The sequence below is a fragment of the Oncorhynchus mykiss genome, chromosome 5, assembly GCF_057628025.1.
Source record: "Oncorhynchus mykiss isolate SJ-2025 chromosome 5, ASM5762802v1, whole genome shotgun sequence".
NCBI classification, from domain to species: domain Eukaryota; kingdom Metazoa; phylum Chordata; class Actinopteri; order Salmoniformes; family Salmonidae; genus Oncorhynchus; species Oncorhynchus mykiss.
This window is the reverse complement of record NC_143026.1, coordinates 40,109,273-40,240,458: the sequence shown is the minus strand read 5'-3', so window position 1 is coordinate 40,240,458 and position 131,186 is coordinate 40,109,273. Positions and strand designations below refer to the sequence as shown.

The window sequence follows — 131,186 nt, the reverse complement described above, 5'->3', positions numbered from 1 at the left end:
ATTAAGGCTATTTCATGCGAGAAATTGCCAAGAAACTGAAGCTCTCGTACAACGCTGTGTACTTCTCCCTTCACAGAACAGAGCAAACTGGCTCTAAACAGAAAAAAAGAGGAGTGGGAGGTACCGGTGCACAACTGAGCAAGAAGACAAGTACATTCGAGTGTCTAGTTTGAGAAACAAGTCCTCAACTGGCAGCTTTATTAAATAGTACCCGCAAAACACCAGTCTCAACGTCAACAGTGAAGAGGCGAAGGATGCTGGCCTTCTAGGCAGAGTTCCTCTGTCCAGTGTCTATGTTCTTTTGCCCAGCTTAATCTTTTCTTTTTATTGGCCAGTCTGAGATATGGCTTTTTTTTCCAACTCTGCCTAGAAGGCCAGGATCCCGGAGTTGCCTTTTCACTGTTGACGTTGAGACTGGTGTTTTGCGGGTACTATTTAATGAAGCTGTCAGTCCTGTGGAGGTCCTGGGCTGGTGTGGTTATAGGTGGTCTGTGGTTGTGAGGTCGGTTGGATGTACTGCCAAATTCTCTAAAATGACAATGGAGGTGGCTTATGGTAGAGAAACTAACATTAAATTCTCTGGCAACAGCTCTGTTGGACATTCCTGCAGTCAGCATGCCAAATGCACACTCCCTCAAACCTTGAAACATCTGTGGCATTGTGTTGTGTGACAAAACTGCACATTTTAGAGTGGCCTTTTACTGTCCCCAGCACGAGGTGCAGCTCGACATGCTGTTTAATCTGCTTCTTGATATGCCACACCTGTCAGGTGGATGGATTATCTTGGCAAAGCAGAAATGCTCTCCAACAGGGATGTAAACAAATTTGTGCACAACATTTTAAAGAAATAAGCTTTTTGTGCGTATTTAACATTTCTGGGATCTTCTATTTTAGCTCATGAAAAATCTAACCAACAGTGTAAATGTTGCGTTTGTAGTTTTGTTTACAGTAACAAGGGGCAGTGAGGGGGGGGGGGGGGTGGTATATGGCCAATATACCATGGCTAAGGGCTGTTCTTAGGCATGACGCAAGGCGCAGTGCCTGGATACAGCCCTTAGCCGTGGGATGTTGGCAATATACCACAAACGCCCATGGTGCCTTATTGCTATTATAAACTGGTAACCAACATAATTAGAGCAGTAATATATACAGGGTACATATAACAGCCAATCAGCATTCAGGCCTCGAACCACCCAGTTTATAATTCCCTTTCAAGTCCGTCTGAGCCAATATCTCTCATAGTTTATCTGGTTGATTTCATTTGTTTTCTTTATCAACCCCAACCTTATTCTAGCAATATACCTATATTGCATATTTTTCTAGAAATCAAGAACTTGGAGCAGAACAAGATTTCCTGAGATTCAGGTTCCTCAAAAATTCCGACAAACCAGGCACCCCACTTGGAAATCCATCAAACATCTACCCACATTCCACAAAATTACTTTCATTTCTGTGCCTGAATTGGAAACATAGTAAACACAGAAGGTGTTCCAGGATGTGGTCTTCACAATAACAATGCGCTCCAAATGAGATAAACAAAGATATTAAAACACAAATCAAACAAAATAAAATACAATCACTTGAGTTGCTTTCCTTTGAGGTAGACTACATAACATTGGCTGTTTTGGTCATTTTCACTGATCGCACTGCAGATGGAGGAGGTTTAATTGCAAACAACAGTTCTCCTCCATGCCCCTCGGTCTTCTATCATTAGTCTGTCTCTCCATCTCTCCCTCTCTCTCTCCCGCCTATGTTCCCTCCCTCCCGCTCTCTCTCTCTCCTCTCCTGGGGATCTGTGAATGGTGACTTACTGCTTTCGGTCTTCAGAGACTCTCCCATCATCTGATCGTGAAACGCTTAATGCTGCTAAATGTTTTCTGATCGTCTCCTTATGTGCTGGGGCCAGTGAGCAGTAAACTGAAGTCAACCAACTACAGTATGTGTTCACGTAACTATGTGGTCTTATCTGCTGACAATTCATCTGGGTTAATTGATTTCCGTTCATGGACAGACAAAGCATGTACTGTTGTCCTGGACCAGCTCGAAACAGACAACTGTTAGTTATGACCGGTCCCCGAGACCTAGACTGGTGTAACTCAACCACAAGAACGGCAGAAGAAGTCTCCTACTGTACCTCATTCCATTATCAACAAGGCTACTTAGTGCTTCGGGGAGGTTTTATGATGACAGAAAGATATGTTCCTGAGAAGTGAGTAAATCATAGAAGTTACTGTATTTTCTGAAGACATAATGCTTCTAATGAGGACATAATGCTTCTAATTATACATGTGAAAGGAAAATGTTGCCTTACTACGTTTTAGATGCAAAGGCATCTGTTACACAGACATGATTACTGACATCCGTCTTACAACCACCCATATACTAATTACACTAATGCATACAGTCAAACAATAGTAAGCTTAAAAACATAAACACATGAGAGAAAGAGGAAGTAAATACATCAGGTATAAATCAAACTCTAAGACACCGCTGTTGATCTGAAATCAGTGGAGGCTAATGGGAGGAGCTATAGGAGGGCGGGCTCATTGTAATGGCTAGAATGGAATTAGTGGAACGGAGTCAAACATGTGGTTTCCATATGTTTGATGTGTTTGAGACCGTTCCATATATTCCATTCCAGCCATCACCATGAACCTGTCCTCATGTAGCTCTTTCCACCAGCCACCTATGTTTGAAATCAAATTACATGCATGTAAACTGTCCTGAAATGGATGTAAGGATGATTGGGCACTTTTTTACTTCCTGTGATTAATATTACGCTACAGACCATCTGAACATTCAACGTTGCACTGCTATCTCCATCTCATACCAGTAAGTGATCTAAAACACCATGACAAAAGCATTAGCTGGCCAGTGGTGAAATATTCACGGTCAAAGGGTTGGTTATTGGTGAATCATGTATTGGCAAGATTAGTTCTGTTTTCAGGGAAATCGAGTGAGCAAATGAATTAATCATCGTACAGAGCCATTCCTCTACTTGAGGGGATGGGGAGAGGCGATGGACAGAGGCGATGGACAGACTTTGTGGCTGTCACATTTAACCAACCAGCAGATACAATTTTCAGGACCATAATAAACTAAATTTGAATTGACACTGGCAGAACTACAGTCACATAGGCAAGGAGTTGTAAATTCATTTTTTTTTCTTTTTTATGTTTCTGTAAAAAAAAAAAAAAAATGTCTTTGATTCTTATAGTCCTATTATTTATTTCACTAAGCGGAAAGTTAAAAGCGAAGGTCTGTAACCAATCAACGGTCCTATCATTAAAACGTGAGCGGAGTGCCAAACCGTCTTGTTGTCTGAGAGGTTTAAAATAAGCCGGCAATTTCATGTGAGTCATAAAAGCCTGAATGGTGGTTGCCGTCAGAGTGAAGGGGAATGTCTGAAGTGATGCTGATAGGATGATAAAGAACTGTATGTACACCTTTAGAGGTGTCATTGCACACTTGCACCCCCTCATCCCCTAAAAGGCAGTTGCCACAGAGAAGTGACTTTCTGTTTCAAGTTCTGATTCCTGTCTGAAGTTTACCTTTAAAGTCTACATACCTATGAAAACAGTTTAATTGGCGTGTTTGTAAGGTGTTTTAGACACATTTTCAGAATGATCAGGACTCTATAGCAATGCTGACTCAATAAAAATGTCTATTTAGTGCGGTATCTTAGTATCCCCCAAAATGACAGTAAAGGTAAGTGTATTCTGAGGACTCTATCCCTTCAACCTTGGTCCAGAGGTTGTGTAAAGGTCAAGATAATTTACTTCAATTGTGTGAGGTGGTGGAGTGCTTAAACTGAGGGAGACACACAATGGCGCTCCCATCGAACTCTAGGTTCTGTGATTAATCGTTGCGTCAGCTGTCACGTGTGAAGCCTGGTTTTATCTGATGTCCAGCTGTTCTATGGCAGATATAGACTGTTAGGAACGGAAGCTCTGAAATGAGTGCCAGGTGTATGTAGGTGGGAAGAGGCTCGGGGCAATTAGGCCAAAACACTCCCAGACCCTCCGGAATAAGGGGACCTCCTGTAGGTCAGACTCAACCCGAGATGATATATCAGGCCCAGATATCTACTATTCAACATGCTAATAAACTTACATTCCCTCCAGCAGCCGATCCTTTTGGAGAACTTTACACAATGAACTGTGGGTTATCTCAGTCAGAACAAAGCCACCTGAGTCAATGGAAAGCTGAGACCTTCTGTGGTAATGGAATCATTGTCTCGGTGGAGGGGGCGACCCTTGTTCTCCTTGAGCCCTCCCTGGGCTGGAGGTCTTGGCTCTGTGTCACCCTGTTGTTGGTGGCCCTGCTGAGGGCCGCGGGCCAGGGAGGAGGAGGGGGCGGGAGGGGGACACACAGGAAGCTCTATCAGAGCACGCCTAGGGTTACTGACGCACATGGCTGCTGTGTCCACACTCCAATTATTCATTCCATCAAAGGTTGAAGGGTTCAACTGCAGTACAATCAACTCTTAACCTCTCTGGGTCCCATTTCAAACATGTAGACTCTTTAACTATCACAATATTATTGTTATGTATTGCAAGTTGCTAAAATATTTTGATAGCAGTCTTGAGTTAATATCAAAACAGCAAAATGTAGCTATTTTATCTGCTCATTCATTTGTAGTTGTTGATACTGCTCTAATCCCCTGTGGAAACCGAGAGAATCTGTCGGGACTGAACGGGATGCGTAGGATAACGAGCAGCAGTGGTTCCAGTGGGGGAGTGTGTGTGGGGGGGGGGGGGGTTCCGGAAGGGGAGGGGACATTCGGCTCGAAACTTGCAAAGAGTGAAGGTGGAGCTCCTCATTACGATTCCACTCCCCATTCTAGTATTTCTTGATCTCTTCTCTTAGGTATGGACCCAGAACTTAATTGAGCAGCTGACCAATTACGTGAATCTTTAGTTTTGGATTAAGTTGGGTGAATTTTGGAACATTCCTCCTGACAGAGCTAGTGCAACTGAGTAAGGTTTGTAGGCCTCCTTGCTTGCACACGCTTTTCAGTTCTGCCCACAAATTGTCTATGGGATTGAGGTCAGGGCTTTGTGATGGCCACTCCAATACCTTGACTTTGTTGTCCTTAAGCCATTTTGCCACAACTCTGGAAGTTTGCTTGGGGTCATTGTCCATTTGGAAGACCCAAGCTTTATCTTCCTGACTGATGTCTTGAGATGTTGCTTCAATATGTCCACATAATTTTCTTCCCTCATGATGCCATCTATTTGGTGAAGTGCACCAGTCCCTCCTGCAGCTCAATTTCAAGTCTCATAGCAAAGGGTCTGAATACTTATGTAAATACGTTATTTATGTTTTTTATTTGTCATTATGTATTGTGTGTAGATTGATGAGGATTTAAAAAAAATCTATTTTAGAATAAGGCTGTAACATAACAAAATGTGGAAAAAGTCAAGGGGTCTGAATATTTTCCGAATGCACTGTGCATGTATCTGACATAATACCGGAAACACTTGAGTAAATGAGGGATACAAAGTATATTGAAGCAGGTGCTTTCACACAAGTGTTGTTCCTGAGTTAATTAAGCAATTAACATCCTATCATGCTTAGGGTCATGTATAAAAACGCTGGGCAGGCCATTATTTTGGCTACCATGGCTATGCCCCCCATTGGATGACAATGCTCCCATCCACAGGGCACGAGCGGTTACTGAATGGTTTGATGAGCATGAAAACTATTGAAAACCACATGTCACGGCCGTCTCAGTCACGAGATCTCAACCCAATTGAACACTTATAGGAGATTCTGGAGCGGCGCCTGAGACAGCGTGTTCCACCACCATCAACAAAACACCAAATGATGGAAATTCTTGTGGAAGAATGGTGTCGCATCCCTCCAAAAGAGTTCCAAGACACTTCATGTTGGTGTTCCCTTTATTTTGGTAGTTACCTGAATGTTCATGTTCATTTAGTTTAATACCAAAGACTGAATACATTTGTTTTTCTTGAATACATTTGTGGGTTCACTGGGGTTGTATTGACAACATCCATTGCTACATCCATTTTCGGACTTATGAATGAATGACATGTACACATTCATTCTTGAAGAATGTTACTTCTACATTTATCTTGGGCTTAGTTCAACTGTTGTTGAACACAAACTATAAGCTTCTTTAACTCCAATGTTTGTAAACAAAGTAAATGTAGACATATCATTTTATATGATATCATGGATGGTCAGTACTTACATCCATAGCTCTGTCTTTAATGAATCAGGGGCGGTGTTTCAACTGCTGATTGCTGCTTTAAAGACCAACTACTACAGTACTTTTATGAATAGTCTGATTCTGATTCTCAGAAAATACATGCATATAGTTAATCCTCACCTGTTTTCATTGAAATCAATATTGCAGTGTGAAGTGAACACACTATTGATAGAACAAATTAAATACTGTATACAGACCTTTTATTGTAAGAAAGCGGCAATTTAATCAAATAGAATAGAACATCTCCCTTGTAAACAACAGTGTCTAAAATGTTGCAGCCAAACGGGCTATGATGTCACCTGTTATAAAAGAAGACAACTTGTGTAAAAAACGGAACAAAAAAATCAGGCAGGACCCTAATGTAAAAGTGAATTTAAAAAACAGAATTATGAACAGAAATGTGTACAAATCAGTACAACCTAGGTATAAAATTGATGTACAGCAGTATCAAGTATCAGACTTGCGACTTTACAAGGTACCATGTTCCTACAATCTCGTTGAGGGAAACTTTGGCACATGGGTTAAATATAAAGAGGAGTCCACAGGGATGATGTAGCCTAATAAGGGATTATTCATGATGCCTGCTGGGAGGATTTATTCCCATATTCTTCTGAATAATTATTCCCCATTGCTGGGTTGTATCTACTCTCTATGTTACAATGTATGATTACCAACATAAAATCAGCTGTCCCTGACTTGCCCTATGGAATTGCCAAGTTCATCACAAACATTAACATGCACACTCTTAAAAAAGGAGCTATCTAGAACCAAAAAGGGATCTTTGGCTGTCCCCATAGGAGAACCCTTTGAAGAACCCATTTTCTGCTCCAGGTTGAACCCTTTGGGTTCCGTGTAGAACCCTTCCCACGGAGGGTTGTACATGGAACCCAAATAGTTCTACCTGGAACCAAAAAAGGTTCTACCTGGAACCAAAAGACAACGCATAAGCTGACCTTTTCACTTACGTCAGCACTGCGCTTTGTCTACAATCTTCCTTTTTGTTCTCTCAGCTACCAGCAGCCTTGTGAATAGGGCAGGGCCATTAAAGAGGAGCCATTTGAGTTAGTGTGGGACTTCATGACAAACCCTCAAACCCCCAGGTCTAGAGAGGATCCCATTACACACACTATAGATTGCAACTTCTGCCCCGATGCTGTGCTGCATACCGACGCGAGCCGGTAGCAGGGGACGTGTCCTGTTTCCATTCATTCACCAATGTCAAATCCTCCAGAACACAGGGCAGGGGCTAGAAATAAGCTTTTGTTATCCTAGGCTCTGAGACTCTCCACTATATGACTCAGTTTCAGATCGGTGCTCCTCTTAAGCACATCATTCAGTACAGTACATCTCTCTTTTGATGTTGGTGGTAAGCTGGAATCACACAGACACAGTCTCTTCCTGCGCAGGTGGGGTTAGATACTACGAAACAACTATGTGAAAACAACTCAGAGGCTCTTTTCATCGGGCTAACCTCCAACCTGCTTACACTCTTTTCTATTATAACTATCTTTATCATACAGGTAAAAAATAAATACAAAAAGAGACAGGGAAGTTGAAAGGTATGTCTGGAAATTAAAATGACTGAAAAGAACAGAAGAGCCTGAGGCCGGTGAGGGTGGTTTGTAACATCTCTACAGACAATGGCCCATGGACTCAAAGCCCAGCTGTAGTCTAGCCCGGTAGTCTAGTCTGTCTGAACAAGTCCAGAAAGAATTCAAACAAGGAAGACGATCAAGAGGAACAGAAACATGTTTGTGTAATATCATTCTGTACAAGAAAGTAATTCTGCCTGCTCCATTTAACAACAAATGTTTTCACTACTATCAGATCACAAACATTCCGCATGGAAGCAACCAAGACCACAACAAACCCAAAACAAAGCATTTGGACACATTGTCTATTTAGTCATAGCTACAGTATAAATCACCAGATTAGGATACGCTCAGATGAAAGAATTAGTTCACCAACAAAAAAGTTTGCTGATGATGGTGTGGTGCCAGGCCATGCAATGTTGTTACTCCTAGCACATGTGCCTGTGGTTGGATGGTTTATGTCTTTATTATGCCCGTAGCTATGTGATAAAAATGCATTCTCACTCGCTGCACTTTCCCTCTTGTCTTGTATGTAGCCTTTGGTGCCACTGTCTGTTAGACTGCCTCCTCATCCCATTACACCACCATCAAATCGTCCACATCAACTCAATTAAAACCTCTAAAGACAACCCCTAAAATGTGGGCAATATCAGGGCAACGGACGCATGCTACAACCATGTATAAACGGGGCTAGAGAGACAGGGAGACAGAGAGACAGAACCCTAACCCGACTCTAACCCTTAACCTAGCTTCATGTCCACGCCCTGGCTCAACCCTAGCCATAACCCGAACACTTACTCTCACCCTAGCTTCATCTCCTCACACCCACACCCCAAGACAGGCAGACAGACGTTTGATATTTAATTGAAATGGTACTGATGGTACACCATGGTACACCATGTATTAATTAAAGGGGGGAAATCCTCCACTCGCATATTTGCGTGAATTTCAAAGACGGGTCATGTGGGGACATTTTGTATGCAACTCTGATGTCCTTTATCAAGAATGTATCGACAGTGGCCAAATTCCCCATATGGAGGCAAACACATTTCGCTTTGATGTTCATACAGTACGCAGACCGCATGACAGAAATGATGGATAGCAAATAACTGCAATAAATAAATATGGGACTTCATAATACAGGCGTGACTTCAAACATATGTTACATGCACGTTTGTACAAGCAAAAGTGTTTTGTTGTTTGTCTGTTTGTCTGTGATGTGGGCGCTGGCTCAGGCTAAACAGAAGCCACTAGCTAGAGAGCAAGTGTCTTGGGTCAAACTAGGCACTCAGCAGTAGTAGCCAATGGAAAAGGTTTTCTCACCAACCAATTGAAAGAGACTTGGGTTATGCGTGTGTACGGAAGCCGTGCTACATGACCTATAATTGAATTCTCTCTCGCTCTGACATTGATCCTTGCATCAGCACCTAGCAGTGATGTAAGCTTCAGTGACTTGAAGATCAAACCCAATGGAACAAGACAAAGACGAAAACCCTCATCAAGAGAATCGGACACTTTCAAAGCAAGCAGAAGAGCACAACTATCAACATTTATACCTTAATGACTAGCAATGGAAGAGGAGAGGGAAAGACATTGAGTCTGTGAGTTTCATCTGGTGATCAATCAAAGACTCTACACAGAGACACTGGCCCTTCTCATCCTGGTCTCGGTTTCAGTTCTGTGTGTTTCGATGTTCTCCACCTTCCCCAACGTGACTGGTGCTGCAGTACTAACGGCTGTTCCCTCCGCAGTGACTCAGGGCTAATGTTGTGAGTGGATTTCACAGCAGTGCTGCCTCATCCAATGATTGTGTAACTCTTTGGTTAATTGGTTGTATCATGTTCCTAATAGAATTTGAACTGTAAATGACTGTGAAGCACAAAACATAAAAACAGTTGTAAGCCTTTATGAGTCACAAGCCAAAGCCTGGTTGCTTTCAAAGCTAAAGGCATCAGAGGAGGACGCAGCACTGATCAGAAATCAGATGTTAAGTCATAGTACTGTCATTACCACTTTAAAGTAGCCTTTATGAAGGATTCGTACGTAGCTTATGGACTGTTTATTATTAATTTGCAGATATTTTATGCAGATAGTTTATATTCATTTTGCTATTTAAAATCAAAGATTTCTGCGTTATAGACACCATTTGAAATATCCATTAGGGCCAATACTAGTGGAAAGTGTCCCGTCAGTGAGGGTCATATAGTTAACCCAACACATGGCTTCCGGGTGGGCTACACAAGCTGCACTTATAAACAAGTCTAGATCCTCCAACATACTCTACCGGGGCTATCTCGACACCACTGAAAGGCTTGTAAAATGGCTCGCACATTCTCTATGAGCCATATGCAGACCTATCAACCCAGAGAGAATGGGGCCCCCGCCGTAAGTCACAGGAGATATCCATTCGACTTGTTTGTTGGCATACCACCCTGACATGATCAGTCACAGATTACTAACATAATGATTTAGCAGCCAGTTTGCATTGAGACAACTAGGTCTTCTCCCCAGAGAAATAACCCTTCATGCAGAATGAAGAGCTCAAGTCAAGCCATCACCATCCCCCCCCCCCCCCCCCCCACTTCTCATGATGTCAACATAACCCGATCCTCAGAGCCCCCCATGGGACCCCTTTTTGTTGTCTGAGCGATCCATCGGCTCTAGCGCTGCGCTCTAGGTTGATTAGGGAAAGAGAACCCCGTCTGGTGATAATGGGGGAGCTGGCTAGTTTCATAATGACAGGACTGTTGCTCATCCTGACAGGCACTAGCCTCCTCTACCACAGAGCACATTACTCCAGGGACCCTCCCTCCTTCAGCTCCACGGCTGCCCCGTGCTGACACCCTCTGCCTGGTACTGTCAGAGAGGCCCTGACCATATCTCCTTGCCAACTCCTCCACATCCATCCCTTTTTCTCCCTGTCTCATCCATCCAGCTCCCCACAACCACAAAGACCCTCTCTCAACTCCCACTCAGCAGCCCCCCAGCCCCGACTGCACATGTCTCTGTCTGTACTCTTCATAGCCTTCCCCTGCCCCAGTTTGCTCTGCCACTTTACAATGTTCACGGTTTATGGGGCCCATGACCCGAGCCCGTCTTACAAATAAATCACCCACGTCTGTCAGAAGAGACCACACACTAACACATCACACACATTTGGCTTCTTAACCAAGACATGATGGAGAATTCATTGTCTAAGATCATGTCACTTAATGGGCATAAGGTTTATACCTAAACTATGCGGGCTAACATTTTTGATGTTTTGTTTGTGACATATGTACATAGGAGTTTCCTCTGTAGTTACACTGAGCTATAGTAAAGACTAGAATTTCTCCTCCTGATGGAAGACAAATGAAAACAGTTTCATGGTGAAATATAGTCATACATCAGAAGTATGTTTGGCATAACAGCTGATTTAATGAAATCAGCGTTTGCATGCGAGACTGTAGCCCCCAATCATCTCTCACCCGCTGTGGCTAAAACAAGCAATGCAGTTCCGATGACCCCTTCAACCTTTGACTGAAACCAACAGAGCTGGATTATGGTCATATCTCTGTGGGCTATCAATTAAAAGCCTTATCATATCAAGTCTCATTAGGATTTTAATCCCTACCTGAAGACCCCACAGTATAATGGGATTGAGTAGATTTCCGATCCCACAGAGAACGATGTAGGTGAATAACTAGGTAATGTTGGAGGCTCAGGGATGGTGGTCACTGTGTACAGGCCCATAGACAGGGATAAGATGTAGTCATTCTGTCTCATAACTTCTCCGGCTGACCTGCTCCGGGCTCGAGGGAAATGAAACAACATTAACAGGCCATGTGGCAAACTCTCAGGTTGGAAAGACATCCAGCTGGAGAGTCATTCAGTGCCGAAAGTATTGTCAGCGAGGACAAAACAGTGTTAACTCCAAAAATGGCAGAACCAATGACCAGGTCTCAAGCCTGCAAATGAGCTACAGTGACAGTTCGGAAATGGGTGATTTTTGCACAGTCATCACAGAACTGCAATCGGGAACAGAATCATTTCAGAGAAATGCATTGGATTAACAGAAAGGTCAAAAAGGGAGCAATAAATAGCTACATCTGTTTGACTTAACTTCTTGCTCATATAAGCTACAGTAGCTGATTCGTAACTGCTCAACTATGGCCAGAATTCAATGATTTATTACGCAATGCAATTTCTCTCCGATTATTGAGGCAACGTTGGACCAAGTCAAGATAATGGCATATTGTTTGTATTGTTCAGTCTATGTGCACTTTGAAGTTATGTTGCTACATTTCCTTCCTTTGTCATGAGGCTGTAGCTGAATATTTTAGTGTCACACTGTGTCCGGACCTCTGAAGAAGACATTTAGTGGACACTGGTGAGATAGTTCCACCTTTCTCTTCTCATGGCATTATCTCTGTTCTCCACCGCAACAACTTATAACTTATAACATATATTGGCCAGAGAGTGGTCTAAAGTCAGCTTTGAAGCTCTCAGGTCAGTCTTCTGCCAGATTAGCCCAATTCACGTGGCCAAAGAAAGATACTTATTTAAGTCCGGATCTTAGCGTGCACTGCCTACACTTTACGGACCGGGACACAGCATGTTGGCTTATTTGAGTGTTTGAACATCACATGACCCTGACTCCTAGGCCCATGTCAATAACTCCTTAAGCAATAAAACAGTCAATATGTCATGGAATTATATACGTCCATGTGTTCAGTCACAACCATGAAATCAGGAGGAGCCTTTGGGATGTTGAGTGGTAGAAGAGGGTGTAAGACATGTTCATGGAGATCAGTTCTTTGGGTGATGGAGCAGAGAGTAGAGAGCAGGGGAGTGCAGCATGTGTCCAGCCAGAAAAATCCTTACTTAGAGGAGAAGAGTCAAGTGAGTAAATATAAAGGGCACTCTTATTTTCAACGCTTCCGTTTCTTTGCCAATGAAAAAGACAGTTGACTGTGAACGATGTCACATTAAACTAAGCATATTAGCTAGTGCAATCCATAATGACAATAAAGAAATGTAATATTTTATTTTTAGTGCGTTGAGATGGAGAACATAAACTCAGCAAAAAAAAAGAAACGTCCCGTTTTTTAGAGTCTTTCAAAAAGAATTTGTAAAAATCCAAATAACTTCACATATCTTCATTGTAAAGCGTTAAAACACTTTTTCCCATGCTTGTTCAATGAACCATAAACAATTAGTGAACATGCACCTGTGGAACAGTCGTTTAGACACTAACAGCTTACAGACTATAGGCAATTAAGGTCACAGTTATGAAAACTTAGGACACTAAAAAGGCCTTTCTACTGATTCCAAAAGAAAGATGACCAGGGTCCCTGTTCATGCCTTAGGCATGCTGCAACGAGGCATGAGGACTGCAGATGTGACCAGGGCAATAAATTGCCATGTCTGTACTGTGAGATGCCTAAGACAGCACTACAGGGAGACATGGCGGACAGCTGATCGTCCTCACAGTGGCGGACCACGTGTACCAACACCTGCACAGGATCGGTACAGCCGAACATCACACCTGCAGGACAGGTACAGGATGGCAACAACAACTGCCTGAGTTACACCAGGAAAGCACAATCCGTCCTTCAGTGCTCAGACTGTCTGCAATAGGCTAAGAGAGGCTGGACTGAGGGCTTGTAGGCCTGTCGTAAGGCACGCCCTCACCAGACATCACAGGCAACAACTTCACCTATGGGCACAAACCCACCGTCGCTGGACCAGACAGGACTGGCAAAAAATGCTCTTCACTGATGAGTCGCAGTTTAGTCTCACCAGGGGTGATTTGCATTTTTCGTCGAAGGAATGAGCGTTACACCGAGGCCTGTACTCTGGAGAGGGATCGATTTGGAGGTGGAGGGTCCGTCATGGTCTGGGGCGGTAGGTCACAGCATCATCGGACTGAGCTTGTTGTCATTGCAGACAATCTCAATGCTGTGCGTCACAGGGAAGACATCCTCCTCCCTCATGTGATACCCTTCCTGCAGGCTCATCCTGACATGACCCTCCAGCATGACAATGCCACCAGCCATACTGCTCGTTGTGTGCATTATTTCCTGCAAGACAGGAATGTCAGTGTTCTGCCATGGCCAGCGAAGAGCCCGGATCTCAATCCCATTGAGCACGCCTGGGACCTGTTGGATCGGAGAGTGAGGGCTAGGGCCATTCCCCCCCAGAAATGTCCAGGAACTTGCAGGTGCCTTGGTGGAAGAGTGGGGTAACATCTCACAGCAAGACCTGCTAAATCTGGTGCAGTCCATGAGGAGGAGATGCACTGCAGTACTTAATGCAGCTGGTGGCCACACCAGATACTGACTGTTACTTTTGATTTTGACCCCCCCCCCTTTGTTCAGGGACACATTATTCCATTTCTGTTAGTCACATGTCTGTGGAACCTATTATTCACTCTCAGTTGTTGAATCATGTTATGTTCATACAAATATTTACACATGTTAATTTAGTTGAAAATAAACGTATTGCGATGGATCACAGTTGTATGTAGAAATGCAGTGTTACCCCAGTATGGACCATGTAAACATCCAGCTTTGTAAATGGAGCAGAGTTTCCAGGAAATCACTGCGGATGGTTTTAGCCAAATGCTAAGCTGATTTATCATTGACTAACTAGGTCTGACTTTTCTTAAGCAAATTGGTCTTGGTTTGAGAATCATCCAAAGACTGCATAGCATATTTTCTCATGATGTCTGGAGTTCACCTTCATTCCACCACCTCAAAGGGCACCAGGAATTCTCCTTGTCTGCCACTGGCTTATTCTTTAGCTTTTGCTTGGCAAGTATCTAATACAATGTTTTTAAGGCATAATTACTTCAGAAAGTGACATGTTGTTCTGAAGAGAGTTATTACTTTATCAACAGGCAACAATTACAACCATTTTACTGAGTTACAGTTCACATAAGGAAATCAGTCAATCAAAATAAATAAATTAGGCCTTAATTTATGGATTCCACATGACTGGGCAGGGGCTCAGCCATGGGTGGGCCTGGGAAGGCATAGGCCCACCCACTTTGGAGTCAGGTTCACCCACTGGGGAGCCAGGCCCAGCCAGTCAGAATGAGTTTATCACCAGAAACGGGCTTTATTGCAGAACGAAGTACTCCTCAGTTTCATCAGCTGTCTGGGTGGCTGGTTTCAGTCAGTCCTGCAGATGAAGAAGCTGGATGTGGAGGTCCTGGGCTAGCGTGGTAATACATGGTCTACAGTTGTGAGGCCGGTTGGACGTACTGTCATATTCTCTAAAGCAATGTTGGAGGCAGCTTATGGTAGAGGAATGAACATTCAATGAACATTCCTGCCATCAGCATGCCAATTGCACGCTCCTTCAAAACTTGAGACATCTGTGGCATTGTGTTGTGTGACAAAACTGCACATTTTAGAGTGGCCTTTCATTGTACCCAGCAGAAGGTGCAGCTGTGTAATGATCATTCTGTTTAATCAGCTTATTGATATGCCACACCTGTCAGGTGGACTGATTATCTTGGCAAAGGAGAAATGCTCACTAACATGGATGTAAACAAATGTGTGCACCAAATTTTTGAGAAATAAGCTTTTTGTGCATATGGGACATTTCTGGGATCTTTTATTTCAGCTCGTGAAGCATGGGACCAACACTTTACATGTTGCGTTTATATTTTTGTTAGTATTGAAAGGTTCTTTAGTATGGTTTGGGAGGGTTGTAAGGAATTGGAAGATAGTCCGGAAGCAGGTTGGTGGGAAAATGAAGTTGAGTATGTTGCACTCTAAGGCCCAACTTGAGGGTCATAAGGATGCGGATGCATGAGGATGCATGGGGAGATTTGCCTTTCTGCATGTCGTAAGGGAAATATCCTGTTGTCAGGATAGCCATCCACGTCTTTCATGTGTTGTTTATCTTCAGCACACCTCCAAAGGTCTCTTTGAGGTTACATTCACCTGTTTACCCCTCTCCTTGTGTTTCTGTGGAACTACTTTAATCCGGGTCGCGCCCCACTAGAAGGTTTCATTTGTGTCCAAAAGTGTCCAATACGCAAATATATGGTTTTCCAGAACAGAGTGAGTATTTCTTACCATGTGTTCCCCATTCTTCAGCATGTATTCTCTTACCTTTGCTTTACTGGCATAGCAGTACAATAATTATGCAGAACTCTGTGGAAAACCCCAACTAACAGCTGAATTATGTAATGGTCCTATGATGTTACAATTCTTTATTAGATTTACTTCTCTCTCACAACCAAGTTTGGTTTATTATCAAACACATTCACGCTGGTGTTCTGAGATAAAATAAAGATTCAGTATTGGGATACAGTAACACAGCACTGCACACGAAGTTGCGGAATAGCAAGTTGCAGGTGTTTTGTGAGAGAAATGCATGTTGGCCAGATAGACTATAACTCTTTCCAAGTCATTAAAAACATGTGGTGCGAATAGCAGATGGCATGATGAATTTGGAGACAGTTGCACTGTTGACCAAAAGAGCCCAGAACCATCCTTCTCAGTAACTACCATGTTGATCCATTGCCTCTGCAGCCAAAATGAATCAAAGCATGTAACTTGTATAGAATGACCTTACCTACAGCTAATGATGATTACTATAACAGTCCAGAACATGACATCAATATGGCAAGAGAGAAGAAATGTGTCTTTATTTGTTCTCAGTATTTCTCTTTGTTATGATGAAGGAATTTCCCATGTTGATTTCTTGCTGTCATTACTGTACAAACATAACACATGTACTTAATGTATTTGTTGTTGTTTGTAATTAAGATCTCAATTAAAGCCTCGGTCTCCAGAAGCAGACAGAAAGAGGAAAATAGCCACTTCCCACAAAACTAAATGAATCACTCTTTAACTCATTTCAGATTGTTTTGAAGAAGCCATTTCAAAGGCTCAAAGGCCAACATTAATAACATTAAAGGAGAAAGACACTCAGCTGAGGAATTAGAGTGACAATAAAAGCATACATAAAACGGGCTGTGAGTGGGTCGCAAGGAAACAGCCAGCAGAGTAATAGTGTTCAGATGTGACAAAGCGATAATCGTGGATTTGTATTGGAATGGATCCACAGGCATTTGCCAGGAGTGTGTGGCCAGCTCTAAAAGTATCTCATGGTTTTATTATGTACAGAGATTATTAAGGACATGGGGAGAATATTTCACTCCTTGGCCTCCACTCACACCACAGAGCTAAGTGTATGGAAGAATGATTTTCTCAGATGAGAAGACCTACACATTGTTTTTACAATTTCATAAAATGTTTACTTTTAACTAATGAATTAAAATCGTTAGAGAAATTAGATATATTGTGAATATAACACAGTATCATGGAGTCACTTAGTTCTTTACTTATTCTCCCCACTGAACCAAAAAAAAACTGTAAATCTAACATGGTAGACCTACTAAAGTTTCTGTTGTCGCTCCTTCTTTCTGTGTGTAATCCTATTCGAGGTTAATGGAGTAGCCCAGCCCAGCTCTGCTGCTGAGAGGTACACAAAGAGGGAAGCGAGTACACAGAGAAACAGGGTTACGGCTCTTCTGCTGAGAGAAGACAGAGGAGGGAGAGTACATTGAAAAACAGGCTTATTTACAGGCTGCTGGTAATCTGTTACTCTGGACTAACACCAGCATTTCTTGGCAACATGAACATTGGGAGATTTGCTCAGCTTTTTGCATGCTGGCCCCTTCCATGCTGGCCCCTTCCATGCACCTGCAGTTTTATCTCCATTGTAGTAGACTTGTAATTATGTAGCTGTAAGTATTGAGGGATTATTTCCCCAGACAAAATGCAAGCTTTTATATCAGTCGAGAGGGATTTCTGACCGTGATAATTATCAACGCTTTTGAAAGTTGCTTTTGATACTATTTTTGGTTCAGGTGTCAGAAACGACGGTTAAACGATATCAAAAACAGCAGCTGGGTTGTGTCTGTCAAACTGCCACGGGTTCAACTCAATTCACATGAACAAAAAAAGCCTTGGAGAGACCGAGAAAAGCCATGACTACGTGTATAAAAGAGATTAAACAACTATTATATTAGAAATGAGGTGTTGGGTTTCAGCTGCCCTTTACGCTCATACAATACTCATGTACGTTCCCCCAGGCCTGCTGTGACCAGGCCAAATCCTGTATGAGACACAGGATCTGACCAACCAAGTCTGGAGACGTACGAGTGTCACGCCAGCTTCCACTCCCCCTCTCTGGCGCTCGAGGGCGCCATCTTTACGCACACCTGTCACCCTCGTTACGCGCAGCAGCGCTTCATGGGACTCACCTGGACTCTATTACTTTATTGATTGCCTCCCCTATATCTGTCACTTCCTCAGTTTCTTCCCCGTGTCTGCATTAATGTTGTTTTGTTCCCCCTGTCGAGACACTGTCCTTGTTTTTTTTCGTGTCCGTTATTTATTGAATATTCACTCTCCGTACTTGCTTCTCGTCTCCCAGCGTCTGTCCTCACAATGAGTATAAATTAACTGACATAAAGTCTTGCACTTTAACCTTTAACACACTAACTAAAACGTCATTACAGATACATTCACAAACAATTCTTCAATATACTGTGGAATAAAGCAAGTTATTCAGCATATTGTTGGTGTATCCCTTGTTGTGGTGCTTTGAAATATCGAGCTCTATAAATGGACTAGGAGTGAAGATGTCTGCTTCCTTACAGTTGTGTGGATAAAAGGGATGATGAATGAAATACTTCCAGAGCTGTTGATGGGAATGTTAATGTGAGCCCACAATGATAAGGCTCTTGTTGCCCAGACTCCTCTGAGAGTGTGTGTTTAGTCTAAGTTGGGTCAACCATCTGCTCCACAGCTGCCTGATTAATTGGAAAAATGTTCATGTCTAATCATCTACGCAACATTAACATCTAAGGGACTGTACGGCATTTATAATGAGGGATACCTGGAGAAAATCTCTCTGGGATAAAAATGAATGGCCCTCCTTTCAGGAAAAATACTTTTTTTCCCCAGACCCTCCCTGAACACTTGAAAAAAAGGGACCCTCCCTTATTCCCAAAATTATCATTATAACATGAAGTGGATAGCAGAGAACATGGCTAACTTTTCACCCTCGCTCCTAGGACAGACCCGAGCCTTAGATATGCAGTTTTAGAAACTGTTCTTCATTTTGTAAGCAACACATGGCAAAGTAGCCAGAAGGTTGTGGATTCGCAGACCACCACGGACAAGCATAGGGCTGAAAAGATATTCCTGATAATAAAAGCATTGCATGAATCTATCATCTTACTTGTGGTCCGGGGAAAAAAATTGCCTTTTATTAACACATACCATGCAATTCTATGTCATTTTACATGACTGGGAAAATAATCTTTTTTAATCCCACAACAGAGCATAACAACGAATGAGTGCATGCTGCAGCACCAGAGACATTTTGTTTTCTATACAGGCTATTGTTAATAAAAAATAAGATAGACTAAGCCTGGAACAGTGCTAAAGTTGTCTATCAACTGTTGAGCACAACAGAACCAGTTACAACTGAAGTATCTGATCATCAATGGATTAGAGAAAAAGCTATGTTGTTGTTTAACACAGCAGCTACGTAGGTAGGTCTATATTCAGAGTTGTGGACTTGGACTCAAGTCTGACTCGAGTAACAAATTTGATGACCGGAGACTCAACTTGATAGAAAATAAAATAACTTGAGACTTGGACTTGGAACATCAAGCCTCAGGACTCGAATTTGACTTGAGACTGATGACTTGAAATTATCTGACCAGGTTTTCTAATGTTTTGTAACTCATTTTGTGGCACAAAGTCTACGTAAATTACTCTACACGCAGCCTGAGGCAATAACCGTAGCATCGCCCTTACAAAGAAACAACTGCAACAGATTGGCTAGTGAAATGCAACAGACTGGCTAGTGAAATGCAACAGACTGGCTAGTGAAATGCAACAGACTGGCTAGTGAAATGCAACAGACTGGCTAGTGAAATGCAACAGACTGGCTAGTGAAATGCAACAGACTGGCTAGTGAAATGCAACAGATTGGCTAGTGAAATGCAACAGACTGGCTAGTGAAATGTAACAGACTGGCTAGTGAAATGCAACAGATTGGCTAGTGAAATGCATCAGATTGGCTAGTGAAATGCAACAGACTGGCTAGTGAAATGCAACAGACTGGCTAGTGAAATGCAACAGACTGGCTAGTGAAATGCAACAGACTGGCTAGTGAAATGCAACAGACTGGCTAGTGAAATGCACACCGGCAAACTATCAATCAACACAGGTAGGGGGCCGCTATCAAACATATTGCTGATTTGCTGTACAGCTATAGGATCGGGTGCAGAGCAAACGTCAAATTGTAGGGAGAGAGGATTGCCATAATCAATAAATATGTAGTTTGTTGATCAAGAATATGAACTGTTTACTTAGGAAGCGTACCAACAATGGGGCAACAATTACTAGCATAGGCCTACTGGTCTTTTGGTAAACAACAATTGTTTGAAATGTATAATATACTTATGAAGCTCAGGCGCGGCTCTTCACTTGCGCTCCCCAAACTCACGCCAGTGGAGAGTGCTTTTTTTTTCTCTTGTTGAAATGTTTGCTGTTGCTTTCACACGTTTAAATGCATAGGCCCTATGTGGTAAATGTATAGTCCATCTAGGTCACTGTGTTCTTGGGGACCTTCAATGCTGCAGAAATGGTTTGGTACCCTTCCCCAGATCTGTGCCTCGACACAATCCTGTCTCAGAGCTCTACGGACAATTCCGCCGACTTCATGGCTTTTTTCTCTGACATGCACTGTCAACTGTGGGACCTTGTATAGACAGGTGTGAGCCTTTCCAAATCATGTCCAATCAATTGAGTTTACCACAGATGGACTCCAATCAAGTTGTAGAGACATCTCAAGGATGGTCAATGGAAACAGGATGCACCTGAGCTCAATTTCGAGTCTCATAGCAAAGGGTCTGAATTTTTTACCTTTATTTAACTAGGCAAGTCAGTTAAAAACAAATTCTTATTTATGTAAATAAAATTCTAAAAACCTGTTTCACTTTGTTATTATGGGGTATTGTGTGTAGATTGATGAGGATTTTTTCAATTTAATCCATTTTAGAATAAGACTGTAATGTAACAAAATGTGGGAATAGTCCATGGGTCTGAATACTTTCCGAAGGCACTGTAAGAGGATCTGATAGGCTAAATAAACAAAATATGCATGCAGAGCTCACCGCATGATCCTCAAACCAATTACTGGCCAAACTTATGTTTCCAAATGTGAATTCAAAGGCACTGAAGAATGCAGCATTGTACAGCCATACACTTCATTTTATACAGCCTAAATATGAATTTATACTGTAGGTATGTTGAAGTGCTGTTGTTGATGTGTTGTTGAAATGCTGTGTGCTCCTGCCAGCCTGTAGCATGTCACAAATGCTTCACAATGTATTTCTTAAATGGCAGGCTATAGCCTTAAAATAATAATAATATAACCTAAATAATTCATTTTCGTTCCTTCTTAGGCTACCTGGCTTGCTCCTGACTGATATAGAGTTAGTATGTTGCTGAAATGTCAAACGCCAACTTCTGCAGTCAATTTCATGTCTCCTCGGCTCGAGGTTGTAGTGCAGGTTGAGGTTGTAGTGCAGCCTCTATAGGTCATAGAGACAAAACCAAAGATATCCCATATGCATCGGAGTCACATCTTTCCCAGCATTTTACAGCTTGTTTCTAGCAGGATTAAAGTGTCGTTATAGATCGCTTTATATAATCAGGTCCAAACTAACCTAAATCTTAAACTAACAAGGGGTAGGCCTACGTTTTTAGCCATTTTCTGTAACAAAAGCATGTTAACCTCACATACCCCCTCATTTCAAGCTCTGGTTTTAACTCAACACGCCAAGCTCTTCACTGACACTGAGATATTTAAGGAGTGCTTGGTGACTGAAGAATTTGGCTGACCAAATCTATGTATAGTAGACTATAGTTTTGTCTGTCAAACAGGTAGGCCTACCTTATATTTATTGAAAGGAAGACATAGGCTCCAACACAAATCCCTCTTGTTGTTAGTAGCCTAAAGTCTAATAAAAATGAAGACTGTTTAAATGAATTAGGCCTTCTCAAATTAGTCTACTTTCAGCACCCATGCGCTGTCCATCCGCTTCTTAGTGATGTAAGTCATGTAAATCACTCGAATATGGCTTATTGTGAGGTCAATAACTCTGACAAATAGCTTGATTACGGGCAATAAAACATTATTTAATTGTAAAAAAAATTATAGCAGTAGCAAGCTTACCTTCGGTCCCCTCATCTTCACGCTCGCCCTCTCAAATTGAATAGAACATCAGTAGGCCTAATCCGCACGCACAGACATAGCATTTATTATTTTTATTTTTTTACAAAGAACAAAATATTTTGGAAGAAGCCTTTGACTCACCTCCTGAAGTGTCACCTCACACAACACAGCCATTGGTTAGGCAGCACAAAAGGGTTTACATCAGCAAGAGCAGGGCAGGCCGGAGCTCATGATTGGGAATGGCTATCCATTGCCGTGTGTAATGCAGTGTAGCCTAGTGTTATATACACTGTCCCAGCAGTGCAACAACTCAGGAAGTACAATTTCATAGAAATATAACTTTTCCCTGTGCTTCTCCGAGCATGATCTTCGTCAGTGGTATAAAGTACTTATGTAAAACTACTAAAGTACTATTTAAGTCGTTTTTGGGGGTATCTGTACTTTACTATATATGTTTTACTTTTACTTCACTTCATTCCTAAAGAAAATGATGTACTTTTTACTCCATACATTTTCCCTGACACCCAAAATGACTTGTTACGTTTTGACAGGAAAATGGTCAAATTCACACACTTATCTAGAAAACATCCCTGGTCATCCCTACTGCCTCTGATCTGTTAGACTCGTCAAACACAAATGCTTTGTTTGTAAATTATGTGTTGGAGTGTGCCCCCTGGCTATCTGTCAATAAAAAGAATAATACAATTGTGCCATCTGGTTTGTTTAATATAAGGAATTAAGGATGTATACTTTTACTTTTGATACTTAAGTACATTTGAGCAATTTCCATTTCCATTTGACACTGAAGTATATTTAAAACCAAATACTTTCAGACTTTTACTCAAGTACTATTTTACTGGGTGACTTTCACTTGAGTCATCTTCTATTAAGGTATCTTTGCTTTTACTCAAGTATGACTATTGAGTAGTTTTTCCACCACTGCTCTTCAAATTACCTAGGCCTATTATACTATAGTGTACGCTATGGATTATTTTATTGAGACCACATTAGGCGCACTTGATATTGCGCACCCAGCTAAGGGGCGTCGTCGGACACACAGAAATACTAAAATACGCAACTAATTCTCAAACCCTGAACAATATGAAATTTAATCGATTACAAATGACATGACCCTGCCATGGACTAAATCAAAAAAATACAAAATACCTCCCCCATTTTCCTCTCGGTCACAATTGTGTAAATTTCGACCGCTCCCTAACCAAAGAAGTAAGGGAAATACTTTGAGAATCAATGGCTGTAGCATTGTCTTTAAGTGAAATAGCGACCCTTTCAAGAAATCGCTCACACACTGGTATGCATTTTTTGCTTACCAATCTCTGATTGACATACATTGAATGCCAATGTTAGTCAATTAACAACTGTCCTACTGAGTTATTTTCTTTCTAACCAGGGGCACAGGGTAATTAGGATGTCTTAAACCACCTCCTCACCACTGAGTGACAGTCTTTTTCATGGTCCTTCGAGCTGGATAGAGACAATTATCCTGGTCCCTTGACCAGCGTCGGACAGGATGGGGAAATTCTCCCCAATGATTGAAAGCAAAAAATCCCCATGTGTCCTTTGGCAGTACAGTAAAAGCGGATAACTTCCTATTCCTCAGTCTAGTCAGGTCTCAGTCATAAACACTAGTAGATCTGTGGAGATAATTGTAATGTATTCCAGAGGCAGACTCAAAACCGTGCTGATTCTGATTCTCTCTTCCTAAAGCCCTGAATAAACTCACAAAGAACAACTAATCCCCACTGGAACAAAGTTTCAATATTGCAGAGGAAGAAGCCTGGTGACGTGCCAGTCTGGACACAGAGCAGAGCAGGCCCTGTGGACACAGAGCAGAGCAGGCCCTGTGGACACAGAGCAGAGCAGGCCCTGTGGACACAGAGCAGAGCAGGCCCTGTGGACACAGAGCAGAGCAGGCCCTGTGGACACAGAGCAGAGCAGGCCCTGTGGACACAGAGCAGAGCAGGCCCTGTGGACACAGAGCAGAGCAGGCCCTGTGGACACAGAGCAGAGCAGGCCCTGTGGACACAGAGCAGAGCAGGCCCTGTGGACACAGAGCAGAGCAGGCCCTGTGGACACAGAGCAGAGCAGGCCCTGTAGACACAGAGCAGAGCAGGCCCTGTGGCACTCACAGTAAAAGAGGATCAGCTCAACCTCACTAGAAAATAAAGCCCTTTCATCACCTCGGCATGCTGGCAGAGGACAGATTGAAGGACAGACCTTGATTGGATATGTCAGTCCACGTAATAACCAGCTGTAAGATCGACAGTTTCCCTTACCAGACCTCACTCTCAGTGAAAGCTCCCCACATATAAGGCCACCCCTAACACGAACCTTCCCTGTCTAACCTGCTCCCTGTCTAACTCTTCCCCTGTCAGGCTTGTCCCTGTCTCCATTGCCTCAGTCAGAGGCTGCCTCCCTCCACCTTCCCTTTCCAACCAGGCGGATTGTCTCCCTCCACATCCCCTCTCCACGAGGCAGTTTCAACTGCCACATGTCGCCACGCCAGAGAAGCAAACCCTTGCTAGCCACTTCCTCCCAGGGTTCCCTTCACGTTTGCTAACACTTTTTCACAAACACCACTAGCCTTTTGAAGTCCTTTTTAAGAGCACAATTATTCCCCCCTCCAGACAGTACACTCACTTCTCACCTTTTTAATAAGCCACTCATAGACAAGTGTCAGACTCTTAGACCTAAAGTACGCCCATAAAATCCCTGTCACTTGGCTGCAAACATTGAAATCCCTCCTTTGAACCCCCCCGCACCTCCTCCCCTCCAAATGGGTCTGTTTGCTAGTTTTTTGACTCAGTGCAAACACAGCTTCCGGCACCCCTTCGATTTTGGGTGAGTCAGATGTCACGCAGGTTAAAGAAGCCATTTAATTAGGGACCTGTGTGTTAATTAGGGAGCTGTGTTTTAATTAGGGAGCTGTATGCGCTAATTGCTTTACATGTGCCACTCTGGCATCTAACCAAGGCATATTGGGGTGGTGTGGTTATGGGTTGGAGTGGCGCCTCGGAAGGTGGTTGAGGTCAAAGGGGACCAGGGTTTTAGTTCAGGGGTCGATAGCACCTCTGTTAACAGCATGTGTATAGTAGTGTGTGCGTGGGGTCGGGTGGGGTATGGGGGTAAGCTCTGTGTGTTGAGTAGTTATTGCTGAGACAATCAGAGGCGTTCTCCGGTTCTCTCTAGTCAGAGAAACTTCTCCAGTAGGAAGTGTGTTGAGATATTCAAGCCCAGCTGAGACTTTTTTTTTTTCCAGCTTGAAACTCTCTGTTATTAATAATGCAACATCATCCCATCTGTTATGAAGTCCGATTGTGGCATGTGTTTCCATTTAGGCTCATCAGAACTTCATGTGTATGCTGTACAAAAAAAGAAAGTCATTTGCCAAAAAGAAAGCCGTTTGCCAATAGATTTGCCATTCGCTGTGGAATGATCACTTGAAACGCACATTGTGATAACTCACATACCTACCCGTACCTCAATGTATCTGAGCAGGTTCCATGACCCCACAAATTTTGATTAAAAATTGGCAATGGAACTTAATCTCCCTGACCTGGGTTCGGGAGCACCGCCACCACTACCACCACACTCCGTGTGCTCTATGGGTAAGCAGTTGGCCGCACATCTTGCAGCAATTTAGCAGCATGTGCCTTGTACAGAAAATATATTAATCGGATCTGGTTTTCTGGGCCAGTGTTTATTAGGCAAAGTTTTTGATGGTATGGTTGAGGCATGATGAACAGAGGCAGAACATGTTGCGGACATCAGTTAATTACGCGACAATCACATGCGGTTGCATTTGACTGAACACAAGCATGTAACCCAGATATCACTGGAGGTTTAGGGAAACTAATGGGCCTGTGCTGCATGGATGCATGTTTGGCTGAAGTCAACATCGTTGTTTTGGAAGTCAAATATTGACAGCATATCAGTAACAACACTGATTTGAAAACGGAATACATTATTGGGTGATTAACCACAATAGGAGTTTTATTCAACAGATATAATTTACTTTAAAAGCAGTGAATAGATCATCATCAATCATTTTTCTTTTTACCTGTACAGTTTTACTTACATAATGCGGTAGTAATTATTCATATTAATGGGATTTGGAAGTCGAAATAATATAATTGACCTCTTATTGCCAACTCCATCCACACATCTTTCATATTTGGTTTTCGAATTGTTTGTTTGTTTTCCTCTAACTTCCTCTGGTATGTCCCTATTAAGTCCAGATGCAGGGTCTAGAGACAAGGGATTGATTAGTATGACTTCATTTGACTGCAGTTGAGTTTCTGATGACAGCTTCGCTTAAAGAATGTGGTTGTCAAAAAAGGGAACTGTAATTTGGCCAATATTGTGCGTGATCATACTGTTGGTAAGTCCATACTGCCATCTACCAGAGGCGGAGAGAATTGCTATGGAAATGTTTCCACATTTCCAAAGAGGTGTGTGAATAGCATACAGTCTATGGTAAATAGTAAACTTCTTCACTGGTGAAGTAAAGAAATATAGTCAATGAAAGCAAAGTGCATGTGAATCATAATGCCAAAACCTTTTTTCCTGAACTTTGTCAAACAAACTTGAGGACCCAATTTGGCGTTGGCTTCAATGCACTGGCTGGCATAGTGCCTGCATGAAACTGCCTGACTTGTCTAAATATGGGAGTGTGGTTGTCCCCAGTCCTAGAAGTTTCCACAAGTTTCATCATTGCATCTCCTAGCAGGAATTGAGCCATTAACCCATTCTAACCAGGAAAAAAATATAGAATTTAAAGGTTATAAAGATCTATTGGCGTGAGTCATGAGAAGTGAACTAGTTTGTTGGCTCTAGGAGAGTCAGAATGTGGCAGAGGTTTATAGTGGTGGCTCTCTGTTCTCTGCCCTAGGGGAATGACAGTGGGCCAGGGGAGGAAACTCTAAAGGGTTGTGCCACCGGGAAGAGGAAAATAGAGCGGATAAATTACCCCAAAATTCAGCTGGCAGCACATCTGAGGCCACGGCACAGCAAGGACAGTCTGTTCACGTGTGTGTGTGTGTGTGTGTGTGTGTCGGGTGCATACCAAAAGGAGCTGTCAGTGTCCTGAGGTCAGTGCAGGCCTGCAGCGAAGTAAAGTGCCCTCTATCCTAGGCCTAGATTCAATCAGATCAAGCGTTAACCAGCGATAGCCCAGACACCCACATAGCTGATGTTTTGGAGGTGCAACGTAGTCTGGCTGACACATAAAGATAGATAGAGGACATCTTTGTATCTGCACTATTGAGGCTATCTCCATTTTGAAGTAGTACATTTTCTTCTTCATGATTGGCTGATCCCTCCTGATGACCCGGTTGGACTTGACTCCAACAGGGTCACCAGGAGGGATCCGCCAATGAAATGTCCCACCCAGTTGACTACATTAAAATGGTGGAATCCCTCAAATGGTGCTGCCCATGCTAGTATGGCCTTTTGGCTAGAGGCCTCTATCCTTCTCTATGGGCTGACACTAGCTCGCTGGGTAGTCACGTGGGTCGCGTGTCAGCCAGGCTAGGTGGAACTGACAAATCAATGAGCAGCTGCTCTTGATAATTGTTAAGAAGCCATACCAGTCCCACTCCCGTAAAAAGTTTAGGCTACAGTATACAGAAATAATTACACTCAAATTGAAAATCATTAAACAAAATAATGAGGATTTCTATCAGCCTATATAAAGGTGTACATCTCACATTCCAATATTTGAACTTGTAAACAATGCTCCATGGGATTTATCTTATTGCGACTCTGTGCAGCCATTGGCAATGTCCGCTTTAGGTATAATTCCAGGAGCTGCATGTGGATTTGACAGCTCTATCGCAGTTCCACCTCCGACACCTCAAAATAATACCTATGCGGATTTCGGCTAAAGCAGATTTGATTGAATAGAGACCCTAGTCCCAAAAAGGGTTGGGTAGGTTACTTTCTAAATGTAATCCGTTACAGTTACCTGTCCAAAATTGCAATCAGTAACGTAACTTTTGGATTACCCAAACTCAGTAACTTAATCTATTTACATTGTTACTTTTAGATTACTTTCCCTTAAGAGACATAAGACGAAGACAACAATCTATGTTACCAATTGAACAACATCTATTGATTTATCCTGCAATGTTAAAGTTTACCTAGCTGGCATGAATTAGACTGAGTAATAAAAGTCCCACTTTATTTCTTAGGCTGGGATCCGCACTATGCAGCTGTTGCAACAGTGCATTTTTCACTGGCTGTCCACCGGTTTCCAAAACAATGACTGATAGGCAGTTTAAACTTCTTGAAATTAACCATTATTGGGTTCAAATAGACATTTAGATTTGTGAACAGCCATCCACAACAACCACAATCCGTAAATCGCAAATAGCTAAATGAGAGAGCAGTAGTGTGATTCACATCAATGCGCTATGTAGATATCAATAATAAGTGATATCCGTATCGCCGTAGACTACACCCCTGCTTGTCATCCTTACCTCCAAGCGTTTATTCAAATTGGATAATCTTTGGATGCCGACAGCAGTCGCCCATTGGAAGACATAGCTTAGACTGTAGCCTACAAAAGCCCATTCTTGCTCTTTTCCCGCAATCCATCAAACACATTTGGCATGTCATCATAACGGTCTCTGACTTGTGGTCAGACTCGCTCAGTTGGAACAAATTTAAACTTGCTCCTTTTTTCTAATGTCATTGAGAAAACAGAGAAGTGTTAAAGATTTATTTTCGCAAACATCCTTTCTGAATTCAAAAGTAATCCCCGAAATAATCATCTAGTTTTTCAAAAGTATCTGTAATCTGATTACAATATATTAGCTTGTAAGGTAACGGACTAAAGTAAAAAATATATATATATATATTAGCCCTTACATGTAACGGTTTACATCTTTAATCTGTTATTATCCAACCCTGGTCCCAACCCTTTCTAACTTCCCTGAGCCCTATAACAGAATGCCTTTCCCTTTACCGGGGTACAGCAGTGATGTTAATATGAGGCTCAGGAAAAGTTTGAATGCTATTGGAGAATTACTTTCAGGGTAGATTACAATCACAAAGAACCACAGATCACAGTCATGCTCGCCTGCAGGCACAATAATATGCACTTGTGATGGGTGTGTTTGGCAGCAGGAGAACGACTGTGCATACAGTACATGTCTGCAGGGCACAATCACCTTATTTCCACTTCTCTGAGGAAAATGATCAATTGAGAATTACTTCCAATAAGTCAAAGCAAGGGCAAAACTGTAAAATATGTGTGCTGCTTGCCGTCAGTGAGGCTACATCAGCAGTCAGTGTCCTCCTGTTTTTGAAAAGTTGAAGCTTATTAACTGCATTTCTATACAAATAAAAAAAAACTTTATGCTATTTAGAGAACAGCAAAAACAAGCAAAAATGATCCCATCCATTATCACCTTGGCTGCTGTACGTTCATTCACCTCAGTCAATCTACAAACACATAGCCTATTAGCTAATGTTATTCCCCTGAAAGGGAGGAAATATGAGAAATGATTCACACTGACACAAAACGTTCCTAACTTGTTTGGTAAGATTAGTACTGATTTTCTCAAGGGATCCCAGATGGTGCCCGACCACAAGTTTGGGTACTAACCTCTCTGCTTCCTCCTGCATGCATTGCAGCCTGCCTCACCACTAAGCGTCACATCACTATCTGTCTCAGTAGCCTACGCTCTGTAAAACAACGTTATTTTGAGAACTCAGCAAGAGCAGAAAATATGCTACTGAGGTAGGCTACGATTAACGTTAGCTTCTTACTTCCTTATAGCTGGCTAAGTAATACTAGCCAGAGCATTACTGCAACAGAAGTCTGCCGGAAGCTAGTCACCTGACTGACAGCGACTATTTACAAGTTGTGCAGTCTTTCTCAGAGTCGGTTTTTGTTTGTTTGGGGGATGTTTGTAGACAACGCAGGAGTCGCGGGACGGTTTTAAACAGTGGTGGAAAAAGTACCCAATTGTCATACTTGAGTAAAAGTATAGATACCTTAATAGAAAGTTACTCAAGTAAAAGTGAAAGTCACCCAGTAAAATACTACTTGAGTAAAAGTCTAAAAGTATTTTATTTTTAAGTATCAAAAGTAAACGTAATTTCTAAAATATACTTACAGTTGAAGTCGGAAGTTTACATACACCTTAGCCAAATACATTTCAACTCAGTTTTTCACAATTCCTGACATTTAATCGTAGTAAAAATTCCCTGTTTTAGGTCAGTTAGGATCACCACTTAGTTTTCAAATCAAATCAAAGTTTGTTTGTCACGTGCGCCTAATACAACACCTTACAGTGAAATACTTACTTACAGGCTCTAACCAATAATGCGAGAAAAAAAATGTGTGTGTGTGTGTGTAAGTAAAGAAATAAAACAGGGTTGGGCACCCGTAAAACTGCTGCCATTCCTTCCAGCGCCAATGTGAAATGTCAGAATAATAGTAGAGAGAATGATTTAGTTCAGCTTTTATTTATTTAATCACATTCCCCGTGGGTCAGAAGTTTACATACACTCAATTAGTATTTGGTAGCATTGCCTTTAAATTGTTTAACTTCGGTCAAATGTTTAGGGTAGCCTTCCACAAGCTTCCCACAATAAGTTGGGTGAATTTTGGCACATTCCTCCCGACAGAGCTGGTGTAACTGAGTCAGGTTTGTCGGCCTCCTTGCTTGCACACGCTTTTTCAGTTCTGCCCACACATTTTCTACAGGATTGAGGTCAGGGCTTTGTGATGGCCACTCCAATACCTTGACTTTGTTGTCCATTTTGCCACAACTTTGGAAGTATGCTTGGGGTCAGTGTCCATTTGGAAGACCCATTTGCGACCAAGCTTTAACTTCCTGACTGATGTCTTGAGATGTTCAATATATCCACATAATTTTCCTCCCTGATGATGCCATCTATTTTGTGAAGTGCACCAGTCCTTCCTGCAGCAAAACACCCCCACAACATGATGCTGCCACCCCGTGCTTCACACTTTTTCCTCCAAACATAACGATGGTCATTATGGCCAAACAGTTCTATTTTTGCTTCATCAGACCAGAGGGCATTTCAAAAAGTATGATCTTTGTCCACATGTGCAGTTGTAAACCGTAGTCTGGCTTTGTTATGGTGGTTTTGGAGCCGTGGCTTCTTCCTTGCTGAGCGGTCTTTCAGGTTATGTCGATATAGGACTCGTTTTACTGTGGATCTATATAATTTTGTGCCTGTTTCCTCCAACATCTTCACAAGGTCCTTTGCTGTTGTTCTGGGATTGATTTGCACTTTTCGCACCAAAGTAAATTCATCTCAAGGAGACAGAATGTGTCTCCTTCCTGAGCGGTATGACAGCTGTGTGGTCCCATGTTGTTTATACTTGCGGACTATTGTTTGTACAGATGAATGTGGTACCTTCAGGCTTTTGGAAATTGCTCCCAAGGATAAACAAGACTTGTGGAGGTCTCCAAAAAATGTATTTTGATTTTCCCATGATGTCAGGCAAAGAGGCACTGAGTTTGAAGGTAGGCCTTGAAATACATCCACAGGTACACCTCCAATTGACTCAAATTATGTCAATTAGCCTATCAGAAGCTTCTAAAGCCATGACATAATTTTCTGGAATTTTCCAAGCTGTTAAAGGCACAGTCAATTAGTGTATGTAAACTTCTGACCCACTGGAATTCTGATATGTGAATTATAAATTAGAAGTGAAATAATTTGTCTGTAAACAGTTACTTGTGTCATGCACAAAGTAGATGTCCTAACCAACTTGCCAAATCTATAGTTTGTTAACAAGAAATTTGTGGAGTGTTTGAAAAACTAGTTTTAATGACTCCAACCTAAGTGAATGTAAACTTCCGACTACAACTGTAAGTATCAAAAGTAGAAGAACAAGTATAAATCATTTAAAATGTCTTATATTAAGCAAAGCTGAAGTTACCATTTTCTTGTTTTAAAAATGTACGGATTGACAGGGAAACACTCCAACACCATTATTTACAAAAGATGCAAGTGTGTTTAGTGAGTCCGCCAGACCATAGGCAGTAGGGATGACCAAGTGTTCTCTTGATACTGTAAGTGCATTTCACAATTTTCCTATCCTGTTAAGCATTCAAAATGTAACCTGCCTCTTTGCAAATGAGTGGAATCATGAACAGTTGTTTGTTCGTTATGTTCGCCTGCGTCCTCCGGATTTGCCTCCCGGATAAGCCGTTTTAGCAGCACATTCACCACTCTCTCAAATGGCCCGGGGGCCTGAGACAATGGCGCCGACAGAGATGGTCGCCTTGCTTCAGGTCTTTAGGAAACTATTCAGTATTTTTTTTTTATGTACTATTTCTTACATTGTTAGCCCAGAAAATCTCAAGTGTTATTACATACAGCCGGGATGAACTATTGGATATAAAAGTGAAGTCAACTTAACAAATTTACGACCTGGAATACGACTTTCCCGAAGCGGTTCCTTTGTTCGGACCTCCACCCTGGACATGGGACCTTATCCCAGAGGCCGACCCAAAAAACGCGGCCACCGCAGGATAGGCAGACGGTCAGACTTAGAAGGCGAGCACACCATCCACCGCTTCTGAGCATTTTACTCGCAAATGTCCAATCTCTAGACAACCACATGGGTGAAATAAGAGCACGAGTTGCCTTCCAGAGAGTTTCACAGAAACATGGCTCACTCGGGATATGTTGTCAGAGTCGGTACAGCCACCCGGTTTCTTCACGCATCGCAACGACAGAAACAAACATCTCTCTGGTAAGAAGAAGGGCGGGCGTGTATGCCTTATGATTAACGACTCATGGTGCAATCATAACAACATACAGGAACGTAAGTCCTTTAGTTCGCCTGACCTAGAATTCCTTACAATCAAATGCCGACCGCATTATCTACCAAGAGAATTCTCTTAGATTATAGTCACAGCCATGTATATCCTCCTAAGCAGATACCTCGACGGCTTTGAAAGAACTTCACTGGACTCTATGTAAACTGGAAACCATATATCTTGAGGCTGCATTTATTGTAGCTGGGGATTTTAACAAAGCTAATCTGAGAACAAGGCTTCCTAAATTCTGTCAGCATATCGAATGCGCGACACGAGCTGGTAGCATTCTGGACCATTGCTACTCTAACTTCCACGATGCATACAAAGCTCTCCCCCACCCTTCCTTCGGCAAATCTGACCATGACTACATTTTGTTGCTCCCAGCCTATAGACTAAGACAGGAAACGCCCGTGCTCAGGTCTATCCAACGCTGGTCTGCCCAATTGGATTCCATTCTTCAAGATTGCTTCGATCACGTGGACTGGGATATGTTCCGGTAGCCTCAGACAACAACATTGTTGGTGAGCGAGTTTATTAGCAAGTGCATCAGTGATGTTGTACCCACTGTGACTATTAAAACCTTCCCCATCCAGAAACCGTGGATTGATGGCAGCATTCGCACAAAACTGAAAGTGCAAACCACCACTTTTAATCATGGCAAGGCGACTGGAAACATGATTGAATACAAACAGTGTAGCTATTCCCTCCGCAAGGCAATCAAACAAGCAAAGCGTCAGTACACAGACAAAGTAGAGTCACAATTCAACGACTCAAACACGAGACGTATGTGGCAGGGTCTACAGTCAATTACGGATTACACACAAAAAAAACAGCCCTGTTGCAGACATTGACGTCTTGCTCCCAGACAAATTAAACAACTTCTTTGCATGCTTTGAGGACAATACAGTGGCACTGACACGGCCCGCTACCAAAGCCTGTGGGCTCTCCTTCACTGTGGCCAACGTGAGTAAAACAGAGCATGCGCATGGCTGGTGTGTTTACGGACATATTTAATCCATCCCAGTCTGCTGTGCCCACATGCTTCAAGATGGCTACCATTGTTCCTGTTCCCAAGAAAGCAAAGGTAAATGAGCTAAATAACTATTGCCCCATAGCACTCACTTCTGCCATCATTAAGTGCTTTTTAGAGACTAGTTAAGGATCATATCACCTCCACCCTACCTGATACCCTAGACCCACTCCAATTTGCTTATTGCTCCAATAGGTCCATAGACAACACAATCGCCATCACCCTGCCCTATCCCATCTGGAAAAGAGGAATACCTATGTAAGAATGCTATTCATTGACCACAGCTCAGCATTTAACACCATAGTACCCTCCAAACTCATCACTAAGCTTCAGACACTGGGTCTCAACCACGCCCTGTGCAACTGGGTCCTGGATTTTGACAGACCTCCCCCAGGTGGTGAGGATAGGAAACAACATCTCCAACCCGCTGATCCTCAACACTGGGGCCCCACAAGGGTGCGTGCTCAGCCCCCACCTGTACTCCCTGTTCACCCACGACTGCGTGGCCATGCACGCCTCCAACTCGATCATCAAGTTTGCAAACGACACTACAGTGGTACGAGGAGACGGCCTACAGGGAGGAGGTGAGGGCCCTTGGAGTGTGCGGTCAGGAAAATAACCTCTCAATCAACGTCAACAACACAAAGGAGATGATCGTGGACTTCAGGAAACAGCAGAGGGAGCATCCCTCCATCCACATCAATGGGACAGTAGTGGAGAAGGTGGAAAGTTTTCAGTTCCTCAGCGTACACATCACAGACAAACTGAAACGGTCCACGCACACAGACAGTGTGAACCTCAGGAGGCTGAAGAAATGTGGCTTGTCACCTAAAACACTCAGACTTTTACAGATGCACAATCGAGAGCATCCTGTCAGGCTGTATCACCGCCTGGTATGGCAACTGCTCCGCCCACAACCGCAAGGCTCTCCAGAGGGTAGTGTGGTCTGCTCAACGAATCAAAGGGGCAAACTACCTGCCATCCAGGACATCTACAGCACCCAATGTCACAGGAAGGCCAAAAAGATCATCAAGGACAACAACCACCCGAGCCACTGCCTGTTCACCCAGCTACCCTCCAGAAGGTACTGTCAGTACAGGTGAATCAAAGCTGGGTCCAAGAGACACAAAAACTGCTTCTATATTAAGGCCATCTGACTGTTAAACAGCCATCACTAACACAGAGTGGCTGCTGCCAACATACAGACTCAAATCTATGGCCACTTTAATAAATGTAATAAATTGATATAATAAAGATATTACTAGTCACTTTAAATAACGCCACTTTAATAATGTCTACATATGCTACATTACTCATCTCATATGTATATACTGTATTCTATACCATCTACTGCATCTTGCCTATGCCGCACGGCCATCGTTCATCCATATATTTGTATGTACATATTCTTATGCATCCCTTTACATTTGTGTGTATAAGGTAGTGGTTGTGAATTTGTTAGATTACTTGTTAGATATTACTGCACTGTCGGAACTAGAAGCACGTAGTATGTTTGCGAGATGCCGGACAAAAGGCATTTTTAGAACCAGTGGTGTAAAGTACTTGAGTAAAAATACTTTAAAGTACTACTTAAGTCGTTTTTTGGGGTATCTGTATTTTACTTTACTATTTATATTTTTGACAACTTTTACTTCACTATGTTCCTAACAAAAATATTGTACTTTTTACTCCATACATTTTCCATGACAACCTAAGTTCTCTAGGTTGTCAGAGAAAATGTATAAAGAAAAATGTAGTTCATTTCATGTCTCAGGCCCTCAGCTGTTTGAGACAGTGGTGAAAGTGCTGATAAAAAGGCTTACCTGGGAGGCAAATCCGGAGGATGGAGGCAAACATAGTGAACACACAACTGTTCATGATTCCACTCATTCGCAAAGAGGCAGGTGCGAATAGAACTCAGTCAGATCAAGGATATAAGCGTTCTGAGCTTTGATCAACACCGGGAGAGAAATGTTCAATGCTGACCCGTAATTGATTTTCTTTGTGTACAAAATATATATTTTTATTATTAATTTATTTTTTCAAATTAGTTACGGCCATGGCAGCATTTACCTCGAATGTGGTCTCCTCGAACATGGGAACATTGCCTTTTAATTTCAATTTCGCACTATAGTGTAGATCTTCTGCGCTACAGATTGAATCTAGAGGAACAGACATGAATAATGACCAGAGATAGGGAATAGTGACTGTCCAGGCAAAAGTCTTTGAAACAGGTCCCTGTATACATAAGGAGGATGTCATCAGGGCTGTAAATGCAGTCTGATGTCAGGCTAATAGAGATAAATCCGTATCTAATAGCCATTATACATATAACACAGACATCCACGCCTGGGGAAACCTGAGCCGCTTACCATTTCAACATTCATCTAATGCTCTACTTCTTCTAAAAATAAGTAAGTTTTCCAGAGAACAAATTATGTCCACCTGCTTTACGTCACCAAAAGTGGTATGTGTTGAAATCAGAGCTAGTCATTCTTTAATTGTTTGGCAGAAGCCTCTCTGTCATCCTAATTTATTATTGATTAGGGCCCTTGGGCTCTCTGGCAGGGGTTGAAATAAAAAGCAATCATCCCCACAGCCAATTGGATCAATACACGCCATATTTATGGAAAAGGCAACAGGCGAGGTCTTCACAATTTATTGAATTGGGTGAAAAACAACTGGCAAACAGACACATCAAAATCAGTTTCCATTAAAAAAACAGTTGTAAAAACAACAGGAGACAAGGGGCATCTCATCCTTATCCCTTTCTAAATTCAAAACATTCAGGCAATGCTTATTAACCTCTGTCACAAAGAGAAGTCTTATTTTTTACCTTGTTAACAAGAGATTTAGAGAAAGTCATCGAGTGACCTGGGATATAACTTCACTCCTGTCTTCATCATGTTCTATTATATTCTATTACTCTGCTGTAGTGGATCATCCTAAATAATGTAGGCTGTGTTTACACAGGCAGCCCAATACTGATATGTTGGTCTTTTGACCAATCAGATCAGATCGTTTGCCCATAATTGAGCCGCCTGTGTAAACACAGTGAGGAGCCCAAATAATGCTGAAACCAGAGTACAGAACTGTGGTGGTATGTATAGGTTCGGGTTATGTATATCATCCATAACTGGAGTCATCCTGCATATCACATGTCTGTTGTAATTGCACATCACTGTGATCACTATGGGAGTACACTGTGTAATACATGGCACAGTCAATGTAAGAGTGTTCAACCCACTAATATACTCAACTATTTCTCATTGGATGCATCTTCAGCATTGTTCCTTGTACCATTTTAGTGGTACAACTATAATGGAGCTTGTTTTCAAAAGAGTTCAGATGCCATGGGCTATTGTAAAATACATGATTTGTAGAGGTCAACCGTGGCAGTGCAGGGATGAAATGGTGCAGTTCTTACTATTACCAGGCCACAATGATACAGCACCAAATTGGAGCCCTACTAATCCCGGACATCCAGAACAAAATTATTGCGTAATTGCGCCAGATGATTGATTCATTTCTGGGAAGGAGACGTGTTTTAAAAAATGTACTAACGAGACCACTAAACTAGAACTAGATTAAGCGTCTAAAATGTCCGACCGTTGTTTCAACGTAATCTTCTCACGTTCTCACACGCCAATTCATGGACCGTCTATATTCGGGTTGCATCCGATTTACTCAGCCCAACTCACTAGCACTCAGTGCACACAGAGCGATTAGCGACGACATCATCACGTGATCCAAAAACATGACAGACATTGGATGAATAGAACATTTTTATATGTTCGGCTGTGTATGAAAATGTATATAAAACAAATCTAATCTGCCCCAGCGACAATTATTTAAATAATTCAATGGATGTGTGTGCACAAAGGTGACGATTTAAGTGTCTTTTTTGGACTTTTTAAATGTAATTTCTCTATGGTATCGTCTATGTGAATTGTCTTTCTCAGTTAAGCTGCAGTACCGAAATCGTGCTTCTAGACCGGAACAATGGCCTCTTGAACAAGACTAGCTAAATCTCCACCCCTTTAAACGGATAAACCAGCCAGTGTTGGGCAAATCTATGGGCCGGATGTCCCCTTCCTAAAAACGAGAGCGCCTGCGAAATCGCGATTTGTCCAAATGATGAATAATCTGCTTACCAGAACAAAGTTCCTCGTTCGTAACGCATCCCAGTCTGTCGACAGATGCTAGTACCATTATGTTACGTGCATCTGTCCACCAGAGATTATAGCCATATTTATGAGTAATGAACTTCGTGTTTTATGGTGCTTACTATACCTACTCTACTGCTCATGTACAGTATGTGGATGAAGTGGTTTGAATGAGGCTGAGCAACAGTCCAACAGACTCGCATGCTGCCATACCAAGATACAGTATAGCAACACGGAAATAGTTGGTTGTTTCACCCCCCTATAATAATATAACACTATAATGATATTACAAAATGAGGGAAGAAGATCAAGAGTCAAGACAAGTCTGTCAGGCTTCAACACAGAAAGAGCAGGCACACGGGACACAAAAACTAAGATGTCCCGGATGGGACAGGTAATCTGCTGAGGCAATATAGAGTTTGAATGGGAGTACAGCATGATGAAAGTGCATTAGTCACATGGGTATTTTCTGTCCTCAGAGAGACACTCCCCAGAGATCTGATACCACCTCACCCGTCAAGTACGGATAATTGCTCAATAAATATCATTGTTGACGTAATGGGGGGTTACATTACTCAAAAGGTCGATTCTGTTCATAAAGTCATATTGATTTAAAAAGCCTCCAGGGAATATGGTGTAAATGAGGACAAAAACCCCCAATTCGGTAAAATTGGCATTCACAGATCGCAGACACTAAAAAGGGCCTAGGTTATCACACACAATATTGAATTTATACAAAACCCCCAAATAGGGTTGTTAAAAAATACAACTACCAAACTTCTTTGTTTTAATTTCATAAATGTATCTAGAAAAATCTTCCATACATTTGCAACTTTTAGTTTTCATAAACATTTTATGCTATTAGGAAAATATTGATAAATGTGTCGAAAAAGCATTTTGCATGTGGTTGATTTAGGAAAAATTGCATGCAGAGGTCCCAAAAATGGAATTATATCATTGTCATGAAAACCAGTGCTACAATTAAAAACTAATTGACAACAATACAAAACTAACACTGCTAGTTCAAAGATAGGATGCCATTCAAATCTATTGACAAGAAGTCTTCATATGGTAGCTCCCCTCTGAAATCATTTGTAGACAAATAAAGAATCATTATCTTTGATTTTGCTGGACGTGTGACTTTGATGGACGGATGCGGCACACATGTGTGACAGGCCATGTAGGTTAGGAGACTAGCGTGTAAGGATGTCGTTTCCTTGTCTCCTCTCCAGCACTGGCAGTAGATAGATAGGCTGCTCCATCTCAGACACTTCATTTGGCTTCTGTTGGCATTTTGCACATCCTCAGAATCTGCTTCAAGGCTTTCTGAACGTCCTCATCCATCTGACCCTATGAGGAATAAAGCAATGACGTAATACCATTAAAACCACATCTGCGCCATTTAATATGAAATCGCAGAGTACCCAGTATGCATAAAAACGTACCTGAACGGCGTATAGGAGATGCATCCTGTAGACGGACACTATCTCATGGTGCTGCCTCTTTGACTCCTATAGTAAAGAGATGCAGAAACAGGCTAGCGCGTTAACCAATTGGTGGAATATCATACACCAGCTATAACAACCATGATGAAACTGCTCAGAATCATGAAAGATAAGCAATAAACCAAAGACTGAATATTTTAGGCAAACACCCAGCAGTGACAGAAACAGAAAACATAAATTACAGTAGACGTCCTTCAAAGATCAGCATCTACATGTCAAATGTCCTTCCTCAGAGCCATCTGATTTGCACAGTACATCCAGAGGAACAGGGAGGTCAATGGCTAACGCCTTGATCACACCAACAGCGTTAATGCGCAAAAATATTACGCAGCATCATCTGGATGTGTGTGCAACAAAGGTTCAACATTCAACTTCTGCTACCATTTCTGTCAAGCCCTCTACACATACAGTTTGATGCATACGTTTGATAAAGCCAACGTATACACCAACGTGTGCAGCCTGTGACAAACAGCGGAAGATGGTGAGATACAGGAGGGTCCCGTTTGTCCTCCCCTGGACCAAAGGAGGATGCCCTGTATCAGTACATTACATCTCTTGGCTCTAACACGGAGGCTAATCATGACAGTACAGAGATCTTAATTTCAGCACATAATTCATTGCAATTCCGCTTCCAACTGTCTGGCAGTTGTTCCAGGAAAGTCCTTAGTCGAAGGGATTTGTGTAAAGAGTGTATCCTGTCTTCTCTGACGCTATCGGAGTGAGGGTGAATGTAGTATACTGATTCATGGTTGAATGAGCCATATTAGCTATAGTGTGAAGGTGTATGACTCACGACTCACCCCTAGCTGGTACTGCAGCTGCTTGACTTGCTGCTGAAGGTTGTCCAGCTGCTGCTGCTGCAGGGTCTGCTGTCTCTTGGCAGAGCCTGCGCTGTAGGACAGCTGGGATAGGCTGTTTAAGGCATCCTTTAACTTCCCCACCTCTCTCGACAGGTCATCAATCTGAGACACAAACAACGCGGGGGATCAATACAAGGAACGAAACTGTCTATCATATGGCCACAACAAAATAAAATGTCATGAGGAAGCAAAATAGAGGGATAGCTTTCTAAACTCAAAGTATTTCCTTTGCCAAACCAGGGAAATTTGCTATATCATTACTGGTGAACATTGTACTAAACACTCTACCAACAGAAAACTGTAACTTACAAACCTTCTTATTCTTCTCTCTCTCTGAGCTGACGTGTCCCTCCACCAGCTTCTTCAGCTGAGCTATGGCATCCTGGGCACCTCTGAGCTTGGTGCTCAGTGCGTGGTTCTCCTTCTCCCTGCTGACGGCCAGCTCCTGCAGGGCCTCCCTCTTGCTCCTCCCCTCCTTCAGCTCCTGCCACGCTGCAGCCGCATCCAGAGCCACCTCATCCTGCTTCCTCAGGGCCCCCTGGAGAAGCTGCGTCAGGTGGCCCACCTCAGTCTCCAGACCCCCTCTCATCTGCTCGTGCTCCAGCCGTGATATAGAGTCGTCCGGTGTGTGGTCCTTCTCCACGGTCAGTCTGTTCTGTAGGGCGTCCACCTGCAGGGCCCTCTGGGACAGCTGTTGTCTCAGAGCATCTGCCTGGTCCTCCAGGTCCTTGATGGCGCTGCCCAGAGAGGACACCACCTGGGTGTGGTCAGCTAACGCCACTGACCCCTGGGCCAGAGCATCAGCCTCCTGCTTCAGGAGGGCGATCTCCTCCAGAGAGGCTGAGTACTTGCCCTGTGTGTCGGCTAACGATGCCTGCAGCTCCTCCACTCTGCTCCTCAGCGTGTCCTGCTCTTTGACTGGGGAGAATACAGGGCTGCCAGGCTTAGACTTGACAGCCCGGGTCTCTTCCAGCTGGTTCCTGGTGGAGCTCAGTTCACTCTTGGCCTCACTGTAGGACTTGGAGAGCTCCAGCAGGCGGCGCTGCAGCCCATCAATAACACTCCCCAGCTCACCCTTCATCTCCTCAAAGTCATTAGCTGCAGCCTCCACAGGGACCGTCCCCCTCAGCGCCTCCTGCAGCATCCTGATTTCCTCCTGTGCCTCCTTGTACCGGTCCACCAGCAAACTCTTATCGTGATCAGAGCTGTGGTCTGCTGCCTTCAGCCTGGCCTCCAGCTCCCTGATCCGGCCTACATCCCTCTCCCTCTGCTGCCCTGACTGGGCCAGCTGGGACCTCAGCTCTTTCACTTCCTGCTCCAGAGAGCTTCTCAGTCTCTGGAGCTCCTGCTCTGCCAATTCCCTTCCTCCAGCACCTCCTCTTTCAATCTGTGCCCTGAGGGCCAGCACCTCCTCTCTGGCCTGCTGGTGTTTCTCCTGTGTCTCCGTCAGCTTGGCCTGGAGCTCTGCTAGACTCTCAAGCAGCACCTTTCCCTCCCTTCCCTTCTCCTCATCCTGCTCAGGTATGAACCTGGCATGGAGTGTGCGGTTCTCCTTCTGCGTCTCCTGTAGTTTAGACTGGATGCTCCCTAAGGTCTTCCTCAGCAGCCTGATCTCATCCTCGCCTCCCTCCTTCCCCCCCTCCTCACTCTCTTCCTCCTCCTCCTGTCTCAGGGAGGTGATGCTGAGCTCCAGGGCGGACCCTTCAGACATGTCCTCCTCGGTCACCTGAGGCTGGAGCAGGGTCTCGCTGGGGGACTCGTGGGTGGTGTGGTAGGAGGCGTTAGAGTTCATACTATCTGGACGGGACGAGTCTTCATGGCCCCCCTCACCTCCCTGGGGAGACGGACGCTTCTACATAGAGATGGAGAGATGAGAATTGAGGAAAAATAAGTAACCACTGTTTAGTCGATTTTTAGGATCTTAATGGATTTTTCCTATGTAGAGTGACAAATTATAGTAAACAAAACACTGGTATTACGATTGACAGAGAAAAGGCCTATTATCACTATAATGGGATATCTACGCTCTTGGAATGACGAGTTGTTTCGTTTGACAGCTTACCTTGAGTATCTGGGCTAACTGCTGGTTCTCCAGAGACAGAGCAGTAATCTTTGCTTGTAGGGCCACTACTAGAGCTGAGTCTACCTTCCCACAGTCCTCTGCCTGTATCAACACAATTATACAGTTAACCTGCAATGGTTTGGGCTACCAGGGAATATGTTAAGTTCTTGGGGCATCTCATGAGACTTCCATAACCTTCCATTAGTACATGTAGTAATATTAGTCAACAGTGTGGGGTTTTGAGCTACAGCAGGACAGTGCCCTGGAGCAGGCAGGATTCTCTACCTGAACATCCCCAGCCATTAAAAACACAGCACAGCAGCTGTATAAATGGGTTCCAGAGAGATAGAAAGGGGACAGAGAATGCTAGAGGCCTGGGATCAAAGCAGTGCAGGGAAGTGATATTAAAGGCCTGCGCTGTAGCTGTAACTCGCCTTGGGCCCCGGCTCCGTCTGGCTCATAGTCACAGTCTGGTCCACAATCTGCTTCAGATCCTCAATGGTCTCCAGCAGTATGCACTTCTCCCCTTGTAGCTTCTCCACCTCCTCCCTCAGAGACACGCTCTGCAACTCCTCCTCCTGAGACAGGGAGGGGATGGGATGGGGGGGGGGGCGGACGGACGAGAGAGAGCGAGCAGTGAGCAAAACCAACATAAACAAAAATATCGACACAGAACAAAAACATGACGGGCAAACAACCAAGATAATACTTTAGAGAAAAGAGCTGTTCTTTTAAATGAGAGCCCTGTAATGACTTCTAATAAATTCTTGAGTGTATGTAAGTGCATGTACCTTATAATTGAATACTTTAGATCCAAAACTTTTACTGGAGACCGGAGTTTCATTTGGGGTCATGTACGCGGGAGAGTTGGGGCTAGACATCTAGAAAGTTTGGAAACATAAAACATAAATTACATTTCTCAGTGTTTACTCCCCGCGTTCGGAACTAGACATTTCAGTTACAGTACTTCAGCAATAGTCAATACATACAATTACACTGAGACAGACAGAATAACAACCCTAATGTACTGAATACAAAGAGCCCTTGAATGAAAGCAGTAGACAAGCAGGGTGAGGGTCCAAAACATTTAAAGACAACACTGGGTATCCAAACAGATACAAAGGTGAATTACATTTCTTACGTGTTTTGCTGTATTGACACAGTAATTACTACTGGGAATTCAAACAGACACATACAAGGTCAACACATATTATAACGTTCAAGAACTTCCTTCAGAGTCAAAGTAAAGCGTTACCTGACACAAACAGGGCTAAGGATCAATCAAAAGGGAAGCAGATACATAGATAGCCACACAGACGGGAAACGAACAGACCCAAAACAGACAGGCAGACTGACTGACAGGCAGACTGATTGACAGGCAGGCAGACTGACTGACAGGCAGGCAGACTGACTGACAGGCAGGCAGACTGACTGACAAGTAGGCAGACTGACTGACAGGCAGACTGACTGACAGAGAGAGACATGCCTTTACCTGCACAGGACTTATGGGAGGTGGAGGTGCTTTTCGTTTTTTGGGAGTTGTGCTTGGATCGCCACCTAATCTAGCCACTTGATCATGCTGAGGTGTGAGTGAAGGAGTGGGAAGAAAGAAGAACAAAAACAGAAGAACGATCCCGCAGTGTTTAGTTAGGTTAGCTAGTGAAAAAGAAGAATCAAACATTTGGAGAACTTGTAATCAAAGAGAAGGTATTTATCCAGGAGTAGCAAGGGCTTGGAGAGTAATCTGTTTAGCTAAGGTGTTAGATTCATGCTCATACATTGTCCTGTTTTGGGGTGGCAGGTAGCCTAGTGGTTAGAGCGTTGGGCCAGTAACCGAAAGGTTGCTGGATCGAATCCCCGAGGTGACAAGGTAAAAAATCTGTTGTTCTACCCCTGAACAAGGCAGTTAACCCACTGTTCTCTGGTAGGCCGTAAATAAGAAGTTGTTCTTAACTAACTTCCCTAGTTAAATGAAATACAAAACAAAAAAATACATGCTGCTTGAAGTGCATTTCAAAACGAGTTTCATTACGTAAAAAAAACACAAGGTTTAAAAAGAAAGCTATCAATCTTATTCAAGATTAGGTTGTTTAATGATGATACTGTGGCAAGAGGTTGGTTCTGACTGTTTCATGTGTATTATTCCTTCTGATTAGACTAATAAGTGTAATATATCAAGTAAATGTGTGTAGGGTCAATGAGCAGGACAACTGGTTGCAGTTTGGAAGAAGATAGCAAGGTTGCAGAAGCTGAAGTACTGGTAACTTACCTGAGGAGTTTTGGGGGACTTTGGGGACTTCGGGGTGTCTGTGAATGAGGAGAGGAGAGAAGGGGGGGAACAACATTCAAGGGACAGCCTGAAGATGGCAGTGTTGGGTCAATTCTGCATAACAGGCAAACTGAAAAGCTGCATTTCAAAGCTTGACCACAAAGAGGTCAATGATGTACATGGGTAGAAAGAAATGTGTATTGTTGAGGGCACTGGAGGACTGGAGTTGGGAAACACTGTGCTTGAATGTCATAACTTCCACACACCTCAAATAGATTTGAAGGGAAATTAAGCCTGAAGGAGTCTGCTAGAGTCTGGTCAACTGCCTCATACTAGGCACAATCCAGTAATGAAGACAGTTCCTGTCTCACCTGAGTCGGAGTGGGCCTTGTGCAGCGCCGCAGTGAGGACGGCCTTGACTTCACTGCTGCCAGACATTTTGGCGTAGTGCAGGACGTCGTGACCCAAAGAGTCCACAGCCTGGAGGTCAGCTCCTCTCTGGACCAGAACCTCCACTACAGACACACTGCTGCTCTCACTGGCCAGCATCACCGCTGTCCTGTATCACACAGTCAGAAATAGTATCGTCATTGCCGTCATCACAATACTCATCATTTACATCATCATCATCCACACCACCATCATCACCCTCACCATCATTCTCACCATCATCATCCTCACCATCATCATCATCATCATCCTCACCATCATCATCCTCACCATCAAGGCATTATAATGTAACGTGCTTGTAGACAACCCTGTAATGATGAGATGAAGTTATGAAGTGGAAGGCAAGTGTGATTTGCCAGATGAGTCCTCCCCTACCTGCCGTTCTTATCACACGCGTTGACGTCGGCTCCCCAGTCCAGGAGGCTGCCGCACGCCTCTGTCTGGGCGTGTCTGGCGGACAGCAGCAGGGGGCTGAGGCCATCCTGCAGGACCCACACATCATAGTTCACTCAGAGTAACAGTATCCTGTGTAGACGGTCTGTTCAGATGCCTTGATCATAGCAGGTGAACACAGAAGCACACATACGGTCCTAAACCGACATACTGACGTTCACTGTTAAAGGATCCACAACCTTGTTTTCTCGGGAAAGGAAGAAGTGGGAGAAGTGATTGGAATGTAAGCGCGACAGTACATATTCAGCTGCTGTACACTAGAAGCATTGTTTGGTCTGCTGCAATGAAAACATACCAGACGTATAGCACAGAGAAAAACCAGCTGTTTCGCTCATGTAGTCTATGACCACAATGCAATTCCTAAGACGACAATTGGAGCATTGACGAGTGGTAACAGGCTGGGCTACATCCTTCAGCATCCTGCTCAAATAAAAGCACAACTTTATAGCGCCAGCCTCCACTCAAACAAACCAGAGCAAAGGCCTTTTATTATATTATTTTGGCATGCAGAGTTAGCCATTCTCCCCCACAGCTCAGAGAGGGAAAATGAGAAACTTTACTCTACCCCCCGCTCTCTCACACACACACAGACCCCTTCATACACCCCTCCACACACAGCGTTCTCCGTCCCATGCACAGACAGTCCTCCTTATCAAATAATGTACACAACACATATGTTCCACATATTTTCTAGATTCCTTTCCTTATATCCTTTCTTTCCCAGGGTTTGGCTTGTCTTAGTAATACGGTTTAGGAAACTGACACCTCATCAAAAGCAGAGGCAGGCAATATCTACATGCGCAGCCTGTCTGCTTCACAGGACATTACACACACTGCACTGGGCGTTGACTCTTAACACAATCAAGAGGATTTACACAATTTCTGTCTCACTGGTAGATGGAACATTTCTCGAAAATCACATATTATCCCTGAAAGCTCTTGGAAAACACGTTCTGGACGAACCATAAAAAGTGAAATACACTTCTTTTTTTTTTAGCTGACACTAAACTTCATACAGATGTGGAATCTTAGTTTGAGCCAGTCTCCTACAGCAGGTAAATAATCCTGCAACAAAAGGAAATATGAATTATTATGTGGATTATAATTCATGGACATTTTTGTAGCGGTTGATATATTTTTCACAAGGGAAAATCAAGTCTGAAATTTCTAAGTGGAAATGACAAACTTTATAGAAGCCTTTTTAAAACCTTGAATTCACAACAAAATGTTTTATTTCCTGTGTTGCAGGAAATTCTCCTGCAAATCTCTGACCAGATTTCCCCTTGTGAAAAATGTATCAGTAGGAAATTCTCCTGCAACGCGGTGATCAAATTAAGATACCACATCTGTACCTTCAAAATCAACATCAAAGTAACTTAATTACTTCTAACTTCTACCATACACTAAAACCAGGAGCCAGTTTAAAAAGCATTTCACCATTAGCAACATACTTTCCCCAGAGATACACGTCACATACCATAACTAGTAGGTTGAGTGATTTCTCTGGTGATACTTACATTTCCAAGACCTTGTCTAGACGCTGACTACCAGCTCTGTCAAGGTGGTGAGGCTTCTGACAGCCAGGTGTGAGAAAACTGACAGTGACAGCTCTTATTCACCAAGAATGACCTTGGATGATTCTGTCGTGTATAAAATGGAACCTTCCGAGCTGTTTAACATATCGGCGTTCAGACCACACTCTGGACAGTTAGACCATATTCTCTGTCACTGGGGTGATTTCTGGTAAATAACATTGGAATCTTTTCAGACCATACTCTACAGTTTTAGTTAGTGTGTGTGTATGTCTATACAGGTGTAGGATCTTAATTTGATAATCCTGTTGCAGGAGAACTTTCCAGCAATGCATGAAATGTAAAACTTGTAGGCTATTTGAGGTTTAAAAAGGCTTCTGACTTGATTTTCCCTTACAAAAATGTATCAACCCCTACAAAAAATGTCAATTTATAATAATCCACATAATAATCCACATTTCCTGTTGCTGCAGGATTATTTTCCCGATGTAGCAAACTGGCTCAAATTAAGAGAGAACAGATCAACCTTGGTAGGAAAGAGGAATGAACACTAGCCATTGAGTGTAGGTGTGACAAATACAACATTTGACACATGAGGAATCTAAATGGGGTTCAGAGATGTGCCAGAGTTGACTGGGAATGTGTCAGACTTGCTTAGTGTTAAACGAACACACCACAAAGGGCAAAGCTATTATGTGGGTTTCTAAGGGCCTTATGTCATGTATTTACCAGCCGAAAGGCCTAACTTTGGTCTTGAAAAAAGAACAAGACAAAAGTCCTGCTTTCCTCATCTCTGGCAGACAAAGCCCTGGCAGGCGCAGAGTGTGAATGTTTTCCAGAGTGAATGTTTTCATACCCCTCACAGTCTGGGGGGGAAACAAGGGGATGAGAAATACGTGGACTGATCCTCATGCCTAAATAAAGCTACAGTATGGCATCTGTGGGTTAGGCCAGCAGAGCAGAGGCTGGCTGCCAGGGCCCAGGAGGCTAATGTAACAATCTAACATTAAAACCATGTGTAATCTCAGCACTCAGCACGGTGCACCACAGAAAGCTGTGGCTAAGGCTGTCTGGTCCGACACACAGAGATGGGGAGGGTTAACCATGAAGGAGTGCCCAGGGTCCTAGCAAAGCCACATTGTTACAGCAATAATGTGCCCCACTGGCTATAGTTTCCCTTATTTCTACTCCATTCGCTCCTGCATTTGAGAGGCCTGCGTGACTACAGTAAGTACCTCATCACCATCCTCTAATGGTATTGACATAGTTCTGTCTCTGTGTGTTTTAACGGTGCGTTGACATGAACATGGATTACAGCCAACCACACGGTAAACATTCACCCCTCTGCGACTGTGAATGTTCAAAAACCGCCAATCCCAGGAATTCTCTCTCTGTTACATCATTTTGTCAGTATTTACAGTATTTAAAGAAGATATATAGGCATATGGCACGTCAAGTATTAACAAGTTGGCATGTTCTTCCCAGCACTTTCTGTTAGAAGAGAAGATGAATGAGTTCCAGATGTGAGCGAGACCAGGGTCCAGGTTCACCCTTCACTGTGAACCACGGCTATAGAGGTGTTGACCTACAGTAACACGGAGTAAGAGCAGGCGTTAGCTACAGCTCCTCCAACTGAATGTGAAATGCAGCCAAATTAGGTACTTTGGCTTGACGTGTGCGCTGCTGATGACTGTCTCCATCACCTCCTAGTGAGGTCATACTCCGTGAACTTAACAAAACCTCTCAACAAGGATACATACCGCAGCTGACTGCCTCCCGCGCCCGACTGTTTCTGAACAGCAGGCTCTGCCCACACACAGCTAAAGTACCGCCGTTCAGATGGCATCAAAGCCCATTTGGATTGGATAGCACTCCACCATTACCCGCGATTGTTTCTGAGAGAGACTTTAATTGCTGCAATAGCTCTCTAACAGAAACACAACATAGTTATCTTGTGTGTTTATTATCCGGAGGATACAGACAGGATGACAGGCTCACAGTAATGAAGATGTGTCAACCAGGGTTTGAGTGGGGTGAGAAAGCGATGCACTTAAAAAAAAACTCTGACTGGTGTGTGACTCCCTCCCTGGCCCTCCACAGCACCCAGTTCCTTGGAGTGTATCAGTGTTCCGTGCTATTTCAGGATGAAGGAGGGTTGAGGAGAAGCCACAGCTGGTTTGGAGAGGTTTGATATCTACACTGCAGCACAGCTCTTTTTTTTCTAATACGTCCCCCATCAAAAGCTAACGTCTTTGATTGGGCCAAATTGACTCATTTGTTAACAAAAGAGTATCGTAATTCCTATCTTGTTTTACGAAAAATGCTCTATGTCAACGTTATAGACTTGGCAAAAGTACAAGGAAATGCAGGATTTGAGAAACGCTTCAAACAATTGAGTATGAGGACAGGGGATGTAACACAAACCCTCACTAAAGGAAGAGTATGCTTCTCTACGGAGTTGAATCAGAGGTTCGGACTGTGCTGTATTGGATATTACTGAGACATACAATCTTAAACATGTATCCCGTGGTAGACTGGCAGTAAATTACTGGATCAGAAGGACTCTAAAAACACTACATAAATAAAAGCCCCCACGGCCCTTTATACGACCCCGGTGCTGCAATTAACGTAATTGGAAGTAACATAGGGATTTTTATATGAGGGTGAGTGTGTGCTGGGAGTGGGTTTTGTCAGTGAAGCTGGCGGGAGGGAGACATCTTGTACAGCAGGGATGTGGCATCACGCCTCCCAAAGAGGAGGAGGAAAAACAACACCGAGCTGAAAGAAACCACAGACATGTACAATGTCTCCATTGGAGACCACAAGCCCAGCTACCACGACACAAATACACAAAGTATGCCTCATACACAGCGAACCCCCAACACACATACACACCGTTAACGCCACAAACACACACTCGCATGCATGCACACCCGCACGCACACACAGTCAGCGGATGTTAATTTGCTGGTCATTTTTTGAGGCACAGCAGAGCCAGTACAGTGGGACTACTCCATGCTGCATTTATGCGGAACAGCCTTCTCTCAACCCACAGGGTAGTAACAAAACTTCAGGCCTGGATATTTCTTTAGTTGAAGACGATACAAACAATAACCTGACATAGAAAACGGCACTGTATCTGATCTAATGGCATACGTACCGTGTCTTTGATGTTTACCGGACACTTGTGCTCACATAAGGTTCGGACAATCCCAATGCTTCCACTGGCAGCTGAGGGAGAAAAATAAGATACATGGATTGATAAGCCCAAAATGCCCTGCCTACCATGGAGTTATGTACGGAACGAATACAAAACGCCACGGCAGGTTATTGACTAACTGAGAGCCGTGTCAAAGCTCTCCCACAGGCCCCCGGCATGACTCCTCCTATAGCAGCTTGCTCCCTGAATAGAACCCTACTGTGTCCAACATGGTGCAATTATCTTGCAGTCACCCATAAATGGACGTTGGAACCCGGGAGAAAAAAACCTGTCAGTAGAGTCTCTTACTATGCGATTGACATGGCTCTTTTTACTGTAGTCTTTGATCCAAGCCCCCGCACCCCAGATAAAAGCTGGCCGAAGCCTCTCTAAATGTATATGTTCTTTAGTAAAGTATGGTTCACCCCAGGCACAGAAACATTCCTGTCATATACTGTATAAGACAACACCCGCGGTATAGTCTAGTCTTATAGCCGCGGCCACTTCTGTAATCATCAGCAGGACTTTGAGCTGAGGTACAGCAGTGAGACGGATTGTGTCATGGATGAGTACAGGACCGTGACTGAAAGAGGGGAATTGAGATCAGATGCTTAGAGGATAGGCTATCTGCTGCTCTGCACCTAAGAAGAGGAATCATCAAGCCATTTTATCCTCCTAGGTTTGATGGTCTCAAGTAATACAAATAGGATCTCAATCAATTTCTGATGAACACCACCATTTCAGTGGGAATCTTCAATGCCCAAGTTACAATTTTCCCAAAGCTGATGCCTAGGGATGCCCTATAGACATAAAGTGTCATACGTTCATGTAGGCATTATAGAGGCCTTCTGCATAGTTATTTCTAACCAAGTCTTACCTGCGTGATGAAGGGCTGTCTTCCCTGAGCTGTCCAGAGCATCCAACACACATTTACTCTGGTGGGAAAACACAGGCTTAGGTTAACATCTATATCACCATATTATTTTTCCATCACTGTTATGTTTGTCTTGAAAAATTGGTCTGAGCCTTAAAAAGGGGAACCACGGCAAATTTCGGGAAATTTGTCCAAGTGCCTAAACCTCTCTGCTTAGTGTTGGACTGTGCGTTCCGTCACAGCGAACATACTAAATCTGGGAAGACCAATCGATTGTGCGATGCAACATACACATTATATATGATACATTTGGGTCACGGGTTCACAATTTGACCTTTTCTGAGATCTCTGCCAAGAAAGCAGCAAACAGCAGCCCGTGTGAGCTTACTGCACGTGCAACAACACAGGCACGAGAGAACTCCTCATAAAACACAACTCTGTCACCGTCAGTTTTCAAAATACATCCGTCTTTACCACATCACCCAACACGCCTTTTATTATAGTCCTATAGTCACTCAAGAAATATATACTGAAGCAAATTTCACCCACGTTTTAGATAAGAAAATATTTGCATACCTTATGGGGTAGCTAATCTAGCCTAGTTTCGAGACAGAGATACTGAAAGTTTATGAAGACAAAAGCCAAGCGGACACATGGAATTATTTTATTTGAATGAATGGTTGACATGACAGAAAGGTATGAGGATATGTTTTATCGAAAAGGTGGGTAAAATGTTTGCTTCAGTATACATTTTTTCACGCACTAAAGTTGAATGTGTTGTTGTGTCGCACACGCATTTTCTGTTTGGTTTAGGCTATAGAAAAAGGGACTGAAAGAGAAACGGTCTGAAAATAGGACTATAATAAAAGGTGTGTTATGTTATAAGGAAATCAGTCAATTCAAATACATTCATTAGGCCCTAATCTATGGATTTCACATGACTGGGGAGGAGCTCAGCTACTGGGGAGCCAGGACCAGCCAATCAGAATGTTTTTTTTTCCCACAAAAAAAGGGCTTTTATTACAGACAGAAATACTCAGTTTCATCAGCTGTCTCTTCTCAGTCAATCCCACTTGTGTAGAAGCCGGATGTGGAGATCCTGGGCTGGCGTGGTTACACGTGGTCTGAGGTTGTGAGGCCAGTTGGAGGCACTGCCAAATTTTCTAAAATAAGTTGGAGGCGGCTTATGGTAGAGAAATGAACATTCAATTCTCTGGCCACAGCTTTGGTGGACATGCCTGCAGTCAGCATGCCAATTGCACACTCCCTCAAAACTTGAGACATCTGTGGTATTGTGTTGTGCACATTTTAGATTGGCTTTTTATTATCCCCAGCACAAGGTGCACCTGTTTAATGATCATGCTGTTTAATTTAGCTTCTTGATATGCCACACCTGTCAGGTGGATGGATTATCTTGGCAAAGGAGAAATGCTCAGTAACAAATTTGTGCACAAAATTTGAGAGAAATATACTTTTTGTGCATAGAAACATTTTCTGGGATCTTTTATTTCAGCTCATGAAACATGGGACCAACACTTTACATGTTGTGTTTATATTTTTGTTCAGTATATTTTGAAAACGGTCAGTGACAGTGTTGTGTTTATGAGAAGTTCCCTCATGCGCGTGTTGTTGCACGTGCAGTAAGCCACTGCTGTTTCCTGCTTGCTTGCTGAGACCTCAGAAAAGGTCCAATTGTGAACCCGTGAACACAAAGTTCTATCTAGCGCTCAGTGAGGGGCGCATAACCTTGTGACGCAGCGCTCGCTCTAGCTCTGCCTTGCTCTCCCTGAGTGAGAGAGGGGCACACTTTGACAGGCAGTCCCACTCTAAGCCGGAGAGCTTTAGGCACCGTTGTAAGCCATTTTTTAGACTCATTTTCATTTGGAATTAATGGGAGTGCCCTTGCATCAGGTTTCTGACAGTGTGTCAAGTCAATCTGTATGGGCAAGTGGCTTAGCTGGCCATTCAAGTGACAGGCATTACCAGAGAGAGGGAAGGATATGTATTACATCTGACTTCATCTTCCCAACTGTTTGGAAAATGGTCTCAATCTCACAGAGACACTTAAAATGAACCCACTGAAAATAGTTCCCTCAGTTGTTGATAGGCTACGTATCGATTACAAAAACAGCTTTAGTACAGAATTGCTGCACTGAAGCTTTGAATTCAGCTGCTACAAAACAAATATATAAGAAGGACTGATATTAGCATTAAGTTGATGATGTACATACAGACATACTCACAGCAGAGTTCATTTTGGCAGCTATTTTTTAGATTTTTTGTCACATTTGAGTTATTTCATCCATTGTTAGTTTCAGTTGACTAAAACTATTTTAGTCTAGTTGTAGTCACAGCCATTTTAGTCACATAATAGTCGGTGCATTTTTTTTCTTCTATTAAATAATGAATATTTTGGCTACCTCCAACTTCCATCATGTGCACATTCAGATAGCCGTGTCCAACTACACTTACTATCTCCTCATATAACTTAGCTGGCAACATTGATATTGTGGCAGAGTGTAACCAAAAGCAGCCATAATTAATCATACAGTGCATTCGGAAAGTATTCAGACCCCTTGACTCCCCTCCCCCCCATTTTGTTACGTTACAGCCTTATGCTAACTTGGATAAAATACAAAAGACATCCCCAATCTACACATAATAAAACAGCTTTTTAGAATTTTTCCAAATGTATAATAAATCAAAAAACAGAAATACCTTATTTACATAATTATTCAGAGCCTTTGCTATGAGACTCGAAATTGAGGTCAGGTGCATCCTGTTTCCGACTTGATTGGAGTCGACCTGTGGTAAATTCAATTGCTTGGACGTGGTTTGGAAAGGCACACACCTGTCTATATAAGGTCCCAAAGTTGACAATGGAAGTCAGAGCTGAAACCAAGCCATGAGGTTGAAGGAATTGTGTCGAGGAACAGATGTGGGGAAGGGTACCAAAACATTCCTGCAGCATTAAAGGTCCCCAAGAATACAGTGGCCTCCATCATTCTTAAATTGAACAAGTTTGGAACCACCAGGACTCTTCCTAGAGCTGGATGCCTGCCAAACTGAGCAATCAGGGGAGAAGGGCCTTGGTCAGGGAGGTGACCAAGAACCCAATGGTTACTCTGACAGAGCTCCGGAGTTCCTCTGTGGAGATGGATGTCCTTCTGGAAGGTTCTTCCATCTCTGCAGCACTCCACCAATCAGGCCTTTATGGTAGAGTGGCCATGTGAAAGCCACTCCTCGGTAAAAGGCACATGACAGCCCGCTTGGAGTTTGCCAAAAGGCAACTAAAGGACTCAGACCATGAGAAACAAGATTCTCTGGTCTGATGAAACCAAGATTGAACTCCTTGGCCTGAATGCAAAGCGTCACGTCTGGAGGAAACCTGGCACCATCCCCATGGTGAAGCGTGGTGGTGGCAGCATCATGCTGTGGGGATGTTTTTCAGCGGCAGGGACTGGGAGACTAGTCAGAATCGAGAGAAAGATGAACGGAGCAAAGTACAGAGAGATCCTTGATGAAAACCTGCTCCAGAGCGCTCAGGACCTCAGACTGGGGCAAAGGTTCCCCTTCCAACAGGCCAATGACCCTAAGCACACAGGCAAGGCAGCGCAGGAGTGGCTTCATCACAAGTCTCTGAATATCCTTGAGTGCCCCAGCCAGAGCCCGGACTTGAACCCGATCAAACATCCCTGGAGAGACCTGAAAAATGCTGTGCAGTGACGCTCCCCATCCAACCTGACAGAGCTTGAGAGAATCTGCAGAGAAGAATGGGAACAATTCCACAAATACAGGTGTGCCAAGCTTGTAGCATCATATCCAAGAAGACTTGAAGCTGTAATCGCTGATGAAGGTGCTTCAACAAAGGGTTGAGTAAAGGGTCTGAATACGCATGTAAATTTGCAAACATTTCTAAAAACGCTTTGTCATTATGGGGTATTGTATGTAGATTGATGAGGGGGAAAAAAACATTTAATACGTTTTCTGAACGTAACAAAATGTTGAAAAAGTCGAGGGTTCTGAATAATTCCCTTGGCTACAGGTTCAAAAATGTACAGCTCAGATTTTCAAGGTTTTCCTTGAAAATGGGAGAATTTGAGCTTTACAAAAATACCAGAAGTATTACTGCACTCCTAATATTCAACAGCATTCCTTTTTCACTATAGGAAAAAAGATCATTCAAATAACATTAGTTTTTCACTATAGGAAAAAAGCTAATTCAAATAACATTAGTTTTTCTCTATAGGAAAAAAGCAAACTCAAATAGCATTTGCGGACCAATGTGTAAGAGCGGCAACACAGATTAGAGAAAAACAGAGCACATGGGAAAATAGAGCTTCTGATGCAATCAAGGCAAAAATAGCCAACATTAAAGTAAGAGAGAGAGTAAACATTGTTTCTAGTTGAGGTTAGTTACAAGTCAAGTGTGCTGGCTTCACATCAGTTCAAAAGTGTGACTGAAGTGACCGCTTGGGAGCTGTGTGGGAGAGCGGGGCAGATCAGTTCAATCAGACCGCACAACTGAAAGATGTTTTGCAGAGTCCTTTTCATCATAGTTATTGTTGATGAAATTAACACTGACTCGCAGATCATATTACAGTAAGAGTCAGCCATTCTGATTAATGGCCAAGTATTATCTTGTATGCACACTGTGGTGTAGACTTGATTCTGACAGCTTCATAAAATCCTATTTTACGTACACAATTATGACATGTTAAAAAATACTGACTAACAACAGTTCATGCACACAGAAATCTCTGATTTCACTACATCAAGACTTGAACAAGCTATCCACTGTACTTGTTGATTTCCACAAGCTCCTGCAGATGCATTAACAGACTTTTATTGTGTGGACGTACGCATGGCTGAACTGAGGTCATATCATAGTTGTGTGAAGGATAGAGAAGAGGTCATGGGGTTAGGTCAGCCGATGCACTAGGACAGACCGAAGAACCACCAGACAGAACACAACAGTCACTCGGTGAACCCATCTTCACAATGGTCAGAGAGACTCTTTTTAAAATTGGGATTCAACAAAAAGCACAACTGTTTTAGCTCGCTTGCATACACATGACCCATACATAAGGGTGATAATGATGAACTACTGGAGAATATATCAACGGCTTCATCCGATACAGCCAGTGAGTGAGTTATCAGTCAACATTTTCGTTTGCAGTTTCATTCATTCAGTAGCTCCATCTCACCTGTATAAGCTTTTTGGCACACTCCTGATGGTTGTTTTTGGCAGCGAGGTGTAAAGCACTAAAACCTGAAGGGGAAAAAAATACATCCAGGTGAGATATCTTACGTTGCAGCTTCAGTTTAATTCAACTCCCTACTGGGCTCAAGTCTATATCTGTAACCACTAGCAGTAGAATCATACTTGAGAAAGGTTTCTGGACAGATTAGGTCTACAGGTGAATGTTCACCTACACTATGTTCAGGAGATATTCACATGTTATGTAAGTAGCTCTGCCTCTAATTATTAATCTGGATCTTTGGGCAGGCACAGGACAAGGTATGTCAGGGGTCCCAATTCAGCCATGTGTGTGGGGTGGGGTGGGTGGGGGTGGCAAAACATAGTTATAAATCATTTGTAGACTACAAATTGAGCGCAAAAATCCCAAACAGATATAGTATTTAAGAAAAACTGAATCATTTCAAACCTTGATTTATACCTCTATTTATGCATGGAAAAACTTGGGAATATATTTTAAATCACGATAAATGATTTCCTGGTGATTTGACAGTCTTTAAATGTCCAACAACAGAAATAAATTACAAAAAAATTGCTCCGAAAACTCAAGGCGCCAAATAAAAATCACCTATTGGGGAACCCTGAGGAATGCAGTCCACTAACCTGAGGTGTCTATGATTGATGTGTCCACTCCATGGGCCAGGATGACTGCCAGACAATCAGTTTGACCACGGGTGGCAGCCACATGGAGACTGTGCGAGGAGAGACAGCATATCGAGATGATCAGTCTAACACAGTGGAATGGTACAGTGGAGATTAAACATGTCATTGGAGGAATAAACAGAAAATACAGCAATCAATTGTGAAGAAAGAATAAAAATACTTCAATTCCCTACACAAAAAGCAAACAAAGTGTCAACAACACTACAATTCAATCTTCACCAATGTGATCTGTCAATTGGATTATCACTGGCCATCAAGAGAAGGTTAAGTGGGGAGGTGACTTTTGAATTCGGTGCTATGGAATGTGGTGTTAGAACAGGGGGAGTGCATTGCTGTGGATCAATGAGCTCTGCTCCAGGCCATCAAGCAGACTCAGAGCTAATACACAAACACACACACACACACACACACACACACGCGCGCGCGCGCGCACGCACACGCACACGCATGGCCTCTAGCACCGTTCAACTCAAGAACACGACAACAGAGCAATTACCACCGCAATAGAGGATGTCTTCCTCAAAACTATGATTTTTTTTTTTTTTGAAAAAGGAAACCGCATAGCAGGTTCCAGATTCCAAGCATTCTGGTGCACTTCTTCCAAATGACTTTGACTGATCCAAGGACGTGTGAGGGAAATATTGAAGTAGTCAGACTGAGTAATCATCCAAGTGTGTTTGCACCTGTTAATAATTCCGTTCTGCTGTGAAAAGTTGTGATTTTAATTGGAAGAGATAACGAGACCATTTCTTTCACATACTTGTTTTTGGAAGAACACAGATTTTTTTTGTAATGAACATGGATGATCTAATATTGGAACATTTAGATAAGCAAGTTTTTAGATAAGTTAAGTGTCTAGACTATTTAATAGAGCTTACACAGTGTATCTGCTGAAATGAATTACCCTCAGAATGGAAAGGCATTAATCAAACACACTTGCCTGACTAACATGTTTGATATGCCTGACACAGCCAGAATAGTCCGTTTCATTTTTAATGAATGTTTAATTAAGCATTCTTCAACAGCTTCCACGGTGAGCCCCATTTCAACACCAATTACACTTCCTCGGGACATCAATTGCTAGGTCAATAAATTATTATTCATTTATGATAACAAGTACAAGTGGAAGGGCACAATTTAACTCCTAGAAAACAATATTATCAATATTAATTTAAGACAATGACTTGCAGTTACACATCATGTAATGAACTGAATGAGTTACATTTTCCTAATGAATCAGGCTACAGAGGACACACACACACAAATGGAGTTATCACGTGATTATCTGTCTGTGTGTGTTTTGCAATAATAATAATAATAATAATAATAATAATAATAATAATAATAATAATGAGAGATGTCGTGCTTTCAGACACCAGCACCAACACCACCACCCATTCCAGTCATTATGTACAAATTAGAAGTCTCCAGTATCTCCATGGTGACACTGACTGTTTGGGAATGCCATGCCAGTCAGTGTGTGTCCTTCTGGGAAACATGGGAAGGTCAGATATGTAAACAATGGTGTCTTTATATAAGTGACATTAAAAACACCTACGTAGCCTGATAGTTACATATTGCAATATTATTTTTTGGACGATATTATATAGACATTTATATATATATATATATAACAAATCGATACTTGGAGTCAAATGTATAATATGGTCCAAAAATAATATTGCAATATGTAACTATCAGGCTACGTAGGTGTTTTTTAATGTCAAATAGTTTCTGTATTCAGTTGTACCTGTGCCAAAACTCTGGTAGTTTTCATCCCATTGCTTGTTCTCCATCTTCTTTTTAAATAGTGAGCCAACATGTTTTCAGCCCTTTCATTCCCCGGACTGATCAAAACTCATTCTCATTCTTTCTCTTGTCTCTCTGCAGCAGATATATAGTGAGCAATATTTTTGGGACATCAAATCGCAATAAAATCACAGTTTACGATTCATAACACATAGAATCACGAGAATCGCAATACATATCGTATCGGCAACTAAGTATCGTGATAATATCGTATCGTGAGGTCCCTGGCAATTCCCAGCCCTAATTGTGTGGCTGGCTGGTGTGTGCATATCTCCCTCAAAGTAAATGACTAAATATATTTAGGTCAGTGGTGTCATCTTTCACTGGTCTCTGGTGGTGGTGCTCTGTCTACAACTGTCAGAAAGAGGTCAAACATTAACACTGTCCCTCTGCATTATCTGGTCCAGCTAGGAAGTGGGAGCATGGCTGTCAAGTCCATTCAGAGCCTATAGAAATCAGGACAATATCAGGACACAATCACGCTTTGTGGTATTTGGGAGATTGTTAAACACAAAGGAGACCATGCCCTACTCTATACAATTGGAATTATATCATGTTCAATAGGCGATCACAGGTTTGTACACATGAAAAGAGAGAAGGGCACAGGAATGGCTTTGCCAAAACAGTGCGTGGGGTGCATTTTATGAATCATTAGCTCACCAATTTAATCATTTCCCCCATCATGAGTAACAAAAGATGCCATTTAGACGTTAGCACATATTCATTATGGAATAGGAGGAAGGGCAAAGCTAAACAGATAGACAAAAGGAGGAAGAAAGGAGATATACGATGACAGCGATGCTCGTACAGATACAATTACATCTCTATGGTGCTATACTTAGCAACTCATTGTCAGGTTGCAGTTAATTCAGAACCAGTGATTTGCATGACTTTCTTTAACTTTCTCTAACCATGATAATACCTAAACCTTCTCTGGCTCCAGATGACTTATTCTCTCATTCAACGGGGTATCTAGGGCAGTTCATTCAGTTCAATAGCATCTCCACTGGTGACAGGGGCTATGGCTTATTGAGTCAAACAGTTGCCCGGGGCCAATTCCATTATTATCAACTATTGTAGGATGTGTCATCATAGAACTATGGGGGAATATCCACATACTGCAACTTCTATTCTGCACTGAAACAGTTTCAGTGTTGGAGTTGTAGATGGTCTGGGGAAGATGAGCAAATATGTAATTGATTTAAACAACAAACATGACTATACTCATATTTCAAATGGTCCTTAAATTCAGTTTGCAAAACCCACCTCCTAAATATCCAAGCTGTCCCAATTCCCTGTTTCTTATCTGTGTGTGGCTCAACACCATCCCTCAACCCTCGATACTCACGCTGACTTTCCCTCACTGTCCAGTTTGACCGCGCTGGCTCCTTTCTTGGTGAGGAGAGAGGCCACCTTCTCCACCTCCCCATGTTCCACAGCTGCCAGGAGGCGCTCATCGTTTTTGCTCCATTCATGGGCCTGAGGAGGGAGAGAAGGAAACAATATCAGAGGTTAATGCTTCTCATTCACAGAGTTGAATGTACCTACCACCCTCCCACTACTGTTCAAATCCTGTGTGGCAAAAACCACAGTTCCTTACCCATTGTAGACAATTAGCATAAAAGATAAGAGACGTCATAGCTTTTGGTTGGTTTTACTCCACAGTGAACCTAGCTAACACAATTCAGCATGTGAACGCGGCCAGCCGTGTCTCTCTGGTGACCTCTAGTCTAGGTGATAATCCCATTTAGACTTAATCCTTAAGTAGGGAACTCCCCATTACATAACTTGATGAATACAGTTCCATTATAGCTTAAAGGCATTAGGGTAGTTTAAAGGCATTAGACAAGCTGCACCAGGAGGTTGTTTCAAAGCCATTAAGAGAAGATTGTTTCACTTTTAACACATTTTTGGCCACCCCGTGGCCTGATGACCGTGGCTATACTGCATGACACTCATTCAGTTCGAAACCTTAGGCTTATCCCATGTTTTCTTGCCTGAGTCCACTGGATCATATTACTGTGAAAACACAATGCCGCGGGGAGCCAGCTTCCCTCTGCTCCTACATCATGAAATCAATTGCTCAAATAAATGCTTGTCTGCAGAGATTTACAAGGGCATTCATTTTACCAGAGCCCAGGGGCCTCATTTATCAACCGTGCACACATTTCTAACACAATTTTGGCGTACATGGAGATTCTAGATTTGCGTGCGCAACAAATAATTGAGATTTACCAAACTGTCGCTTTCAACATATACGCATGTTTTCATTGATAAATCAGAGCCATTTTATATTTCTGCGCTCGCGTTACAACCCCGCCTGGAAAACGCCCTCCATTAGCGTTTTATGGAAACATAAATCCCCTCATTGGCTGTATGATTTGAAGATGTTGGAACTGGGTCATGACAGTTTCTAAAGCGCTTTGTCAAATGTGATCTTTTTTCGAGAAATTAGCGAGTGACATTGTTTAGCAGCGACTGCCAAACACTGGCCATGAATTTTGCAGAATTAACTGTCTATTGAACACTTTAAAAGTAAATGCTACAGTGCAGACGTTATGCAAAATACGAATTGTTGTTCAATATTTTTGTGTATCTAAATGTACTAAATGAAAAATTTACTAAATAAAAAGCCCCCCCAACAAAAATTATTCATCAATAAATGATTGTGTTTCTATGTCCTGCCCTGGTATAGGTTTTGAGATTAAACAGGATATTATGTTGCGCAGACTCGAGCTCCTATCGCACAGCAATACTGTACCCTACCCATACTGTCAGAGGCCAACGGCCTTTACTTTCGAGCATGGTTGACTATTGAATGAGCGATTGATAAATGGTAACCTACTAATTGTTGTGTATAAACCAGTCATGTGAGAAAAGGATACATGCCCAGCAATATGATTATGATTTAGGCCTATATAATAAAAGTACAATAAATATCCTATTGCTATTGCTATGCGACCTTCTTATCATTAGAAAATGCACCCGTTTTATCATTAGGCCTACTCTAATGTTTTATTAGCCTACCATTATTACAATTGATAAACCACTAGGAGTCGTGCGTAAGCATGGTTTAAGAAGTGCGTGGAAATACGCAAACTTTCCCTTCAAGTTCGGGCATTGATAAATACGAACCTTTGCGGGAAAACCAGCGCACGAAAGGTTTAGGGTATTTTTGTGCGCATGCACCATTGATAAATGAGGCCACGGGAATGGTTGAAATGTCCCGAAAATGACTAATGTCCCAAAACAGGGAGGATTGTTTTTCTAACTCTGCCACAGTCCATTTTAACAACGAATTGCCCTCATCTGTAATCCTGACTGACTGTCAAGACGTACAGGGCTCCAGTCTGACCTCATAATGGGAGGTCACTGGCTGGCCAGGCCACACTGACTCTGCCCTAACCTGCCTGGCATGCTCAATGATAGCAGCCATCCACCCACTCACGTCCATCTTTTTGGAGGGTTAAGGCACTGGCTTAACTGTTAGGATGATGGGAGGCTCCGTCTGGAACGAGAGAGTTATGAAGGGGGAACGTGTATCCATTCTCTCCGCACTTGTGTGCACGTACGAAGAGAGAGAGAGAGAGAGAGAGAGAGAGAGAGAGAGAGAGAGAGAGAGAGAGAGAGAGAGAGAGAGAGAGAGAGAGAGAGAGAGAGAGAGAGAGAGAGAGAGAGAGAGAGAGAGAGAGAGAGAGAGAGAGAGAGAGAGAGAGAGAGAGAGAGAGAGAGAGAGAGAGAGAGAGAGAGAGAGAGAGAGAGAGAGAGAGAGAGAGAGAGAGATGACTGAGTAGAGTGGGAACTCTGAAAGTTGACTCTTCAAGCAAGAGGAGGACTATCCATCAGTCTGACAGTCCGCCTCTGTAACAGGGAGGAAAATAACACTGAGAACTCTCCCCCAGTCAAGAGGCTTTAGCACTCCATCCCACACTAAAAACAAACCGGACCAATGCTTTGTGACTGACTCATGTACTCAGTTTCCTTCAGAGCAGCACGTAAAGCTGTCTGGCCTGGTAGGTAGTATTAATTCTGTTTTATTTGAGGGCCATCCTACAATAGAAGTGTCATCAAAAGTCAAGATGTCTATCAGACATCAGTATGTGGACGGTAGGAGATGGTGCTTATTCCATGGTGTCCTTTCCAAAGCTATTTCAAAGCCAGGTTTACGTTGAAGCTATGTTATTAGTTCTTATGGGTTCTACCTGACACTGACACGTGAGCAGAGGAAGGGGACCTGTTGAAGAGACCTGCGACCTCAGGTATGCATAGATGAGCTGCAGAAAGAGCAGAGGGGTCAGACACTCCTCTACTCTATCACTATTTTGGGAATGTTGTAACAGAAACCAGCTCAAAGACAGTCCGGGAATACCAAACCTTACCCTACCCAACACCGGCAAGATGCACTGTTCTGATCTGGTACACACAGCAGGGTATGACACATTCATCATCTATAAACTCAGCTCACACATAACTTTCCACATAAAAAAAATACTATATATTTTTTTAAAATAAATACTGTAGTGTTTTTGCGGACTTTACTGTAGTATTCACTGTAATCTCTTTTTGCAGAATCTAAAGTCTACACTTAATCATTGTCTAAAATTGGTAAAAGAAAACTGTAGTATATGCTATAGTAATTCATGTAGTGCTTTTGTGGACTGTTGTATACATTACTGTACTATTTACTACAGTGATTTTTTTTGCGGATAATACTCTAGTATTTACTATAGTATTCTACAATATTCTATAGTAAGTACTACACATGATCGAGGGATTCTGCAGTGTGTAGTATAGTATTCTATAGTCTACTACAGTTTAGTATAGAATTATGTAGTAAGTACTGTAGTATTTGTTTCACGTGGGTAAGTGGACAAATAGGTAAAACAAATCTGTGATTGGTTTCCAACTTTCCATACATGGTAATAGAGGGCATTTGGATTCAGCCAACTGGTTTTCTTTGAGCAACTCAAACTGAAAGCATATCTTACAGTATTAGATAACACAAGCCTAGTGGTAGCAATTAGTGAACACATGTTTCTTCCCTGTAGAACTCTAGCTCCTAAATAGTGAAGGGGTTATACTGTCAGGACGATCTGACGTTGGTGTTGTATGGTAGATTATTCCTCTTATTAATATCAAGCTCAGGTACTGTGCAGGCAGACTACAGTCATCTCATCTGAAGGCTGTTGCTGTGATCTATAGATAATGAACTGAAACGTGACGTACTGTATACACTCAGTGGCCAGTTTGTTAGGTACACCCATCTACGGTAGTACCAGGCCGGACCCCCTTTTCTTCCATAACAGCCAGAATTTTTTGGGCCATGGAAACGTTGCTCAATTGGTATCAAGGGACCTAATGTGTGCCAGGAAAACATTCTCCACACTATTAGACCACAGCCACCAGCCTGTACAGGTGACACCAGGCAGGATGGGTCCATGGACTTATCTTGCTTACACCAAATCCTGATTCTGCCATCAGCATGACGCAACAGGAACTGAGATTCGTCGAACCAGGCAATGATTTTCCAATCCTCAATTGTCCAGTGTTGGTGATCGTGTGGCCACTGGAGCCGCTTCTTCTTGTTTTTAGCTGATAGGAGTGGAACCCGGTGTGGTAGTCTACTGCAATAGCCCATTCGTGACAAGGCCCGCCGAGTTGTGCGTTCCGAGACCGTTCTGCACACTACTGTCGTACTGTGCCGTTATTTGGCCCGCCTGTTCGCTTGCACGATTCTTGCCATTCTCCTTCGGCCTCTCTCCTCAACGAGCTGTTTTCGTCCACAGGACTGCCGCTGTCTGGATGTTTTGTGTTTGTCGCATCATTCTCGGGGAAACCCTAGACTATGATGTGTGTGAAAAGCCCAGGAGGCCAGTCGTTTGAGGTACTGGAACAGGCGCACCTGGCACAGAAGATAATACCACACTCAAAGTCGCTTAGGTCACTCGTTTTGTCCATTCGAACATTCAATTGAACAGGAACTGAAAACCTTGCTGCCCGTCTGCCTGCTTTATATAACAAGCCAGGTGACTCGGTGTATAACGTCTGGGAAACAATACCCTTTGAAGGCTCCTACAGATGTCAAATATTACATATACTGCATACACTGTAGGAACAGAAAAAAGGTACATTGTCAAAACAACATTTCTAGTATTATGTACTCATGAAAATGACTATATACTGCATGAATTTGTCCATGGGATGTGATTGAACAGTGGTGCATACTGCTTACAGTGGTTTGTTTATAAATTGATTCATCCCTTTCTGTTGTAGCGCTAACTGAGCCGTGCTCGTGGAGGACTTGGTGACCTGCAGTTTCTACACAGCAGGGGCCAGGGGAAAGTAGAGCAGCGAAGTCAGCCCTGATATATACTGTAGAGGGCCCAGTGTGGCTGCTGGCTGCTAAAGTCTCTGTCACTATTTTTGGTATGCAGCGTAATGAGACACGGCTCTGCAAGAGATTTGGGAATAGCCAGTGTTATTCCAGTCGGCTAGGCTATCTCTACATGCAGCTAGCTGAGGATAAGGAAAAAGTCCAGCTGCAAAATGCAGCATCTCATCACATGCAATCTCCTGGTCATTGAATCTCTGATACAGTCAGGGGTGAAAGTAAGGCGGTACAGTCCAGTACGGCGTCCCGGGGAAATAAATAGTGGGGGTACGCCGTACTGGTAAAACCTGGGCCAATCACAATAACTAAAACAAAATGTCAAGAAAACTGTAGGCTATTACACAACTTTTTATCATAACCGCATGTCAGAAAAATGTGCGAATGGATTCGAAAATGGGCAGTGGTGGGAAAAGTACTCAATTGTCATACTTGAATAAAAGTATAGATACCTTAATAGAAAGTTACTCAAGTAAAAGTGAAAGTCACCCAGTAAAATAGTACTGGAGTAAATGTCTAAAAGTATTTGGTTTTAAATATACTTAAGTATCAAAAGTACAAGTGTTAATCATTTGAAATTCCTAATATTAAGCAAAGCGGACAGCACCATGTTCTTTTTTTATAGATCTTTTATGTACAGATAGCCAGGGGCCAGGGGCACACTCCAACACTCAGATATTATTTACAACATATGAATTTCTGTTTACTGAGTCTGCCAGAACATAGGCAGTAGGGATGACCATGTGTTCACTTGATAAGAGCGTGTTCGGCTAAGCATTCAAAATGTAAGGAGTACTTTGTGGGTTGTCAGGGAAAATGTATGGAGTAAAAAGTACAATATTTTCTTTAGGGATGTAGTGAAGTAAAAGTAAGAGTTGTCAGAAAAATAAATAGTAAAGTAAAGTACAGACACCCAAAAAACGACTTAAGTAAAAATACTTTAAAGTACTACTTTACTTAAGTACTTGACACCACTGAAAATGAGTGGTACAGCCTACGCTCTAAAATGTGATGTGGTTCCACGAGAACACTGACATTTTGCCACGGCAGGGATGAGTGGCCAACACTGAGCCGTGTACAGACAACAGTGGACGCATTAATTCTGGCCTAATGACAATCGCCAAATGTCATGACACTTTTTGGTGTTTTGTGTAACGGTTCATGAGACAATAAAAAGTAATACATTTTAAAGTTAAAATTATAAATCTTTACGACTAGGCCCACAGAGATCCTCGTGAATTAATAGGGATTCTATATGTAATTCTATAATTAGGCTTATAAAAAAAAGTTGGTGCAAGCATTGCACACCTGTATTTGGGGAGTTTCTCCCATTCGTCTCTGCAGATCCTCTCAATCTCTGTCAGGTTGGATGGGGAGCGTTGCTGCACATCTATTTTCAGGTCTCTCCAGGGATGTTTGATCGGGTTCATGTCCGGGCTCTGGCCGGGCCACTCAAGGACATTCAGAGACTTGTCCCGAAGTCACTCCTGCGTTGTATTTCGCTGTGTGCTAAAGGTCGTTGTCCTGTTGGAAGGTGAACCTTCGCCCCAGTCTGAAGTCCTGAGCGCTCTGGAGCAGGTTTTCATCAAGGACCTCTCTGTACTTTGCTCCATTCATCTTTGCCTCTATCCTGACCAGCCCCTGCCGCTGAAAAACATGTCCACAGCATGATGCTCCCACCACCATGCTTCACCGTAGGGATGGTGCCAGGTTTCCTCCAGACGTGAAGCTTGGCATTCAGTCCAGAGTTCATTCTTGGTTTCATCAGACCAGAGTGACCATCGGGGTCTTGGTCACCTCCCTGACCAAGCCCCCCCCCCCCCCCCCCCCGATTGCTCAGTTTGGCTGGGCGGCCAGCTCTAGGAAGAGTCTTGGTGGTTCCAAACTTCTTCCATTTAAGAATAATGGAAGCCACTTTGTTCTTGGGGAGCTTCAAAGCTCCAGACATGTTTTTGGTACCCTTCCCCAGACCTGTGCCTCAACACAATCCCGTCTCGGAGCTCTACGGACAATTCCTTTGACCTCATGGCTTGGTTTATGCTCTGGCATGCACTGTCAATTCTGGGACATTATATAGACAGGTGTGTGCCTTTCCAAATCATGTCCAATCAATTGAATTTACCACAGGTAGACTCCAATCAAGTTGTAGAAACATCTCAAGGATGGTCAGTGGAAACAGGATACACCTGAGCTCAATTCCAAGTCTCATAGCAAAGGGTCGGAATACTTATGTAAATAAGGTATCTGTTTTGAATTTTTAATACATTTGCAAAAAAAATAAAAAAAATACCTGGTTTAGCTTTGTCATTATGGAGTATTGTGTGTAGATTGCTGAGGATCTTTTTTTAAAATCCATTTTAGAATAAGGCTGTAACGTAACAAAATGTGGAAAAAGTCAAGGGGTCTGAATACTTTCCCATGGCAATGTATGCGTTTTATTTTTCATCCATTTTTTTTTTCTTAAGTTAGAATTTTCTTCCACTAGAATATTTTGTGTAGATCTTTTTTTTTTAAAGATACATTTGAATCCCACTTTGTAACAACAAAATGTGGAAAAGGTCATGGGGTGTGAATACTATCTTAATTTGAAATTAATTTCTAAACATTTCAAAAAACATAATTCCACCTTGACATTATGGGGTATTGTATGTAGGCCAGTGACATAACATCTTAATTTAATCTATTTTAAATTCAGGCTGTAACACAACAAAATGTAGAAAAAGTAAAGTGGTGTGAATACTTTCTGAAGGCACGGTAAATATATATTCCGGACTCTGACATTGCTCGTTCTGATATTTCTTAGTTTTCATTTTTTGGATTTGTGTATTGTTTTGTATTGTCAGGTATTACTGCACTGTTGGAGCAAGAAATATAAGCATTTCGCTGCACCTGCGATAACATCAGCAAAATATGTGTACGCAACCAAAAACATGTGATTTGAAGTTACAGACAGTCAGTGACAGACTCCTTGGTAGTGCAGTAAGGAAGTGAGCCAGACAAAGATAGTCAGTAACAGTCAGTCAGTGTATAGTACAGTAAGGGAGTGAGCCAACCAGCCAGATAGAGAGACCATAGCGGCTACTGTCAGAATGTGCAGGAGGGTAAACAGGGATTACAGACTAATACAGAGACACAGTGCAGCTACTTTAAAATGGTGGCAGTCCTGCTCTGGTCTGCTCTATTCTCCAACACCATTAAAAAACACTCACTCTGCACTTCTGACAGACTGAGGTCAAAGTCCACATTACCTTCCTGCCCATTAGACCTACACTCCAGCTGGATTTCACATGTCGACTAGCCTTATTCACATTTAGTAAATAATCTATAATAAAGTTGTTGATTGGAGCCTGCAAAAACATTTCACAGTTTCAAAGAGAAGTTTCTCTGCATTTCCAAACCACATCCACAGTTCCCAGTTCTCTTTCATTTGAACCCAGAGGATGTCTGTGGAACTGTGGTTGCACCAGCATTACTTCAACTGCAGTAGAACGGAGAAGATAACAAAACATGAAAATACTGCCGTGCTCTAGAAGAACTAACTAAACAGAACACTGAACACTATCGCGTGACTGTACGGTGTAGTGCGATAGATGAAGCGGACACACAGGAGGCGGGATATTGCTGCAGTGGACTGTGAATGCCTTACCGTTGCATTTGACAGATCTACAGTAGTGGACTAAGTGGAGCGGAATGCAATGCTCAAATTTCAAAGGGAGTGACATTCCATGGAATGGATCAAATTCAAAACCACTGTAATATGGGCGTGGCTGGATGCTGTGCCTCTGATAAAACTGCCATAAAACACACAACGGTAACCCCCCCCCCCCCCCCCTCCCTACTATTATCTTGCAAATGCTAGATAATAGTAATACACACTTAGTTATATAGTACACTCACTCACCACACTAAAATGTGTATGTATCAGCCCTTGCACATAAGTCATGCGAGGCACGAGACTCCTCACTGCTGCAGATGTTGACTCAAAACAAAATCTAGAGCAATAGCTAACTCGGTATACTGTATCCGGGCTGAGTCAGCCCCCTCCCAAAGCATGGAAACACTAGCTACAAATTAGGCTACTGTCCATCAGTAGAAGTACATGGATCACATTAGTGAAGACATGGATCAGCTTGGGCTGGAATATACTATTTTGTCAAACATGGAGACAGATGATCAGTTTGAGTGAGGGGTTGGAGGAAGTTGCGATGTACTCAAACTAATGCAAAAGTTAAAGAGTAAACAATTGAACAGATTTTCACTTGGATTTGGACGCGTATAAAACTAAACCATGACTAGCGACATCCCTTCATAAACCCAGAGCTGAAAGAAATATTGTGTAAAATGGCCCAGTGGCTACCGGCTGGTCTGGGGTCTCTCTTGAGTCAGGGCCAAGCCCTGTAAAAACAGGAAACACTTAACATTATCTGGAGGGGCTTGTGTGGCTAAATGACCATCAGGGTAAAGAAAGACATGGGACAAACATAACCACCCTCTTCCAAGAGTAAACATTCAGACCTTATCTCTAACAGGTCTTCCTCGGGAGAACGAGAGGGGAGGGAACAGTTGTCCTCTGAGTAGTGTTCCCGAAAATCTGAGTAACGTTCCAAAATCAACTAATGAAACCTTTTCACAAAACTGTATCAATATTGTTCAATTTGATCTAATGCAGGATAGGTGGGCCTCTTTTGGTAGTTTGTACTGTATCAAGCTACACACCTGCAATACTTCAAAATTGGGATTTTCAACCAATTGGATTGTTTCATCTGCCTATGAAACTAACACCATGATAGTCTCCCAACCTAAACCCCAGGGTACAGACAGTATGGTGTCAGCCCATAGGCAGGTTAAACATGTACCATCTCCTATACAATAGGCCAGTCAAACCTGTGAAAAGCATGCACTCTGCTCCCTAAATCACTACACAATGGTATCTGTTCATAGCCTGGCAGCAGGATAGCACAATGATAGAGAAACTACTCCCTTTTGGGCACATTACATGCACAATAGACTATCTTTGCCATGAATTACCCTGACAGTATTTTGTTAAAGGTTATTATTGTAATGTTCCTGAGAGGGTTTTCCTCTGAACACCCCTATCCCTGATGAGTCCGGTTACAGTATGGTGTACAGGGGGACTACTTTATGTATGGGCTGTGAACCTCACCGGATGCGCCGGTCAGAAACCCAACAGGTGAACCCCCTATCAATCTCTCTCTGAGACATACGTGACATCTCAAAAAAGAAGGCTTGTTGTCAAACCGGATAGTATCACATGAAATACTAATCCCCATGGCAAATATCAAAACGAGTTTTGAATGGAACAGATATGCACAATTTCATCCTAATTGAGCAAAATCATTTTTCTAACCAGCATGGAGAATTCAAAGAAAATAGACATGAATTAGGTGAAAATAAATGTTCACATCAAATGTTATTCCAAAATCTGTTCTAGACTCAAGTCCACTTCCTGTTCTCTGAGGCCCCGTCTCTCCAATAGAAAAAAACAAACCCAGACTGCAAAGTTGTAATTCCTTCAGCTACACTCAATGTGTTTGTTTAGTTTGAGGTTCTTTATATTAGGAAGAAGGAAATCAGAAGACTGCCCCCTAAAACAGTGAACTGAGTATCCGACTAAAACAAACTGTTGATCCTCTCACCAATGTTGCCATAATAACAATAACGCTTAAAGCCGAATTTGCTAATTCATTCCAAAAGATTGAGTGATGCCTGTCAACAAAATATGTAGAGCAGAACTTATTTAGCCACAGGTCATGCAAGCACCTGGGTCTCCTAGCTGTACCAAGTATGTAATGATCCTAACTGTGCCACTCCCATTACAGTACAGCAGGCAACTGGGCCAACATCATAAACACACAGTAAATGAAGCTCACTGGGTCACACCAGGTTAGCAGCACAGCGGTCCCTGGTGATAGCAGGGCTCTTTACTGGATAGCAGAGATAAATCATGTATAGGAGGACTTACTGCAGAACAGAAACAAACTACATAAGACCTACTGACAATTGCAGATGCAGCATTTCTGGAAACTGCTTGAGTGTCCCACTCAACAAAGAGGAGGCCATCTTGCAAAGCTCTATCCCGGATGCAATTTCCTGAGGGCAAAAGTACACTTAGACCATAATCTGCAGGCCAAATCGTATAAATAGATTTGACCTGGGGGGGGTTATGGAGATTGTGAGAGGGAAAATCTAGGTAAAAGACACCAAGACCCTAGTAAACATTTGATTACGAGTGTATGTTAAGCTCAACATGAAGCAGTCCATGGAAAGTGTGTTCCCTCAACTGTAAATACTGTGAAACAAGGCATGTACTGTCTACACAATAGTCAAGTATATGGGGTGTTCTGTTCTGGATTGCCATCCGAATACACTTTTCCATATGTAGACTTGTTCTCATTCCAATGCTCACAGTTGTGTCACTCAGCCAGCTTCTGGTATTCTCTCTATACTGTTACCGTGCCAACTATTCAAGGATTACTTCTCCACACAACAAGAGCAATGTACTGTATAAGTATACCTGATGCCTCTGGTATTCTCACTATCGTGCACTGTACTACCATACCGGGTCTGGTCTGAAGGACTTCCACTACAGCCTGCTGGTGAAATCATCAGCCTAGATTTACACATAGACCACTTAGTGCAGACAGACAGCAACTGTAAAAGTCACTCTCTCTTTCTCTTCTCTGGACCCCCAAGGACAAGCAAAACCCAAGAGCCATGATTTTAATGTTTGGTTTATGGAGAAAGTTTTACACCGGATCGCAAACTTGCTACAGGCAATACGGTTTGTTTCTCAGGCTCAGCAAAGACAACTGCACAAAACAAATGATCTGAGGAACAGCCGATGACCCCGAGGTCTGACACCACTTCAAGTGCGTCCCTATGGGTATTGCCTGTCTGCCACCACACAGATGCATGTCTGTGTAGAATGGGTGGCAAGTATCTACAGCATTACGATAAACAATGGAAATGTTCACTTCAAGCACTTCCTAACACAAAGCACATGCACAATGTCCCCAAAACAAGGCATCCTTTCTACTAAATAACAGCTGAAATTGCTTAAGCAATCTCAAATAGGCTCGAGCAGTATACATGACTTTGAAACTCCAAACAGAATAAGGGATTGGAGACCACAGACAAATCAGAGTTAAACAAAGAACATATGGTAGGTTTCAGACAGACTTCCACTCTCAGACATAGCAGTAGTCTCATATTTTTTTCATACAAAATAGTACATTTTCACATGTACATTATTACCTCACGGTATTAAACCTCTAAACGTGTGTTGAATGCACACCCCCACATTTAGTCAAATTAACTTTATGGCCTATTTAGACTAGCAATTGTAGCTAGGAATCCATTGTGTAGACATCATGCAAAAAATACTCGACTGTATATTGCCATGGCATCAATTACTGCTATATAAACAGAGCGAAGAAATTATAATTTCCACATTTCCTTTTGCGTTAAGTCTCTCAGTCCATCCTCTGGCTTCCCCATCGCCGCAGTGCAGACTGAGCTTGGCCAAATTAACTTCACCGTTTTTCATCTTGTAAAGGTGATGAGTAGCCAAGGCAGGGGTACAGACAAGGGACTGTTGTTGGAAAGCATATGTATGCGTTTGAGAGTAAGAACATCATGTTTTCCCTCACATGTGATCTTGGCGAAGATGCTGGTTTTCTGAACCATTGCAGTTCGTGGGGTTTATTATTGTGCAGGAGAAGAACAAGGTTTATTATTGTGCAGGAGTTTCCTTTCAGTTACGTCCCCAAGCCGAGGCCTAAATGTCGCTTTTGATGCATACAATAAAAATAAGCCCAGTACTAACACAAATAGCCTTTCCTGTTCAATAAATAAGCCCAGTACTAACACAAATAGCCTTTCCTGTTCAATAAATAAGCTCAGTACTAACACAAATAGCCTTTCCTGTTCAATAAATAAGCCCAGTACTAACACAAATAGCCTTTCCTGTTCAATAAATAAGCTCAGTACTAACACAAATAGCCTTTCCTGTTCAATAAATAAGCTCAGTACTAACACAAATAGCCTTTCCTGTTCAATAAATAAGCCCAGTACTAACACAAATAGCCTTTCCTGTTCAATAAGTAATCCCAGTACTAACACAAATAGCCTTTCCTGTTCAATAAATAAGCCCAGTACTAACACAAATAGCATTTCCTGTTCAATAAATAAGCCAATACTAACACAAATAGCCTTTCCTGTTCAATAAATAAGCCCAGTACTAACACAAATAGCCTTTCCTGTTCAATAAATAAGCCCAGTACTAACACAAATAGCTTTTCCTGTTCAATAAATAAGCAACATTCGACTTAGAAAGCTCCCCATTTCCAGAAACACTGAATGCCTGTTGAGAAATTGTGGGGAAAACAGCTCTCCCTCACAGAAACACATTCATTACTTAGTTTCCTCTTCTCACTCTATGCATTATGGAGGTGCAACTAACAAAATAACAGCTGAATCAGATGGACCAGAGGAGGGATGTTCTGCAAACAAATTGACACAAGGTTGCCAAATTGTGACAAATAGCAGTATGACCTTGTCAGTGATCTCACTTACAAGCTTTTCACCTGGACTCCTTCAGGTCACATGTCATGCCTGCAGTAATGCAAGACGTCCTAAATCCAATAACTCCATGCGTTAACTTTAAAGGGAGGCCTTCCTTTACATCTCTACTTAAGTTTCTCTCTCTCCCACTACTCTAGTGGCATTCCCTTCATCAGTGATCAGTGGACTGTATCATTACCTCATTCCTGGTGATAATGTAACCGACGCCACAGCCCGAGCCCAGGAACATTTGATTTATTACCACATTCTTTTTTTTTTCATTGTGGCGTTCAAACACAGACAGAATTAGCACCGCGCTCTAAACAACCACAGAGCCACCCTATACCATGCTCCGGGTCAGCGTCAGCTCAACCAAGAATTACTGGGAGTCAAGTCTTCTGTTATTGACCAAGTTCCACTACTTTGTCTCTGCTTCTGTAAACAACTGATAAAGAATCCACGTGGTGCTAGTTTTAATAAACTACACGTCAGTGTTTGGGCTGTCTCTGAGACCCCCCTCAGACAAGCCTCCGGGATCTACCCCCCCCCCCTCACACACACACCCCACCAGGCAGCCCAGATTAAAGCCCTCCTACACCGGTTTACTGTCACTGTCCCCCCATTAAGAGGCCTTTCAGTAAGACGACAGAGATAAGAGACAGTGTGCGTGTAGCCTGCTCTGTGCTGAGATCATTCATACAGCCGTGTTTGGTGAGTCGAGGATACATAATCCAGCACACGCATGAATTAGACACAGTCTGGAGGCTAGAGGGGATTGGAGGGGGCGGTATGTTGAGACAAGCCTTTGTTAATCCCTCTGGGCAGCCAGGGCAGGGTAATACATCAACTCCAGTGCAGAAGTATGGTAGTAGGCTAGAGAGTCTGTCTGGGAGGGAGAAGGGTAATGCAGGGACACGGTAGTATGTTGACATGACAACAAGATGAGCATGGTCACACATGGTTGTAATAGCTTCCAGTGTTGTTTACAATTTCTCTTCTCGCAACCGGCCAGACCGTGGGTATTTTCAATAGATATACCACAATAATGACTGGAACAACCTCGAGTACACATGCCAATATCTATATTTCTCCAATACTTCAAATGAGGAATATTGTAAAATGTGTAGCGGTGTGTGTGTACAAAACTGTTCATGGTAACTCGGCCAGACCAGAAGGTAGCTACTGTAAGCCACAGAGACCTTGGGAATAGGGATCTACAAAGACTCTAATAGCATAGTACTTCAGAGGCTTGAACTCCTCCCTGTCCCGCTGCGCCCAGCCAGTCTCATTCCCTTATGCTGCGCCGCTGCCAGATTCTATGATTGGTCACCTGCAGTTTGGCCAGGTCTCAAGCTCTCTCCTGATTGGATCTGTGGTCTAGATACTGCAGCTGTGGATTTCTGATTGGTGACTGGGAGGGAGCAGACTGGATATAACCTGGTTTCTGGGAATGTGCTTGGCCATTAGCCACAGAGACTTACTGAGACAGAAAAAAAAAACAAGGCTCTCACTTTTGTTGCTATCGCCAAATGGGCTTAGAATAAAATGCTAACAATATTCACAGACACATACAAAAAAAACACAAAAAAACATTCATCAGCTCTTCTCGTTTACCACGACCTTATAGCTAGACACTGTAAGACACCTGCTGCTGATAGTTTACAATGGCTGCTTTTTTTTTAACCAGTGAAACTTGTTTTCTTACATGGCTCACTTGATATAACATTTTCCTTCATGCAACGTTAAATCTGTTTAATACCAAGCTGGGAAAGCACATTTACACCACCTGGCCCTGTCAATACAGGCCTGCTAGATGATCCAGTTCCAATTTGGGTTGTGAAGGCGTTTGCGTTCCGTAAAACAGCATCAGGTCAACGGAACTGTGTCCAACCTGTATGAGCCAATTGCAACACAGTCTAGCCTAACCAGTAAGACACAGTTGCAGCAACAGAGGCTCATCTGTAACAGAGAGTTGCATACATACTAGATAACTAGACTCAATGAAGGTGTCAGGTAAGGACAGGTCTATAGGGGATTACTGGCTAGTCTGAAAAATATGCACTTGGGCTAGAAGAAACAGGGAGTAGGGGAGGAGGTGCAGAGGGAAGGATAGCTGAGACTAGGATGTATGAACTATAATGACATAGCTGGAAGTGCTGGGCAAGACTTTTCACTAATAATCACTGTAGACACAACTCCACTCCATTCCTGAACATTCTCAGCTGAGTTCCCTGTTGTATGAGTGATTGACTTGAATGCCTATTGCAAATAGATCATTGTAGATTAAGAAAATCCCGAGAGACACATTTAGCATTGATTTGACAGTTAACATTATCGTAGTTCTTGGATAAAATAGCCATTACATTAAAATGACTTTTTGGCAAATGGCTGACTACATAAAACGATTTATATACTGGCATTCCAGGTCTCCTTGTTTTGTAAAAGAATGAATGTCTGGCTCTGGAATGAATTCCGCCACAATCTCAGGCTACCACACAGCCCTAAAATAGAATCAGGAGGATATTTTCTTTCTATTGCCCTTGATTAGCTTGGTATGGCTGAGGGAAGAATGAATGTGGTCTGTGGAGCTAGCTGATCCACAGTAATCCCACTACTCTGACATATGAGGAGGGTTTTCTCAGATTGTATGAGAGGAAAAGTCAAGCCTCATAATGGCACATGGTTCTGGTATTGACTTAGGCTGTCCATCTAAACGCCACATGGAATATGTACAGGCCGATAGCTCAACTTGAGAACCTCTCATGAGCCTCTTCTTAAAATTAGTAGTAGCATGTTACATTCATAAGATGGGATCAATTGTATACTAAACCAGAATTCAACAAAAATATAATATATCCATTAATAAAGAAGGCAAGTCTACGGCTGGTTCTGATGTTTTTTTTCTTCCCTGAGTGCGTAGTTTTGAACGTTTGTTTTGAATGTATTCAGTCCAAGACTCTACCATGACCACCAGTGAACGATGTGTTTCTTGTGAGGATGAGAGTAGAGAACCGGGTCACAGTTTAGGTCATTTTCGATCTACTAACACTAAGGCAACCAGTGGAAAGAGTGAACTGTAGCCAATCTTGAGGACAGAAGAGGAATTTTTAATAGCAAAAAAAGTGTGAGAAGTGATTAAGTGGGTGTGAAGTAGATGGTCACAGAGATACAGACCGACTGTTCCTAAGCAACCTAATGTGAAAAACACCCACGGGTTGCAACTCCCACTGTTAAACTACATTCATCAGCAATAAGCCATGGTTATGTTTCACCACAAAAGCATCAGATCCACGACTCCATTATCTGTGGCATTCATATTTGCATTTAGCCTCACACTTTTATAATTACAAGCTAATAGAGGTATCTAGGGAAATAATTTCCCATCAGATTTGCATAATGCAAGAAAATATACCTTCCATGATTTAAGGCGCACGTCAAGTGCTAAACACAAAGTACTTTTCCCACAGATAATCCCCACCTGAAACAGTTTTTGGGCCTCTTGGCAACTCTTAGTATTCCAGTGACACAGGAGGACTCATCAACTCTTACATATTTCAGTGAAGCTATTCTGCATTTAAATTCTCTGCCTGTCAATAACATAGGAACGGTTCTGAAATGTAAATTGATTTATGAAAACCCAAACTTGAGTGTCCTACTCCCTGATTTTTGGACTTCTCCCCAGCTTCCTGATTAGGTACGTACTCCTCCGAGATGACGGAGGTAGCCAGTGTAAAGTGTCTAAAATCGCCCCCCCTTCATGGCCACACTCTGGCACTAATGCTGTCTGATACAGGTCACCGTGACGACCAATGAGTCATACTCAGTGGAAGCTGCTCACTTCCTGTAGGATCTTTAGAATACTCCCTGCCTGGAAAAGTCACACCCAAATGATTCAGTCACAACTATGGAGAAACAACCTATGGAGGCTGTTATTGAAATAGCTTTACGGCTGAGGGCTTCATTGCTATGACAGTCACAGAGCCATACGGATGAATGGATGAATGAATGAAAACATTCTGTCAGGCAATAACATACCACCACCACCCAACCCCACTGATAAGTGATGCATGTTCTTACGTCGCTCTTCCTAAACTTTGCTTTAAGGCTCTTCATGTTAAACCTGGTCCATACAGTTTCCCCCCACTTGTCCAGGAGAGGCTCTGAAACCAAAAAAAATAAAATGCATAGTTACACATCTTACACTTTTAATAAACCTAACTGCTGAAAAAAGCTAACTCTAAATAGTATTTAAAGTGCAACAGGGCGAGGCATTAACAAAATGTGAAAATGTAACACTTTGTCCAATCACATGTTAACTTATTTGAGAGTTAGCCCTTATTAGCATTAATATGAAGCAACTGTGTAATATTAACAATTTGCAATAGAAACGTGTCTTGCCCTCTGCCCATTATTCTAAAGGCGCCATAGCCTATCCAGCACTAATGAATGAAAACAAACTCATGGGACTGAAGTTTTTGGCTGCTACAAAGGATCAAGCGAGCGCTCAAGTCCCATGGCACGTTGGACGTGATTTTGAGGTATCTACAGTAGCCTGTAGCAATAGATTACTGAATATAATGGCTACATTAGTGCACAATGTTCAACGGCATTGTTTTTTATTCTATTTTATCCGATACATTTGTTTCATTCAACCAAACTTGCTCGTTAGCGAAAGATACGAACAGCTAGCGAGCTAACAGTTAATTCAGTCTAGCATCAACTTTGTAAATATGAACACTGGACACTTACCCTATAAAAGTTGGACTCACAGAGGAATAGCCTGCTCTTGATAGACTACAAAACCTGTTCAATGCAGAGTTGACTAAATTGTCAGTCGGTAGGAATCTATTCAAATAGCATCGACACATAGAAAAGGAGTGGCTAATATGAACAAATAAGACCACCAAGATAGGCTATGCTGGCTAGGTTCAGGCAGAATACATTAAAAGTTGGGCTATTCAAGTCCCTGTCGCTCGACCGGGAGCTCTCTGATTGTTCAACGGGTTGAAAGGGTGACGTCATTCTTCCCTCGTGACCAAACTCTTCTGCATATTCCCATTCATGAATAAACATTTTGTACAATACATGTGCAATTCAAATATAGTCTTGCTTTTATTGCAATTACAAGGGGAAAAACTGTTTACAAAACCGGCATCGGGGCGATCAAGCATCACTACCACTGTAGACAAGAAAAGCGTCTACACAAAATCACAGTACATTTCTGCAGATTAGTGATGGGCATTCCGGCTCTTCTCAGTGAGCCGAGCCGGCTCACTGAGAAGAGCCGGAATGCCCATCACTAATCTGCAGAAATGTACTGTGATTTTGTGGTAGACGCTCACCACAAAGAGCCGGTTCTTTTGGATCCCAAACGGCTCTTTAAAAAAATATGTTTTGTATTTTGCGATAGTTTGACTATGATTGGTGTTAAAACAATTCTAATTAAAGTATTACATGAAATCACACTCTACCTTAACCAAACCTTAACCAAACCATTTTTAAATACGTTTTGGTTAAGGTAGAGTATGATTTCATGTAATACTTTAATTAGAATTGTTTTAACACCAATCATAGTCAAACTATCGCAAACTGTTTGACTTGAAAAAATACAAAACATATTTTTTTAAAGAGCCGTTTGGGATCCAAAAGAACCGGCTCTTTGTGGTGAGCTAAACCGAACGAGCCGGCTCACTGAGAAGAGCCGGAATGCCCATCACTAATCTGCAGTTTGTTATGAAAAAAGAATGCTATTAAACATTTGCATTTTAAAGTATAACTTTTTAATGAATATAAACAAAGTGCATACAAATCTAACCATTCAAAACGAATACAATCTGAACAGCATAATATAATATTGCACCACATCAAAGAAAAATAAATAACAATTTGCAAAACTGCAGCATCCCACAAAGTGAAATAAATGTAAAAAAGAAGGATGCTATTACACATGTGCATTTAAAGTATAACTTTCTAATGTATATAAACAAAGTGCATATAAATGTAGCTATTCAAAACGAATACAATCTGAACAATATAAAAATATAATATTGCACCATATGAAAGAAAATTAAATAACAATGTGCAAAACTGCAGCATCCCACTTAAAACATTAAACTGGTCCCTCTTTTCTCTCTGTTCTTTATTGCCATGTTATAACCAGCAGCACACAGCAATTCTGACCATATTTTGCTTTTATAAGAGATTTGCATTCAGAAATGCAAGCCGCCTCACTTTCGAGGGGCTGATACGGTTTCTACTCTCAGTAATTATTTGTCCCGGTTTTGAGAAGACCCTCTCAGAGGGAATGGATGTGGCCACTGTACAGGCTCCCTGTCATGACTTTAGTAAGCCGTGGGTAGACAGAGGCCTTGTTCTTTCACCAGCTCAAAGGTTCTGCAGATCTTTGGAGGTGGGGCTCCTCCAATTAGGATCGGACCTCCATTATGACATCTGCTGAGGGATTCCTTCGTGCTGCATTCCCAGTTGCTCTCTCGTCAAACAGCATCCAAACAGCAGACGTTTGTGGCACTACTGCTGGTGCTTCTGCTCCATCTGATCCCTCTTCTTCCTGTTGTCCCTGCCTGCTGCTGGGGTTATTCTAAGAAGAGCCTCATCAATCGCTCTGGCATCACTGAAGGCTAACTTCTTAAGCCTGGGGTCAAGTGCAGCAGTTTCTGATAGCACTTGATTATATTCCATTCTGTGGAACTTTCTGTCCATTGATGAACATAGGGTGTCCATCAACTCTGTCACATGTCCTGTGGTTACATTTGCTTGTCTCTGGCGGCTGGCTGTGATTATCTGCAGATGCTTACACAGGAGTATCATTTTGTTCATGTTTTGTCTACTGATACAACATTCTCATCTACTGCTCATATATATATATATGTATAATACTGGATTAAATAAGGATGTAGTAATAACTGCTTACTGTACCTCTCTCCACTGAACTCCACAGTAACCTGCTCAAAGGGTTCCGGGACTCTGCACCCCCCCCCCCCCCCCCCCCCACCCCCCCCCCCCACCCCACCACCACCACCTCCCATTCCTCTTGGGTCAGAGCATCAACAAGTGCATTGACAAAGGCTAGGGTAAAGATGATGGCATCCTTTGACTCAAGAAACCGCTTCAACATATAAAATATTGAATTCCACCTTGTAGTGCCGTCTTGTTTAGGCCTCAGCTTAGACCTCCCCATCTGGCATTGTGTAGACTTTAGTTTTTCAGCACCTACTATGTTCCTGTGTATACACAGCTGCTTTCACTTTGTCCACAGTGGGCTTCATCACCTTCAGAGCATCTCTTACAATCAGGTTGATTGTGTGGGCAAGACATGGCATTCAAATTCTCATAGCTTTGGTCATGTTAGCTGCATCATCGCTAACTTAACAGACCATTTTTCCATCTACTTGCCATTCTCTGGCCACTCTCAACAGTTCCTCTGCCAAGTTCTCTGTGGTGTGTCTGTCGCAGAACTCATAGCCGTCCAGAAGACAGCTCGACATCGAAAAATCTTCAATGAAGTGACATGTAACCGACATGTAAGAAGTGGTTACCCTTGATGTCCAGCGGTCAGTGGTAAGGCAAACTGCAGTAGCTTTTTGGACTCTTTCCCGCACTGAAGCCTGTGTGCTCTCGTGCAGTTGTGGAATAAGTGATTTTGAAAGGGTGTTTCTGCATGGAATTGTGTACATTGGATTTAGACTATTGCTATAATTTCTAAAACCATTGTCCTCCACGATTGAAAATGGCTGGAAATCGGTGGCAATCATTTTAGCCAATGCAATATCAATTTGGCCTTGTTTTTTACAGACATAGACTTTGGCATAAACTGGTTCATAGAAGACTGCGTTGCTGTGGGTCGCGGAGTAGGCCTACTTGACTGAGTGGCTCCACCACTATCACTGGCAGGCCCGCTAGTTTCTCAAAGCTCCGCTACAGCTAGCTTCACAGTTGGGTGCACAGTTCGCATATGCCTGTGTAGGTTGTGTGTAGAACCGGCTTTATATGAGATTTTGTTTTGGCAAATTCTACACTGTGCTCTAACGTTGTCTACATTATTAAAATGCATCAAAATGCTATTGTGCTTCCAACTCATTTTCCAGCTGTTGTTTTCACAGCTGTCCTTACTCTATCTCCTCTGCTGCTAAGTGTGTGACGGTGAGTGAGTTGGCTCGGCCCTCCCTCACACATCTTTGGTTCATTGGTTGACACCCCGTGTCTGATTGACAGGAACAACAGGTGAGGCTGTTAGTCTGAGCAGACAGTCAGAACAAATGTGTGCGCTTGAGTATTTAGGCCTATATTATTTTATTTCTGTTTTGGTTCTTTGAATTAGTTCATTCTATTCATTTAAATCTTTGAATTATTCATATCTTCATTTTTTAATACATTTTTTTTATAGTTTCGGCTCTTCTGATATGCAAGCCAGCTTCCAACGTTCACCTACAAGAGCCGGCTCTTAGAGCCGACCCATCACTACTGCAGATTCAATTTCTGCACTCTCTTGAAGGCTGCACCCCGTGATAGAGCACAAAAATAGTAACACTCCTGTCTGTATAAACTCCAAATAGACTTTGTAGTATAGTTGGCCGGGCAGTCAGTGTTGTGCAGTTCTGTCTATTTTTCTGCTTTCCCCACCAATGCACATCTTTTTTACTTCTGATACGATTGGCTATGTCTGCTTTGATGCTCTGTCTATATCCCACGTAAACAATAGTCTCTTCTCCTCAGCAGCATGGTTTATTACAATCACAAACATTTAAAAACCATACTTCAGTGCATTTTGAATCATCCATGAATCCATGTTACAAAGACATTTGGCTGGATTAATGAAACAACAAAAGCTGCCTTAAGCAGTGGTAGCCTACATCTGTCGAAATACTAATCCACGTTGCCATAGGCTTTCACCGGCCTGGTTATGTTGTATATTTACAGTAGGCCTATGTCAACTGGAATGTTAATACTGTGTTGGAACACTTCCTATGGGTCCCCACGACCAGGACTGAAGAACAGCCTATCCCAGACCCTACCTAACCCCAATTTTGTTTCAGCATGTTGGAAATTGAGCCAACTCTACCGTGAAGACTATCGGAGGAGTATCACTGTATGTCTCAATCATGATGTAACGGCAGTGAAATATCCTCCACTGAGGGTTTTGTGGCAAAACTGTCGGAGATTAATGAGGTCATGAGCAAAAAAAGGGATTGATGTGTGTAGATCTACTTATTTTATCCAATTTCTTTAACTAAAACTGTTAACAGAGATGGGACATTTCTGCACCAAAACGTTCCTTCTATGCACATTTTTCTTGTCAGGTCTGGCATTCCTCACTCAAAATCATCCATAAAATATGCCATTAATTTAAACTAATACTCACCCTGAGATTGCATCAATACTGCAGTTGTGTGATGTTACTCTGTGTGAGGCACTTTCTTAAATACTTTGTCCAGTAGATGGTGATAATGCTCTGTAATTTCCTCTCTACTCTCGTTCATCAGTATGGCGCTGAGGCCTGTGAGTCGTAAAGTGAAAGATGCTCTGCTCTGGAGATATATAACCATTGTGAACATAGCGGACCTGGCTATTAGATTGCCACTCTCTGGTCTCCCTTGGCTCAGAGATGAGATTACTTGGCTGAGTCATAGTGGGCTGAAGTATGAACCCACAATTAGGCTTCTACTCTCTGATTGAATCAACTGTCAGACATGTTATGTGTTTCTCGCACTTACATTGATTGAAGCGTTTTACTTTGACATGACACCCACAGAAAACGATCTCATGACAGCACAGGAGTGAGCTCTAAAAAGGGTATTGAATTCCCTATATTTTTATCTTGATATTTTTCCCAATTTCCCCAGGTTTTTGGGGCATAAGATTGGTACTGAAAGTTGCAATCCTCCAGCAAAGATACTTCTGCTCCCATGAGTCTCTCCTCTCATTAACATTGTCGTCCTCTTCATCCATCATTAGTCTGATGTCAGTGTTATAGTATTTTAAAATCAAGAACATCTCTATATTAGTTTTAGAAATAATGGTAGCCAATGAGAAGTGTTGTTGTTGAAAAATAGTTGTCCCTCAAGCTATCGACTTGAACTCAGCAGGGTGGCTTTGCTTGTTTTTTTTATTTTGTAAATTACTAAGTGACATGATCTGTTTTACTGCATAATGAAATATATTTTGCAGACAACACAAAAGTGAATAGTTGTTATTGTGCTTGTCTTTGCTGTGGTCTTTGCAGTTCATTCTTGCCCTGTGACTCTTTACATATTTGTATAATGTGAATGTGTGCTGTGCTGCACTTACCAAAGCATTTACATGGTTTCAACAGAGGGCATCCAATGCTTAATGTTTAGCTCAGCTTGAGAATGCATGGAAATTCTTCACACAATTTTTCAGTGAAACATGCATCCTCTAGAACAGTGGCGATTTTAGCATGTAAATCTTGTTGTGGCAAACATATTTTTTGGGGGGATGCATGCCAACAAAGTCACTACACAACACTAAACAATACATGAATTGCACTATAACGGTAACAAACTGTGCCCACAAACTTTTAGGCCCTACATAAAGCTGTCCCAACAGCAGTCCCAAAACCTTACCACTGCTACACCTGGCTATCAGCGGAGCCTTGTCTGGCAGTGAAACAGTTAATTCAGCCTAATTTACTACTTTAAAAAAGAACATAGCTGATATGATTGACTTGCTTAAATAAATATGTTTTCTACTGACAAGATGTACAAACTATGGCATAAGAGGACAACAAGCGGATAAGAGGCAGACAAGCGGATAAGAGGCAATCCGTAATTTCGATTAAGACATTAATGAGCGAGCTAGGACAAACGTTGTCAATATAACTATTTGTTCAGCACTTTTTGAAATGTACAGCGACAGAATTCAGAACATGGGCTGTTCTTACAGCATTCTCCCTGTACATCAAGTCAGAACCATAAGATAAATCAAGGGGGCATATAAGCAGACAATTAAAGCTCTTACAATATTCAATGATTACATTTATTTAAAACAGGTTATATGCTACATGTGCACCACCAAGTCAGAACAGTAGGCAAAATTAAGAGGGGAAAATGGAGCAAATTATTAGGGTGAGGCACATGGGCTACTAACAGCTTACTACACAAAACACACTTATTATTACTTTCTTAGCTACAGTATACATATCTCCCTGTCATATTACACATTTTTGGACTCACCTTGTTGTGCTTTGCTCACTTGAACAGGAAGGTCCTTCGTGGGCAGATTTTGTCATCAAACTTTGTCATCAAAGTCTGGCATTCTCTGGATTTATGGTGCGTTCAAGACAACTGGGAATTCGGGAAAAAAACAAGGTTGAATCATGATGACAGCAGTGATCTTCAGGTCGTAGCTCTAGAAAGAACCCAGAGTTTCCGACTAACAATTCCGATTTGGATGACCATTCAAAATGTATTTTCCCAGTCGGAGCTCGTTTTTTCCCGAGTTCCCAGTTGTCTTGAAATCACTAAAATCAGATTTCCCAGTTCTGAGTTTCCAGTTGTTTTCAGCACAGCAGAAATTATGCTAGATTTGACAGCATGGCCAATGTTGAATGTTTACCATTTTAAGCTTGGAAACGAGACCCTTAAACCCAGAAATGGGACCACACACCACTCCCCTGAATAGCAGGCTAGGGATTGCTTTGCAATGCTTGCAGTTAGCCACTGATTACCTCCAAACCACTCATTGTTGAATTTGCAATTTCCAACTTGTTGTGTAATGTTTATGTCCAATGGCCGATGAGCCCCGATATGTTTTATCTATAATTTCTCTTCATTATTTATGTTCACATGACCAGGATAAAAAATAATTTGCCAGTAGATTGTCGACTTGATTCATGATGATGACTGCTAGCTAAAATGTTCAAAGTATCAGTCCAATCAAAGCTACTGTAGATATAACGTGATTTGATGTAATTTTATCTGTGGCCAATGACCTTGAGCCTTCTTGGATGGGCACTTCTAATGTAACTCTATGGCAGCACCCAAGGGGATTGAATTTTCGACCTCTACCCTTAATTTTGGCAGTGACGTAGTGTCCCCATGAGTGACAGAACACTGAGCCAATCACAGTGCAACTAGAGAACATTAGCAACCCCTACGCTCCGTATTTTCCGGTGGCTGTCTTACTCAAGAAAGCAAAAAAGAGACCATGGTTGTATATAGCTTTATTAACTAAATTATTTATTTTATTTTTTACATGTTTGCAAACTAATATGTGACACGTATTAACGCCAAAATAACAAGCAAAACCAGCAAACCCACCCACAAAAAAAATGTGGGGCTCAAATTGTTACTTTTTTTGTTATTGTTTTTTTTGCTAAAAATGTGGGGCTCACATTGTTAAGCATAGAAATGTAACCAAGCTGTGTGACCCACACAAGCAGATATACAGTTGTAGCCTGACGCCCATGGACAGTTCAAGCTATAAAAAACAGAAATGCCGGCGAGGTAATGGATATACCTAAAGCTGATGTCCTACAGAGATGTCCAACAGAGAAACCTTGTTTGACACATTGAGATCCAGCAAAGACAACCGCTCTCCCTAAAGGAAATACATAAATGACGGGTTGCCACTGCTCTAGAAGGAAAAAGAAAACTGTCAGGAAAAAGTGAATACCACTATAGTTGCAGTTACTCTTTATATTAAACAGAGAGGCAAACGGGTGATGACAGAAACACATGTATTGTATGAGCCTTAGGGGCCTAGGAGCTGGACTGTATTTGATTCAGGTTCAAACAATCTATGGTCTGACCCATTATATCCTTACAGTATGCCAACATTGGTGGTATTTGATTGATGTTTGATGATCTTGTGGATCCAATCCAGGTGTCTTTTGGAGAACCGGGTGTACACTCCAGGCTTCTTGGGGTTGCCACAGCCCAGTCCCCCAGAAACCAAGCCTACAAAGGCTTTCTTACACTCCAACGGACCACCAGAATCCCCCTGGAAAAGGTCAACAAACATTTGACCTTTCATGCAGGTTAACATGGATGTTGGTTGGACCAACTAGAGCTCATGGCATGTGACTGGTTCAAAGGGTAATGCAACAAATTCCCATGAAAAAAATACCCACACAGTCAGTATCTTGCAACAAAATGGTAATCAATGTAGTTAGATCTATCAGTTCCCCCACAAACCTTACCTTGCAAGCATCTGCCTGTCTTTTGTTGTTGCTAGCACAGAGCATGTCCTGGGTGATCACAGGGTTTCTGTTGTAGAAGCAGTCACAGAGCTTCCTGTCCAGTATGTCCACCTCTGCCACCTGCAGTGTGTCTGACGGCATGCTACCCGTAGCACTTACCACCCCCCATCCTGTCACCTGGCACTGTGTGCCAACCTGGAGGTCTTTGCCAGACTTTGAAACCTCTTTCACCTTCACTGTCTTGCTGTTTACCTTGACTTTCATCTTCAGCTGTAAGAACAAAACACCCCCTACTGTTAAGCATCAGGTGATTAGCTTGTGAAGATGACATGCAGACTTGGCGTATCTTGTGCTGCGTGATGCAAGCTTCCTCATGACATCTTCAATAAACAAATACAGTTGAAGTCGGAAGTTTACATACACTTAGGTTGGAGTGATTAAAACGTGTTTTTCCATCACTACACAGATTTCTTGTTAACAAACTATAGTTTTGACAAGTTGATTAGGACATCTACTTTGTGCATGACACAAGTCTTTCTCCCAACAATTGTTTGCAGACCGATTATTTAACATATAATTCACTGTATCACAATTCCAGTGGGTCAGACGTTTACATACACTAGGTTGACTGTGCCTTTAAACAGCTTGGAAAATTCCAGAAAATGATGTCACAGCTTTAGAAGCTTCTGATAGGCTAATAGACATCATTTGAGTCAATTGGAGGTGTACCTGTGGATGTATTTCAAGTCTACCTTCAAACTCAGTGCCACTTTCCTTGACATCATGGGAAAATCAAAAGAAATCAGCCAAGACCTCGGGAAAAAATTTTTTGAGCTTCACAAGTCTGGTTCATCCTTTCCAAACGCCTGGTTCAGCAATTTCCAAACACCTGAAGGTACCACGTTCATCTGTACGAACAATAGTACGCAAGTATAAACACCATGGGACCGTGCAGCCATCATACCGCTCAGGAAGGAGACGCGTTCTGTCTCCTAGAGATTAACGTACTTTGGTGCGAAAAGTGTAAATCAATCCCAGAACAACAGGAAAGGACCTTGAGAAGATGCTGGAGGAAATAGGTACAAAAGTCAACAGTAAAAAGTAAAAACAGTAAAAATCGTCCTATATCGACATAACCTGAAAGGCCGCTAAGCAAGGAAGAAGCCACTGCTCCAAAATCGCCATAAAAAAGCCAGAGTACGGTTTGCAACTGCACATGGGGACAAAGATCGTACTTTTTGGAGAAATGTCCTCTGGTCTGATGAAGCAAAAATAGAACTGATTGGCCATAATGACCATCGTTATGTTTGGAGGAAAAAGGGGGAGGCTTGCAAGCCGAAGAACACCATCCCAACCGTGAAGCACAGGGGTGGCAGCATCATGTTGTGGGGGTGCTTTGCTGCAGGAGGAACTGGTGCACTTCACAAAATAGATGGCTTCATCAGGGAGGAAAATTATGTGGATATATTGAAGCGACATCTCAAGACATCAGTCAGGAAGTTAAAGCTTGGTCGCAAATGGGTCTTCCAAATGGACAATGACCCCAAGCATACTTCCAAAGTTGTGGCAAAATGGACAACAAAGGACAACAAATTCAAGGTATTGGAGTGGCCATCACAAAGCCCTGATCTCAATCCTATAGAACATTTGTGGGCAGAACTGAAAAAGCGTGTGCGAGCAAGAAGGCCTACAAACCTGATTCAGTTACACCAGCTCTGTCAGGAGGAATGGGAATTCACCCAATGTATTGTGGGAAGCTTGTGGAAGGCTACCCGAAACGTTTGACCCAAGTTAAACAATTCAAAGGCAATGCTACCAAATACTAATTGAGTGTATGTAAACTTCTGACCCACTGGGAATGTGATGAAAGAAATAAAAGATTAAATAAATCATTCTCTCTACTATTATTCTGACATTTCACATTCTTAAAATAAAGTGGTGATCCAAACTGACCTAAGACAGGGAGTTTTTACTAGGATTAAATGTCAGGAATTGTGAAAAATGTGTTTTAATGTATTTGGCTAAGGTGTATGTAAACTTCCGACTTCAACTGTAAATCCGGGACAACAACCAACTATATCACTATTGATTCCGTTTTACCAACTAACGAGGCACAGCGCCCCAGAGTGCATGCTTTTGCTGTGATTAATTCACCTTGATTAACATGATGTCATCTTCCTTGGTTCTGTCACTGTAGGTGCCAGGCACATAGTACTCCTCAATGGCTACACGCTGTGTGTTTTTGCTGCTTGTCAGAGAGTGAGCTCCAAGGAGGGCTTCCACGAATTTCTTAGACTCACCAAAGACACTGCAATTCAAGACCACTTTTTTCTTGCTCACATTACATCATTTCCTCTGAGCTGCCATTTCCAAATACTTTATCCACATGCAAATGAGGTAAAAGCAAAAAAAGCACTTATTTTCTAAGCATGGTGTATGTATATGTCTGTATGTCTTTTTCTATGGTTTTAAATGTCTGTTTGTACATAATGTTTTCATGTTCATATGTTCACCTCCTGGGGACTGCAGATGTAAATTAGCTTTCAGATAAATCTGGTGCAATGTATCACTTCTCATACTCTGACACTTATGTTTTGTTGTACACTGTCCCTGCCAAATAAACGTTATAAATCTAAATAAATATGGTGTCCTTGCCTGATCTCAGTAATTGAGATATTAACATGGTGTTAAATCCAAGTTATCAGCAAATTAACCTACCCCTTACAGTGAGCTGCCGTCAGAACCCACTGGTCTCGGATCAGAGTGCCCCCACATATGTGATTGTTCTTGACCTGAAGGGACACCATCCACGGCCTGGAGTGAGGCTTGACCTCATGTCCCCCCACGATTGTAACCTCAGAGCAAGCTGAGAGAAGAAGACATCATCATTGCAGTGTGTCACAATAGATACAGCACAGCGCTTTAGAGTGGCACAACGTGACACAGCCATGCACAGGTTGAAAGATAGACATAAAAGTGAATTGCCCTTACCTGCTAATTTCCAAACAGAGGCAATCAAGAGGGTGGTTTGCAGCAGTGGTCCCCCCAAAAATATGATTCTGCTGAATCTCTCCATCTCAACTCACTGAGTCCATGGAAGAAGGCACATTTTATGAGTGTTCAGTAGGAGAGATAAGGGGGCTGAGATGGCTCTGCTTTTGCTGTGAGGTTTCTCTTGTGGTTTGTACAAACACATCTGCTGTTCACAACACCTGCAGACAATGCCTTGGTTTTGACACCTTTGCTCTCTCACTGTTACACGGCTTGCAAAATGTGTGAACCTGAGCTGGAGAAATGTGTCATGTGTTTTAACATTGTATAATTAAGAACAGAGTAAACATTGAAGTGGTGTACAAGATAAGTGGACAAAGGTTTGATTTGAGGAGGAACTTCTGAGATAAGTTCACGACATGCTCAAATGAGTGCTACCCCACTGGGCACAGACGCCAGTTCAAAGTCTAGTTTTGATTTACATTTGGTTGAGTTATCAACTAATGTGAATTCAACGTGAAATCAACAAACAGTTTTACCCTGTCCTTAGATTTAGATTAAAAGTTGGGTGAAAAAAATACACAATTCCTTTATGTCAATGAGTTTTTGCAAATCCAATCAGTTTTCCATGTTGAGTCAACCTCATCACATTGATGAATATTTTTTATGATGTGGAAACAACGTTGATTTAACCAGTTTTTGACCAGTGAGGTGCTAGAATGTTATTAATCTTGCTTTTATATGACACCAGTCTAGGCTGTGGAGATACACCTTTCTGGCTGTTTCCTCTGAGACTGTAACACTGTTGTTTTAGAAGCAGCTTGAGAGAAGAGCTTTCTTCCCAACTCAGCACTGCTTAGTCAGACACTGCAAAGCATGCTTCCTGTCAACACTGTTCACTCACACCTTTTTTGTCTTCACCCCTTGAGATCACACACTTGAGGTATACATTTTTTTCATAACTGTTAATTATATACCTCAATGCTCATAACAGACGGCGATGTACAATTTCCTTGCAAAACCAACAGTGTGAGTTTGAAGACTTGATTTACTCTCTGTGATGTTTTTCTACAGAAATCTCTAATATGTCGAATGATGTTAAATATTTTGTCTTGCTTTATACATTGTCATTCTTGAAACGGCAGCACTGTCTTTTTAAGTTTAACGTCACAACTATGCCAAATTTTACACTGGCAAATGAGCCACTTTTAAAAGCCTTTGACACTGACAATCAGTGGTTGTCTGCTTGGAATGATATGGGTTTTTATGCAGAAAACCTTGGCCATGTCACAGACTAACCCCAGGCTAAAACCCCCAGTTTCCTTTAAAAAAACGTTACCTCTCAAGTCTATTATTGAGAGCTTAAACAAAAAGCTGAGAACCATGTTTTCTCTAGTTAGAAAATGTCAGATTCACAGAAGTCAATACCATTGAACAGATGGTTCAGATTCTCTTATTTTCACCCAAATAGGCACAGACATTCAAATCACACCGAGTTAAAAATGGAAGTGTGTTGAACTGCTGAAAAGTTGCATCAGGAAGAAAAAAAAAACACTGTCACCCACTTGCCCTGTGACAGAGTTTGGTAGGCTGCTACCTTTACGTTCCGTGACGTCCCTATGAGGGTGTTGTTTTCCTGCCGTGCAACAGTAGATCACCTTTCATCTCATTCCAGAACGATTTGAAGGAGAGTTTACCTGAGATAAGTGTCTTGCTTAATCTATTATTAGTTAATTTGTATGTCTCTGTGTAAGGCCTACCTCACACCTGTAGATTATACACATATTCATCTTTATACTGTCTGCAGTGAGTTTTTCATCTTCAAGCCATTTTAATGTTGTTTTCCTGTTAGTTCTATCAAAGCAAACAAATATACCATTAACTATCAATAACTTAACTTCATATAACACCATGGCCGGAATGTTCTTTATGCTGTGCCAAAAGATGAATATACACACCTCCCAATCTGGTTCCTTGGACACTCAAAGTTGACATGTACATTGACGGGTTCAATGCAAAGCAACTACAGTTCAGAATGTCTTTGTTCTACTTTCACCACAGATGCTATGAGTGTATAACCAATGGCTGGTGATGAAATAACACTAAAGGGAGTGTACTGCAGACAACCTTTATAAAAGATGAAGATAGCCGACTGCAACTCCTCATTAATTATTGAAGGGCCAAATGTTACAGTTGCTGTGAGACACAAAAACTCGCCTGATGACCTGGGACCAAGAGCACTACCATAAGACAGTGTGAATTCAGATCACCAGTTCAGAGCGTAAGGTTTACCGTTCAAACAAGGTATAGGGACTATGTTGTGTGTATGACTTGTGGATAACAACCCCCTATCCCCACTTCTGAGTTGAAGATGATAGACAAAAAGAAACTAAGAGTTTACAATACACCACACAGCACATGATCTTTCGCTTACTGTTTTATCATATTGATAATAACAGAACAGGGCATTATACCTCAAAAGAAACTGGACACAAACAACAGAGATGAGGCTACTGTATGTATTCTTCCCACACATTTCCCCAAGGCAAGAACAGGAAGGATAGAAGATAAAAAAAACATGTTTATAAGCCCATCAGACACAGCTCCTACTCTGACCAGCTCTATTGCCATGGCCATCCATTAGGTATTAGGTAAACAAAACTAGAATAGTCTGAATGAATTGATACCTGTGTATTATCACCTTAACGGTTATTTAGATGTTTTCTTCACTACTGCCAAATACTGTACTTCAAGTTGGGGAAAAAATACTAAAATGAAAGGAAAAGCTCACTGCCTCCTGGGTATAACTAATATTATAGTTTGAATGTGAAATACCTCACACAATGTATTTTTCCTAGAGGTAATTCTTATCATGTTCATTATAAATGTAGTTGAAAACAGCAGGGAAAACACTCTATTCAACTCTAACAAAGTTGTTATATTGCTTTTTCACTTCCAAGTCTCTCACTGAAATAATTGTAAAAACATGGTGGTGTCCAGCTGTCATCTTTCAACTGAATATGTGTTTTCAAAGAAAGGTGGTACAATTGAATCAAAGGGACGTGTTTTAAGTTTCAATGCCCCAAGAGTATGTGAAAGAGGTTGCCAAGTGACAATGACAGAGGCCTTTCTCAAGAGGAGGAGATAGTAAAGAATTACAGGCAGGCCTTGAAGTGAGGCACTCACACCTTGACAATGCCTTTCAAATCCTTCCATTGGGATTGCTGTGTGTGTGTGTGTGTGTGTGTGTGTGTGTGTGTGTGTGTGTGTGTCTGTGTGTGTGTGTGTGTGTGTGTGTGTCTGTGTGTCTGTGTGTGTGCGCGCATGCGTGGGTGTGTGAAAGAGAGAGAAAGAGAGAGATGAGGTCTTGATAAAGCCTTTGAACGTGTGCTTCTACCGTTGAGGAACAGCTTTTCTCTCTGGGACTAAATGTAAGCTTTTCATTAAGAGGTGAATATGCTGTAGCTTCACACTATGCCACTCAAAGCCTTCACTAGCGAAGCACAGTTCTCTGTTGAAAACAACTGCTTTCTTCTCCTTTCATGTCTTACTTTTCATCACTGCTCAAAGTACCACAGAGAGGACAAACCACCAAAACAAAAATAACTGATTAATCTTTATATAGCGATGACTCAGTTAACATGACATGTCTTACGGAAGATTAAAACATGTCCTTTGATGGTATAGTTGTTGTCAGCATCTGATGTCTTTCCATTTCAAGACTGTACAACTTCTATCAGATTTCATAATCCTTTTAAAACCATGCGTGTAACCTTGCTCATCCCAACTACCAGACTCTAACTATAGTAGATAAACAAAAAAAAATATTCTCACAGATCATTCTGCATGCATACTAATAACTGTGCTGAGACTTGCTGAATAGCTTCAATTTGACTCGTCAACAAAATCAGTCAACTGATGATTGCCACCTTGTGGTGTCTTGCCCAAACAGCAGCGAGCTTTAACTTGATACAGTATCTTTGAAAGTTGACATTTAGATGGTGCGGTGCACAATATTGAGCGTCGACCGCCCAGGTACATGCTTGTATGAGGATCCCGATCACATAAATTCACCACTTTTAAAGTCAGTAAAGTCATCAGATGTATGAATATGATTTCTCTCGACTCTAACTGTGACAATATTAACTTTAGTATATCTGAATATTGACTTTTAATTCATGTATGCCATTTAGCAGGCGTTTTTATCCAAAGCGACGTACAGTCATTCGTGCATACATAACCGTAGGACTTGTAGCACTTGGAAATATTTACAGTCCTCGCGCTTCCTTAGCACGTGCCATTTACTCAGGAAAATGTAAAAAGCAGAGAGAGAGAGAGAGTAGAGAGGGTGGAATTTAATGGAATAACACAAGCAGTGAATGTGAATAATGTGTGAGAGAAAATCCTTGATTGCCAACTGAGGGACGTGATGATTTACCATGGTGGTGTAAGATCGTTACAGGTTGTATCCAATATAGGAGGTGGTACCATGTACAGTGCCTTGCGAAAGTATTCGGCCCCCTTGAACTTTGCGACCTTTTGCCACATTTCAGGCTTCAAACATAAAGATATAAAACTGTATTTTTTTGTGAAGAATCAACAACAAGTGGGACACAATCATGAAGTGGAACGACATTTATTGGATATTTCAAACTTTTTTAACAAATCAAAAACTGAAAAATTGGGCGTGCAAAATTATTCAGCCCCTTTACTTTCAGTGCAGCAAACTCTCTCCAGAAGTTCAGTGAGGATCTCTGAATGATCCAATGTTGACCTAAATGACTAATGATGATAAATACAATCCACCTGTGTGTAATCAAGTCTCTGTATAAATGCACCTGCACTGTGATAGTCTCAGAGGTCCGTTAAAAGCGCAGAGAGCATCATGAAGAACAAGGAACACACCAGGCAGGTCCGAGATACTGTTGTGAAGAAGTTTAAAGCCGGATTTGGATACAAATTGATTTCCCAAGCTTTAAACATCCCAAGGTGCACTGTGCAAGCGATAATATTGAAATGGAAGGAGTATCAGACCACTGCAAATCTACCAAGACCTGGCCGTCCCTCTAAACTTTCAGCTCATACAAGGAGAAGACTGATCAGAGATGCAGCCAAGAGGCCCATGATCACTCTGGATGAACTGCAGAGATCTACAGCTGAGGTGGGAGACTCTGTCCATAGGACAACAATCAGCCGTATATTGCACAAATCTGGCCTTTATGGAAGAGTGGCAAGAAGAAAGCCATTTCTTAAAGATATCCATAAAAAGTGTTGTTTAAAGTTTGCCACAAGCCACCTGGGAGACACACCAAACATGTGGAAGAAGGTGCTCTGGTCAGATGAAACCAAAATTGAACTTTTTGGCAACAATGCAAGACGTTATGTTTGGCGTAAAAGCAACACAGCTGAACACACCATCCCCACTGTCAAACATGGTGGTGGCAGCATCATGGTTTGGGCCTGCTTTTCTTTAGCAGGGACAGGGAAGATGGTTAAAATTGATGGGAAGATGGATGGAGCCAAATACAGGACCATTCTGGAAGAAAACCTGATGGAGTCTGCAAAAGACCTGAGACTGGGACGGAGATTTGTCTTCCAACAAGACAATGATCCAAAACATAAAGCAAGATCTACAATGGAATGGTTCAAAAATAAACATATCCAGGTGTTACAATGGCCAAGTCAAAGTCCAGACCTGAATCCAATCGAGAATCTGTGGAAAGAACTGAAAACTGCTGTTCACAAATGCTCTCCATCCAACCTCACTGAGCTCGAGCTGTTTTGCAAGGAGGAATGGGAAAAAATGTCAGTCTCTCGATGTGCAAAACTGATAGAGACATACCCCAAGCGACTTACAGCTGTAATCGCAGCAATAGGTGGCGCTACAAAGTATTAACTTAAGGGGCTGAATAATTTTGCACGCCCAATTTTTCAGTTTTTGATTTGTTAAAAAAGTTTGAAACATCCAATAAATGTCGTTCCACTTCATGATTGTGTCCCACTTATTGTTGATTCTTCACAAAAAAATACAGTTTTATATCTTTATGTTTGAAGCCTGAAATGTGGCAAAAGGTCGCAAAGTTCAAGGGGGCCGAATACTTTCGCAAGGCACTGTACATACAGTACAGTGCAGGTATCCAGGTGCAACAGCCAGGGTTGGAGATAATTTCACAAATTAAATTGTAATTCAATTCCTTCTCCTTGTAAATGCCATTCAATTCAATTCAATTCAAATTCCAGGTCAGTCTTTGAATTCAGAGATAATTCAATTACTCGCAGTTCCATTGTTAGGTCAATTTCAAGAATTCAACCCCAATTCAATATTATCCCCAATAATTCCACAAATTCCTATTGGATTGAAATTCCTTTTGGAATGAAATTCCCTCATGCTTTTAGGCTGATCATGTCACTGTTCAGACAATTTAGCTATACTGGAAATATAGACATAAAAGTTGAAATAATTTAAAATAAATCATGCAGTTAAATATTGATACTAAGTGCATTAATTCCATTAACTGGAAATGTACAAATATTGAATTCCAATTCAATTCAAATCCAAAGATTAAATGTTTTAACAATTCCAATTAATTTCTAATCCAAACAGTCCATAGAGTCTAATTCCAACTCAATTCCAATTCCATGACTTGGAGATTGTGGCAATTGAATTGAATTAAACATGAACTTTCCACTTCATGAGTGAATTCAATAATTTTATTGGAATTTCAAATGAACACTGGCAGCAGCTGGCAGCATCAGTGTTAATTATACAGTGTCAAGGTTTAAAACAGGTGAGGATGATCAAGATAATGATTGCCAACCGAGTGATGATTTACCATGGTGGTGTAAGATCGTTACAGGTTGTAATATATATATTCTCTCACTGCACAATCAGTCAATTAATGAAGGCATTTTACATCAACAGTTGTCAGAAATGTATTTAGAGTGGATGACGGAGATTGTACAAAAATTGATATATACATATAATAAATAAAAAAAGGGGGGGGGGGGGGGGGATATTTGTAGCCTAGTGGAAGCCTGACTGGAAAGCATGACTCTCTCACACAACTGTGGATAATGTGGCAGTGGGATTGAAACCACACTTTTAATGTTATAATATATTGAAGTTTTGCAGGTGACATGGAGCTCTCCAGAAATAATGGCAGAGAAATACCAATCATTGGTCTATGATTAATGCATGAGCTCAAATGGTTTAGGACTCCCTTGTCGTTCCATTAAATATGTACTGTAGTGGGGAGCAGAGGAGAAGCTATTTGATTTTGATAGATCCTTTGTCGCTCATGCACAGTAAATAAACTGCCCGAAATCAGCACTGCGGACCGTAAGTGCACATGCGTGAAAGGCATTTTGTCCAATCCCCGCGAAGACGCTTGACTAAAAAGCGTCCCCAGCAGATAATTTCAAGTCATATTACAGTAAACACTCAGAGGAAGTGTCCCGTCATGTTGTCTTGATAATATAACTGGTCACACACCATGTGATTTTTCGCATGATAAATTGTATTTATTAAAAAAAGAATCATAGTAAGTTTAGTTTTTCTATCAAAACTTGATAATGGATACATGTATGAAAACACTTTTACTTTTATGGCAGTTGTCATCTGGGATCGGGTTTCGACCATTTCAAAGTGGATTTTACATCTAGCAGGTTGTTGTGTGTTAGCACGTTGCAACAAGAACACTACCTATGGGATTTAGGGAGACTGCTGAGGCTGCAGCAGGTACGGCGTCTCAACAGTTGGGATACCCATAACATCCAAGGCAACTGGCAGAGCATGGAATGGATTTTCTTAACGGCAGCAGTGCTGGGCTGAGGTTGGAGATGCAGGGGAAACTTGCCGAGGAAGGTTCCGGATTCTATCCTGTTTCTTCGTTGAACTTCTCTTTCATGCTTAATGAAACGAATCAGTCCTTTGATTTCGTGGGGGATGGATCCGCCGTCCTGAGAATAATAATCTCTGTGATTTACTCTGTGGTCTGTGCTTTGGGGTTGATAGGAAACATCCTTGTCTTATATCTAATGAAGTCTAAACAAGTATGGAAAAAATCGTCAATTAACCTTTTCGTGACGAGTTTAGCAGTGACCGATTTCCAGTTTGTATTAACTCTTCCCTTTTGGGCAATAGAGAACGCTTTGGACTTCACTTGGCTTTTTGGAAAAGCTATGTGCAAGATAGTGTCTTACGTGACGGCGATGAATATGTACGCAAGTGTGTTTTTCCTGACTGCTATGAGTGTGGCACGATACTGGTCCGTTGCTTCTGCGCTCAATAGCAGGCGGCGCCGTCCTCGCTGCTGCTCCGCAGGCTTTATGAGCATTGTCATATGGGTTGCTGCTATATTCGCAGCTTTGCCCCATGCGGTGTTTTCCACAACGGCGACTGTCTCCAACGAGGAACTGTGTCTTGTTAAATTTCCAGACACTGTCGACGCACAATTCTGGCTTGGACTTTACCATAGCCAAAAAGTACTGATCGGGTTTCTAATCCCGCTGGGGATCATCTCCGTCTGCTACCTGCTCCTTCTGCGCTTCATCACATCCAAGAACGTGAACACCTCCACCGCAAAAAGACGCTCCAAAGTGACTAAATCAGTGACTATAGTGGTTCTGTCATTTTTCCTCTGTTGGTTGCCCAACCAGGCACTAACGGCTTGGGGGATTCTTATAAAACACAACGTTGTGCATTTTAGTTGGGCATATTACACCACGCAGGCATATGCATTCCCAGTGTCTGTCTGTTTGGCGCACTCCAACAGCTGTCTAAACCCCATATTGTATTGTCTAATGAGAAGAGAGTTCAGAAAGGCTTTGAAAAAACTTTTTTGGCAAATAACGTCTCCATCGGTGACCAACATGAGACCGTTTACGGCAGTGACCAAGCCGGAACAGGACGAGCACGGCCATGGGATGGTTCCGTTAGCTCTCTGTCCGGCAGAGCCAGCCTTGGTTTTCTATCCACCTGGTGTTGTTATTTACAATGGGAGAAACGATATGCTCCCGAACAGTACGTAGCCTGTCCTAATACATTTGCCAAGCTGTCTATGGTGCCGATTTAAAAGTCGATTTAAAATGAATGAATTATTTGAATGAATGTATTTCTGTGTTGATCGATTTATTTATTCAATGTATATTTATAGATGTAGTTATTCATTTCTATGACCACTATTTTGTCAATTTTACGCATCAATCAGAAGTGGCATGCTCTCGACTGATTGAAGAAAAAACTGAATAAAGGCTGTTCAAAATGTATTTAGATACAAATCATTAATGTATAAAAGCAGCCAGTTGGTTAATCTGTAAATTGTAAGCTTTAATGTATATGTGTGACACATCAAAATAAAGACCAGGATAATCTTGACATTCACCTCTCTGGTGAATGATGTGGTAAATAAATCCTACACATGCTCATGAGTTTTACATCCCTAATTACTTGCGTTGCCTTTTTATAATCACAGTGCTAGATCTAACCTGTGGGGAATGTGTTCAGTGGGGGCAACATCTATTTCAGTTGTGCAAAGAAGTTATAAATCAGTAATTGAGGTGGAAATAAAATGGGCTATCATAGCCTCTCCTCTCACATTCATGTGGATGACCTGTCCTTTAACATCGTTTAGAGTTCATTTTAGAGGTGTAGTACAGAGATCGTCACTATAATAGGAGCAAACACCAGCAGTGACAAGTCCTTTATTCTGAGCTAATTGCTTCTAGGAAAGATGGGTATGCAAGCAGTGTGCAGGGATGATCTGTAGAGTTTCTTATGAAAGGTGGGCAGTTGACAGACACATACTCACTCTCCTCAACTGAAAGAGCACTGCAAGGGGCACATCATTGCCAATAACCCTCTGCGCAGAACACACAACATAATGCACCTCTGTGCATACATACCACATGATATACAGTGGCTTGCGAAAGTATTCATCCCCCTTGGCATTTTTCCTATTTTGTTGCCTTACAACCTGGAATTAAAACAGATTTTTTTGGGGGGGTGGGGTTGTATCATTTGATTTACACAACATACCTACCACTTTGAAGATGAACAATATTTTTTATAAACTTGAGCGTGCATTCATCCCCCAAAGTCAATACTTTGTTGAGCCACCTTTTGCAGCAATTACAGCTGCAAGACTCTTGGTCTATGTCTCTATAAGCTTGGCACATCTAGCCACTCTGATTTTTTCCCCATACTTCAAGGCAAAACTGCTCTAGCTCCTTCAAGTTGAATGGGTTCCGCTGGTGTACAGCAATCTTTAAGTCATACCACAGATTGTCAATTGGATTGAGGTCTTGGCTTTGACTAGGCCATTCCAAAACATTTAAATGTTTCCCTATAAACCACTCGGGTGTTGATTTAGCAGTATGTTTAGGGTCATTGTCCTGCTGGAAGGTGAACCCCCGTCCCAGTCTCAAATCTCTGGAAGACAAACAGGTTTCCCTCAAGACTTTCCCTGTATTTAGCACCATCCATCATTCCTTCAAATCTGACCAGTTTCCTAGTCCCTGTCGATGAAAAACATCCCCACAGCATGATGGTGCCACCACCATGCTTCACTCTGGGAATGGTGTTTTCTGGTGTGATGAGAGGTGTTGGGTTTGCGCCAGACATATCTTTTTCCTTGATGGCCAAACAACTCAATTTTAGTCTCATCTGACCGGAGTACCTTCTATATGTTTGGGGAGTCTCCCACATGCCTTTTGGCAAACACCAAATGTGTTTGCTTATTTATTTCTTTAATCAATGGCTTTTTTCTAGCCACGCCTCCGTAAAGCCCAGATCTGTGGAGTGTATGGCTTAAAGTGGTCCTATGGACAGATACGCCAATCTCCACTGTGGAGCTTTGCAGCTCCTTCAGGGTTATCTTTGGTCTCTTTGTTGCCTCTCTGATTAATGCCCTCCTTGCCTGGTCTGTGAGTTTTGGTGGGTGACCCTCTCTTGGCAGGTTTGTTGTGGTGACATATTCTTTCAATTTTTTTAAATAATGGATTTAATGGTGCTCCGTGGGATGTTCAAAGTTTTGTATATTTTTTTATAACCCAATCCTGATCTGTACTTCTCCACAACTTTGTCCCTGACTTGTTTGGAGAGCTCCTTGGTCTTCATGGTGCTGCTTGCTTGATGGTGCCCCTTGCTTAGTGGTGTTGCAGATTCTGGGGCCTTTCAGAAAAGGTCTATACAGTTGAAGTCGGAAGTTTACATACACCTCAGCCAAATACATTTAAACTCCTGACATTTAATCCTGGTAAAAACATCCCTGTCTTAGGTCAGTTAGCATCACCACTTTTTTTAAGAATGTGAAATGTCAGAATAATAGTTAAGAAAATGATTTATTTCAGATTTTATTTCTTTCATCACATTTCCAGTGGGTCAGAAGTTTACATACCCTCAATTAGTATTTGATAGCATTGCCTTTGAATTGTTTAACTTGAGTCAAACGTTTCGGGTAGCCTTCCACAAGCTTCCCACATTAAGTTGGGACTTTTGTCCCATTCCTCCTGACAGAGCTGGTGTAACTGAGTCAGGTTTGTAGGCCTCCTTGCTCACACACGCCTTTTCAGTTCTGCCCACACATTTTCTATAGGATTGAGGTCAGGGCTTTGTGATGGCCACTCCAATATCTTGACTTTGTTGTCCTTAAGCCATTTTGCCACAACTTTGGAAGTATACTTGGGGTCATTGTTCATTTGGAAGACCCATTTGCGACCAAGCTTTAACTTCCTGACTGATGTCTTGAAATGTTGCTTCAATATATCCACATCATTTTCCTACCTCATTATGCCATCTATTTTGTGAAGTGCACCAGTCCCTCCTGCAGCAAAGCATGGGATGGTGTTCTTTGACTTGCAAATCTCCCCCTTTTTCCTCCAAACATAACGATGGTCATTATGGCCAAACAGTTCTATTTTTGTTTCATCGGACTAGAGGACATTTCTCCAAAAAGTACGATCTTTGTCCCCATGTGCAGTTGCAAACCGTAGTCTGGTTTTGGAGCAGTGGCTTCTTCCTTGCTGAGCAGCATTTCAGGTTATGTCGATATAGGACTGTGGATATTGATACTTTTGTACCGGTTTCCTCCAGCATCACAAGGTCCTTTGCTGTTGTTCTGGGAATGATTTGCACTTTTGCACTAAAGTACTTTCACTCTAGGAGACAGAACGCGTCTCCTTCCTGAGCAGTATGATGGCTACGTGGTTCCATGGTGTTTATACTTGCGTACTATTATTTGTACAGATGAACGTGGTACCTTCAGGCATTTGGAAATTGCTCCCAAGGATGAACCAGACTTGTGGAGGTCTACAATTTTTTTCCGAGGTCTTGGCTGATTTTTGTTTGATTTCCCCATGATGTCAAGCAAAGAGGCACAGAGTTTGAAGGTAGGCCTTGAAATACATCCACAGATACACCTACAATGGACTCAAGTGATGTCAATTAGCCTATCAGAAGCTTCTAAAGCCATTACATCATTTTCTGGAATTTTCCAAGCTGTTTAAAGGCACAGTCAACTTAGTGTATGTAAACTTCTGACCCACTGGAATTGTGATACAGTGAATTATAAGTGAAATAATCTGCCTGTATACAATTGTTGGAAAATGCACAAAGTAGATGTCCTAACCAACTTTTCAAAACCATAGTTTGTTAACAAGAAATTTGTGGTGTGGTTGAAAAACAAGTTTCAATGACACCATCCTAAGTGTATGTAAACTTCCGACTTCAACTGTATATACTGAGATCATGTGACACTTAAATAAAGTCCACTTGTGTACAATCTAACTAATTATGTGACTTCTGAAGGTAATTGGTTGCACCAGATCTTATTTAGGGTCTTTATAGCACCACTTTACCGTTTAAAAAACCCCAGATTAAACAAGTTTTAAAAAAAATCTCTCTTCACCAATTTTGACTATTTTGTGTATGTCCATTACATGCAATCCAAATAAAAAAATCAATTAAATTACAGGTTGTAATGCAACAAAATAGGAAAAACGACAATGGGGATGAATACTTTTGCAAGGCACTGTACTGCACCTCTGTGCATACATACCACATGATATACTTTACAATATCAGTTCAATATCTAGTTTTGATTAACATTTGGTTGAGTTGTTGAATGTGAATTCAACATGAAATCATCAGAACATTTCACCATGTCATTGGATTTAGGTAAAAAGTTAGGTAAAATAAATTAAAATCCCTTACATTGATTACTTTTCACATGTACATTTTTTAATTGTAATTATTTATTTGTTCCCCCTTTATTTAACCAGGTAGGCCAGTTGAGAACAAGTTCTCATTTACAACTGCGTCCTAGCCAAGATAAAGAAAAGCAGTGCGACAAAAACAACAACACAGTGCGACAACATCATCACATCAAAGTTTTGGGTTGAAATGATGTGGAAACAATGTTGATTCAACCAAGTTTTTGCCCAGTGGGATGCTTCTGTGCACATGTGTTTCAAAGGAGTTAAACCCACATGAAATAACGTCTAGGATTTCTAACTTCTTTCGTTTCAATGAATTCCATTTTGAGTGATGTGCTTGACAGAATTCATTTGGGGCAACTTGGCTCACAGTTTCGACTTTGATACAGATGGATTTATATTGGTTAAAAGCCTTGCCTAAGGGCACACCATTAGTATGCCCCATCTGTCTTCAACCAACATATTTTTTAGAACATCTACTGGTATAGCAAATGGGGAACATAGGGAGGATGAGTGAAACACATTGATCTGCACAGTTTGTTTTGCCTTGCTCAAGAGCATATGAAGAAGCTTTTAATCCATTTACAAACACCTTTATGGGTTGTAAGGAAGAGGGAGACGAGGTTAAAGGGTATAAGTAAATATCTTTATTAAGAGGTTATTCCACGTATCTGATGAAGAGGGCGATGAACAGACAGCCAATTAGAGACATTGTCGACGCTGATAGGACCACCACAATCACACTTCCTGCCATGTTAACCAATGCCCCCAGTCCCGCCCCCACGATGATCTGAGCCAGCTGCACCATGCACGTGAGCGCAGCACAATCCACGCCGGTGCCTCGATCCTGTCCTGCAGGATTCCCTTTCCCCATCTTCCTCTGCACCTGGTGTCACAACAGGAAGAATCCATTTCAGAAATGCTACTTACTGTATAAAAAACACACTCTCATAGTCGCACATACAGTCCACCCAGTATATGACACGTTGTGAAAGAACATGTTGTAAAACTAAAGGAAATATGTAACCTGTTGTGACACATCACAAGGACAAGAGCAGCTGGGGAAGTCTTTTGTGAACATAGCCTAGTAAGCAGAATTACAAGCAATGCTTCAGCTCCAAATCAATAAACTAGTTAACACAAATCCCCTTCATGTCCTGCTCTAAAGGGAGTTAATAGATTGATAGGAAATGGAGCTGGTTTGATATAAATTAGTGTAATTGACTAATCTTTCAGAGGGATATAGTGGAAAAACAGACATGAACATGATAGTGATATGAAGAGAAAATACAATGGTGGAAAACACTTTTGCTTTGTCAGTTGGAGACATTGTTGGAATCTTCCATCTGTTTGATTATGCAGTATGAGTCTTTCACTAACTCTTGGTCGTGCATTGGCAGACTGGACTACAGTTAGTCATTTGGGGTCTTTATTGCTGAATTGATGTTCTCATGTGGATAGCATCTCACTTGCCAATTAAAAAAGCAATATATGTTTTTTTTTTTTTAATCCAACTTTCCCATTTTCATTGAGATAAAATGTGCGTTTCATCAATCTAAATGATTTGGATTAAAAGTATTTCCCCTCTTCCTGAGATTATAGAATATATGTGTACTATTTTCACAATTAAACATGGAGCGCTGTCCAGAGATGCCCTTACTGAAGCTGACAGAATGTGTTGAATCCAAAGTGAAGTGCAGATTGGCTAAACTGAATCTCATTAATCCCTTTTTTCCATCCAAAGCCAAGCCTTTCCCTATTTACATAATGAAAGGGTGTTCACTGCTTAGCCAAAGCACTAACAGCAGCATGTCTAAGCGAGGCCTGTTGAGCATCAGCGTTAAAGAAAGGAACAGGTTGTCCAATCTGTCTGTAGAGACAGGGGAGGGTGTTTGAGAGGCCTGTCTGTTGTGAATGGCACACCTGCTCTTAGCATGGGGCCCATGCTGACCAACACAGCGTTGACCACTCAACATTGACAAGCTCAACAGATAGCTGGGATCTATGGCCTGGCAAAGAGTCATGTTCATGGGGAGTGGGGAGACGGGTGTTGGGAGGACAGAAGGTCACCCATCTGATGGTGAAGGGAAGTGGTAATGTAATCAGAAGCGTCCACTCTGTCATCATCTCACTATATTAAGACACATTTGGATGCCATTCCTCACCCCTCCTTGTCTTATAATACGCTCTTCTTTGGAAGGGTGATGGGTATTGATTTAGACAGTTTGGGAATCAATTCAAAAGAAATGTGGGTACAAAGTTATTTCCCCTGAATGACATTCAAGTATTCCAGAGAAAGCAACCTATTAGTGGGAATACATTTGCATACAAGTGATTTATGACACTCTCGCTGGACAGAAAACAGAAAACAGAATAAAGACAAAATCAATCAATAGAATTAGAAAGTAACTCTACGCCTTCATGAAAGTAACTCTACGCCTTCATGAAAGCGAAAAGGGGAGCTGTGATACCTGACACATGGTGAGTATTCAAGTTACAGATGTGCATCACTCCATGTATGAGCTACAGACAGGTGGTGGATGAGGTTCGCAACTACTACACATTAGTAGCTTGTAACGTAAGCTGCTGCAGCCTCAGAATGTACTATCCACTATCAGTTCCAACTATCTGAGGTGTGAGAGAGTAGCTTGGTCCCAGATCTGTTTGTGCAGTCTTGCCAACTCCTATGGTCATTGTAGTGGGACAACCAGATCTGGGACCAGGCTATGAGGGAGAGGGAACTGACCTCCTCCTCGCGGTGGTACTCTGAGATGAGGTTGAAGGGGATGGTGTACAAGGTGCTGGACATGACTCCGAAGACACTGCACAGGATGAGGGTGGTGATAATGTTGGGGAACAGGCCGATAAGACTGGTGCCCAGACCAAACACAAAGTATCCTACGAAGTAGAGCCCCTTCAGACCGATGTAGGGCAGCAGCAGCCTCTGGACATCTGCAGACACATCAGAGAGAGAGGGAAGGAGGGGAGGGTGGAGAGAGGGTGAGAGGGAGAGCGAGAGAGCGATTTCAGCTTTAACCCTTCTGCTGTGTTCCGGTCAAATTGGAACTATTTATAAGTTTTCTCTCTGAAAAATGTAGTTAATTTCATCTAATTGTCACAAGGTTCCATGACTTTGTCCACAAAGGTCATCTGAACACACTAAATACATTTAGATGATTTTCATAAAATGTTGGGTGTTTTATTTAACTGTTGTACACCTGTGGTGTTCCCAGTCAAAAATGACCGGCCATTAGAAATGAATGGGTGAGAGTACAATTAGTGTATAAAATTGAGTTCAAGCACATGCCCAGTCATCAGATGGACCTTCCATTCCCACACCTTCCACTTCCATTCCCAGAGCCCCACATGCATGTGTGTTTGAGCACACACACACACACACACACACACACACACACACACACACACACACACACACACACACACACACACACACACGGCAACCCCCACGGGAACCTTTCCTCAATAGAATCTTTCCCCCACAGGAACCACACCTGTTGGCATTCTCACAAACAATCGCAACATTTTTTCAATAATAAATATAACTTTTCTCGCAGCTCTAGTATATAAAGCTTTTTTGAGGCCTTGCTCACAATTCATTCTGTGGCAGCACAATGACCAAACGATACACTGTATCTGAGGATCTTGATAATATCTTTGATCATGACACTGGTGAGGAGGAGAGAGGCCTTGTTAAACTTTGACACAAAGTATTCTGTGATAAATAACACAATATGTTTCATCTGAGTATTTGTTATAGTCAAAATAATCCATACATTATGCTGCTTTAAAAAAAAAAAATGTAACTAAAAAACAAGCTGTAGGAGCTCAGGTCAATGAGGCCTACAGGCTATAAATAGCAAATAGAAGTTCAAAACTTGTAATGTTCACAAGAACTTAAGTTGATAAAAAGATCTAACACAACATTAGGTGATAATATATGTATTATTATGGATTTATAATCAGCTATATTGGGGCGGTCATTTTGGACCGGGAACACAGAATGAATTAACATGAAACGAACACAACAGAAGGGTTAAACAGTATGTGGACTGGTACTGCCAAGTAAGCATTTTTTTGTTACATTATATACTACTGTTAATAAACATTGGTGATTCGAGTCCTGAATGCTGATTGGCTGACAGCCATGGTATATCAGACCATCTACCACGGGTTTGACAAAAAAAATGTCTTTTTACTGCTCTAATTATGTTGGTAACCAGTTTATAATAGCAATTAAGCACCTCAGAGTTTTGTGGTATATGGTCAATATACCACGGCTAAGGGCTGCGTCCAGGCACTCCGTGATAAGTCGTGCATAAGAGCCTCCCTTAGCCGTGGTATATTGGCCATATACCACACCCCCTCGTGCATTATTGGTTAAGTATAAGAACACAGAAAGTGTCCAAGAGATTGCGGCAGACTGAAGCTGGAAAGACAGCAAACTAGCTGTATTTCGTTTAGTTTTACGTGTTTTTCTATTGACATTTCTTTGTATATATACAGTAGCAGTCAAAACGTTGGACACACCTACTCATTCAAGGCATTTTGACTATTTTCTTTATTGTAGAATAACAGTGAAGACATCAACATTATGAAAAAACACATATGGAGTCATGTAGTAACCAAAAATGTGTTAAACAATTCAACATGTATTTTTAGATTCTTCAAAGTAGCCAACTTTTGCCTTGATGACTGCATTCTCTCAGCCAGCTTCATGAGGTAGTCACCTGGAATGCATTTCAATTAACAGGTGTGCCTTGTTAAAGGTTAATTTTAAGTATGACACCTTGACTTTTTCCACATTTTGTTACGATACAGCCTTATTCTAAAATGGATTAAATGACAATTTTTTCCTCATCAATTTTCCTCACACAATACCACATAACGAAAAAGCGAAAAAAAAAATGTTTACATTTCAAAACAAAAATACCTTATTTACATAAGTATTCAGACCCTTTGCTATGAGACTCGAAATTTAGCGCAGGTGCATCCTGTTTCCATTGATCATCCTTGAGATGTTTCTACAACTTGATTGGAGTCCAACTGTGGGGAATTTAATTGATTGGACATGATTTGGAAAGGCACACACCTGTCTATATAAGGTCCCACAGTTGACAATGCACGTCAGAGCAAAAACCAAGCCATGAGGTCGAAGGAATTGTCCACAGAATTCCGAGACAGGATTGTATCAAGGCACAGATCTGGGGATCGGTACCAAAAAATGACTGCCGCATTGAAGGTTCCTAAGAACACAGTGGCCTCCATCATTCTTAAATGGAAGACGCTTGGAAACACCAAGACTCTTCCTAGAGCTGGCCGCCTGGCCAAACTGAGCAATCGGGGGAGAAGGGCCTTGGTCAGGGAGGTGACCAAGAACCCTATGGTCATTCTGACAGAGCTCAAGAGTTTCTCTATGTAGATGGGAGAACCTTCTAGAAGGACAACCATCTCTGCTGTTGGATCTGCAGAGAAGAATGGGAGAAACTCCCCAAATACAGGTGTGCCAAGCTTGACTCAAGCCTGTAATCGCTGCAAAAGGTTTTTCAACAAACTGGTTGTGCCACCTTTAGCTGCAACCAAACACTTCCTGTAGTTATTGATTAGTCTCATGTCACTGTGGAGGAATTTTGGCCCATCTTCCATGCAGAACTGCTCTAACTCAGCAACTTTTGTGGGTTTTCAAGCATGAACTGCTCGCTTCAAGTCCTGCCACAACATCTCAATTGGGATTAGGTCTGGACTTTGACTAGGCCATTCCAAAACTTCAATTTTGTTGCTTTTTAGACATTTTCATGTAGACTTGTGTGTTTTGGATAATTTTCTTTCTTTTCTTGCTGCATGACCCAGCTGCGGTTCACCTTCAGCTCACAGACGGATGGCCTGACATTCTCCAGTAGAATTCTCTGACACAACATAGAATTTATGGTTCCTTCTATTAAGGCAAGTCGTCCAGGTCCTGAGGCAGCAACACATCCCCAAACCATCACACTATCACCCCCATGCTTGACCATTGGTATAAGGTTCTTACTGTGGAATGCAATGTTTGGTTTTCGCCAGGCATAATGGGACCCATGTCATCCAAAATGTTATCATTTTGATTCACCTGTTCATAGAACATTCTTCCAAGAGTCTTGATGATCATCCAGGTGCTTTTTGGCAAACTTGAGTCAACTTTTTGGATGAGATGGGTTCCATTATGTGTTATTTTTAAACTCAGGTTCCCTATCTAATACTGGGTTTTGGTTGAAGATCTGATAACATTCAGTATAAAAAATATGCAAGTAGAGAAAATCAGAAAGGGGGCCTTGAGCTAAATCACATGTTGTGGACATTAGCTGACTCCAATAATGTCTTATGCTTGCTGCGACACGACTTACAGGAGTAAAGAGCAGAGGAGACGGCGTTGATGCAGAGACCCCAGCATCCAATCTCCACCCCCCTCTCATACCGCTCGTAGGCTGTGGAGTTATGGTCCGCATATGGGTTGCCCTTGTACACAATCTGTCAACACACACAATCAACTCAACCATTATTATACACAAGTTATGACAAAGTATGATAATTGTGATAATCACATACAAAATGGAGGCAAAGTCACCTCCACAAATAATCAATAAGTGGTGGTATGGGTGTTGAGGATTGAGATAAAAGCTAGTGCCGGCATGAAGTGATGGATAATGATGATGATTATGATCCATTTGCTTTATAGTGCATGTGCTGTACAGTAGCTTATAACAGTTAACAAGCTCCATCCCATTTGTTATCATATAGCTGCCAAAGCCTGTATCAACATCATAAGCCATCTCTGTGCCACAGCTCTCTATTGACACAGCCGAAGCAGGTTTTGTTCACGCCTGGCATGCTGCTCAATCTGCCTCAGTCTGCCTGCAACCACTAATTCACCATGACCACCATGTAACTGTGGCCTGTGTGAGTGCTTGTAGCATCCAGATCAGCCGTGATCACTATAAAGCCTGTCTGTCATTACAGACCAATTCATCTGAGCACACAAAACCAATCAGCTAATGCTGTGACAAGAGACTACCCACCAATCAGGGTTTGTTGTGATGGAGCTAAACCAATAGAGGAAGCATATTAATGAACACGATGGCGAACATTTTGCTATCGCCTAACGTTAAAGACATGAGAATTTAAATTGAGTGAAAAGATTCACTTCGTTAATGACCACTGTCAAATAAGAGTAATCATTAGTAGTGCATGAGTGATAGCATTAGTTTAATGTTTAATGGTAGCGACACAGAACGAACGACCCACTCCTCCCGCCGTACAGACACAGAAACAGACACGCGCGTACACACACTCTCACTCCATCTCTCTCTCTCTTGCTCTTCTCACCTGTCCCATGAAGTCTGTGAAGAAAAGCATGTTGCAGAGGAAGGCAGTCCAACCCAGCAGGTGACTGACACAGAGACAGCGGTAATGACTAGGCATGTTAATCATGGCCAGGAGACATGACTTCAGAGTCATCCTCTTCTGCTGCAGTACAGAGAAACACACAGGGTCAGGTCATGAGACTTCAGAAGGACTCACACAGGAACAGCAGGAGGTCAGAATAGAGGGAATTAAAAAAGAACAAGGAACAGTAGGGGGTCAGATAAGAATAAAGAAAGAGGTCAGAGGAAGGCTTTTAGCTAATGATAGATATACTAGCCTTATCCTGCAAAAATCCTGTTTTAACAAGTCAGGAACAGAGGGGCAAAAAAACTAAGAACAAGGGATTAAAGAAACAGGTGAAATAAAATGTACTGTGTGTTCAATTTCTTTAATCATGTTCTGGTTTAGTATAGTAACTAAGGTTCTTCTCGGATTGAAAGCTTTTGTATATTATGTAAATGTACACAGCGTGGCCTGACAGCATACAATAACTAATGTTATTATCCCCAAATAAATTCCCAATCAACATTTTCTAGGAATCCTGTAAAGTGGCTGTACCCATCGAAATAGAATATGAAAATCTATGGTTGCACCAAAGAACCCTGTCTGACTACTGTGATAATAGAGGACCCTTGCCTGCTGGAATAGTATCAACTAAGGACATACAGTAATCATTCCTGTCTCTTTTCATAAAATGTGGAATAACTGAAAAGTCAGTCAGAATTTATTTGCAGCTATAGTTACACGCTGGGCATGAATACAGTCATTACATTTCCATCGTTATGGTGCTGAATTAGATTGTTGAATACTAGTCTGGGTTTCAATGTGTCTCTTTCAGAGCACTGGTTTCAATGGCTGCCTGAGCCTTAGAGGTCATGTAATTCATTTCATTCCAAGGGCTGAGCTACCTATACCTGTAGCAAGTGCCGGATTTAGGTAGAGGCGACATGGGCAGCCGCCCTGGGCGGCATCTTGCCAGGGCCGGCATGGGGCGCCCGCACAAAAAAAATGAGGAATGGTGACATTTGCGCGATCGGTTTTCCATCGCTCATTTGCACGTCATGTCAATGATATGATGTCACCGTGTGGGACTCTGGGTCAATTAACCTTGTCGGAGTGGGCGCCCTGATTCTAGTTGGTGAGCTTGGCAGGCTACTGCCTGGGAAGGTCTCCCACTCAGAAGTATGAGATGGGAGGGGGGCGGGGGTAGGTTGACCTCAGGTCTCCCCACTGGAAGCCCGAGGTAGGGGGAGCGGGAGAATCTATCAAAATGTGCACCTCTAAATTTGTACAGTACTAATGCAATTAGTAAAATCAGTCACACTATGAAATGCTACCAGATAAACCATAATTAATTCATAATACTGTGAATATATATAGTTTCACAAACATATTGTTGCATTTTATTTCTGGTTTGTGCGAAATGGTTAAGAATAATATAAAACCAGTCTGCACACCACCAAGGTGAATGGGTTTAGTCTTGACTCTTGGTTGACAGTGTTGGGGGATGGGTAATGTATTGATGCTCGAGTGCCAAATCAACATTTGTCTATGTTACTTATTTTTGATATTTATTGGTCTTATTTTTGTATGTATTTTTATATAGTTTGAAATGTTATGATTACAAGCTAGACCCGCCACTGCCACAGTACAGTATAATGATGGTTTAAATGGCTTTCTCGTGTGAGGTGACATTGCAACCTTTTAGTGGTTGTTTTACACTCTAGCCAGACCTGATGACTGCCTGGTCTAATCAGCATCAAGGTAACCATGCATGTAATCCAGCTGACGCTGGTAACTAAGAAAACCTGTTTCCTCCATTAACACTGGGTTTGGGAACAGACAGACACTAGTTACTGTTTCCTGCTTCTTTAAATAACTGCATGACCCTTGTCCTCTAACAATCCTTCTGTCTCCAATCCCCACCAACCACCTTCTCTATCCACTCTCCTCCATCCAAACCATATATGGAAATTGTACACATTGAAATACTGTAAAATACTAATTATGTGGTTACTATGGCAATGCCTGTGGAATGGTCACCATTGCCACACACCAGAGCAATGCTACACCATAGAGACGTGAAAGCACATATTTCACACAGCGATACCACATTTGACTAAGGACACAGACCACTCACAATGGTCCAATGAGAGATATGCACACCCAGACTGTTTGCGTAGTCTAATATTGAGAGTATTGACACTCATGGCTTTATAAACGACTTGTTCTCATACTTAAAGCTCAAGTATTAATTTTGCATTATCAGTATACAACACAGTCATTGTTACTAATACATAAGTACTTGACATAATTCCCAGGCTTTAACCTATCAAAGACAAACCCAAAGTCAGAGCCTGGAGCCTGGGGGTCAGGGCCTGCGTGCGAGCACGGTTTAGTGAGACGTGTCAGAAAACACAAAGGTCACACTATACTGTGTAAATAGTATATAATTACATATCTCCTCACGAGGAAATCAAGAGATTTTACCCAAGGAGATACCCGAGAGGTAGTCACCTCTTTTCAAGTGCCATAGAAGTGCCATGAGATATGAACATAAAACCCTAAATCAAAGCATGTATACTTCAGTGTACATTAAGATTACTCTACAGTGTGATCACATTCTTCTTAATAAACACTTATGCCATTAAACACTGATGTGTTTCAAAGGATTTGACATTCCAGTAGTGTGTGTAGTTTCATAGACTGATCTCTTTGTTTTGTTACCTGTAAAACACAGTATTGGTATCAAAGTCAGGGTCTCATAGAGAAGGTCAGCCAGACTAGACTTCATGGTGTGTCTTTGACATACCTCTTTGTTGGGTTGCTTGGCACTGGATGTGACGGAATTGGCTTCCCCCAGGGCAGAGAATGAACGAGGCCGGAGTTCTGCCTCCGACTCTTGGGACATTGATCCATGCAAGGATCCATAGCCACCACTGCTGCTGTGTGTGCTGAGGAGGAGGAGGGCATTGGGGGTCAACACATCCAAGCTAATGTCCTTGGTCAGGGGTGTCTCTGGGATGCTGAAGAGATGCACGATGAGGAATACCATCCAGGTCAGGGCAGAGAAGAAGTAGATGACCTGGTACTCTGACCCCAAAAGTCGGCCCAGGGACGAGTGACCCCAGTCCATGGCTCCCACGAGGTACCCAAAGGCACCCCCAAGCCCTACAACAGACAACAGGCACAATAGAGATTGGTTATCAGGTCAGTTGGTGGGGATCCTAGGCCATTGGTCATAGCACAGTCATCAGACGGCATCTGCAATCCAGGAATTGTAGTGAATATTTTCAAAAACATTTCATCATTAATAATAATAACTTGGAGGGTAGTTATATTTGTCCTATTTCACACATGTACAAGTATGTATCATACACGTGTGAATTGGTAATGTGTTTTTGGCATATGCAAACTCCCCGAGACACCCTCTGGGAGTGGGGTCACGGCTAAGGTCTCAACATTAGGATTAAGTGTCTTGCTCAAGGGCACATCAGCAGATTGTTCACCTCTGTCTGATCTGAATTTGAACTATTAACCTTTCGGTTACTGGCCCAACGCTCTAACCGCTAGGCCACCTGACACCATTTTGCCTGTGGTGGTTTTGAATTTTCCAAGGAAGATAACGTGGGCTGTATTTAATAAATACAGTGTCTGATTTATAAAATAATGCTTCTTGCATCTGAATTTAAAGCTCATGTCACAATGTAACGTTTAGGCTGGGTGATCTCAGAGAAGCTGGGAGTAATGTTGTGATAAATGAGTTGTCCCGGAGTACGATCCTGCACACAGATAAGTGGCTTGTTCTGTCAGACATATCCCTATAATCTGGACATACTACTGTCTGTTCCCTAAATTCTTACACCAGCATCCTACATTGAGAAGCCTGTAACACAAACCTTCTCATAAATTATGCAGCAATTTTGAGGACGTCTAACTAGGATTTTACATCAACTGTGTCTGCATTCTCTGGACATACAGTACAAGTCAAACGTTTGGACACACTCATGCATATGGAATCATGTAGTACTCAAAAAAGTGTTAAACAAATCCAAATATATTTTAGATTTTAGATTCTTCAAAGTAGCCACCCTTTGATGACAGCTCTGTACACCCTTGGCATTCTCTCAACCAGCTTCATGAGGAATGCTTATCCAGCAGTCTTGAAAGGGTTCCTGCATATGCTGAGCCCTTGTTGATTGCTTTTCCTTCACTCTGTGGTCCAACTCATCCCAAACCATCTCAATTGGGTTGAGGTCGGGTGATTGTGGCCAGGTCATATGATGCATCACTCTCCTTGGTCAAATAGCCCTTACACAGCCTGGAGGTCCTGGTTGAAAGACCAATGATAGTCCCACTAAGCGCAAACCAGATGGGATAGCATATCGCTGCAGAATGCTGTGGTAGCCATGCTGGTTAAGTGTGCCTTGAAGTCTAAATACAGTTGAAGTCGGAAGTTTACATACACCTTAGCCAAATACATTTAAACTCAGTTTTTCACAATTCCTGACATTTAATCCTAGTTCCCTGTCTTAGGTCAGTTAGGATCAGCACTTTATTTTAAGAATATGAAATGTCAGAATAATAGTATAGAGAATTATTTATTTCAGCTTTGATTTCTTTCATCACATTCCCAGTGGGTCAGAAGTTTACATACACAATTAGTATTTGGTAGCATTGCCTTTGAATTGTTTAACTTGGGTCAAACGTTTCTGTCACGACTTCCGCCGAAGTTGGACCCTCTCCTTGTTCGGGTGGTGTTCGGCGGTCGACGTCACCGACCTTCAAGCCATCGCCGATCCACTTTTCATTTTCCATTGGTTTTGTCTCGTCTTCCATCACACCTGGTTCCAATTCCATGTTGTGTATTTAACCCTCTGTTCCCCCTCATGTCCTTGTCCGTAATTGTTTGTTGTAGTGCTTGTGCACGGTATGCTGGTATTTACCGGGTTTTGTTTGACCCATCTATTGTATTATTCTGTTTACGGTGGTTTATGGTTATTAAACACAACCGTTGTTAATCAGTTTCCGCTCTCCTGCATTACAGAATTACGGACCAGCTATGGAGTCAGCAGGAGCAGGTACCCCGGGTATAGGGGTGGAGGAGCGCATCCGGGAGTACACAGCAATGCTCCAACATCTTGGCACGGCCATGGACCGCGTTGTCCAGACAATGGACCGCTGGGAGAGACAGGGAGTTCTGCCAGCGCCTCCACCAGCACAACCGGGGTCTCCACTAAGCGCCCCTCATCATCCTGGTCCCAGTGGGATTTGTCTCTCCCTGCCCCAGGAACACGATGGGAAGGCTGCGAACTGCCAGTGGTTCCTTCTACAACTGGACCTATACCTGGCCACCGTCCACCCGGCTCCGTCGGGCCATGAGAGGGTGTCTGCCCTTATCTCGTGCCTCACCAGGAGAGCCCTGAAGTGGGCCAACGCCGTGTGGAGAGAGGGAGATGCGGCGTTGAACCAGTTTGAGGAGGTCACCCGCCGTTACCGGGCAGTCTTCGACCACCCGCCGAGAGTAGAACAGCGGGTGAGCGCCTCTTCAATCTGAGGCCAGAGACGAGGAGCGCCCAGGAGTTCGCCCTGGAGTTTAGGGCCCTGGCTGCCTTTGGGCCCTGATCGACCATTACCGCTGCAGTCTGCCCGAGGACGTCCATCGGGAGTTGGCCTGCAGAGACACCACCCTCCCGTTTGACCAGCTGGTGGAACTGTCCATCCGGCTGGACAACCTGCTGGTTACCCGCGGACGTTCAGATCGGGGTCTGGTGGTTCCATCCCCTCGTACCTCCTCCCCGATACCTATGGAGCTGGGAGGGGCGGTGCGCAGGGAGACCGGAGGGAGTTCCAGCTCGTGCACCATCTGCGGCCGCAGAGGTCACACTGCCGGTCGGTTGGTTCCTCTGGGGATCGAGGCAGCAGGCAGGGCGCTCTGGCGTCACCCCTGGTGAGCCAGCACCATTCTCACCCAGAGCCCTCTGTTGCTCATATGTTTGTCTGTGTCTCTTTTTATGTGTTTTCCCCGCATTCCCAGCATAAGGCGCTCGTCGATTCAGGCTCGGCTGGGAACTTTATAGATAGATCGTTCGCCCATAGTTTAGGGATCCCCATTGTTCCCGTGGCTGTGCCCTTCCCCGTTCACGCCTTAGATAGTCGACCATTAGGGTCAGGTTTGATCAGGGAGGCTACCGCTCCTCTGGGCATAGTGACGCATGGGGGGCACAAGGAGAGAATTAGTCTCTTCCTTATTGACTCTCCTGCGTTTCCCGTGGTGCTAGGCCTACCCTGGTTAGTTAGTCATGACCCCACTATTTCTTGGCCACAGAGGGCTCTCACGGGGTGGTTGCGGGAGTGCTCGGGGAGGTGTTTAGGGGTTTCCGTTGGTGCTACTACGGTGGAAAGTCCAGACCAGGTCTCCACCGTGCGCATTCCCCCTGAATATGCCGATTTGGCTTTCGCCTTCTCTAAAAATAAGGCGACTCAATTACCACCCTATCGACGGGGCGATTGTGCGATAAATCTCCTGGTAGACGCTGCACTTCCCAGGAGTCACATGTATCCCCTCTCACAAGCGGAGACGGAGGCTATGGAAACAAATGTCTCCGAATCCCTGCGTCAGGGGTACATTTGGTCCTCTACTTCACCCATCTCGAGTTTCTTTTTTGTGAAGGAGGAGGGAGGTCTGCCCCCGTGTATTGACTATTGGGGTCTGAATCAGATCGCTGAGGTATAGTTACCCGCTACCACTCATAGCCACAGCGATTGAGTCAATGCACAGGGCACGCTTCTTCACCAAACTAGATCTCAGGAGCGCTTACAACCTGGGGCGTATCCAAGAGGGAGACGAGTGGAAGACGGCTTTCAGTACAACCTCAGGGTACTATGAGTACCTCGTCATGCCGTACGGGTTTATGAATGTGCCATCAGTCTTCCAAGCCTTTGTAGACGAGATTTTCAGGGACCTGCACGGGCAGGGTGTAGTGGTGTATATTGATGACATTCTGATATACTCCGCTACACACGCCGAGCATGTGTCCCTGGTGCTCAGGGTGCTTGGTCGCCTGTTGGAGCATGACCTGTACGTCAAGGCTGAGAAATGCTTGTTTTTCCAGCAATCCGTCTCCTTCCTAGGTTATCACATTTCCACCTCAGGGGTGGAGATGGAGAGTGACCACATTTCAGCCGTGTGTAATTGGCCGACTCCCACCACGGTAAAGGAGGTGCAGCGGTTCTAAGTGTTTGCCAAATACTACCGGAGGTTTATCAGAGGTTCTGGTCAGGTAGCGTCTCCCATTACTCACTGCTGAAGGGGGGCCTCGTGCGTTTGCAGTGGTTGGCTGAGGCAGACAGGGCTTTTAATCACATGAGGGCTCTGTTTACCTCGGTTCCCGTGCTGGCCCATCCAGATCCCTCTTTGGCGTTCATAGTGGAGGTGGACATGTCCAAGGCTGGGATAGGAGCGGTGCTTTCTCAGCGCTTGGGTACGCCACCGAAGCTCCGCCCCTGTGCCTTCTTCTCGAAGAAGCTCAGCTCGGCAGAGCAAAACTATGACGTGGGGGACCGGGAGCTGTTGGCTGTCGTCAAGGCCTTGAAGGCGTGGAGACATTGGCTTGAGGGGGCTAGACAGCCTTTTTTCATCTGAACTGACCACCTCAATCTGGAGTACATCCGGGCAGCGAGGAGACTGAACCCTCGCCAGGCAAGGTGGGCCATGTTTTTCACCTGTTTTGTGTTTACCCTTTCTTACAGACCAGGCTCCCAGAACGCTAAGGCAAACGCATTGTCCCGGCTGTATGACACAGAGGAGCGGCCCATGGATGCCACTCAGAAACTCCCCAACGCCTGCCTGGTGGCGCCGGTAGTGTGGGAACTGGACACGGACATAGAGCAGGTGTTACGTGCAGAGCCTGCTCCCGTATAGTGTCTCGCTGGGCGTCTGTACGTCCCGTCTGCTGTCCGTGACCGGTTGATCTATTGGGCCCACACGTCACCATTGTCTGGTCATCCTGGGATTGGTCGGACAGTGCGCTGTTTGAGCAGGAGGTACTGGTGGCCTACCTTGGCTAAGGACGTGAGGGTTTATGTTTCCTACTGCTCTGTGTGTGCCCAGTGTAAGGCTCCTAGGCACCTGCCCAGAGGTAAGCTTACACCCCTTACCCGTTCCACAGCAGCCTTTGTCGGTGGATTTTCTGACTGATCTTCGACTCTCACAGGGAACACAGCGATCCTGGTCGTTGTGGATTGTTTCTCTAAATCCTGTCGTCTCCTCCCTCTGCCCGGTCTCCCTACGGCCCTACAGACTGCGGAGGCCTTGTTTACACACGTCTTCCGGCACTACGGGGTGCCTGAGGATATAGTGTCTGATCAGGGTCCCCAGTTCACGTCTAGTGTCTGGAAGGCATTTGTGGAACGTCTGGGGGTCTCGATCAGCCTTACTTCAGGGTTTCACCCTGAGAGTAATGGGCAGGTGGAGAGAGTGAACCAGGATGTGGGTAGGTTTCTGCGGTCCTATTGCCATGACCGGCCGGGGGAGTGGGCAGCGTTCGTGCCCTGGGCCAAAATGGCACAGAACTCGCTCCGCCACTCCTCCACTAACCTCTCTCCCTTCCAGTGCGTACAGGGGTACCAGCCGGTTCTGGCGCCTTGGCATCAGAGTCAGACCGAGGTTCCTGCGGTGGACAACTGGTTCAGGTGCGTGGGGGAGACATGAGAAGCCGTCCGAGTCCGTATCTTTCAGCAGGCCCTGACGCGCCAAAAGAAGAAGGCAGATCGCCACCGCAGTGAGACCCCGGTGATCGCACCGGGGGACCGGGTCTGGCTCTCGACCCGAAACCTGCCCCTCTGCCTGCCCTGCCGGGAGCTGGGTCCGCGGTTTGTGGGGTCATTTAAAGTCCTGAGGAGAGTGAACGAGGTTTGTTATAGGTTACAGCTTCCACCCGATTATCGTATTAACCCCTCGTTCCATGTGTCTTTCCTCAGGCCGGTGGTGGCTGGCCCGCTCCAGGAGACTGAGGTGCAGGAGGTTCCTCCGCCCCCTCTGGACATTGTGGGGGCCCCGGCGTACTCCGTTCACTCCATACTGGATTTGAGGCGTCGGGCGAGGGGCCTTCAGTATCTCGTGGAATGGGAGCGTATGGTCCAGAGGAGAGGTGCTGGGTTCCGGTCGAGGACGTGTTGGACCCTTCAATGCTGCAGGAGATCCACCGTCTTCGGCCGGATCGCCCTGGGCCTCGCCCTCTGGGTCGTCCCCGAGGCAGGTGTCGACACACTGCTGGATCCGCTCGTCAGGGGGGCGTACTGTCACGACTTCCGCCGAAGTTGGTCCCTCTCCTTGTTCGGGCGGTGTTCGGCGGTCGACGTCACCAACCTTCTAGCCATAGCCGATCCACTTTTCATTTTCCATTGGTTTTGTCTTGTCTTCCATCACACCTGGCTCCAATTCCATCAATTACATGTTGTGTATTTAACCAGTAGCATCGCATTACAGTTTCGGGTAGCCTTCCACAAGCTTCCCACAATAAGTTGGGTGAATTTAGGCCCATTTCTCCTGACAGAGCTAGTGTAACTGAGTCAGGTTTGTAGCTCTCCTTGCTCGATCAGAGGACATTTCTCCAAAAAGTACAATCTTTGTCCCCATGTGCTGTTGCAAACCGTAGTCTGGCTTTATTATGGAGGTTTTGGAGCAGTGGCTTCTTCCTTGCTGAGCGCCCTTTCAGGTGATGTCAATATAGGACTCGTTATACTGTGGATATAGATACGTTTGTGCCCGTTTCCTCCAGCATCTTCACAAGGTCATTTGCTGTTGTTCTGGGAATGATTTGCACTTTTCGCACCAAAGTATGTTCATCTCTAGGAGACAGAATGCTCTCCTTCCTGAACGGTATGATAGCTGCGTGATCCCATGGTGTTTATACTTGCGTACTATTGTTTGTACAGATGAACATGGTACCTTCAGGCATTTGGAAATTGCTCCCAAGGATGAACCAGACTTGTGGAGGTCTACATTTTTTTCTGAGGTCTTGGCTGATTTCTTTTGATTTACCCATGATGTCAAGCAAAGAGGCACGGAGTTTGAAGGTAGGCCTTGAAATACATCCGCAGGTACACCCCCAATTGACTCAAATGATGTGAATTAGCCTACCAGAGGATTCTAAAGCCATGACATAATTTCAGAAAATTTTCCAAGGGGTTTAAAGGGACAGTCAACTTAGTGTATGTAAACTTCTGACCCACTGGAATTATGATACAGGGAATTATAAGTGAAATAATCTGTCTGTAAGCAATTGTTGGAAAAATGACTTGTGTCATGCACAAAGTAGATGTCCTAACCGACTTGCCAAAACTATAGTTTGTTAAGATATTTGTGGAGTGGTTGAAAAACGAGTTTTAATGACTCCAACGTAAGTGTATGTCAACTTCCGACTTCAACTGTAAATCACTGACAATGTCACCAGCAGGCACCCCCACATCATCACACCTTCTCATCCATGCTTCACTTTGAGGACAACACATGCGGAGATCATCCGTTCATCTACTCTGCATCTCACAACGACGCGGTGTTCGGAACCAAAAATCTGACCAAAAAGCCAGCATCCCGGAGTCGCCTCTTCACTATTGACATTGAGATTGGTGTTTTGCAGGTACTATATATTGAAGCTAACAGTTGAGGACTTGTGAGGTGTCTGTTTCTCAAACTATACACTCTAATGTACTTGTCCTCTTGCTCAGTTGTGCACTGAGGCCTCCCACTCCTCTTTCTTTTCTTTTTAGATCCAGTTTGTGCTGTTCTGTGAAGGGAGTAGTACACAGCGTTGTACGAGATCTTCAGTTTCTTGGCAATTTCTCGCATGGAATAGCCTTCATTTCTCAGAAGAAGAATAGACTGACGACTGTTTCAGAAGAAAGTTGTTTGTTTCTGGCCATTTTGAGCCTGTAATCGAACAAACAAATGCTGATGCTTCAGATACTCAACTAGTCTAAAGAAGGCCAGTTTTATTGCTTCTTTAATCAGAAACAACCATTTTCAGATGTGCTAACATAATTGCAAAATGGCTTTCTAATGATCAATTAGCCTTTTAAAATTATAAACTTGGATTAGCTAACACAACATTCCATTGGAACACAGGAGTGATGGTTGATAATGGGCTTCTGTACCCCTATGTAGATATTCCATAAAAAATCTGCTGTTTCCAGCAACAATAGTAATTTACAACATTAACAATGTCAACACTGTATTTATGATCAATTTGATGTTATTTTTAGGAACAAAAAAATGTGCTTTTCTTTCAAAGACAAGGACACTTCTATGCGACCCCAAACTTTTGAATGGTAGTGTATGTATTTGTGTATTTTCATGCATTTATCCACTAATTGACTCTCAATTTTATCACCTCTAAATTCACAGGCTAGTAAAGTTTTTGAGTTGTGAGGATAGTCAAAATTAAGTTTGGGGCGTTTTTTTTATGTTTAAGTCGTGTGACTGCAATGATAAAACAGTACAAAAGAGAAATATCATAACAGCCAATTCTGGTGTATCAAGAAAACACACACACATTCCTCCACATACCAGGGCTACGGTGACTAGCAGGTCATGTGCCTCCCCTCTCTCTCTCAGCTCCAACTCATGACTCCAACACATGACTGAGAATCTGCTGGATTAGAACCTACTGAACAAGCTCACACCACCCCGTGCCGGCTTCCCTTGCCATCAGCTGAGTCCACGCACTCGCTCGCTAGCACACTCGAATACTTACTCACGCGCTTGTTGACTGACTGACTGACTCCCTCACTGTGAGAGCTCTGAGGGCAGGGCTCCAGGTTACTAAACAGCCACTTAAAAGCACAGAGCATACTGAGAGGTATTTACATCACATGTGAATATGCACCCTGTGCTGCAGGAACCCTCTCCTCCCCACACCCAGACATGCACTCTGCACTGAGCCAGTGATCCCAGTCCGACTTCCTCACATGCACTGTCTAAAATAACTTCAAATAAAGGAGTGTAGATTGGGATGCCAGTTTTCTTATTCCATAACAATCACATTAACTACATGATAACAAAACTCTGAAAATATACATATAATATGAATATAAAAGAAAACCTATATCAATAAGGGCAGCAAATAAAGCAATGAATCTCCACATTTGCCTACCAATTTGAATTTCTATATTCCCACAAGCATAACAGTAAGAGCCTATCACTCAAACAATATTGAATCCGACTAGTGGGAGGGAGGTTATATCATATTTTTCTTACCTGTGAGAAGGGCATGGTAGTGCAGTCCTCTTTCCTTGTCTGTGTACGAGCAGACGTCAAAAAGGTAGGCCTTGACTGGCCCATCGATGAAGTCTGCTGCAAAGTCAAATAGCACCACTCCAAACATGACTATGACGATGGCCCATATCCTCTTCAATGACCTATCCTGTACTAATGCTGCAAAAGAGGAGAAAGACAGACATTTACTTCAAGTTACTTTCAGTCTGTCCGATTTTTCACTCATCACTACAACTAGATCCACTTTCAATAGCAGATAGTTCTGAATGCTTTTTTTGTGTTTGTTTAGGATGAGGCGTAGCAGCTGAATCATGTCAGTTTGCCTTAAGAAGTACATCTTTCGCTCATCCATGAACTTCAAGACAGACACTGGCTCAGCTGACATTTACAGACGCAATGAGACATATTTTCCAGGGCTTCTGAGGTAAACAGTGGATTTGTGTACAACTTGATCAAACCCTTTAGATCATGTAGTTTCAGTACATTGGTTCTTACGGTTTCGTCAAGATCGACGGGGGCTAATACAATCATGCATTCACCATATAGCAACGAACAGCATGTTTGAAACCACATTCCTTTTGTTCAACACAATGCAATGGTCTTTAAAAAGAAAATAAACTCAAATTGAAACAAAACATTGCCAGCGTGGCTCTGTCTGGCTAGAAAAACAACTCCTACTTAATTGTACGTTAATATCCTCAATCTGACACTGTGTACAACATTTGTATAGGTAATCACTGTATCTAGTGTTGATGCTCATCAAAAAGAGATACTGTAGCAAATCAATCAGAATAATTGTCATAATTATGTTGTGCACACGGCGGAGCACAAACAAACAGAATTATGTCCTTAATCTTGAGTGAGAAACAATTGGCTGACAGATTGCAGCAGAATTAAAACCTACACAGCCGTATTTAAATGTGGGTGATTACTAATCCCATTACAAATCCCAGTTGGGTGTTGTGTTGCAGTCGTATTAGGCATGCCGGATGTATTGAGGCCGACGTTTTGATCTTGGAGAAATTCAAGAACTTTCCTCAAAGCTTCGTTTTATCCATTGTATCTACATATACTGTCCTGTACACTACAGTAGCTAACACACAGGGTGTGCATTGTCACAGATCCCATTTTACCATTTACTACAGTGTTGAAGAATGGAAATAATCATCTTAACGAAAGTACTGTAAGTGGTCACACTTTGTATTGTACAGTATTATTACAAAGAAGGTGAAATCCGGCATAACTGAAACCAACAATGAAGGCATTCACTGAAAACAAAAAGTTAGGTTGTCAGATCAACGTACGATAGTGCTGCAAAAATAAATCCAATCCAAGCCCTTATGGAGAGAATGCATTTCCATATTGTAGTATTATTCTACTTACATTTATACTTTTCAATACACAAGCACAGCTCAACTATTTAAAAGTATTTGAAATATGTATTTTGACCCAGGTCTTATGAGCTAACTATAGACCTGACCCAATAAATTAAACAATCCCTTTTCAGGAAGCTCAAATTCATGGACGGACATGAAAATGAACAACATAAACAACAGTGGATGTAACAGTGTGTGAAAAGAGGTACAGGCCGAACATATACACCGAACAAAAATATAAATGCAACATGCAACAATTTTAAAGATTTTACTGAGTTACAGTTCACAGTTCAAAACTTGAGACATCTGTGGCATTGTGTTGTGTCACAAAACTTTTAGATTGGCCTTTTATTATCCCCAGCACAAGGTGCACTTGTTTAATGAACATGCTGTTTAATCAACTTCTTGATATGCCACACCTGTCCGGTGGATGGAGTACCTTGGCAAGGAGAAATGCTCACTGACAGGGATGTAAACAGGGATCTGTGCACAACATTTGAGAGAAATAAGCTTTTTGTGCATATGGAGCATTTCTGGGATCTTTTATTTCAGCTCATGAAACATGGGACCAACACTTCACATGTAGCCTTTACATTTTTGTTCAGTGTACATCTCAGTATTTGCAGAGGTGTAAAGATATGCCATATGTCTTTCATTTCTGTTCTTTGCAGACGATGATAGTTCGTTTTCCCCTTGAGACTCAGGATTGTGTCCAGCATGTTTTTTTCTGAAATAATTGCTGAACATCTTGTGCAATCAACTTGGTGAAGGGAAACAGTCCAGTCAAAATAATAGGAACATTTGACCCTTCTGTCTAGACACACTAATGCACCCTCTCATTAATGGTTATGAAACACATTCAACAGCCAGATAAACAAACACACACACATACACACACACCTAAACTATGCAGTAACGTAAATATGTCTGTAAATATGTAATATTATCATTCTTCGTTTTCAGTTATTGCCCTCTTCTGGCAATAACTGAATTAGTTTGTTAATTAGTTTGACTATCTCAGACCATGTCTGAGCAAAAATAATCTGGTGTTCAGATAATTGAATTAGCAGTTTTGAGTTCAGAATGTGATACCCTCATTTTTTTCCTAGGGGTGGCTCGGGCAGGGCGTTAAAACAAATATTTACATTTTCTATCAACATTGAAACAGCCCATTTAATTAAGCACAATTTTAAATTAAATATACTACGTATGTTACAGTGAAAGTATTTTGGTTTCTCATATCCAAGCTACCCAACTCCATGACAACTATTGAAAAAACAGACTAGTTCTCACATACATTTGTAGAACACTATGCCTGATAGCCATGGGCTCTTACCTGATATGACTGCATCTCCATTTAGAAACAAGGTAAGGCCCACCAGCATCATAATACCCAGTGCGAGGATGTAGGGCCTCCGTCGGCCCCACGGGGACCTGCAGTAGTCGCTGGCCGAGCCGATGATGGGCTGCAGCAGGAAGCCCAGGATGGGGCTGATCAGCCACACAAGGCTGTACAAGCTCTGAGGGAGTCCGACACTAAGCAGCACCGGGGTGACGAAGGCTGCCTCCACCGCATAGCAAAATTCCCTTCCAAACATCACCATGCCATGCAGCAGCAACCTCCCCCGAGACCGCCTCGGAAGCTCCACCACCCCAAACACAACGGGCTCCATACTGTCCAAGTAGTCCTCCTTCGTAGACTCCCTACAGTCCACACTCCCCACGGAGTAACAGCCCAGACCTGTAATGTGTGTTCCGGTCTCCGGAAGCCTGCATGGCTGGGGTTGGTCCCCTGTGAGGAGGGACATAGCTACTGGGGAGATGGAGGTTGTATGGGTGTAGCGCTCAGCCCGCTTGTCAATGGCAAACAGCCCAATCTCTGCTTCTTGGCTGAAGCTAATTCCCTACTGCATAGTTGAGCAATGAGTCCAAGTAGCCTCAAGTCCTGATCTGAGGCAAGGAGAGGCTGAGGAGATTGGAGGAGAGATGGGGTGTGGCTGTTGGTTTGATTTAGATGAATGAAGTTTCAACTTTCAGTTTTTTCTTTTTAAGCACGTGACTAGGATTGTGGCTTTTTAACCCCATCTCACAACACTATATTCCTTTACATCAAAATTATTCCTGGAATAATGTGGTGTTCCATGAAATTATCACTTGATGGATTACCAGAAATTCAGTAGTCCTAACAGAGAGAATTGGATGACAGGAGAATGACAAGAGATTAATTTACTACTCTGCTAAAGCATGTTACATTGCATGCGTATCTGAATCCTTGCTTTCCTGTTTTTATGCAGTTTGCTCACAAGGTCTCTTTTGTGGTCTGCTCGTGTGCACATCAGGTTGATCAAGTGATGTAGCATGTGAGGGAGACAAGGAGTTGTAACCCTTTGATGGAAGAGTGGAAGGGGGGTGGAGGAGGATGGCCAGCCAATGTATTTACAGTAAACAATTCCTGGAAGAGAAGACTGGATGCATTAACTGGATGCCCAAAGACAAGGATGTACCCTTGGCAGTTGAGCAAGTTATTTCCTCTATGTATTCAAATTCTAAAACGTTGTTAGTATTTGTCATGAGACACTAGCTAGTTGCCCTGCCTCAGTCATGTGAGACATTGAGGCAATTCCCAGGGGTTCTCATGGGAACCATGCCCACCGCCCACGTCAGAGGAACCTAGGGAGGCGTCAGACAGATTTAAAGGCCACATTCTCACCAGACCCCGAGTCCTAGGGTCACTAACATAGATACATTGTGTTCCAGAGTTAAAAATACCAATGAGTGAGAACTAGGTACGGTCACGTGCTAGACTACTTTGAGTGGAGGAAGTGAACATTCTTATCAATGTGGTCCATCACAATTAGATGAATTATGCTAGAAAGGTGAAGGGATCTGAATACTTTCTGAATGTACTGTGTGTGTCTATATGCCTGAAGTAAACGACATTCCTGATTTAAAGCGCTGTATCTATAGCTTTGGGTGATATTTCAATTATCAAATGTAATTCTAGGTTTCTGAACATCATGCATTCAATTGATCTAACAGCTGAACTACAAAATCAAATAAAAAAGAAACATGACTTTAATTGAAGCATTTTAATACAAATTGTCAAGAAATATTATTAATGGGGTGCCCATCCATCTTTGAAACCATTCAAGATAAAATACAGGCACTTCAGTCAATAGCTGAGAATAATTTCTCACCATATTTATAGAATTACAAAGACTATTCAGAGGCACATTATGACACGTTAATGTATTCGGTACTGGTACTCCTTGTATATTAGCCTCGTTGTTTTTTATTGTGTTACTATTTCTTTATTTAGAAAATATTTTTCTAACTTTTTAACTTTGCATTGTTGGGAATGGGATCGTAAGTAAGCATTCCATTGTAAAGTCTACACCTGCTGTATTCGGCGAATGTGACCCATAACATTTGATTTGATCATGTAAAAAATCATCACAAACCCTTGGATACAGATAATAACTGATATGAAAGAGTACTTACAGTCAAGGGTCATCATTCTCTCCGCCTCCTCTTGCTCTAACTCACTCTAGTAATGACTGACATATTGTCATTGCTATCTAGCCATCAACATAATTACATCAATTACAATTAAGTGCTTACAGTCCAAACACTTACAAAGGAGACAGGGCTTGCAGTAGGTGGAAGACGTTCTACTGAAGCAATTATTGCATGTTAGAGGGAAGCCATTACTACAAACACCGGTAAGTTACATATAATAATAACAATTATATGAATGAATTGCATTTGCAGTGGGATTTATCCAAGGGCTCCAAGTACTTAATGATTGAATAGCTATTCCATCAGCAATGCATGGCACACCATGTATCAAAGACGGTTGTCCAACTTATAAACACTAAAGTGTACATTGGAGAGCCGGGGTGTTTCTCTTAAAGAAGGACAAAGGGAAGGAGGGAAGAGGAGAGAGGCGCAGAAGAAGAAGAAAGGCCTGACTACAACCGTGCTTTGGCTACGTTACACTCAATAATACCAGCTGAAAGCAACTGGTCTACCTCTGCTAGTTTGAAGCCAAACTCCTCTAGAACGGGGCGTGTGTGTTCCCCTATAAGGGGGTCCTGGGCCAGGCAGGGGTCAGCAGGGGTACGGGATAGGACAGGTGCGGGGCTCGGAGTCACCTCCCCCTGGGCGTCCCTGTGGAAGGAGGCCCTCTCCTGGTTATGGGGGTGGGAGATCACTTCGTCCAGAGAGAGAACGGGAGTCACACAGGCGTCCTTTCCGTCGAACACGTGACCCCACTCCTCCTGTGTCTTAGTCGCAAACTGCTTAGTGAAGATCTGCCTCACCACAGGCCAATCAGAGAAGCTCATCTGGGGAGGAAGGTTGGCAGCATCTAATCCCAGGCCTAGAAAAGGTGATATGCAAATGATGAGATATGAGTAACACAGAGATATGGATGCAGTCGAGGAAATAGGTTCCCACTCGATGTGGCAAAGTCAAAAAATTAGCTACATCTTAAAACATTTTATTTATTTTTTTAAATTAAGGTTAGATTTAAAATCAGATATTAAGAAGTTGTAAAAAATAGTTACGGTTTATGACTTTGCCACTTGCCCAGATAGTGACGACAGGAAAGAGAAGTAATATCTATTCAAATCCATTCCATATGTGATGAACAAGCACCCATCAATGTTTGACATTACAGAAAGGCTAAATCATTGATATTCCTTTTATGTGGCTCAAAAAGAATGGAGTGTCAATTCAAGCTGTGTGAGAATGAGGCACATCATTTTTAGAGTTTAGAGAAATCTTTAAACAAACACAAATGAGTTCATCAAGAGGTGTCCTGTGGGTATTTACAGTGTCTACAGAAAATATTCCTACCCGTTGACTTATTCCACATTTTCTTGTGTTACAGCCTGAATTTAAATACGTTATTCCCTCACCCATCTACACACAATACCCCATAATAACAACATGTTTCTAGACATCTTGGCAAATTTATTGAAAATGCAATACAGAAATCTCATCACACCCGATTCAATACTTTGTAGAAGCACCTTTGACAGTGATTACTCTAAGAGCTTTCCACACCTGGATTGTGAAACATTTGCCCATTATTCTTTTCAAAATTCTTCACGCTCTGTCAAATTGGTTGTTGATCATTGCTGCACAACCATTTTCAGGTCTTGCTATAGATTTTCAAGCAGATTTAAGTCAAAACTGTAACTCGGCCACTCAGGAACATTCACCGTCTTCTTGGTAAACAACTCCAGTGTAGATTAGGCCTTGTGTTTTAAAAAATCTCTATTTAATTGATTTTAAATGAAGGCTGTAACACAACAACATGAAAAAGGTAAAGGGTGTGAATACGTTCTGAAGGCACTGTATCTGTCCAGTTTTTTTAAATGGATTTTCACAGCTGCAAGACGGTCACATGAAAAAGAATGGTGTGAGTGTTGTTTGCAGTATCTTGCTGTGCATGATGTGTTTGCGTGTGTGTGTGTAATATGCATTATACATGACAGACTGTTAGATGTGCTCAGTATGCCAGGGGTGGGAAGGAGGGATAACCTGCAGAGATGCTGATCAGCCTGTCTGGACACAGTTGGGAGAAGCGGTAGAGGAGCCGGAGAAAGACAAGCAAGAGAGAGAAGCAGGAGAGAAAGAAAATAAGACAATAAGTGAAAGTAACGTTGAGCAAAACTGACCATGGATGAGTTGGTTATAGAACTGTGTCTCAATAGCCCCGACAGCCATGTATTTCCCATCAGAGGTCTGGTATGTGTCATAGAATGGAGCTCCACTGTCCAGCATGTTCTCCCCACGCGAGTTGTTCCACATGCCAATACTACGAGATTTCCACACAAACGAGCCGACATAGGCAGCTCCTTCTACCTGGAAATAAGAGGGAAGTGTAGGGTGAATATACTGTTTTACGATTGGCATACAAACTGCAAACAAAGTTGCACTGATTCCAACATTTCCATAGCCTACATTTCCCTAAAAATGTTTAAATCAAATGCGTCAGGGAAATCTTTTAGACCTGTCAATCAATGGATTCAAGGAGACGTTTACCCAAAATCAAAAAACGCTCAAGTGATTTCACACATTGACACTACACTGTACAAAAATCTAAAAACGCTCAAGTGATTCCACACATTGACACTACACTGTACAAAAATATAAAACGCAACATGGAAAGATGGAACATGGAAAGTGTTGCCCCATGTTTCATGAGCTGAAATAAAAGATCCCAGGCATTTTCCATACACACAAAAATCCATTTTCTCTCAAATTCTCAGCACAAATCTTTTAGTGAGCTGGAGACTGACAGGGCTGAGGGAGCATGTCTGATGAAGGTTAGTGATAAAAAAGCGAGTAGAAGCTTTCAGTTAAATTTGTACAGCATGTCTTACTTTTCTTAGGCATACATAAATGATGTTCATGAGATCTTAAAGGGTCATGCAGAAAGAGAGGCTTCTGTGCAAGGCAGATATCAATAATCGAGCTGTATAAGTGAGAGAGAGCAAGCATGCCCAGAGAAACAAACAGATCCAGAGAGAGAGACAACAAACAGATCCAGAGAGAGAGGGGGACAACAAACAGATCCAGAGAGAGAGACAACAAACAGATCCAGAGAGAGAGGGAGGGACAACAAACAGGTCCAGAGAGAGGGAGAGGGACAACAAACAGATCCAGAGAGAGAGGGAGAGGGACAACAAACAGATCCAAAG

The 131,186-nt window shown here is 42.5% G+C and overlaps 5 protein-coding genes across 11 annotated transcripts in view; 1 reads left to right on the top strand and 4 right to left on the bottom strand.

The window, feature by feature from the left end:
* Nucleotides 1-36,595: 36,595 nt before the first annotated feature.
* rai14 (retinoic acid induced 14) lies at nucleotides 36,596-79,073 on the bottom strand. 3 transcript variants are annotated; one of them, XM_090236640.1, is made up of 18 exons: nucleotides 78,774-79,073; nucleotides 78,102-78,184; nucleotides 60,402-60,532; nucleotides 57,185-57,273; nucleotides 56,529-56,593; nucleotides 51,325-51,382; nucleotides 50,409-50,479; nucleotides 45,639-45,745; nucleotides 45,185-45,372; nucleotides 44,814-44,851; nucleotides 44,037-44,123; nucleotides 43,336-43,425; nucleotides 42,975-43,122; nucleotides 42,545-42,642; nucleotides 40,796-42,334; nucleotides 40,423-40,584; nucleotides 39,563-39,628; nucleotides 36,596-39,467 (listed from the first exon to the last, which is right to left on the bottom strand). In XM_090236640.1, the coding sequence occupies exons 2-18, from the start codon at nucleotides 78,135-78,137 to the stop codon at nucleotides 39,390-39,392; spliced, it is 3,051 nt and encodes a 1,016-aa protein (XP_090092766.1). In that variant the 5' UTR covers nucleotides 78,138-78,184; nucleotides 78,774-79,073; the 3' UTR covers nucleotides 36,596-39,389. The 3 variants fall into 3 exon arrangements, with proteins under 3 accessions (XP_090092766.1, XP_090092767.1, XP_090092768.1); XM_090236641.1 differs by having other exon boundaries at nucleotides 44,037-44,128; nucleotides 44,819-44,851; XM_090236642.1 differs by lacking the exon at nucleotides 44,037-44,123.
* A 7,134-nt stretch (nucleotides 79,074-86,207) lies between these two features.
* On the bottom strand, nucleotides 86,208-91,010 carry LOC110523798 (granzyme K). Its single transcript, XM_021602824.3, has 5 exons — nucleotides 90,193-91,010; nucleotides 89,920-90,067; nucleotides 89,356-89,509; nucleotides 87,202-87,471; nucleotides 86,208-87,002 (listed from the first exon to the last, which is right to left on the bottom strand). Exons 1-5 carry the CDS (start codon nucleotides 90,275-90,277, stop codon nucleotides 86,823-86,825), a joined length of 837 nt encoding a protein of 278 aa, XP_021458499.2. The 5' UTR covers nucleotides 90,278-91,010; the 3' UTR covers nucleotides 86,208-86,822.
* Nucleotides 91,011-97,638: 6,628 nt separating this feature from the next.
* Nucleotides 97,639-99,636, top strand: rxfp3 (relaxin family peptide receptor 3). Its single transcript, XM_021602823.3, has one exon. The coding sequence runs from the start codon at nucleotides 97,990-97,992 to the stop codon at nucleotides 99,220-99,222; it is 1,233 nt and encodes a 410-aa protein (XP_021458498.2). The 5' UTR covers nucleotides 97,639-97,989; the 3' UTR covers nucleotides 99,223-99,636.
* A 4,392-nt stretch (nucleotides 99,637-104,028) lies between these two features.
* Nucleotides 104,029-127,436, bottom strand: slc45a2 (solute carrier family 45 member 2). Of its 2 annotated transcripts, none has more exons than XM_021602818.3 (7): nucleotides 125,810-127,436; nucleotides 123,080-123,256; nucleotides 113,633-113,991; nucleotides 110,782-110,922; nucleotides 109,803-109,926; nucleotides 106,151-106,356; nucleotides 104,029-104,290 (listed from the first exon to the last, which is right to left on the bottom strand). In XM_021602818.3, the coding sequence occupies exons 1-7, from the start codon at nucleotides 126,279-126,281 to the stop codon at nucleotides 104,063-104,065; spliced, it is 1,707 nt and encodes a 568-aa protein (XP_021458493.3). In that variant the 5' UTR covers nucleotides 126,282-127,436; the 3' UTR covers nucleotides 104,029-104,062. The 2 variants fall into 2 exon arrangements, with proteins under 2 accessions (XP_021458493.3, XP_021458494.3); XM_021602819.3 differs by having other exon boundaries at nucleotides 110,782-110,919.
* A 111-nt stretch (nucleotides 127,437-127,547) lies between these two features.
* The window catches only part of amacr (alpha-methylacyl-CoA racemase), a 70,590-nt gene continuing 66,951 nt past the window's right edge, over nucleotides 127,548-131,186 (bottom strand). For 2 of the 4 annotated variants that reach the window (XM_021602820.3, XM_021602821.3), the window contains exons 5-6: nucleotides 130,161-130,347; nucleotides 127,548-128,854 (exon numbers count right to left, since the gene is read on the bottom strand). In XM_021602820.3, coding sequence (XP_021458495.3) covers nucleotides 128,445-128,854; nucleotides 130,161-130,347 — 597 coding nt within the window. In that variant the 3' untranslated portion in view covers nucleotides 127,548-128,444. The remainder of the gene's footprint in view (nucleotides 128,855-130,160; nucleotides 130,348-131,186) is intronic. The other 2 variants (XM_090236638.1, XM_090236639.1) reach the window with 1 other exon arrangement.

Coding starts and splice junctions, on each gene's coding strand:
- rai14 (XM_090236640.1), bottom strand. CDS start 78,137: ATGAAGAGCCTTAAAGCAAAGTTTAGGAAGAGCGAC. Junction 44,852..45,184: donor CAAGGCCCACTCCGACTCAG/GTGAGACAGGAA, acceptor CCTCATTCACAG/ACACCCCGAAGTCCCCAAAG. Junction 39,468..39,562: donor ATCTCCTATACGCCGTTCAG/GTACGTTTTTAT, acceptor TATTCCTCATAG/GGTCAGATGGATGAGGACGT.
- LOC110523798 (XM_021602824.3), bottom strand. CDS start 90,277: ATGGAGAGATTCAGCAGAATCATATTTTTGGGGGGACCACTGCTGCAA. Junction 89,510..89,919: donor ACGGCAGCTCACTGTAAGGG/GTAGGTTAATTT, acceptor CTTGAATTGCAG/TGTCTTTGGTGAGTCTAAGA. Junction 87,003..87,201: donor GACAGGCAGATGCTTGCAAG/GTAAGGTTTGTG, acceptor GACCTTTTCCAG/GGGGATTCTGGTGGTCCGTT.
- rxfp3 (XM_021602823.3), top strand. CDS start 97,990: ATGGATTTTCTTAACGGCAGCAGTGCTGGGCTGAGGTTGGAGATGCAG.
- slc45a2 (XM_021602818.3), bottom strand. CDS start 126,281: ATGTCCCTCCTCACAGGGGACCAACCCCAGCCATGCAGGCTTCCGGAG. Junction 123,257..125,809: donor TGGAGATGCAGTCATATCAG/GTAAGAGCCCAT, acceptor CCTCTTTTGCAG/CATTAGTACAGGATAGGTCA. Junction 109,927..110,781: donor TCACAGACTTCATGGGACAG/GTGAGAAGAGCA, acceptor GTGTGTTGACAG/ATTGTGTACAAGGGCAACCC.